The sequence below is a fragment of the Meriones unguiculatus genome, chromosome 4, assembly GCF_030254825.1.
Source record: "Meriones unguiculatus strain TT.TT164.6M chromosome 4, Bangor_MerUng_6.1, whole genome shotgun sequence".
Lineage (NCBI taxonomy): Eukaryota > Metazoa > Chordata > Mammalia > Rodentia > Muridae > Meriones > Meriones unguiculatus.
The window spans coordinates 126,059,905-126,190,214 of record NC_083352.1 but is presented as its reverse complement, the minus strand read 5'-3'; the positions used below and the strand labels follow the sequence as shown (position 1 = coordinate 126,190,214).

Below are 130,310 nucleotides of genomic sequence, written 5' to 3'. Positions count from 1 at the left end.
ACTGAGGCAGTGAGTTGGTGCCTGGAAGGCGTTCGAGGCTCCTGTTCATTGCTGTGCTGGATTCCTGGTTCTTTTCCTTGGGGACAGCATAGAGATGTGGGGACAGGGAGAGGATGACAATGTCAAAGGCTTCCCAGGACTAGCTTCCAGGTCAGGACAGCGGTGTCCTGACACCTGACCCCTTCCACCAATTTCTGAGAGCTTCCTTTTCAAGGCAGGTCCCCCGTAGGGGAAGTCCAGAGCCCTTCTGTTTTCATGCAGTGTCAGACACCAGCCAAGTCACTGAGGACATAGCAGGGAACACAAATGGTGGCTTTCTAGCGCCGACACCCTGCAAGATGACATTCCTCTTGGGGACACTGACATAAACGACTGGGTGAATATGCCAAGAGATGACGCCACAGGAGAGAGGCCTTCTGGCTGGGTCCTGTGGGCAAAGCAAGGGGCTGTGCCATCCAGCTATCCTTGCACAAAACAGCGAAACAAAATACCACTGCCACCACCCCAGGGGGGGAAATAGCCAGGCTGGCTAGGGTCTCAGCGGCGGCCTACGCCTCCTTCCTGTTCTCCAACTTCGGACTCCCCACGTGACTGCCGGCCACGGGAGGAGCAGCATCCTGCGGGGTGCGCCAGGAAGGGCCGAGCAAGCGGGAAGGAAAGCGCCACCTCTCCCACCCCCGCCAAGGCCACACCTGGGCTCCGCAGGCGGTAGCGCCCGGCCAGCGCCTGGCTCCAGCGAGTCTGGGCCGCCTCCCTACGCACTGCGGGGGCCGCCAGCTGGGCCGGAAGACGTTCGCCTTGGGGGCGTGGACCAAGTTGGTCCCACCCAGGAGGGCGGGGTCACTGTGACCCAAGGATAAGCTTTGGAATTTCAGCTGCTTTTGTTTTTCTTTCTCCCCAGACCCAAGAGACTGAAATGCTAGCTGAGTGCCTTATCACTGAGCTATATCCCAAAACCCTGTACTTTGGGGCTTTTACCTAGAAAATGAGGGGACAGTTGTACCCCTCCACACCTGGCCCAGCGCAAGGTCATGCAGGCACTGTTTGTTAAATGAATGAATGTCTGCACAGATCTAGAACAACCCTGAGGTCTGGCATTTGTCTTGGGCAAATGCGTTCCACAGATGAGACAACCTTCCTGTCAACCCTAGGCTGGGTTTCTCTCAACTTCAAGAGTGGCTAACAGACCTTGGAAACATGGACACCTAGGATATCCTCAGCAAAGATACTGTGGAAGAATCTCCCAAGATGTGAAAAAACAATATTAAGTGAAAGCTAAGTGTGGTTGCACACTCCTGTAATCCTAGAACTCAGAGAGGGAGGCAGAAGGATGGTTTATTTTTTTGGACCCAGCTTCTGCTGCAGAATTTGAGGCTAGTTGAGACTACATCAAATCTATTGTCAGTAAACAAATATTAGATTAATTTGGGGATAAAAAATAATAATACACAAGAATTCCACTTGGAAGATTTTCCTTTTCGGAGGGTAGGGGGCTTGGGGTGTGTGGATCGTTTGGTCTTGAGATACAGTCTTGCTATGTAACCCAGGCTGGGCCGCATGGGACCCTATGTATACCAGGCTAGGATTATAAGAAATTTTGTACATATGCAGTCTTTTGTTTGTTTGTTTGTTTTTAAAGATTTTGATCCAAGGCTGGAGAATTGGCTCAGCACCTGGGTTTAATTTCCAAAACCTACGTGGTGGCCCACAATTGTAACTCCAGTTCCAGGGAATCTGACACCACCCACTACTGACCACCATAGGCCCCATGCATACATGCAGGTAAAACACTCACATACAAATAATCTTTAAAAAAGAACTAAGGAACCCATACGGTACCTACAGGTTAGATTCAAGAAAATGATCTGTCAAATTTCATAGTTAGGTATTTAATGCAGAGGCTGGAGCTTGTTCTCAGTAGAGCGCACATCTAGAAGAGGGAAACCCTGGGCTCAGTCCCCAGTACCAACACCAAGTGCTAACAAGAACCTTAGAGGGACACAGTCAAGATGAATGGAAATCCGCTGGACTCCAAACTAAATGTACAGAAAAGTGAGAGGACAAAGCTCATCTCCCGGCTTTTCATTACTTCTCTAAGAGTGAGTCCTAGTCCAAAAGAGAAAAGGAGTCCAGCAGAGGAGGAGAGAAGCCAGAAGCTTTAGAGATGAGATGGGGAGGAGTCAGCATCCCTTGCACAAAGCCATCCCTAGGAAGGACCTTAGAACATATTCTGAAGGCAATGGGAGCAGATACAGAACTCTGAGTGGAGCCGTGTCCTCATCCTTAATGCCATTAAAATAAGGGAGGCCAGGAGACCAGGCCAGAGACTGGAGAGAAAAGAGTGACAGAGCCAGGTGATGGTTGCACATACCTTTAGTCCCTGCACTCAGGAGGCAGAGGCGGGTAACTCCCTGTGCGTTTGAGGCCAGCCTGGTCTACAGAGCAAGTTCCAGGACAGCCAGGGCTACACCAAGAGGAAAAAAAAAGAAGAAGAAGAAAGAAAAGAAAGGATAGAACTGCAGCCCACTATACAGTAGACCCAAGGCCATCCAGATGTCCCTTAGCATGTCCTGACAATTTTCTCACGGCCTTGTTCATGTGAATAATCTTCACGTTCTTACAACTCACCACTCTACCCAAAAAAAAAAAAAAAAAAAAAAAAAAAACGGGAGCAGAAGTCAGTAGAAGGAAACAGGTTTTTTCAAAGGCAGCCTTAGGACTGGGTGTGGTAGTACATGCCTGTAATTCCAGCCAGGGGTTCAGAAGTTGAAGGCCGCCAGCCAGGCAAGATCTCAGTCAAGGCAAGACAGCCCGGTGGGTGAAGGTACCTGCTTCCCAGCATGATGAGCTGGGGCCACATGGTAGAAGCGAAGAGCCAACGCCTGGTAGTTGTTCTACGGCTTTTACACATGTGCTAGAGCACGCATTTATCCCAACACACAGAAGCACCAACAATGTGGAGTTAAGGACTAGTCTTGGCTATGAGAAACTGTCTCAAGAAAGGGCCAGCAAGATGACTTGGTGGGGTCTGTCAGTGGTGGCACAAGCCTTTAATCCCAGCACTTAGGAGGCAGAGGCAGGCGGATCTCTGTAAGTTCAGGGCCAGCCTGGTCTACAGAGGGAGTTCCAGGACAGCCACAGCTACACTGTCACTATATACACAAAAACAAAAACAAAACAAAATAAATAAAAAAGACTCAGTGGCTAGAAAGCACTGGTGCAATGCCTAAAAGCCCAAGTTTGATCCTCAGAGCCGCCATAGTCTTAAGGAGAGAACTGATTCTTGCAGGTTGTACCCAACTTCCGCATGTACGTTCAAACCATGGCTGGCCCAATTACTAAAATGTTTATTTCAGAAAAAGACGGAGGAAGGGGAAAGAAGGCAACCCTGCAGAAGGTGGACAAGGGAGTTCTCCACCTTGAATCTCTATCTCCAGGAGACTTAATGTCACAGAAACTTAGGGGGCAGACTACAGGGGGTCCATGCCGTGGTCCTGGTCAGGGCCTTCATCACCCAGGGTGTTTTCTTCCGTCTCACGGTGGACTTTGTTCTCCAGCTAGGGACCCAGAACTGAGAGAGCTACTACTTCTTAGCCTGATATGAGAGCCCGGGGAGCAGAGGGCAGTTTCAAGTCAACTCCCATCCTCCTCTCACCTTGAAAAGCCCTAAGATGAAGGCCAGGGACTGTGGCTCAGTGAAACAGCCCTGGCCTAGCATGCAAGGCTAGGGCTTGATTCCCCCACACTGCAGAAGGGAAAAGTCCCAAGCCTCAAGAGCTCTAGGGTCTGGTTGGGTCCTGGAAAGAAGCGTATCCCCAGCAGGGTTGAGACGAGGAATCTGGGTACACACAAGAGGTAGCGCCCTACTTAATATTCTACGAGCAAAGGGCCTGGGAACTTTCTTGCTTGTGCACGGAGCCTCCTACAATATACAAGTTTAGGTGTGCACAAAGCATGTCTCAGGGTTTCTATTGATGAAAACCACAAGCATAAAGCAACTTGAGGAGGGGTTTATTTGGCTGACATATCCTGAGTCACAGTGCCTTAAGGGAAGGAAGCCAAGGCAGGAACTCAAGCTAGGTGGGAACCTGGAGCAGGAGCTGATGCAGAGGTCGTGGAGGGGTGCTGCTTACTGGCTTATTCCTCACTGCTTGCTCAGCCTACTTTCTTTTAGAACCCGGAACTACCAGCCTGGGAGGAGGCCCCACCCACAATGGACTGGGCCCTCTCCCAACTATCTCTAATTAAGAAAATGTCCTATAGGCTTGCCTGTGGTCCTTCCTGTCTTATGGAGGCATTTTTCCCCACTGAGGTTCCCTCATCTCAGATGACTTCAGCTCATGTCAAGCTGACAGAAAAACTAGAAGGACAAGGCAGTGGCACACACCTGTAATCCCAGCACTCAGAAGGGCAGAAGCAGGTGGCTGTCTGTGAGTTCAAGACCAGCCTGCTCTGCAAAGCGGGCCCAGGACAACCAGGGCTACACAGAAAAACCCTGTCTCGAAGAAAAAAAACAAAAAACAAAAAAACAGGGCAATACATGCGCACGCAAAGACATCCATGTGTGTGAACCTGTGCATACCTTCATACATGGCCCCATCGTGGAGGCAACAGTATGAACTGGGCAACACAAACATGAACCTTCATGTAAGAAATATGCCAACAGGACTTGCCATTTTTATTTACCACATGCTGACAGCATTCCAGGTGTTGGAGTGCTTCATATCCCTCGGCCCCATCCCAGAGGATGAGTTCCCATTGTACAGATGGGGAAATAAAGGCACAGAAGGGAAAGGGTCTATACAAGGTCATATAGCAATCAAATACCTTCCCAAGTTCTCACACTGGGACACCATTTTCCCTAGCCTGACTGGTCTATTACCCTATTCCGTGTCTTTCGGTTTTTGTTTATTAAAAACTTGCTAGGTGGGGCAGTGCATGCCTTTAATCCCAGCACTCAGGAGACAGAGGCGGGAGGACTTCTGAGTTCAACGCCAGCCTAGTCTATAGAGCAGGGCTACATAGAGAAACCCTATCTTCAAAAACAAACACAAGGGCTGGAGGGATGGCTCAGAGGCTAAGAGCTGCTCCTCTGAGGGTCCTGAGTTCAATTCCCAGCAACCACATAATGGCTGCCAACCGTCTATAGTGAGAGCTGATGCCTTCTTCTGGTGTGCAGGTAGAACACTGTATGCACAAGAGAGAGAGAGAGAGAGAGAGAGAGAGAGAGAGAGAGAGAGAGAGAATAAATCTTGGTTGGGGATGCTAGGCAGACAGCCCAGTGGCTGAGAGCACTTGCTGCTCTTGCAGAGGATCTCTGGTTCACAGCACAGATATGGTGCTTTACAGCCTCTGTTGTAGCCTGTTACAATGGAGTCTATAACTCTGTTCATAACTCCAGCAGCACCCAGAGGGCTGGGTTGCCCTCTTACTTCTGTGGATACCAGGCACTTGTGTGGTACACAGAAATACCTGCAGGCAAAACATGACAATTAAAAAAAAAAAAGAAAGAAAGAAAAACCCTTCATTAGGGCCAGGAGTGTGGCTTAATGATACAGCACTTGCTGCTATTGTTTTTGTTGTTATCTGTCTCCTCGTACCACTTCTTTGGGAATACATTTTTATCATATTCACCCCCCCTTCCCCCTACGTCTAGTCCCAGCCCAAATTTGGATTCCCCCCCCCATCTAGTCCAATTTGTGTTGCTCATACATTCTCAGTTGTGTGGCCAACTTGACACGGTATTCCAGAACCAAAGGGCCAGGCAAAAAAAGTTCCTGCAGTGTACACATTTGGGTGCGCACAAGGCACACATTTAGGGTTTCCATTGCTCTGATGGAAACACCACAACTGAGAGCAACTTGAGAATGTGATCTACGTGCCAGGGACCACACCACAAAAGAAAATTGACTTTCCCTCTCCCAGCAGCTGTGAATTGTCAATGCCTTCCCAGCTAGGGGGCGGGGCTTGATGCCACCTCCTCCCTCTTTACTGAGATTTTGTCTGGGTTGAGTTTGCGCAGGCCTTGTGCTTGCTGTCACAACCACTGTGAGCTCATATGTGCGGCTGCCCTGCTATGTCCGGGAAACACCGAGTAGTCACCCATGGCCTCTGCTTCTTACCGTCTTCCACAATAATCCCTGAGCCTTGGGAGGAGAATTGTGAAAAAGATGTCCCACTCAGGGCTAAGCATCCTGCAGTCTCTTTAGTCTGTACCTTAATCAGCTGTGCTAACTGCCATCCATTGTGAATAAAAACTCAGATGTTTTTGAGAGATGTTCTAACCTATGGGTACAGGAAGTCATTAGGAGTCAATTTAATATTGTGCCTATTAAGCAGAGTGTAGTAGTAGGTTTCCCCGGGGATCTATGGCCCACTGAGCCACAGGTTCTTAGCTTGATAATGGTGTTAGGTATGGGATTCATTTTGTAGCTTTCTAATTAAATATAATTAGAAAGTGATTGGTTATTCCTATAATGTTTGTGCCACTATTGCATCATTGGGATTCAGGATAAGAATCATGAATAGCACCTTCCAGAACTATGAAACTAGCAAGTAGGGGTGATACTTCGAGGTCAGTACTAGCTTGATTTCTCCCCTTTTTTATTTTTTATTTTTTTTAAGACAGGGTTTCACTGTGTAGCCCTGGCTGTCCTGGAACTCACTAGACCACACTGGCCTTGAACTCCTCCTCCTCCCAAGTGCTGGGATTAAGGGTGATTGCCACCACCACCCAGCTATTTCTCCATGTTCTATGGCTCAAGGATGGCGTGTCTTCAGCAATGGGTGTCTTAGGGTTTCTGTTACTATGAAAAGACACCAAGACCATGACAACTCATGGAAAATACTTAAGTAGGGCTGGCTTACAGTTTCAGAGGTTTAGTGCATTGTGGTCATGGCAGAAAGCATGGCAGCGTGCAGGCAGACATGGTGCTGGAGAAAGAACTTAAGAGTTCTACGTCTGGATCCATAGGCAGCAGAAGGAGACTGTGTACCACACTGGGTGTAGTTTGAGCATGTGAGACCCCACGGTGAAATGTTTCCTCCAAAAAGGCCACACCTACTCCAAGGCCACACATCTTAATAGTGCCGCTCCCTATGGGCCAGGCATTCAAACACGCAAATCTGTGGGGCCAGTCCTGTTCAAACCACCACAATAGGTGACTTATTGTCAAGTTCTCATAGCATTGGCAATAGTCTGTAATGTTTGAGTGTCTATGGGACGTCATTGGCCAACAGCTTCAAAAGCGATAACCCTGCCATTGAGCTTTTACATTTGTTAGCCTGTAGCGTATACAGGGGCGCTGTTCCATTAGAAGGTAACACCATTTTAAGTGTGTGTGTGTGTGTGTGTGTTTGTGTGTGTGTGTGTGTTTAGGAAGCATCTTTAGGTTTCTATAGGGAAGGCAGGTTAGAGGACCTAATACAGAGAGGAATAAATAACACCAAAGACCTTTTTTTAAAGTTATATTAGACCAGACCTGGTGGCTCAAGCCTTGAAGCCCAGAACTCAGGAGGTGGAGGCAAGTGGATCTTCATGAGTTGGAGGCCAGCCTAGTCTACAAAGCAAGTCCAGGACAGCCAGGGCCATTACACAGAGAAACCCAGTCTTTCTACATAACCCTGATTGTCCTGGAACTGATTAGGTAGACCACCAGGCTGGCTTCAAACTCAGAGATCCGCCTGCTTCTGTCTCCCAGGTGCTGATATTAAAGGCATATGCTACCAAACCTGGCTACATCTTACTTATTTTAGCCCAAATCTGATCCACAGTGCATATTGTTTTGATTCCTTCCCTTTCCGGTCTGTTTCAGGCATCTCATTTAATACCAGCCAGGACCCAACCTCGATCGTTTTGAAGCAGGACTGGCGGTATCATAGGCTATCTGCACGTGAAGGCCAAGCTGTGCCCTGGGCGTACAGCTCCAAGCATCCTCTCCTCCCTTCTGAGGCCCCAGTCCATGGAGTAATTCAGTCCTGTGCCACCCACGTGGCCATGGGGAGGGAAGGAGCTCTGTACAGTAGCAGATACCTGCCTGTGGTCAGTTACACTTGGGAGGTGGAGCCAAGAAGTTCTGCAGTTCAAGCTCGTCCTCAGCCTCAAGTCTGCTTCTCGCTTCAGTCTAGCTGGTCTGTATGGACCATGTTAAAGAAAATGGGGTGGGAGTCAGGGGAAGCTGGCCTTAGTCGTCCATGTCTATAATCCAGATACCCAGGTGGTGGATGTCTCATGATCAGAGCGGTCTAGGCCAGCCTTAGATGTCTTCTCGAAATAAACAAAGAAAGATAGAAAACAGCTGAGTTCAGGGGCATATGCCTTCAATTCCAGGACTCAGGAAGCAGAGGCAGGTGCCTCTGAGTGTGAGTCCAGCCTGGTCTACATAGTGAGTTCCAGGACAGCCAGGGTTACACAGACCCTGTCTCAAACAAAAGCAAACAAAGAAAAAAAAGACAAATTTATAAGTATATCTTTAAAATATTTTTTTCTTGAAAACCCAAAAAAAATTCTTTTTCAAAATTTATTTTATGCTTTGTCTGTGTGTATGTATTTGGACCATATGCATGCCTGGTGCCCACAGGGACTTGGGAGTAGAGTTACAGAAAGCTGTGAGTTGTGAGCTACCATGTGAGTGCTGGGGAATACGAACCTGGGTTCCCTGAGAAAGCAGCCAGTGCCCTTATCTACTTAGCCAGTTTCTCAGCACCCATCTTCAAAATCATACCATATTTGCTGTTTTCGGTACTTAAAATTAATCCTAAGGCATCCAGCAAGCTGTTGTTTTTGTTGTTGTTTTGAGACATGGTCTTGCTATCCACCCCTGGCTGGCCCTGATTCACAGAGATCTGCCTACCTCTGCCCCCTGAGTTGAAGGCTGGCTCTAAGGTGTGGACCACCACACCTGGCCAACCCTGTGCTTCAGATCTTAGCTGGCTTTTATGTGTGGTTCTGTAATCCGGCAGCACCTGTTCTGTGAAACAGAATGACTGTTCTGACTGCTTGTGGTGGTCCAAAACCTCTCATTCCAGCCCTTAGAAGGCAGAGACAGAAGGATAACTTCAAGCTTGAGGCCAGCCTGGTCTACATAGCAAAATCCGGGCCAGCCAGGGAGACACGGGGAAATTCTGTCTCACAAAAAAAAGGGGGGGGGAGGTAAGTGAAAGATCCTGAATCCATGGATGGAGATGATACAGAGGAGGGAGGAAGAACCTGCAAAAAGTGAATTAGTCATTTCAAAGTTGCTTTCCTCGATGGATGCAGAGGCTGTGACAGGAAGATAGTGGCATCGTAGGCCAGTCTGAGCTACAAAGGGAGGTCTTGTCTTAATAAAATAAAATTGACCCAAGTCACTTTCCATCATAAAGGTCACAGGCATAGAGGAGGGACTTCCCAACACACTTGGCTGAACTGGCCTTCGGAGCAGTTGGCTTTCATCTCTCTCTGCTCGTTTCTTGGACAGTCAGATAAGCATCTTCATGTGGGGCTCGCCAAGTGAGCTTTCACTGTCAGAGGCCATTTTGGTCTAGTGCCAGAGCGCAGGCCAAACCAGTGGCTGCCTATACTTTTTACTCCATATTGTGCAAGCCTGTCCCTCTGTGTTTCACATACTTAGGGGCGTGTGCGTTTATGAGACTGTGGCAACATGCTTGGGGAGAGGGAGCACAGCAGCCAAGAATGGGCTCGTAAAGGGTTTCAGGCCTCTTCGGATCAGCTTGTGAACCTGTGCCCTTCTGCCTTTTTCCTGCTCTGTGGTGTGGTGTGTGTGTGTTTGTGTCTGTGTCTGTATGTGTGTATGTGTGTCAGGTCTGGATTTGGGGTCCTTATTTCTCTTTGCCTAGATCAGTCCCCAATGATGGTTTTCTGTGTCCCCTCACCCACCCCAACTCCCAAGAAGCCTTCCTTTCTTCTGCCCCCAAGGGAAAACTCTGGCAGAAACTGAAAGGGACTTGTGATTCTGACTGTTCTCTCCTTGTGTGGATTCTATCAGCAATCTCACTCTTATCTGTAAAGTGGGGACACATCCCTCTCTCCTCTGTCCTCTTTCCCGTCATCAGACAGCCCTTTCCGCTCTGAGCAAATTGACCACATCTAGTTTCAAAGTCCAAACCCTGACTCTACCAATTTGCTCACCAACTAGTTGCTAATCACTCTGGAGTTACCTAGGACATATTTGAGGAGCAGTCAGGAAGGGCCCTGCTGGGAAATGCCCCACTGAGGTACCGGGCTACAGTTTGCTGTGATAGGCTGTGCCAGCAGTGGGAAATTGCAACTGAGAAAGTATGGGTGGGAAACAAGAGCGTTTCTCCCTTTAAAAGGAATTCTTGTTCTGGTCTGTGTCCTGTTTAAGCTTCACTGGATGGAAATGTTCTAAAAATAAGGACTTAAACAAAAGGAGGAATCCCATTACCTGGGATTTAAAAAGGCTCTCTCAGGGTTCACAGGGACCCCCTTCGCAGCCACTGTGTGGTCTGGCCAGGGCCAGCCAAGTCCCCCATCCACCCACCTCCAGCCCCGCGCTTTCCCAGGATTCACATGGTAATGAAGGCATCCATCTTCCCACACACACACTCGCGACCCTCTAGGCCACACAATGGTCCCAGCATAGAGGCCCCACCACCTGTTGGATTTTCCCAGGGAAGGGAGGGAGCCCACAGAGAGGAGAAGCCGGGCTCCCAGCCCCCAGCCCGGGAGCCCCAGTAGACCCTGATCCTGGGAATCAACCAGTCACAGGCCTGCTGTCCTTGAGCTGCCAGCCATCCTCCTCAGGACGGGTTCCTCCTCAGCAAACAGAGGTGACGGTTTGAGTGTTGGCAACTTCGTGTGGCAGCCAGGCTGCCAATGTCACGGTGGCGTAGGCTAGCTCGGAAATGCTGCAGGACGAAAGGAGAGGGGTCCAGGAGGAAGCACCAGGCTAGGGCTAGGCTCCCCCGATTGTAAACATTTTATTGATTTAATTAATTTTTTCTGATTGAGTTCTTGCCCAGCATACAGGAAACCCTGGGTTCCAGCCCCAAGAAGAACTCCAGGCCTCATGGTTTCTTGAGGACTAAGCTGGACTAAGCTGGGCAGGAGGAAGTTCTGAGTTTGTACATCCCACCACAACCCCACTAGTAGCACAGCTGGGATCCCATTTGCACAGGAGGACACCCAGACCTAAGGAGGTGCATGTCCCCCCAAGCAGCAGAGCTGGGACATGGAAGCAGTTTTGCCATCCCAGCCTGAATCCAAACACACTACGTCATTATCATCATTATTAATATCAGTTAATGAGTTAGGTCATGACCCTGGTCATGTGAAAGCCAAGAAGGGAAAGAGACCAAATGTTAACACAACACCAGTCTCTCCAGGGTTTGGCCAGAGCGTGACACACAGTAGGTGTGTCATAACCGAAGATCAAAGCCAAGTATGATGGACCTGCATCTCAGAAGTCCTGTTCTCACTCTATATGCTAAGGCATGGGGATTGCAGTGTCTTTTCTTAAAAAACAAACAAAAAAAAAAAAAAAAAAAAAACAAAAAAAAAGCCAAAGGTACCCAGGTTGACCTGAAATTTTCTGTGTAGCTAAAGATGACCTTGGGTTCTGATCCTCCTGCATCTACTTCCTGAGTGCTGGGATTATAGAAGTGTGTCAAGTTTATCTGGTACTACAGAATAGGGCTTCCTGCATGCTAGGCACACACCACTGAGCTGCACTGCCTGCCCATTTCAGCCAGAACTACACAGCAAGACCCAGCCTGGGGAGAAAAACAAATTGAAGAGTGAACAGACAGAATGACCAAATGAACACACATCTTTGCCTACATGTGTCATGTCATAAGATGATGACGTTCTCCTGTCATTGAGCCGCTGAGCTCTGGCTACTTCCAAGCTTCATTTGCCAAAGTCTCTAAGAGATGGTGGAGAGAGACGTTATTCCTATTTGGCTTATAGCCTCCAGCAACTCAGATGCTCCTGAACTAAATGAAGCCTCAAACAAGCAATTCCACCTCAACATAAAGGAAGGATGTTGGGGTGACTTGGGACATTCGCCAATGACAGCTAGAAACAGAATCAGAACCTTTGTCCATTCCCATGGGATCTTAGGAGTCATTGGCTCCCTGGCTCTCTGGTCCCCGTGTAAAATAGCATCTTCACACTTCCCAAACACATCTCCTTCTGTCCACACTAAAACATTCAAGCTGGCTATCTCCGGGTGTTCAGGAGATAGAACTGAGAAAGCCTTCCATTCTGTTTAAAGCCAAAAACGTGTTTCTAAGTGTTCCGCTGTGAACGTGTCGGTACATTTCAGTCAGCACTGTACGAGCAGAACAGCACCATGGGCAAGCAACAGAGGCAGAAACATGGCCAACACCACGGAAGGGCCACCTGAAGCCTGAGCTGCCCATATACCACCCCATCCCAATCCCTACCTAAACAGCTGGACATGGGGGTCCGGGCCTTTGTCCTGCCCTGACCCGCAGGACTGTCAGCGTGGAACCTGGAGGGAGGTGTGGGAATGGGATGGAACAGGAGACGTGAAAAATGGAGACAGAATTCTGATCAAGTCTCGGTTTATTGTATGTTAGGTTACAGCTTATAAAGAGTAAGAATGGGCAACTCCGGGGGAGGAACTAGTTTCAGTGAAAACCACAAAGCAGGATATTCTCAAGGAAATTCCAAAAAGCAGGAGGAGGGCAGTTCTCAGGTAAGCGGGAGGCAAGTGCTCATATGCATACCTTGCCAAATCTAAACGGTTGGACAAACCTCTACAAAGCTCAAAGCAGCAGCTGCGGTCCAGGGATGGAAACTCACTGTACCATGCAAGGCACAATGTGCATCATAGATTCCAAGCAGGCAGGAGTCAAACGGCCATTCCATGGCTCCACACATTACCCCATCCTTGGTTGGCAGAGACAGGTGGGTCTCTGAGTTTGAGACCAGCCTTGTCTACAGAGCGAGTTTCAGGACAATCAGGGCAGAGAAACTCTGTCTTGAAAAGATAAATAAACAAACAGCTTGCCACTGTCTTCGTGGTTTTGCTGTTTTTGAGAAGCGGGTCTTAGACTGGACACCTGCTACAGGAGAAGAAGGCTTCAAAACCCTGATTCAGCTGCTCCTGCTTCTCAGGTGCTGGGATTACAAGTGTATGCCACCATGCCCCGTGTGCCCTTAGAGGATAGTGGCGGCCTACACCTCCAGGACCAGCACTCCAGAGGCAGAGGCAGGCCGGTCTCTGAGTTTAAGGCTACCCTGGCCTGCATACCATATGCATGCAGAGTGAGACACTGACTCAGAAGCAAAAACATACAATCAAAACCATGTTCTATGACTGGAAGTGTAGCTCACTTGGCAAAGTGCTTGCCAAGCTCAAACAAAGCCCTAGGTTCAGTCCCCAGCACTACATTAACCAGGCATGGTGACACACACCTGTTACCTAAGGACACAAAAAGACAGGAGAGGCCACCTGTCACACAGCAAATTCAAGGCCAGCTGGAGCTTCGTAAGACCTTGTCGAAGAAAAAAAATGGAATGGGGGGTGCCCTGGAGAGATGATTCAGTGACCCCACACCCACAACGGTGGCTCACAACAGCCTGCCACCCCAGCTCCAGGAGGTTGGCATCTCTGGCTTCCGTGGCCACTAACATTCATAGAATACATACACTCACACACACACATTTTTTAAAAGTCTAAATATAAATAAGAAAGAAAATTAGTTTTGGTTGGATGTGCAGCTTGCAGTTCAGTGATGAAGCCCTTACAGGAAAGGTCCTGGGGTAGCTGTTTTAGTCTTGCTTAATTAGAGAAAGGTGGGCTGAGAAAAGGGAGAGAAGGGGGGGAAAGAGAGGGGAGCACCTTGAAAACCCTATTGCTATAAAAGAAAATTGCATGCCCGTGCAAGCCGAGCATGGTGGGGCACACCTTTAATCCTAGCATTTGAGAAGGAGGGGCAGGTGGATCTCTATGAGTTAGAAGCCAACCTGGTCTACATAGTGAGCTCTAGGACAGCCAGAGTCATGTAAAAAGACCCTGTCTCAAAACATAGATAGATAGATTACATAGATACGTACATAGATTTAAAAAAAAAAAAAAAAGCAGAGGTCACTAAGGATCCATACTGAACAAGTCCACGTACATCAAGTACTCAGAACAGTCAGATGAGCAAAGACAGAAAATCAATGATAGGCCCTGGGGTGGGTCCCATGGCAAGCCATTACTAATGGCTTCTCTGAAGCCGTGGGAATGCTCCAGAACTGGCTGTCATGGCGGCTGTACAGCTCTGCCAGGGCCTGGAACACGAGGTATCGCATAGGTAAGCCCAATTTTCCATCTTCTTGCTTTCCGCCTCCCACGGGCTGGAATTACAGGCCCACATTCCATGCTCACTGTTCCTCATTCTCTCAGTGACTGCAACACCACGCGTGATTCGGGACCTGCACTGCTGAGGGCTGTGTGGCTTTTTCCAGTTGGCTGCCTTCTCAAACATACATATTTCCCACGTTTGCGGGCTTCCTTAGGACAAATTCCTGAAAGAAAAGTGCTGTCTCATGATGTCCCAGAGCCACGAGGAATGCATAGTTTATTCAGCCATTCTTCCAGTGGCTTTTTATTAGGACTTTTTTTTTTTTCTGGTTGCTCTTTCAAACAAGCTGATACAAACACCCTGGTAGCCCTCCTTGAGCCCTTGGCTGCCTGTCTGTCAGCAGCTGTGGCCTTCCTCTCCCCAAGAAACATAACAAATTGACCTGACTTTTTAAACTGAATTTTAAAGTATTTTTAATCCTCCCTCCCCCTTCTCTCTCTCTCTCTCTCTCTCTCTCTCTGTGTGTGTGTGTGTTTAAGTGTTGAGGTCAGAAGACAATTTTTGGAAGTCAGTTCTCTTCCTCCCTGGGACTGAGAGATAAAACTCAGTTCATCAGGCTTGGCGGTAGGTACCAGTACTGGCTGAGCCGTCTCAGGCCACTTTCAGCTCGAGGCTGAGGCTCATGCAACCCAGTCTGGCCCCTAAAGCTTCTGATCTTCCTACTCCCCCGCCCCAGTGCAGGCAGACAGAGTTGAGAGATGGCTTAGCAGTTAAGAGCACTGCTGTTTTTAGAGGACCCGGGTTCGGTTCCCAGTACCTATATGGTGGCTTACCATTGGTAACTCCAGCCCTCTCCTGGCCTCTTTGGGTTCCAGGTCCCCACACAGTACACTTACATATATTTGGGAAAGACACCCATACACATAAATACAAATAAATAATTTTTTAAAAGATAATTACTTTTTGCATCTCACACAATGGTGTATACTCATCATCCTAGAATGGAGGCCTGAGGTGACAAAGCAGGGGTATTCTGAGTTCAAGGCTCGCCTGGGCTTCATAACAAGACTTTCAAAATCGGTCGTAGTGGTAGCAGTAACTGTTCTCATATAAGATAATGTTGTAAGTTTATATTGCATGTGTCCTTGTCTCCACCTCCAAAATAAAAGCTGCCCAGGACAACGAGGAAGACTTGCGTTGGTTCTGCTCCCTATAACAGCTCAGGACCGGCCAGAACCTGACACGCTGTCCTCCATTGACAACTGAAACGCGGTTAACTCCGATCCTCCCGCCAAGTACTAAGATTAAAGGTTCGTCTCCACACCATCCTACAGGGCCCCGCCCCCACACACAGATGCTTGGGAAAGGTGTGTAGGGTCTTCAGCTTCTTCTGTGCTTTCTTTAGCACACAAAAAGATCTGCTTGCTGGGTGTGGCGGCGCACGCATTGGGCACGCCTTTAATCCCAGCACTCGGTGTGCACTCAGGTGGATCTTCCTGAGTTCGAGGCCAGCCTGGTCTACAAAGAGAATCCACACTAGCCAGGGCCTGTCCATAACGATGTGGTTGCACCCACCAACTCCTGTGCCCCCTATAACAGGGTAGAACGGTAGTGCCGGGTGCAGCGGCCGTGGACTCAGCAGCACAGCAGCCCTAGACCCGGATCTCGATCCCTAGATTCCCAGGCCCTCCCCGGAGAGGGAAGGATGCAGGAAACTGGCCTGTAGGTTTTTTCCCAGGCCCCCGCCTCACTCTCGCGAACATCTGGTCACAAACATCTGCCCTTCGCCTTTGTCGCATAGCCAGGGCCATCCTCGCACCCATCTGCCGCCGCCCCCGGCGCCCTCCCCATCTGCGCCCTGCCCTGCCCGAGCCGCCGCTGGTTCCCACGGTCCAGCGTGCGCGCGCAGTCCAGGCGCCCATCTGCCGGGCCGGTTGCACTAGCTGGGGATGCTTTCGGGAAGCGCGAGCCCGGAACAAAGCCCCGGTGCAAGCCTCTCCCTGGCCGAGTCCCGCTCAGCCCCAAGTCGCGGCTGGGGTGACGGGGGCCAAGGTCCACATCCAGCTCTGCCTCAGTTCTGAACCCTGACAGCCTGGACCGGGAGACACGAGCCTTGGTTGCAGTTGTTGCTGTTCTTTCGGGGGTAGGGAGCAAACTCAGCTTGTCCTGCGCTGTGTCTCTCTTCCGCTGTTGGGTTTCAGACCCTGCAGGAGATGCTGAGGTGCCTAGTTGCCACACTAAAGGGGACCTGGCCTCCAGATTCTCCCAGCATCCCTCAGTTCCTACCTGTTACCAGGCGTGGCTGGCGTACCCGCCCTTTACCCTGTGAAATCAGTGAACCCACACGTGAGATGCCCCGAGTAAACCTGCCTTTATGTACTCTTAATTTGGCTTGCATTGGCCTATTTGTCGGCAGAGAAAACCTAACACCCACCCTACCCCTAGAGCTTAGGCGTAGGCGAGTACTCGCTCCCTTAGTAGCCTGGGATGATCTTGAACTTCTGATCCTCCTGCCTCTCCCTCCCAAGCACTGGCATTCCAGACATGTACCAGCATGTCTCGGTTATGCAGTGCAGGGGGTCAGGCCCAGGGCCTCTGAGTGTTACCCAAGCACTCGGCCAACTTAGCTGCCCTAGCCAACTCATACTTTTTCTCTCTTTTCCTTTGTTTGTTTGTTTGTTTTTCAAGACAGGGTGTATAGTCCTGGTTGTTCTGGAACTCACTCTATAGACCAGGCTGCCTTGACCTCACAGGGACCCGCCTGCCTCTGCCTCCTGAGTACTGTGATTAAAGGCATCTGACACCAGGTCTGGCCCTTGCCTTTATTTCTTATTACTCCCCCGTCCCCGTCCTTCCCTTTCTTTTTTTTTTTTTTTTTAAAGATTTATTTATTTATTATGTATACAGTATTCTGCCTGAATGTATGTGTGCAAGCCAGAAGAGGGTACCAAATCTCATTGTAGATGGTTGTGAGCCACCATGTGGTTGCCGGGAATTGAACTCAGGACCTCTGGAAGAGCAACTAGTGCTCTTAACCTCTGAGCCATCTCTCCAGCCCTTTCCTTCCCTTTCTTTTTCTTTCTTTCTTTCTTTCTTTCTTTCTTTCTTTCTTTCTTTCTTTCTTTCTTTCTCCATGCTTCTTTCTTCTTTCTTTCTTTCTCCATGCTTCTTTCTTTCTTTAGTGGTTGTCAGCCTTCCTATTGCTGGACCCTTTAATACAGATTTTTTCATGTTGTGGTGCTCCTAACCATGAAATCATTTTTGTTGCTCCATCATAACTGTAGTTTTGCTAGTGTTGTGAACTGTAATGTAAATAGCTGTTTTCCGATGGTCTAAAGTGACCCCTGTGAAAGGGTCCTTTGACCTTCAAAGGGGTCACAACCCACAGGTTGAGAGCTACTGCTTTAGATTTTGCTGCACATAGATATATTGGCATTGCTCACAAGGTTTTTGTTTGTTTGGTTGATTGGTTGGGTGGGTGGGTGGGTAGATGGCAAAACAAGGTTTTTCTGTGTAGCCCTCCCTAGCTGTCCTGGAACTCGCTCTGTAGACCAGGCTGGCCTCAAACTCACAGAAATCCATCTGCCTCTGCCTCCGGAGTGCTGGGATTAAAGGCAGGGGCCACCAGGGCTGCTCGTAAGGTTTTTGTGTGTTTGTTTATTCTATCATTCTGCGTTTGCCCTTAGCAAGAGTCTGTCATGCATCTAGAGTGCTGTCCTCCCTCCATCTCACCGAGATGAAATGTCGCACAGTTGGCCATTGTCACCTTATTTCTGTCCTGTGGAGGACAAGGAGCTTTCTTTTCGAGGCTGCTGAGCAAGCCCTGCGGGCTCCAGCCCACATCTGCAGCGGTTTGTGTGCAAGACTCCTTGGGTTTGTCCGTGGGAGTGAGAGAGAGCAAACCTCTGGGTCACAGGGCGGCCGTTTGAATGTTCACTTTTACTCCTCGTTGCCACACAGAGCTGGGAGTGATCCTACCAGTTTCCACACCCACCCGCAGAGGACCAGAAAGGTCTTCTCCCATGCCATCACCAGCATTTTAAATTACCTGACTTGAAAGGGCTTTGTGATGTGACCATGGTCTCCTGCAGGCATTTCAGGTCGGCAGATGTTAGAGCTAGAGACATCTGCCTCAGGGAGACAGTAGCCTCCTCTGACAGGAAGACCTTTGACTTCTCCAACTGTCTTCAGTGGGCCGTCTCCCATAGTTCTCTGTGTCCCCATCACAGTCCTGGGAAGGTGGAAGATGATGGCCTCATTACAGTCTGTCTCTCCCCCTAGACTGAGTTCCCTAGGCAGGCACCAGAGTCTCAGGGCTACTAAACCATCTGTGAAAGGCACATGGCTGCTACGGATGGTGTTTTTGCTGAAGACTCCCCTACCCAGAATAGAGAGCTTTCACTATTCTACAAAGTGTGCCCTTGGGGTGACAATGGCCAGCATCAGATAGCATCTGTGTGACCCAAGCAAAGTGTTCCCATTTGGTCAGTCCCAACTGAAATAACGGGGTTGCCTAAAGTTATGAGGCCAAGACTTTCCCCGTGGTGCAAGTGTGAGCCACTGAGTTCCTATGGAATAAGGGGCCATGGCAGAGCCTCTAAGAGTGACAGTTATGGGAATGATTAAAAAGCAGTGTCTGCCGAAGGCTGACTTTGCTGGACTCTGTTCCAAGCTGATCGACTAGCTGAATGAACTCATCCTCACAGAGGTGGGAGCATTGCAGTCCTCAGTCTTACAGATAAAGACACAGAGACATGAAGAAATGAAGTGGCTCAGTCCTGTGGCTTGTGAGAAGTGGAACCAAACCCGGGGCCTCTGAGACACCCAGAAAAAGGTTTTCATCCTTGAGTGTTCCTGGATGACCTTTTTAATGGCATTTTGTTTGTTCTGGTTTTTAGCTTGTTTGATTGTAGTGGCAGTGATTGAGACAAGCTCTCCCATGTTGCCCAGGCTGCCTGGAACTCACTAGGTAGCCCAGGCTAGCCTTGAGCTAAAGGTAACCAACCCTCTTGACTCAGCGTCCCAAATGGCTAGGATTACAGGTGTGAGCCATCACGTCCAGCTTCCTGGATGTCTTAACTTGCTTTCAACCAGCACACCACTGCTTTGGCCTCAGCAAAATGATAATGATACTTAAAAAAAAAAAAAAAAAAAAAGTCGGAAAAGCAATGCGGTGAGTCACACAGGGTGTCTAAACCCAGCTGTCCTTCCTTGGGGCCTGAGATGAGGGAGCAGCTCATCTCGGGAGGTGACAGGGTACTCAGGGCTGGGTGGAGCAAGACAGGAAGGGGGTGCTGAGGCTTTGGAGGATGGGTAGGGCGCTGGGTGGGGTCCTATGAGCGCCTCAGCCTCAGCTGCTCTCCTGGTTCCAGGCCCTGGAGCAGTAGGAGGCGGAACCCAGGTGTGCGGGAGTTAGGTGAGTCAAAGGAAGGCCAGGTCATGTGCCAGGAAGGGAGCATGCTGCTTCCAGGATGGGATCTCTAGAGTCTCCTGTCAGTCCCCAGTGGGTGCGTGCAAAACCCAGCGAGGTCCCACCCAGAGGTCTCTTGTGCAATCTCCTTGTCCCTCCCTACCACCTCTGCTGGGTTTTGCTTAGGCTGTGGCCTACCAGCCTCGGAGCGTGACAGGCTAACTCCTACACCTCAGTCCTGGGTGAGGGCTAGGCCTATGTGCGTGGGTATGGGACTCCTGAGGTCTGAATAGGTATGGCTGTGCGTCTGTAGCCTTCTGAAATGTACATTCCTGTTGAGGGCCAAGGGGCCTCATACAACTAAGAACACACAGGGCTGGGCGGCCGGATGGGGGTCACTCGTGCCTGTTTCGGTTTTAAACTCCTTAGAATCTATCGGTCTACCCTTTCTTTTTTTGTTTCTCTGTTGTCTTGAGACAGGGTCTCCATAGGTAGTCTAGGCTGGCCTTGAACCTGCAATCCTCTTGCTTCTGCCTCCCAAATAATTGGGATCCTAGTTGCATGTTAGCACCCAGGCCAACATGGGCCTTCATCCTGGCAGGGGTTAACAGTGGCTGAGCAACAGCACTGTGATGGATGCCTAGAAGAGGAGTTGTCATAGCAACGGGCCTTGGTGTACCTGAGAGGTGTTTTGTTTTGTTGTTTTAATGTTTTCATTTCTGCTCTGGCTTTTTTTTTTTTTTTTTTCGTGAGACAGGATCTCAATTTGCACGTAGTCCCAGTTGACCAGGGACTTATAGGCCTCCAATTCTCAATGATGTTTCAGAAACCTCCCCCACACTGGGAAGTGAAGGCTGTGCTTGGTGTGTGTGTGTGTGTGTGTGTGTGTGTGTGTGTGTGTGTGCGTGTGGTTTCAGGGCTAGGGCTGTGCCCTGCCCCAGGCCACACTACGGCCCGTAAATAGTGCCTCAGTTTGAACAGTGCTGCACAGTTGGTAGTATGCATTGTGCTGGAGGTGGTTCCAGTGTGGGAGAGGAGGGGTGCGTGCATCTGTGTGGCTGTGTGTGTGAGTGTGCTGCTGTTGTGCTGGCTGTGTCTGTTGCACACTCATGTGGTGCTGGATCTGTGCACCCATGTTCTGCTCTGTGGGTGTGTGTGGCGGTGAGGCGCCTTAAGGTCTGGTGGCTTGAGATGGGAGCTCCCTGGCTCTGCCCTTTCTCCTGGCTGCTGGAAACACTGCAGGGGATGGGCAGTGGTCCTTTGTCCAATCACAGGAAAGCCCCACCCCTTCATCTGCAGGGACCCCTTCATCTCCAGGGTCCAGGAGGGCTCAGACTAGGCTCCAAGCTCCCTCCCGTTGTTCCAGGGCCTCTTTGGAAAACTGGGTGGAAGGCAAAAGGTGGGTCTAGGCCATCACACTCTCTAGAACCACCAGAAACACAGCCTGAAACCTTTAGGGTGAGGCTGGCTGCGGACCCATTGTGCAAATGGAGAAGTTGAGTTAAGAGCAGAAATGGATGATTCCAGAGTGCTCACAGCCTTCACACTCCTCATGTAACCCCCCCCCCCCCCGCCTGCTGCTGGATTTGGGGCCTAGTTGATGAGACCCCAGAAAAGATACAAAACTGTCTGTTCTGGCTTCCCTTTCAGAGTCCTTCTTGTGGGCTTAACATTAACCCTAACTCCGGGTTAAGTTCAACTTCTAAATTTTATCTTGTTATTGTATTATTTATTTAGTATGCATGTGGTGACATGGAGGGGTCATGCCATAGCACTCATGTGGAGAGGTGGTTCTCTCCCTCTATCGTGTGGGAAGGTTGTCAGGCTTGGCCCCAAATGCTTTTCCCACTGAGCCAAATTCAATTTTTGTCCTCATTTGCAAACTGATGACCTAGAGGAACAATTCATTATTTAACTGAGATTATCTAAGAATTATTCAGCTGAAATTATTATGCTATGTGACTTTGAGCAGATTGTTCACCTTTTCTGACCTTCTTCAGTGACCAAAGGAGCCATTAACCCTGCTCCCAACCCCTCTTGATAAGGTCGCTCTGTGCAGCCTGGGCTGGCCTCAGACTTTCAGTTCTCCAGCTGCCCCTACCTGATTACTGGGATTACAGGTTCAGCATGCCCTGTAAATCCTTCCTGCTTTCCAGAGCTCACATACCCATAGGGTGAGGATGGGAATAGAATGTGGATAATAGAACCCAGGACAGAGATCGCTTTAGATAGTAAAAGAAAATAGCCAAGGGTGTTCTGAGGTCTCCTGTGAGGAGGGGACCTTTGACCTGGGACCTCAGGGTGACAAACTTGCAGAGATCTGGCTGGTGAGTGCTCCAGGGTGGAGCACATTCAGGGCAAGGGCCTGGAGGCTGGATGGAGCCGGTTAGAGGAAGTCAAGGGGCCTGAGTGCAGAATGAGAGGACAGGACGTGGGGTGGGGGTGGGGGTAAATGAAGAGGAGTTTGGGTTCTGGTCTCAGTGAGATGGGCACAGATACAGTGTTGGCTGGGCCAGAGTCCTGGGGTGGAACGGGGGACTATGTAGTCTCTGGTTACAAGCAGGGGTGGGGACAGCCAGAGCCCAAGGTCTTTCCCCAAAGCTCCCTCAGTCCCAGCCCAGAGGCGCCGGCCTGGCTGCTGGAAGACTTCACTGTGGGCACATCTGGGGAGCAGCTGCAGGGCTAGGGCCAGAGGAGGTCACGTGGCACCCAACAGGCCTGCCCTAGAGCGTACAGAGCCAAGACTCTGGGAAAGGGCAGTTGAGGAGTATCTGGAAGTGCACGTGTCCACGGAGACACACTGTGCAGTGTGGCCTTCTGGGCAAAGTCTCCCCGCCCCCACACGGGGAGGCAATGCCACCTCCACCCTGTGATCTGAAGCCAGGCCCTCCGCAGAGCGCACGAAGGGACTGCTCACTCCAGGGGCTGTGGATTTCTCACTCAGGGACTACCCCCTGTGCCTCTGCTGTATGGCAGGCCCTGCAAAGGACCCTGAGCTACAGCGCTGGATGGAGCCGCTGAATCCTTGCTTTCTGGAGCTCAGCCTTAGGCTAATGCTTAGAAGGATGCCTGATACGAGGGAGCACTAAGTTGAACTACTTGCATGACAGGACCTGTGATAGAAATCATCCTGAAGAAGCGTTCCCTAGCCGCTGTGACGGCCGGCACACCTACATCCCTACCTAATGGGGCCCTGCATTCATTCAGTACATTTCCCTGTGCCTCTCTACGGAGCACAAAGAGGATGAGTTTTCATCTTGATTGTCAACTGGATTTAGGAATGCTTAAGAGACACAGCTCTGGGCATGTCCGGTGAGACCTATTTCAAAAAGCTTGAGCCAAAGGAGCCCCAGGGTCCCAGACTGAATAAAAACAGGGAAGTGAGAGATGGAGCTATGCTTCAGAGACACCATGTGTCTTTGGGTACAATGTTATCAGCCGCCTTTCATGCTGCTGTGCATTTCCCACCCTGACGGATGCTCTGACCAGTTCTTCCCTGGGTTGTTTTGTCAGGTACTCTATCACAGCCGAGAGAGAAGTAACTAAAGGAATAACTCACCCCAGCCAGGAAGCTTCAGCCGCATCAGTCACAGAAACACACCTAAAGGCCACAAGCCACGCTGATAGTCTCTGTAGTGACGGTCCTCTGCAGTCCCAGCTACTCCAAAAGGATGGCTTGCGCCCAGAAGGTTGAGACCAACCAGATCACACCTCAGAAAAAATAAAAAAAAGGCTCTGAGATTAAGAGCACTGGCGTCTTGCTCTTCCAGAAGGTCAGGGTTCAACTCCCAGCCCCTATATGGTGGCTCACAACTGTCTGTAACTCCAGTTCCAGAGAATCTGACACCCTCTTCTGGCTTCAGTGGGCACGGGCACCACCTGGTACACAGACATGCATGCAGGCAAAAACATTCATACATATAAAACAGAAGAGGGCCGGGAGACGGCTCAGCTGGTTAGAGAGCTCCCCTGGCACACAAAGCTCTGATCCCTGACACGCAGAGCAGGCATGGTGGTGCCATCTCTAATCCCAGAGGTCAGGAAGGTCAGAGGTGAAGGCTGCACGGTTAAGTGGAGTCCAGCCTGGGCAAGTGAGACCCTGCCTTGTGGAGGGAAAGAACAGAAGAGGGAGGACCCTCTTGTTCTAGGGCATCTACTGAGGTGAGTTGATTTTGTGGTCCCGCTGGGAGAGTAATGGCAAGCACTGGACGGGATGTCAGTGTGTACATCGAAACGCCGTGCACACAACAGATCCTCCATGACAGAGTTTATTTGGGGAAAGGGAAGCAGAAGAGAGTTTGGGCCTGAGTGAGCCATGAGGGTCAAAAGAGAGAGAAAGACCACAAAGAGACAGAGATGGGGGAGGGGCACCCCAACAGAGAAAAGGGAGAGAGCAGAGAGGAGAGAGAGAGGTAAGAGGCAGGGGTCCTTTTATCCTGGACCCCCGTGGTGACGACCAATGATGACATCACAGGTGGCTAAGCAATTTAGGAGTGGGCTAGTGCATCAACTTGTGAACTAACACAGGACAGGTGTTAAGGCCTTTCCAGGGGCCTGAGAGAGAGTGTAGCAGGTAGGAGCAGCTGACCTGCAATCCTGCCAGTTTGATTCTATCCCCGGAAGCTGCAGGGGAAGAAGACGGAGGAGGAAGAAAAGAACAACTCCTGGAAGCTGTCCTCTGACCACCCCATGAACAAGGCACGCGCACACCTGCACTTACACACTCGCACGTACTTCAGTCTTAATTGTCCCTTCAATTCTGTTTCCCCTAGTGAGGCCTTCACCTCACCTCAGCAAGCAGGAACTAAGCCTGTGAGGGGAACAGGGGGACCTCTACACGAAGGGGTCTGAAAGCTGCCCCACCCCATCTTCCTTTCTCTCTGTTCACATTGAGATGGCACCCAGGCACTGTGACACAGTAAATACCAGCTGCGTGGCTAAAGTGACACCCGAAGCCCTACATATGCTTTTGTTCAAAAACACGTTCAGAGCCAGGCATGGCGGTACACGCCTTTAATCGCAACATTCCAGCCTCTTCCCAGTGTGAGGCCAGCCTGCTTCCAGAGTTCCAGGCCAGTCAGGGCTACTTAGTGAGAGACCCTGTCTCAAAAACACACACACGCACGCCCAGCCTGGTGCGCTGGCTCACGCTGCAGTCCCGGCACTGGAGCAGATGCCGAGGCAAGGGTCAGGAGTTCATGGCTAAACTTTGGCTACATGGTGTGTTTTGGGGACCAGCATGGGCTACATGAGGCTGTCAGAAGAAGAGGAGGAGCAGGAGGAGGAAAAGGTGGAGGGAAAGACTAGAAGGAGGAAGAGGAAAAGAACAGAAGGAAGAAAAAGAGCTGTACAGTGGTGCATGCCTGTAGTCCCAGCACCCAGGGAGGCAGAGGCAGGCGGATCGCTGTGAGTTCGAGGCCAGCCTGGTCTACAAAAGTGAGTCCAGGACTGCCAAGGCTACACGGAGAAATCCTGGCTCAAAAAACAACAACAAAGGAAGAAAAAGATGTTGTGGGTCTTGTCATCTTACACCTTCTCACGGTGGCTGTCAGTCCTTATTAGTTACATAGCTTTTCTCCTCCCCCTTTGGTGGTACTGGGAATTGAATCGAGGTCCTTGTGCATTTTTGTGCATGCTAGACAAGCATTCCGCCACCGAGTTACATCTCTAGCCTTTTATTTACACTCACACACACACCCTGGGACTGGGCTGGACCTCACTATGTAGTTGAAATTGCCCTCCCACCTGAAATGAACTTTCTGCCTCTGCCTCTGCCTCTGCCTCTGCCTCTGGGTGTTTGGGATTATAGGTGTCCATCATCAGGCTTGAGCTTTTAACAATGTTTAGATTTTTAGCCGGAAATGGTGGTACATGCCTTTAATCACAGCACTTGGGAGGCAGAGTGGATCTCTGTGAGTTCAAAGCCAGCCCAGCCTATCTAGTGAGCCATATCAAAAACAAACAAGCAAAGTGTTTTTCATGTATGCCTTTTCTTTTCCCAAAATTTAAAATTTGAGACAGGATCTTCCTCAATTGCTCCGACCAAACTTGAACTCACTATCTAGCTGAGACAGGCTTCAAACTTGCAATCTGTCTCCCTTAGCTCTCAAATGCTAGGATTACAAGGCTGGGCCATGTGGGCTGTGAGGCCGGTCAGTGTAGGCGTCTCTAGAACTGACTGCAGCCAGTAGTTTCTGCAGCAACCAGCAATTAGTTATTAGTAATTAATTAACATTCCAGTTTCCTGCTCTGGCTTCCCAGTGCTTTTCCAACCCTTTAAGCAAGTCTCTCTTACTTTTAATTACTTATTTAACTTTATGTTTTTATTTATTTTGTGTATAGGAGGAGGTGTCATGTGCAGGCATGTGGAAGTGAGAGGAAGGACAACTTTCGGGGGCTCAGTTCTCTCCATTACCATGTGGCTTCTCAGGATTGAACTCCTGCTATCAGGCTTGGCTGCAGGTGCCTTTACTTGGTGAGCCATATCACCCACCCCCAAGCAATTCTTCTGAGCAGTGCACAGTTCAAACCTATTGTGATATGATTGGTAGCAGTCGGCAAATACTGGAATATGAAAGGGGTTGTGGAGGAGCTCAGCTCGTTACCAACACGGTGCTTTTTCTTTTTTAAAACAGGCCGACCTTCAATTCCTAATCCTTCAGATCCTCCTGCCTCATCCTTTGGGGAACTCTAGAATTACAGCTGTGACAGCCTCTCCTTTGAGGCTGGGTTCACTAGAAAGTTCTCCTGGTTTCCTGAGGTGCAGGCATTGGGCTGTGCATTGTTCCACCAAGTATCTGTATGAATTCTTTGCTGTGAGGAGGGGACCATGATGTCACCTCTTCTAAGGAGCATTAGTATTTTACTCCTGATTCTCAGGGTAGTCTGGAGAGACAAGTTAGGGCCTCCAGTTCCTGTTTCTGGTTGTCTTGGGCTCTGGAGTGAGTCTTTGGGAGGCAGAGTGAGGGTGTTGCTGGCCTTGAGGATGTGTGATTTAGGATAATAAACTGTTGGTTGGTTGGTTTTTCGAGATAGGGTTTCTCTGTGCGACAGCCTTGGCTGTTCCGGAACTCTATTTGTAGACCACTCAGGCCTCAAACTCACAGAGATCCACCTGCCTCTGCGTCCTGAATGCTGGGGCTAAAGACAATGCACCACCACCATATTTAGGATATAGTCTTGATCCTCCTGCCCCTACCTTCTGAGAGCCGGGATTGCAGGTATGTGCCCCACGCCAGGTTTTATGCCATGCTGGGGACAGAATCCAGGGCTTCCCCCCTGCTAAGCAAGCTACCCAGTGAGCTATCCCCAGAGTGACACTGTGCCCTTGATATAACAATGCTTCCGGGACAAAGGCTAAGGATCCTGGGAGGTCTTAGGCCCCCCGGGGTTTTTGTTTGTTTGTTTGTTTTTAATAAACTAACCAGGTCCATCTTTAGAGTTGTGAAGAGAACAATAGATGGAGGCAAGCAAACTTCACGCAGTTCTGGCTCTGAAAGAAGAGAGCCACGAATGGTCGGTCGTGGCTATTACAGAAAGCAGGCAGCGCGCAGAGAAGAGCTCATAGACAGCAGAGAAGCAACTAACTACGCCGCAATTGTTCAGTCTGGTTCAGGTCTCAGCCTCCGCCCTCCACGTAAAAGACGTTCTTGGTATCACTCCCCGACCGAGGTCCCGGTCCCAGGACTTTACCGTTCATTTTCTGGAAATTGAGTCAGCCTCGGAGTCCAGGATAAAAGAGCCTTAAAATCTGTCTCAGAACTCGATGAGGCCGGGCACACCTGAAATCTCAGTGTAGGAATTCAGTTCGGATAGGGAGGGGCCTCGGTCGTGAGGGGTTTGGGGTGGCAGGGTGTGAGAAAACCTCCCAAACCGCCCGAGCTGTGGGGCTGGGTGGGGGAGAGTCGGCAGGTGTGGGGCGGGGAGGTAAGTTGACCCTTGGTCAGCAACCGCGCCCACGAGAAAAGCATTCCCAGGCTTTCCGCCCTGGGTCTGCAGGTGACGGGCGCAGGGGCGGGGGGGGGGGGGCTGACGGGGGAGAGCGGAGAATGCTCCAGCCCAGTTTGCCGTCTCCATGGCGACCGCCCGCGCGGCGCCAGCCTGACAGCCCGTCCGGGTTTTATGAATGGGTGACGTCACGGGCCTGGCGTCTAACGGTCTGAGCCGCTTGTTCAGACGCTGACACAGACCAGCCCGAGAGAGGAAAGGGAGGGGGCGGTCTCCGCAGCTGCTGCGCCGTGGGAGGGAGAGCTTGCTCGGAGGCCTTCAAGAAAAAAAATAAATAAATAAAATTCTAGCAAAGAGAAGAAAATTAAAAAAAAAAAAAGAAAGAAAAGAAAATCACCAGCTGCTGCTGATTTGGAAACTTTCTGCAGGAGGCTGCAAACCCAGGGTAGAGTTGGGAGCGGTAGTGCCCCCCACCCACCCCAGGTCAACGGACCTAGGTCCTAGTCCTAGCAACAGTACAATTCATTTTCTGGAAGTTGAGTCAGGCCCGGAGTTCGGAGTCAAAGAGGGCGCGCGTTAAAGGTCGGGCCCCGCACGCTGGGGCAGGCCACCCCTGTGATCTCAGCACCTGGGAGCCAGAGCAGGGAGCATCTTCCGCTACACGGCAAGTTCCGAGTCCAGCCTGGGTTACACGAGACTCACTCTAGAACAACAGCGGCGGCGACCACAAACCCTCAAAAGTAGATAAACATAAAAGTCGGCTTTGGTCAGCAGAGCTCGCAGCCCAATCTTCCGACAGCACGCGGGGATCCTGGGCTAGTCCCGAGCCGCTGGCCCACCCAGAGCCTGCCACCTCTCCGTTCCTGTTTATCTGCGAGATGGACCTGGAGACCTGAGAAAGAGACAGCGAGAGGCTGATCCCCGGGGCCTTTTGGTTATCGGCAAAGCTGGCTTGGGCTCTTTGCTTCCTTAAGGGAGCCCTGGCCGCTCTGCCGAGGTCCTCCCACCCTCTCCATCAGCCCGGGGGTGCGTGCGCCGGGAGACCCGGAGGTGGCGGGCGAGGGCGCGCCCGGCCACGCCCCCCGCGGCCCATTGGCTGCTTTTGAACGGCCTGGACCCGCCCCTATAAAAGCCGGCTCGGGCGCGCAGCGCTCTCATTGTACCAGCGTCTTCCAGCTCCTCGCTGCCTCCCTCCGCTGCCCTCGCAGGCTCCGCCGCTCCGCCCGTCCTCAGGATCATGAAGGTCGCCAGCAGCAGCGCCTCGGCCGCCGCGGGCCCCAGCTGCTCGCTGAAGGCGGGCAGGGCCGCGGGGGGCGCGGGCGAGGTGGTGCTGGGTCTGTCCGAGCAGAGCGTGGCCATCTCGCGCTGCGCCGGGACGCGCCTGCCCGCCTTGCTGGACGAGCAGCAGGTGAACGTCCTGCTCTACGACATGAACGGCTGCTACTCACGCCTCAAGGAGCTGGTGCCCACCCTGCCTCAGAACCGCAAGGTGAGCAAGGTGGAGATCCTGCAGCACGTCATTGACTACATCAGGGACCTGCAGCTGGAGCTGAACTCGGAGTCCGAAGTCGGGACCGCCGGAGGCCGGGGGATGCCCGTCCGGGCCCCGCTCAGCACCCTGAACGGCGAGATCAGCGCCTTGACGGCCGAGGTGAGGTCCCGATCAGAGCGTTATATGCTCCTGTGGGAAACTGGCCACGGGAGGTGGTGTGTGTGTGACAGTGCCCGCCTTACTTTTGGGGTGCATAGCTGTTTAGGGGAGCCTAGTAGGAAAAAGCTTGCGCCTCCACCGTGTCCCCTGGAGTGCGCCTCTCCCTCCCCTCCTCGTCCCTTCCAGCGTCTCATCCCTTATCTCGCTCTGGTGTCCACAGGCGGCATGTGTTCCAGCCGACGATCGCATCTTGTGTCGCTGAGGCGGCGTGAGGGACCAGATGGACTTCAACCCTTCAGGAGTCAAAAGGAATAAATGTTCTCCGGGGAGCCCGGGAAGAGACACCGCGGAGGCCACCGGACTCTTGGCGGATCTGGCTAGAGGGCGGACCAGCAGAGGCTCACCTCTCCACCTTTCGGCTCCCAGAGACTGTGGGGAGGGGGTTAACCAACCCCGTGTGTTTTCTATTTTTTGAAAAGCAGACATTTTTTTAAAAAAATGGTCACATTTCGTGCTTCTCAGATTTCTGAGGAAATGTTTTGTATTGTATATTACAATGATCACTGGGTGAGAATATTGTTTTACAATAGTTCTATGGGGATGGGGTTTTTGTTGTTATTAAACAAATACTTTAGATAACCTTGCAGTGACTTCTTGGATGGATGGGGGGAGGGGAGTCGTGGGGCAGGAGTGACCTCTGACCCTTTTCACAGCTGGTGTTGAGAATTGGAGGGCCACATCTGGACTGTCATTCTTACCGACCTGAATGTTTCCGGTGTCTTTAATATCTACTCTTTCCCTCATCTCTGGCCATTTCCCTGTTCCCTAGTGTCATAAAATTAAAGCCTAGACCTCTTGTAGGGCTTTCTCTCAAAGTGATCCCTGGGCCATCTGGATCATCCAGGGAAGTTGTTAAAATGCAGATGGACCTGCTGGGTCGCCCACTCTGGGCCTGGGGGAGTGAATATTTAAGCCATTCAGGTCGGAAAAGCAAGTCACTGGACCATCCATTTCCCCGCCAAGGGCAGGGGCTTGTGTGTGATGAGACCTAGCGGAAGGGGCCTGTCTGGGGTCATAGCTGGCCTGAAGCAGGACTTCTCTTGGCCCCTCTTCCCTGCTGAGCCACTTTTCTGTGGATGCCAGCAGGCTGCCCTAGGGCTCCTGGCCTGTCCAAGTGGTGATGAAATTGGCAGGGTTAGGCTGTGCACAGCTGCAGGGCCACCTGCTCGGGTCTGGCCCCCTCACCCTGGCCTGGCTCTGCTGACCTCAACATTTCCCCTGAGGCTACTGTGTGGGCTAGTCATGCCCCAACTCCTTAGAAGGAAAAAGGTTTCGCTCAGGTTCTGGCTACCTGGACATGTGGCTTTGTGCTCATAAGGGGAGTGCCCAAAAGTCTGGGCTTGGCAGTGTGTGACCCGGGTGGCACATAGCAGTCTGGGGCATCTCCTGTGCGGCCTTGGCGTGGGGTGGTGTGTGTATGTAGCAAGGCACACATGGGTTCTACAGACTAGTGTGTGCCCTCCAGCTCTTGAGACTTCGCTTGGGTGCATGTGCTCATACCTGCCTGGCCCTGGGTTGTTACGGCCCACGGAGCCACACTAGGCTCCTTTGTAACTAGATTGCTTGGCATTCCAAGGTCACTGCAGGTCCAGGGAAGGAGTGGGGCAGCTGTGTCTAGGAAAAACCATTTCTCAAAAAGTACAGTTCCCACCTCTGGCCAATTGTGAGTTAGACCTTGGGGACATCCTTCAAGTCTCCCTGTCAGGTTAACTCCCATGGAGAAACAGTCCTAGAAAGGGCAGAGACCTTGTCCCCAATAGTAAGTACTACTGACAGTTTATCACTAACCAAAACAAACCAGTTGCCAGCCATCCTGGTCTGTGTAGCAAGATCCAGGCAATCTAGAGCTACATAGGGAGGGCCTGTCTCAAAAATAAAAACCCAAATAAGTAACACCTAGAATCAGGAGTCTGGAGGACCGGTAGAATTCTGAGCCCAGTTTTACCATGGGAGAAACAAACAGCATAAATAAAATTTGTAATTATTTATCCAGCACTTACATGAAGTTTGACTAAGTTATGTTAACTTGAACCAACACTAAGCCAGGTACATGAAATTATCTCAAGCATTTGATGGACTTTACCAAACAGCCCAGTATTTGTAGGTGATTAAACCCTTCGCTGTGCCCTTTCCACCTGGCAGTTTTATAGTACTGACCTCACAGAACCGTCCAATATAAATGAAATCCAGCTCAGAGTTTAGCACACAGCCTGGTACATAAGACAGTTAGAAATTATTAATAGGAGGCACACGTGTGTGTGTGTGTGTGTGTGTGTGTATGTGTGTGTGTTTGTGTGCACGAGCGTGCTTACTTCCTCACCACATGTGAGACCCCCCCCTTGCAAGCCCACCCACCGGGACGTGGGCGTGTCCTCGCGTGCACATCTACTCTGCAGAGCCTTCTTCTGGCCCAGGAAGCCCCCCCTCCCCCGCGCCCCCCAGCCATCCAGGCACACTCTGGCTTCCACGTTTCCCTCTCTTCCTCTTTGGCCCGGACCCAGCCCATCTGGAGGACGGCTCCGCAGCGGCCTGGGAGCGTTTCCATCAGCTGGGCCCGAGGAATGCGGAGCTATTTAACCTGAGCATCCCCAGGTGTACGGAGGCGCCTTGCTGTCTGGGCCCGCCGACTTTGGCACGGCCGCGCTAGACAAACAGCGGCCGCCCCCGCCCTGCCCCTCCGCCCGCAGCTGCAGCCCGGCCTGGGAACGGGGCGGGGGCCGGCAGCTTGCATAAGAGGCACCAAGGAGGGAGGGGGCCAGAGGCCACCAATGTGTGTACATATCCCAATTGTGTGTGTACCCCAGACCCAGAGGCCGCCAGTGTGTGGGGGCCTAGTGTGAGAGAAAAAGAACCCCAAACCCAGGGCCAGAGGCCACCAACGTGCGTATATGCATGTGTGTGCACAAGCCAAACCCTCTTCTTTTGGAAATCATTAACTTCTCAACCCCTCCCCGACATTGTGCTGCTGGGAGCAGAGCAAAGACTGAAGAGGAACCACAGGACAAGCTCCGGGTGCTGGACTCAGGGTCCTCTTTATCTTATTTAACAAACACAGTGCTTAGCATTTGCTAGGCCTTATCCTATCTCGGGTCTTAGACAAAAGGCCAAGAAGTGATTAGGAGCTAACACTAAACTTTAAAAAATATCAACTTGTTTAACCCCTCAGTGGCCAAGTGCAATTTTATGCTCATTTTGGCTGAGCCTAGCCCTTAGGGCTGAGCCGTGTCTCCAGCCCCTTAAGCTCATTTTAATAGCAACAACAGTAAGGACTGGCTAACCTCTTTTTCGGTAATGGAGAACCAAACCCTAAGCCTGGGACACACTAGGAAAGTGCCCTCACACCAGCCACGTGCTTTTTTTTTTTTTTTTTGACAGCCTCTCACTCTATAGTCTGCCCATATGTAAACTGGCCAGGAATTCCATCCTCCTGCCTCTGGGATTACAAACTGAGAGGGAGGACCAGGAGTTCAAGGTAATCCTCACCTACCTAGCAAATCTGAGGCCAGCCTGGGCTACATGGCACCTCCTCTTAGACAGCAATAAGAACAAACTGACTAGAACCAAGAAAGGTAGAAATAGGCCAGGCTCCCTCAGTGTCTAAGATGTCCTGGGTGAGGCTCTGTGTGTCTTGCCTTGGAGAAAACACAGGTCACATAGCTGGACATAGGTCTTAACACCAGGTGGAAACCAACCAAGTTCTAAGGAAAAGTCTGGTTCTGTCCCGAGAGTGCGGGATCATCAAGCTCTTATATCTACCTGCTTCTATCCCCTCGCCAGGGGCCAGTGGTGCTTTTTACACACATACACGCCCACTCCTGCCTGGGCACTAAGCAAATAATTCAGGACAGTGCTGCAGGATGCTGGCTTGAAGCAGGAGCTGCTTTGCACCCCTGCACACACCCCTAACATTTTATTTTCTTTTTTATGGTACTGGAGATTGAACCTAGAGCCTCACGTGTACTAGCCAAACACCTGCCTAGTATTATCCTAACTCTTACCCTCTTTAAATGCTGCCTCACACTGAGGCCCAGCCTTAGACTTAATGCCATTTGTTTTTCTTTTCTGTTTGCTTTATTTATTTATTTTCCTTGAGACAAGGTCTCACTATGTAGCCCTGGCTGGTCCTGGAACTCACTATGTAAATCAAGCTAGCCTCGAATTTCGAACTTCCAGAGATCTGCCTGCCTCTGCATGCGGAGTGCTAGGACCAAAGGCACGTGCCACCGCACTTGGCTTGTTTTGTTTTTGAGACATGGTTTTACTCTGTCAGCCAGGCTGGCCTTGAACCACTTTAGCTTCTGAGTTACTGGGATTGTGTCTGTGTGAGCCAGTCACTGCCCCCAGCAGTAGCAGTAGCATTTACTCTCAGTGAACACCAGAAATTCCAACCAGGGAGGGTTACCTAATGCCCAAGGACACATAGCTGGGTTCCCAAGTGGTAGGCAGACCTCAGATCCTGCCTGGCTGCTGTAGTGAAAGGAGGTGAGTCACAGGGCCAGGCAAGAGCTGGGTGAGGCTGGGGTGAGGACCAGGCGCTACTTTCCTGGAAAAGGAAGGGAAGAGGAAACCAGGACTAGGAGGAACCACAGGCCTGGGGAGCAGGCCTGGCTGCCTTATCTCTCTGACCCCACCCCGGCTGGCTCTGCTTCCTGCCCCCAACTCTTGCAAAACCTCCTTCCCAGAGCTGCCCCCAAGAGAAGTGCCCCAGGCCCTTACAGGGTTGCATCAGGGCCTTGTGCAAGGAGCGGTTAGAATAGGATGAGAGGCTGGCTGGAGGCCAAGGGGGAAGCAGGAAGGCCGGCCCTGGTGCCATTTCTATCGGATGTTTGCTTCTTCTGCCCAGCTCCCAAGCATCCTAAGCTCTCTATCCTCTGCTATGAGGCTCCAGCCAGGCCAAACCCACACTCCGACCTCCAGGCTGTGCTGTGTTCACTTCTCCCTGCAAATGTGGAGGACTCCGAACTGTTAAGTCGTTGTGCAGCTAGCAAGCTCTTCCCTGTGCTCTGGGGACACACTGGGGGAACTAAGAAGTGCAACAAGACTCCACATCTAGCCGAGGAGTTTCCATTCTTGGCTGGAGACTGACAGCGAGTAGATACGCACACACACACAACCAGGGCTTCAATTGCTCTGAAATCACCTGAGAAACTTAAACTTCAAGGGTCCTCACTCCCCCAACTACCACCACCAGCACCACCAGCACACATACACACACACACACACACACACACACACACACACAAACACACACACACACTGAGTTTTCCTGTAGACCACTCTGTAGACCAGGCTGTCCTGGAACTCAGAGATCCACCTGTCTCTGCTTCCTGAGTGCTACAATTAAAGTCAAGGCTCCTCATTCTTAAGCATTTGAAGGAGCTGGAGAGATGGCTCAGAGGTTAGAGCATTGGCTGCTCTCTTCCTAGAGGTCCTCAGTTCAATTCCCAGCACCCACATGAAGGTTTACAACCATTGTATGATCGTATGATGAGATCTGGTGCCCTCTTCTGCCCTACAGGCACACATGTAGGAAGAATACTATATAAATAATTTAAAAAAAATTTTTTAAGAGTTTGAAGTTCACAGGCCTGGTAAGTTGGCTCAGTGGTTAGGAGCACTGTCTGCTCTTCCAAAGAACCTGGGTTCAATTCCCAGCACCCACATGGCAGTTCACAACTGTGTCTGTAACTCCAGGGATCTGACACCTTCACACTAATGCGCATAAAATAAAAAAAAATTAATAATACTACTACTAAGAATAAGAGTATGAAGTTCACAAGTTTCTTTGTGAAATTTGCCAAATTTGTACGTTGTATTCTTGTCAGACGCTCCACAAAACCTAGATTGTGCCCTGCATATGAGGAGAGGTAAGACAAAGCAATCACGTTTTTGTGTCTGCTGTGTTTGTATTCCACTCTTGGGTCTAAGAGTTCTCTAAGCCAGGAGAGGGATGAGGAAAGTTGCTGAGGGGTGAAACTAGTGGACCCTCCCTCCCTCGGAGGCCTTCAGGCGGGAAGCCTCGGCCTTGTAGGCTCTGGTTTTTCTCTGGCCACTAGCGCCCCCTCTCGGAAGAATTGGAACTGCGCCCGCAGGGTCGCGGGAGCCAGCCTGGGTCCCGAGGTTAGAGACTGCCTGAACCGTGGCGGCCTCTAACGGACTATGAGAGCAGTAAACACAAGTGTGTGTGTGTGTTCCTGCTTGGTTTAGGTGTCCAGGTACTCAGATAACTGTACACCAGGATCTAGAAACTTTCACCCACAGCAGAGCTCTGATTAGTATCTTAAATATCATTGCTGGGCGTGATGGAGCATGCCGGTAATCCAAGCACTCGGGAGGCAGAGGTAGACTGATCACTGTGAGTTCAAGGGCAACCTGGTCTACAGAGTGAGTCCAGGACAGCCAAGGCTACATAGAGAAACCCTGTCTTGAAAAACAAAACAACAACAAACCTTAACTATCTGGGCTGGAGAGACATCTCACGTTAAGAGCAAGTACTGTTCTTGGCTGAGTTCAGTTCCCTGAAATTCCGGCATCGTGGAGACCTGACGGGGCCAGGCTCCTCAGACACCTGCACTCTGGAGACAGCAGCTGCATTCAGGAGTATGTACAAACCCATATACATAATGTTAAAACTAATAATAAAATACATGTTAAAAATAAAACAACTTGTAGATAGGCATGGTTGGCCCCTGATCTACAGAGAGTTCCAGAACAATCAAGGCTATACAGAGAAATCCTGTTTTGAAAACAAAACAAAACAAAACAAAAAACCAGACAGACAGACAGATAGCCAGGCTGTAGTGACACACACCTTTAACTCCAGCACTCAGGAGGCAGAGGCAGACAGATTTCTCTGAGTTCGAGGCCAATCTAGTCTACAGAGTGAGATCCAGAGCAGCCAAAGGTATACACAGAGAAGACAGAGACAGACAGAGAGACAGAAAAAAACAAGACAGAGCAACTTCGGTGGCAGGAATCTTTTTTTAAAGATTTATTTATTTATTATTTTTTATTTAATGCTCTATCTGCATGTGTGCCTGCATGTCAGAAGAGGGCACCACATCACATTATAGATGCTTATGAGCCACCATGTGGTTGCTGGTAACTGAACTCATGACCCCTGGAGGAGCAGGCAGTGCTGTGTTAACCGCTGAGCCACCTCTCTAGTCCCAGGCAAGGATCTTTTAAAGCAAGTGCACATCACTATGGTAGCTATGCAGCAGTAGAAATGTGGTATCATTGGCAGCATGCTGGGTGAGGATGTAAGCTGAGTTACTGAAAGGCAGGCTGTTAAAGCAGTCCTGATTTATCAGGTCCCCATCTCCTTCCAGAACCTTCCAAAATAGTACCACCACCTGGAGGCCAGGAGCTAAAAACATGAGTGGGAGGGGGGGAAGGGGGGAACTACCTTCTATTCAAATCCTAACACAGACCTTGTCCATAGTGGTGACTCTTGGGGCGGAGCACATGTTTTACCTGTTCCAAGCCCTGGGTTGGAGTAAGGTCCAGCACAGAAACAAAGCAAAGCAAACACAAAACAATGTTTTTCAGAGTGGGCCTAGTTTTTTGCTGTTTGGTTTTTGAGACTAGGCCTCACCATGTAACCCCGGATAGCCTAGAACTTGCTGTGTAAACTTGCTTGCCTCTGCCTCCAGGGATTAAAGGTGTATGACACCAGGCCCTGCTCCACAGTTTTATTTTTGTTGTTGAGGCAGGGTCTCAGTCTGGCCCAGGCTGACCTGGGATTCACGCTATGGCCCAGGTGGCCTTGAACTTGAGATGATTCTCTGCCTCAGCATCCTGAATGCTGGGATAACGGCCATCGCCCCCTGGCTGTTCCCAGTTGATTTAGGACACTAAGTTTGGGATTGTTTGTGAGGGACCTTAGCCGAGGTTATCTGCTCACTTCTTCACTGTGTTTCTGTATCCAGAGTGAGGACTCCCCGAGTGTCCTGCCTGCTGCCCCTGTCCAATGGCTGGAACAAAGTCACTGCTCCGTAAACATGCCTTCCATAAAAAGAAGGCAGGCCAGCCACACGGAGTCCAGCTCCTATCCAGCCAGGTGGAGTTTGGGACAACCCTGAAGAGATAGCTCCTGGCATGGAGGAGAGGAGGATGTAAGCCTCGAGCTTCTACAGCCCACAAGCCTACAAGCCCACAAGCTGAGGACAAGGGCACCAAGAACAGCTCTGGTTAGGAAAGCCCAATGCTGATGCATAGGCCCTTACATGCTCATCTGCATCCTTCTCTTCTTGTTCTGGCCTGTAGTCTTTGGGAAAAACAAACAAACAAACAACCTTCAAACCATGTTTACCAAATCTCCTTTATCCGAATGCACCTCAGGGAACCAGGTCCAGTCTGGGAGTTCTCACAGGCTCCCCTGAGGTTCCAGTTTGGATTTGAAAGGGTCTTCCAAAAGCTTCGCTCTTCAGGGCTTGGTCAGTAGCTAGCAGCATTGCTGAAGGGTGACAAAGCAGGAGGTCTCTGCTCATCCATAGGTAAAGCTCCTGGGGAATGGATTCATGATTAAACCGAAAAAGACTGTGTACGGGCATTTAGCATGCATGTTTGTCTGTGAACCGTGTGCATACCTGCCGCCCAAGGAGGCCAGAAGAGGGTGTCAGAGCCCCCGAAACAGGAGTCACAGATGGTCATGAGCTGCCACAGGGGTGCTGGGAATCGACCCGAGCTTCTCTGGAAGAGCAGCCAGTGCTCTTAACGCCTGAGCCACCTCTCCAGCCCCATTTTGTTTAAAGATTGGTTTAATTTGAAATGTTTACTGCTCGTTGATGTGCACTCCATGCATGTGGGTGGCCTCTGAAGTCAGAAGAGTTACAGTGCCAGGTTTGTGAGTTTGCCCCACGGTGGCTGCATTTAGCCAAGAACGGCCAAGGCCCTTACCTGCTGAGCCTTCTCTCCAGCTCCGGATCCATAAAGTGATGATATGATTACAAGGAGATAGAAACCTGGTAGACACTGCCTGGCTGGAGGAGAAAAGTCACTGGAGGATGCAACACTGATTGGCATGTCTTGTCCCTTATCTCCGCTTCTGTGTGTCTCTAACTGGTTGCCAGGCGTTGCTAGCCTGACTCTGTCCTGCTGCGGCTCATAACAGCAGAGCCAGCCAGCCTGAAATCTATGAAAGCATGAGCCACCTTTACGTTCTCTCAGGTTTCTTTGTTGTTGTTGTTGTTGTCACTGCAATGAAGAGCTAACTAATAAGCATCTGGGGTCTGGGAGCAGAGCCAGTCCTCGGGGGCTACCTGAAAGACTGGGGCACCGCCGGCCTGCCTCGCACAGGCACCGCAGCTGGCCAGGACAGTGTGGCTTGGCCCAAAGGCCCAGCTGAGGATGGAGCCACTGCTCACTGCTTGCCGTGCTAGGGGGAGGAGAGCACAGGGCCTCTGCTCTGCTGTGCCAAGGCTGCAGGCAGAATGGATGAGCGCCGGGGTACTGGCAGGGCAGCCGGCCCCCAGGGTGGGGGGGAGGGTGAACTGCGGCCCAAAGGCAAGCAGGTCCTGTCCCTGGCTGCTCTCTGCCCTACTGCACCATCACCCTAACTCTGAGCAACAATAAGATACCCGAGATGAAGAATGGTTCTTTTCATAAGAGTTCTGTGATCAGTGCTGTGGCCGGCAACCAGGCCAACGGCCATGATCTGTGCTACCGCTGGTTACTGTGGGCGGGGAGACTTCTATTGCAGTGGTTTCAAAGACTGCAGACTCAACTGAGAATGAGACAGTAAAGCCTCCTGTGTAATCCCACACACACACAAAAGGAAAAACTGCCCAAACACGAAGCTCTTAAAGAAAGCCCTTAATAATCGTGAGAAAGGCTGGGCATGGTGGCCCACACCTGTCATCCCAGCACTCCGGGGGCAGAAGCAGGAGGATCTCTGAGTTTGAAGCCAGGCTGGTCTACAGAGTGAGTTCCAGGACATCCAGGGCTGCTTGGAGAAGCCCTGTCACACACACACACACACACACACACACACACACACACAAAGTGATAAAGATGCTAAAGTTGACGGCTTCTGGCAGGGGTGGGAAGGCAGGGAGGGGCTGGGGGTAGGGGACACCAAGGACTTCTTTATCTTTAAAGGTCTGGACCCTGGGAGTTCGACAGTGCTCCAATGAGTGTATGGACAACACCGATTGGACTTGTTTGTTTCTTGTTTTGTTTTTTGTTTGGTGGGGGAGGGCACAAGGGTGGAAGGGGGGCTCTGGCAGAAATGGGAATGGAGTGTGATCAGGATATATTGTACGATATTTCCAAATAATTAATACAAATATTATGTTGGGAGGAAATATGCTTCTGGAGTTTGAAAGACCAGAGTCTTCCCCCACCTCTGTGGTTTATTTGTTTTGTGTGGAGAGAAGTTCTCACTAGTCTCAGGCTGGCCTTGACCTCCCAATCCTTCCGCTTCTGCACCCTGACAGTACAGGTGATGGCCATACCTGAATACCCTGACTCAGGGGTTAGAGGCAATCCTCCGAGGTCATTCCAACTCAGTTCCTACAAAGCAGCTCCTTGCTTCACTCATTGCCTCCTGTCAGTCATGCAGAGTCCCACTTCCCGGTTCCGTCCTCAGTCCTTGACACTGACGCTCCATACCAAGAGACTCTCTGGGTGAGAGCCAGGCCCATGCTGGGGGCCTCAGACCAGTGTCTCACGTCACACCTGCCCAGCTCGGTGAGGGCAGAGCGGGAATCACCCCACTGTATGAGTGAAAAGTCCGAGGTGCTGAAGGAAAAAGCATCAGTGCCCAGTGCTCTTCCAGACCCAGTTCTTTATCATCGGCACGACTGTAGCTTGTCTTTCCTTTTTACTGCACAGTTACTCATGGGGGGTGCGGCGGCCAGACTCCGACCCTGGCGCACTCATGTGAAAGTCAGAGGATAACTTGCAGGAGCTGATTCTCTCCTTCTACCGTGCGGGTCCTGGGGATGGGACTCAGATTGGCAGAGAGTGCCTTTACTCAGTGAGTCGTCTCCCCGGCCTTTTATCTTTTGAGATGGGCCCCTGTGTTGCCCAGTCCGGCTTCAGAATGAGCAGTCTGGACCATTTAATGAGACCCTGTCTTACAATAAAAAGTAAAACAGGTCTGGGGTGTAGCTCGGTGGAAGAGCAGTCACCTCTGAGCACGTGCCAGCCACGCCCAATCAATGAACTGTGGATTCAGTGAGAAACCCTGTTTCCTAAAATAAGGTGGAAAGCGATACCAGAAGACACCTGCCGCTGACCCCCGGCACACGTGCACGTATGTGCGCGTACCCACACGGATCCACACATAACAACCACAAATTAATGCTATTTGGGGCTGGAGAGATGGCTCAGTGGCTAAGAGCGCTTCCAGAGGACTGGATTGCCAGCAGGCACGCGCGCGCGCACACACACACACACACACACACACACACACACACACACACACACAAGAGCCCCTTGGGGTAAAGAGATGAAAGTAGATTGGTACAGAAACCACCATTTGTTTTTTGTTTTGTTTTTATTGTTATTTGAGACAGGGTTTCTCTGTGTAGCCCAGCTGCTCTGGAACCTGCTCTGTAGACCAGGCTGGCTTCAGATTTAGAGACTAAAAGTATGCGCCACCACTGTCCAGCCTTTTTTTTTTTTTCTTTTTTTCTTTTTATTTTTTTAAGGGTCTCACTACGTAGCTTTGTCTGGCCTTGAATTCACAGAGACTGGCCTGTTTCTGCCTCCCAGGTGCTAGGCCTTAGAGGCATGCCCCGCCATACCTGCTGGAATCAGCTTTTGAAGAACAGTTGTGCTTAGTATTGTAGAGTTTCCTGGGGAATTTCTTCCTGATTTTTCTTCTTCTGAGTTTGTTTAATTCAGGGAAATGTTTGTTGTTAGATTTTTGAGACAAGATCTCACTATGTAGCCCTAATTGGAACTCCATGATATGTAGATCAGGCTGGCCTTGAACTCACAGCGATATGTCTGCCTTTGCCTACCAAGTGCTAGAACTAAAAGAATTCTAGTACCATCTCCCTCAGCCTTGATTACAATTCACTCTTTTTTGTTCATTTGTTTCTTTGTTTTTAGACAGGGTTTCCCAGTGCAGCCCTGGCTGTCCTGGAACTAGCTCTGTAGATCAGGCTGGCCTTGAACTCAGAGATCTGCCTGTCTCTGCTTTCCAAATGCTGGGATTAAATGTACCAGCTACAGATCACTTTTAAATGCCTCATGGGCCAGAATATCTCTAAAGAAATTTGAAAATAATTTGAAGCTGGGAGTGGTAGCACACGTCTGTAATCTCAGTGTTCTGGGATGCAGAGGCAGGTGGACCTCTTAGTTCTAGACCAGCCTGATCTACAAAGTGAGTCCAAGACAGCCAGGGCTGTTACACAGAGTATCCCTGTCTTGAAAAACAAAACAAAACAAATTTTAAACTACATAAAATAACAAAATTTATGAGATGCATCTAAAGCAAAACAGAATTTTATAGTATCAAATGCCTATATAAAACAAGAAATGTCTTAGGCTGGAGAGGTGGTTCAGAAGTTAAGCATGCTGGCTGCTCTTCCAGAGGACCTGGGTTCAATTCCAAGCACCCACATGGCAACTCAAAACTGTCTGTAACTCACACTGACATACACGCAGACAAGACCCCAATGCACGTGAAATAAAGATGAATAAAATTTTTAAAAGGACTCGGTTCAATAATACAGGCTTCTACTTCAAGAAACTAGGAAGAGAGAAGCAAACGGAAACCAAAGCAAGTAAAAAGCAAAGAAATCAGAAAGTATAGATTCTGTGCTGGAGAGATGGCTGAGAGTAAGTCAGGGGCTTTAGAGGACCTGAGCTACACTCTCAATACCCACATCCAGGGACCTGACACCCTCTTCTGGCTTCACTGGACACCTGCACCCAAACATAAATCCACATAGGCAATTAAAAACAAACCTTTATATTTTAAAAAGAGAAAGAGTAGAAATCAGGAAACACGGTCGTGTACAAGGCAATAAAAAGAAAATAAATTATTTCAGACCTTGTGAGCCAGAGGCAGACAAATCACTGATCTACAGAGTGAGGGCTACACAGGAAAACCCTGTATCTAAAATCAGTCAACCAGTCAAACAAAGAAACCAAAAGCTCTTTCTATCTATCTTTCTATCTATCTTTATCTTTCTATCTATCTTTCTATCTTTTTCTTTCTTTCAAGACAGGGTTTCTCTGAATAGCCTTGGCTATCCTGGACTTGCTTTGTAGACCAGGCTGGCCTCAAACTCACAAAGATCTGCCTGCCTCTGCTTCTGCCTCCCAAGTGCTGGGATTAAAGGCGTGTGCCACCAGCACCCAGCTTTAGACAGGGTCTTTCTATGCAGCTTTGAGTGTTTTGGAACTCACTATATAGACCAGGCTGGCCTCGAATTCACAGAGATCCACTTGCCTCTGCCTCCCCAGTGCTGGAATTAAAGGCGTACCCCACCACATCGGGTTTATTTCACTCTTTCTATGGGTATTCCCAAGACCGAGCTTTAGTACCCACAGAAAAAAGACAAATCCCTCCCTTCCTCACAGGTGCTGGCAAGAGTGTGATGCCCACAAGGAATACCTACTCTGGTGTCCCCCAGGGATTTTGTTTTGTTTTGTTTTGAAGTCTTATATAGCCCAAGATGGCCTGGAACTTGCTATGTGGCTGAGAGTGACCTTTAACTCCCTGTCCTCCTGTCCCCACTCCGAAGGAGTCAGGTAACAGGAGGGCACCATAAGGACCAGTCCCATCAAGGATCTCAGGGGCAGACTCAGGCCCAGGACCCCAGCATGACCTGATGTACAGAGAGTCTGTCACAGGTCCAGGACCCACAGACCATGTTCTTCAATGGCCCTTCAGGCACAGTGAGCCACCGTATCTACCATGCCAGGGAAGGGGGTCCTGCTTTCACTCTTTTCCTCAGCCCTGGGCAAAGCTTCCAAACAGATGTTTCTCATCACAGCCTTGCTCTACATCCCAAGCCTGGAGTTCCCACAGAGGCTGGTGGGAAAGGACGGGGACGAACAGAGGGGCATGTTCCACATAAGCCTTCCCTTGGGAGGCCCTAGGAGAGATGGGAAACTGAGGCCCAGAAAAGGCACTGCTCACCCAAGAACCCACACAAAAGCTGCTCTTCCCAACACAGCCACCCACACGTCTGGGAACACCGAGGCATGCTGGGTGTGGTGGGAGGACCCTGGGTTCAATCGCTGGAGTGCTGGGGCTGGGGTGCACAGAGCACCGTTGGGTGTGGGGGAAGTGGGCTGTGGCAACAAAGGTGTGCTCTTCAAGGCTTCGAGACGGAAAGTCTTCTCCGCCCTCGGCTTCCAGGGGACTACTCCACAGCATGGCAGTCTCCACGGGCAAAAGCAGTCCCTTGGCATCTCTCAAATCTAGACTTACCTTGGATGGAGGGGAAGAGCAGCTCTCAAGAGTGACCACCAGAACCACACAGGGCCTGCCCTTCACACTTGGCAGAGGAAAGGGGCTATTGGAACCAATCCCAGGAGCCCGTATTTGCCTTCTCCAGGCTGCGCTACCCAGGTTCAGAATGGAGGTGATATCTATCCTGCCTGTAAGTTCTTTCCAGCATCTTCCCTTGAGTGTCTGCCCTGGCAAGCTTATCTTTCCCTGAGGACTAGAGCCCTTCCTTTGAGGAAACTGGCCTGGATGGGCTTTTGGAACCCTGGTGAGTGAGTTGGGGAGGGGCAGACAACATGGACACAAAACCAGGATACGGTGATTGCAGTTTGCCATGGAACCCACAGCCCGCACCTAACAGTCTACTGACAGCCCTTGGCCCCCCTAACTGAATTCACGCTCCCCTCCATTTCCGCGGCATTCCACTCCTGGCCTGTGGTCACCTCTCATTCTCTTTTTTAGACACTGGAACTTGAGCCCAGGGCCTTGGATATGTCACCCAAGCACCCAGCCCTTGGCTGGCCTCCCAGCCCTCTCATGCTCTGTGGAATAAAAGTCAAGATCCCCACTGTGGCCCCTGTGTGGTGGCTCAGCCCTCTCCCAGTCATCTAACCTGCTTCTCATGTCTCTGCCATGTCCACCGCAGCCTTCCTTCCGCTCTGGAGCACACCTGGGTGCTTCTGCTCCAAGAAGTAGTTTCATCTGCGTGGAACTGGACTGTGGACCTGGAAGAGCAGGGGCTGTCTGGTCGTGTCACTGTAGACTGGGAATGAATGCGCTGCCCGGAGTCCCAGTGCACCTTTCAGTAGTATTCTGCCTGCCTGTGTGCCTGCAGGCCAGAAGAGGGCACCAGATGTGGTTGCCGGGAATTGAACTCAGGACCTTTGAAAGAACAGCCAGTGCTCTTAACCTCTGGGCCATCTCGCCGACCCTCAACAGTTTTGTTTTGCGTGCTGGGATCATTTGTCTCTGCTAGCAAGCTACACTGCCCTGCTCCCAGACCCCTCAAACCCTCCCCAACCCTTCTTCTCTTCTTTGTGAGGCAGGATCTTTTCATGTAGCCCTTTTGGCCTGGTAATCAATATGTAGCCCAGGCTGGCCTTGAACTCAGTGTGGTCCTCCAGCCTCTGTCTCCTGACTGCTGAGATTATAGGCATGTGCCTCCATGTATAGTCCTGCTGCCAACCACCCCCTTTTGAAAGAGGTCTGACTTTGTAGCCCAGGATGGCCTTGAACTCATCAGCAGGAAAGAGCACTCCCTGAGCAGCTCTGACAAGCTCTGTTCTGGACCCATGCTTCCTGGAAGTCATCCTGTGCTCTCCAAGCGCTTACTATGGCACACACATGCCCACCCTCACACACATTGTGGGAATACACACATACACACAGTAATAATACATTTATTTTATTTATCTTTTTAAAAAGTTATTTATTATTTTTACAGCATTCTGCCTGCACCTGTGCCTGCATGCCAGAAGAGGGCACCTGACCCTCCTTATAGATGTTTTTTTGGGAACTGAACTCAGGGCCTTTGGAAGAACAGCCAGTGCTCTTAACCTCTGAGCCATCTCTCCAGCCCTTGTTCATCTTTTTTGAGACAAGGTCCTTTTACATAGCCCTGACTATGTCCTGGGACTTACTCTGTAGAGCAGGCCGACCTTGAACTCACAGAGACCCACCTGCCTCTGCTTCCCAAGCACTGGGATTAAAGTGCTTCACTGGCACAGCATCAATAAAGAATTCCTCCTTTGTTTGTTTCTGTTTTTGAGGTGGTGCCTCACTATGTAGCCTTGGGTGGCCTGGAACCAGCTATGTAGACCAAGCTGGCCTCCAACTCACCGAGGCCTGTCAGTAGGTAATTATTTATTAAATGTAGCTGAGGTTTTTCTGGTAATGAAATATTACAGCCAGTGAAGAAAGATACATGACGTAGGAGCCAACCTTTGATCTCTCTCATGGGAGAGAAAACTGGAGCTCAGGAACATTAGGCGGTTTGTTGGGAGTCACACAGCTCAGAGGAGAAATCAAGGGGGAGGCATTATCTCTCTTTCCTTAGAGACAGGGTCTTGTAGCAAAGCCTGTCCTTGAGCTGTGAGATCCTCTGGCCTCCAGTTCTGAAATCCTGGGATGGAGTGTCAGTGGCTTGCTGCTGAGGGAGGCTTTCCCCTCTCCTCCTACCTCGGGAACCTCTCTCAGGGTGAAAGGCAGAAGGAGCATCCACAATGGTACTTGAAGGAAGCTGGGATGGGAGGCAGGAAAGCTAACAAGATACTTCTGTCAAGCTTGTAATCTCAGTGCCCCAAAAGTGGAGGCAAAAGGTAGCTCAGGGCCAGTCTCCGGTATATAGTGAGTTCGAGGCCAGCTTGGGCTAGAAGAAACCTGGACTCAGAACCAAATCAGAGAGCATTCCTGGTGGGATGGCACAGAGAAAGGTGTGGCAGCTGGGACTTCGTCCTGCTCCTCTGTCAGCAGGGGGTGAGGGGGGTTGTCTACGGAGGCCCCCACACTGGTGGGGACAGGGCGGGCAGCCACAGTCCTCCCTCTTTTGCTATACCCCTGGGAACTTGGTCCTGCGAAGAGACAGAGGCGGGACATTCCCACGAGGGGGTGGCGGGCGGAGGCGGGGCGTGCTCTGGTCCCCTTGGTCCCGTCTGCGGTTCCCTGCCAGTCACTCAGCAGGGCAACTCTGGGTATCTTCGCCGCCTCCAGCCTGCAACGTAAGTCCCGCCTGCCCGAGGGAAGGGTCGCGGTGTGTGTGTGTGTGTGTGTGTGTGTGTGTGTGTGTGTGTGTGTGTTTAATGTTCTGGCGACCACCCTGAGACTCTGCCCCCTGAACGCACAGCCCTCCCTTCCTGGGGTTCCCCCACTGACCCGTTCTAATGCAGGGAATTAGCCTCGGGCATTCCTCCTTTCCCGCAGCGGGGTCTCCCTTTCCAGAGGGTGGGCTGGCTCTTTTCCTAAAGTGCTGCCTCTCGCACCCGCTGACTCAGTTTGGTCCTTGGCCTCAAAACCCCCTGGGATGCCAAATGCATGCGTGTCCGGAGTGGTGGTAGGGCTCAGCCTGCCTCCTCCTCCTGCAGAGGAGCCGGCAAAGCGCACGTAGGCAGTCAATTAAGGAGACCTCAGAGCAACACACGGAGCAGCTGCTGACTGACCTGGGCCCACCGCCCTGCGGGAGGATTTTTCTCTGGGGCAGGCAATTAGTGGGGCTCCCAACTTGGCTGATGTGAGGCCAGCATCAGAGTGCAGGGCCCCCAGTCCCAAACGATTCAGATCTCACCCAGAGCCTTGACTCCCTCCAACTTCTCAAAGGAGGAATGGAGAACCCAAGAGGGCCCCAAAGATATAGAGCAGGGGTCCTCAGCCTGGAGGTTGAGTGACGCTTGTGCTGGGGTCACCTAAGACCATCTGCATATCAGTGGCAAAATCACAGTCATGAAGTAGCAACGAAAATAATTTTACAGTTGGGGGTCACCACAACATGAGGAACTGTATTAAGAGGCCGCAGCATCAGGAAGGTTGAGAACCATGGTCTAGAATTCCCCCCCCCATCTACTCCGACGGTGGTATTAGACAAAGCTATACGGGTCACCTCTGCCTCACTAGCAAATCAGAAGCTGGCCCTGAGGGGCAGCCAGTGAGCAGCGCAGTGCAGAACCACAATCATCTGCATCCCCGCAGATGCTTTCCAGAGCTGCCAGGAGTCTGGCGATGAGGACAGGAGGACTCGGAACTCGAGGGACACACAGCCCAGACGGCGCTGGTAAGTCTCAGATCCCTGTTCCCAGCCCAGCTCCAGAGCTCTGACAGGGAGCCCTGTTAACTCCCCCACATGGCTTCCTTTGATCCTGCTTCTGAGTCCTGGACCAATTTCCTCCAGCAAACGGAGCGCACTGAGGAAAGAGAGAGTAGACCCTTTCATTTCAGGTCTCATGAGAGCGTGGCTCCCAACCTGAGACCTCTAAGGCCAAGGTCCCAAGGGAGAGGGTGAGGACCCTGAATTCTCCTTTCCAGACCTTGGCGTCAGGACTGGTCAGAAGAAGCAGGTCAAAAGCAGGAAGGGTTTCAGCCAGTTAGCAGGAGGAATCTCCTGACGCTCAAGATGACATTTGTTGATCCCTTACAACCCTCGCACTTGGAAGACGGAGACAGGAGGACCACTGTGGGCTAGAGACCTGCCTGGGCTACAGAGTGAGACTATCTCAAAAAACCAAGATAGCACAAAGAAGAAGACTCAGAACCAAGATTGCTCGGATATCCTCCTGCCTCTGGTGTAACAAACAGGGGAGCCTCTAGTGAGACCTTCCGCTTCCCGGCCTTGCTCAGGGCAGCCCAGCAGCCTGCACAAAGCTGAAGGCCAGCTACCGAGCGAAGCCTCAAGATTTAAAATTTTGTTACTGCTTGCATGCCCACTACAGGGGGGTCATTTACATACATTATTGTATGCATGATGGATGTATGAGGGGCATGCTACACCACACCTGTAGAGGTCAGAGGACAACTTTGTGGACTCTCTCCTTCCACCTTTGCATCGGTTCTAGGGACTAAATTCAGGTCTCAGGTCATCAGGTCACTGCAACTGCCTTTACCCACTGAGTTATTTTGCAGACCCTTTCCCTTTGTTTTGTTTTGTTTTGGAGACAGGTTTTCATGTATCAGGCTGGCCTGGAAATTGCTATGTGCTGAGGACAACCTTAAACTTCTAATCTTCCTGCCTCTACCTCCTGAGTCCTCCAAAATGATGAGCTGACAGGCATGTTCCACCATGCTTAGTGTTGCTCGGAACCAAACCGAGGCCTTCTCGCAGCCCCAGGCTTCTTGCATACTAGGCCAGGGCTCTACCAACTAAACTATCTTCTTGGCCCCTTGGCCCCCAGAGGACCTCTGAATGCGCTATTTGGAAGCTTCCACTGAGGGGTGAGGTAATCTCTCCATCATCCACACTTTCTAGATGAGGCTGCCCAAACACAACTGTGCACAGTGACTTGAGTGTCCAGCTGCAGTGCAAACCCAGCTGTCTCCGAAGCCCCATTAAGCACGTGTGAAGACATGTGCAAGGTGCACATAGTTTGCACGGCAGTCTCGCCTGGATCTCAGCTCCCTCTTTAAGTCACTCCTCACCCGTAGGGCCTTCCTGGGCCTCCTCTTAGGCTTAGATCTCCCCAGAGAACACAGGGGAGATCTTTGTATCAAAGGGGAGGTGACCTGCATTCTGGTGTGCTCCTTGCTTGAAGGAGTAATTTGTCGGTCTGTCAAGTGGAGACACATCATCTGGCTCAGAGTGACATGAGGCCAATGAGCCAACAACTCACCTGAAAGCCTTAAGCTGGCACAGTGAACAAGGAAGGTACTACTATAAGAAATGACGGCAGGGAATCTTAGGAAAGAAGTGGGAAACAGTAAGATCAGGAGAGGACAGGAGCTCCACAAGGAGAGCAACAGAACCAAAAATCTGAGCACAGGGGTCTTTCCTGAGACTGATACTCCAACCAAGGACTATGCATGGAGATAACCTAAGACCCCTGCACAGATATAGCCCATGGCAGTTCAGTATCCAAGTGGGTTCCACTGTAATAGGAACAGGGACTGTCTCTGACATGAACTGATTGGCCTGCTCTTTAATTACCTTCCCCTGAGGGGGAAGCAGCATTACCAGGCCACAGAGGAAGACAACGCAGCCACTCCGGATGAGACCTAATTGACTAGGATCAGAAGGAAGGAAAAGAAGACCTCCCCTATCAGTGGACTTGGGGAGGGGCATGCATGCAGAGGGTGGAGGAAGGGAGGGATTGGGACGGAAGGAGGGAGGGAACCACAGGGGGGATACAAAGTGAATAATGTGTAATTAATAAAGAATTTTTAAAAAAAGAAAGAAATCAGGGTTAAAGACAGGTGACCCTGGGGCAGCCTGGACACAGCTCCCTCTCCTGTACCTGCAGCTGACAGCCATCGCAGGATGACCCCCTATGTTGACTGCTATGCCCAGCGCTCCTATCCCATGCCTGATGAACCCTACGTTACAGAGCTCAATGAGGAGCAGCGGGCCCTGAAGGAGAAAGAGAAGGGCAGCTGGGCCCAGCTAAGCCAAGCAGAGAAGGTGGCCTGTAAGTACTGGACCAGGCAGGCTGGCTGGAGAGGAGGGGAAGGCCGGGAGGGGAGCGAGTTCAACCCTTTCAATTCACTGAATCTTCCTGTCTGAAGCTAGTGACCCTGGGGACAAGAGGAGTCACCTGGACCACCTCACAGTGTGAAACAGGATGTGTGGCTAAGATAGGGTGTGTCCCAGGGAATGCAGACCCAAAAGATTGATGGGGTCTTCAGGAAGTCTTACTGGGAACTATGAGTGATGTGGAGGAGGAGAAGGGTGTCAGGGCAGCAGGGGTGGAGGGTCCTTGTCACTAGGTAGGGCACAGAGAGGCAGCTGAGGTAGGCAGGGAGCAGGGCGGTGGCCCTGGGCTGACTTTGGCTATTTGGAGCCTATTTGCTACATTCCACAGTTGGGGTGTTAGACATCTTTTACTTCAGGGGGTACTGATGGATGGAAGATGGCACGCACACTTTCTCACTCAGTGTCTTACTGGGCATCTTACAAATGCAGACCCTAGAAGTATGGTTGGGAACAAGCCAGGCTGCACCCTTGCCCTGCAAACTTACATACTCAGTGCTCTGCCTGGCTCCTTTTCCTTCCTCCCACCTCCCCCATCTCCCCCCCACCTCCCTCCCTATCTCCCCACCTCCTTCTTCCTTCTTCCCCATTCTCCTTCTTCCCTTGATGCTCCTTCCTCCTCTCCCTTCTTCCTCCCTTCATTTCCTTCCTTCCAACTATTCCATCCATCTCCCTTCTATATCAGAAAGGGAAGACCCCTGTTTCCTTCTCTACTTAAATGTCACCACACTAACTATGCCTCTATACCCCCCATTAACTGGCAAGCAGCCAGTCCCACAACCAAAGAAAACTGAGGCTCAGAAAGATGAAATCACTGGCCTGGCCACACAACTTTAAGTTCCTAGATGTTGCAGGACTTGTTCCCGCACAGAGGGCACCAGGACTATACCATAGCCACACCACACTCTGGGAAGCTTTGGTGAGCTACGGCTACAGGAGGATGCCAGTGCTCTCAGCATCAGCAACTGGGCCCCTTGTCTCCCCATCCCTCACCTTCACCCCACCTCCTTCCCTCTCTGCTCCTGCCTGGATGGAGAGACACTGTGGCAGCCAAACTGCCCAACCCAAGACAGTTCTGCCCAGGACCCTGCGCCAGTTCTCATTTTCCTCCACACAGCCAGTTCAGAGTTATTTAAAGCACAGAGAAACATTGTTCACATGTGGAGACACTCTTAAATGCAAGAAGGAAGGGAGGGAGGAGTGACGGGATAGAAGAGAGGCAGGGAAGGCAGGAGGGGAGAATGAAGGAAAGGAGGGAATAAGGAAGCAGGACAGAGGGCAGAGGAGAAGTAAGAATGAAAGGAAGGAAGGAAAGGAAGAGGGGAGGAAGGGTCAGGGTCAGCATCTCTAAGTCCTCCTGAGACCAGGCCCTTGCCACACAGACATTGTTTTCCCCCTCTACTGCTTTTTCACTCTTTGACTCTTGATCTGAGTTGAGGTGGCACGCTGGGCCATGATAGGCCTGGTCCGTGCATCTCCTGACAGCCATGCCAGAGCCTGGGGAGGCATCTAACTATGACTATATTTTGATAATTACTAGAAGGTGCAAACTTAAGCAAAAATAAAGGTTTAAGCTGACATGGTGACATACACCTGTAAACCCAGCCCTGGGAATGGCTGAAGCAGAAAGATTGTGGATTCAAGGGCAACATGGGCTGAATAATGAGATTCTTTCCCAAAATAAGCCAATGTTTTATAGTTTTAAACTCATAGAGATACAAAACAAAGCCTCTTGTACACAGCTAGAGATCTAGGTGCTGGGAATGTGTCATTCTTCTGAGCATCTGGGGAGAGTGAACTCTACAAAGCAGATAAAATTCTCAGTGGGAGGAGAGAGGACAGGAAAGTCCTGATAAAAATTTATAACATAAAAACTTGGTTTTGTACTTGTGTGTCAGAAATCTGCCCTCCTGTTCAGTTAGAATGGACCGGAATCAGCTGGCCATTGTGGCACAGGTCTTTAATCTCATCGCTTAGGAGGCAGAGGCCACAGATCTCTGAGCTCAAGCTCAGCCTGGTCTACAGAGTGAGTCCAGGAGAGCCGGAGCCACACAGAGAGACCCTGTCTCAAACATCGAAAACAAAACAAGCAACTGCACCATCACTCCCTGGTGGGGACTTTGTTTTAATTTCAGCTTGACTTTCTCTGTTTGATTCCCTAAACCTGAGTTCCAAGCTCCCCTCTGAGAGGCTTTCTGAGTCCCCCTAACAGAGGCAGCTCTCCTACCCACCCACACCCCTAAACCATTTGCGGAAACTTCTGGTGCCTCTCCTCCTAAGTTCCAGCGGGGTAGGAATTTTCATTCAGCTTGGTCACCACTGTGCCCAGGGTTGCCATGCTTTGTATACAGCGTGTGCTCGGTGAGGATCCAATAGGTGAGCTGCCTGTGGGCTCCAGCATTCAGGAGCCAGAGGCAAGAGTGGGAACCTAGCTCAGAACAAAGGCAACGCATAAGCAAACAAGAATGGGCTGGTGTACTGGGTTGATGGCTGAGCCAGTAAAGTGCCTGCCGCGAGAGCATGAGCACGTGAGTTCAGAAAACAAAACAAAACAAAACTGGGTATAATAAACACCCGCCTGTAATCTCAGTTGTCGGGAGACCAAGACAGGAGGCTCTCCCTGGCGTGCTAGTCTAGACCAATCAGTGAGCCTCAGGTTTAACGGGAGACTCTGTCACAAACTACGTGGTAGAGAGAACTGAGGAAGACACGGGATAGGGAGCTCTAGCCTTTACATTCACACACACACACCCCGTCCACGTGGTTAAGTGAACAGCCTGCGGTGCAGGGAGGGACAGTCAAGGGTGTCAGGGCCAGCAGCTGACTCCAGGGTCCTCGGCATGGTCATGCACGAGCCCGCTTCCACACTCTGCCTGCCTCCAGTGTACCGGCTCCAGTTCCACGAAACCTTCGCAGAGATGAACCATCGCTCCAACCAATGGAAGACGGTGATGGGCTGTGTCTTCTTTTCCATTGGATTCACAGCTCTGGTGATTTGGTGGGAGCGGGTCTATGGTGAGTGGCTGGGTCCCACGACTGTAGGCCATCTATGCCTTTGTGCCCATAGCCGCTGGCTGAGCTCCCAAGGAGAACTTGTTTAGGACTCATCTGCAAGGGTTCTGAAGAGGCTCCACAGAGGCAGGGCGAAGAGCAGAACATGGCCACCAAACGGGGAACGCAGGGGGACCAGCGCTTCAGGGCATTAGTTTTCCCATCTGCAAAAACGAGAATAACAGCACCCAGCTCTGGGCTCTCATGCAAAGGCTATAGGTCCACGTGGGCGCACAAACGGTGGTTCTGATTTCTGGCTATTAGCCACGTATTTCTTTCTTCCTTTCATTTTTTTTGGGTAGGGGAAGGTGTTGAGATAGGGTTTCTCTGTGTAGCCCTGGCTGTCCTGGACTTGCTTTATAGACCAGGCTGCCTCAGATTCATAGAAATCTGCCTGCTTCTGCCTCCAGAATGCTGAAATTAAAAAAGGCGTGCACCACCACTGCCTGGCCAATCCATGTGTTTCTTAACATATTTTCAGCAATTGAAAGACATGGATCTATTGGCTTTTTTCCTTTTTTTTTCTTCCTGTTTTGGTTTTTCAAGCCAGGGCTTTTCTGTGTAGCCTTGGCTGTCCTGGACTTTGTAGACCAGGCTGGCCTCAAACTCACAGCGATTGACCTGCCTCTGCCTCCCTGAGTGCTGGGATTACAGGTGTTTGCCACCGTACCCAGCTCTTTAAAAAAAAAATAATAATAATTTATTATTTATTTTTTTTAAAGTCCATTGGTGTTTTAACTGCACGTACACCTGTGTGAGGGAGTCAGATCCACTGGAATGGGAGTTACAGACAGCTGTGAACTGCCTTGTGAGTGCTGGGAATTGAACCCGGGCCCTTAACCACTGAGCCATCTCTCCAGCCCCAGCCTCCAGCCCCCCCCCCCTTTAAGGCAGGGTCTTACTATGGAGACTTGATTGGCCTGGAACTTACTGTGTAGATTAGGGTGGACTTAAACTCACAGAGATCCATCTGCCTCCCTAGTGCTAGGATTAAAGGCAAGCACACTGTGACCAGCTCTGGGGTTTACTAGGCGGACCAGGCTGACCTCCGAGAGGGAGTCTCCTTCCTGAGAGTCACAGTTAGGTGCGCAGGGGCACTCCGAGCTAGGTTTATTCCTCTCTCACAATAAAAGACCAGTGAGGCCATCTAGGACAGGATTGTCTCCACAGACCCTGTGCTCTGATAGACTAACAGGAAGAGAAGCTTGCATTTGATGTATGAGTTGGGTTCTCCGTGTCCAGCCTCTTTTGTTCATGTCCTATTGGCTACGCGTGATCACGTGTCCTTGCTTAGCTGCAAGGGAAGCTAGGAAATGTTGCTTGTTGCTTTTCTGGGAATCTTCCCCCCCCCCATTTCTCTCTCTTTGATGCAAAATCTTGCCTGGTAGTGGTGGTGGTGGTGAATGCTTTGCCTTTAATCCCAGCACTCAGGAGGCAGAAGCAGGTGAATAGATCTCTAAGTCTGAGGCCAGCCTGATCTACTGAGTGAGCTCCAGGACAGCCAGGGCTACACAAAGAAATCCTGTCTCAAAAAGCCAACCAACCAAATAAATAAAGTCAAGGTCTTATTCTTCAGCTCAGTGTCTTAGCCAGTGTTCTATTGCTGTGAAGAGACACCAGGACCTCAGCAACTCTAATAAAAGAAAACGTTTAATTGGGGCTTGTTTACAGTTTCAGAGGTTTAGTCGACTGTCGTGGTAGCATGCAGGCAGACATGGTACTGGAGAAGTAGCTGAGAGTGCTACAGCCAGAAGAGCGCACAGCAGAAAAACAGAGTGACAAAAGGGCCTGGTTTAGGCTTCTGAAAGCTCAAAACCCACCCCTAGTGGCACACCTTCTCCAACAAGGCCACACCTCTTAATGCTTTTTAAATAGTGGTATGCTTTAATAACTACATATTCAAACATATGAGCCTATGGGGGCCATTCTTTTTTTATTTATTTATTATGCATACAATGTGTGTTTGCATGTACACCTGCACACCAGCAGAGGGCACCAGATTTCATTTTAGTTGGTTGCGAGCCACCATGTGGTTGCTGGGAACTGAACGCAGGACCTCTGGAAGAGCAGCCGGTGCTCTTAACCTCTGAGCCATCTCTCCAGGGCCCTCCCTATAGCCCTCCAGACAGAACCTGCTCCTGACGGTGAGTCTCGGAGAGCTGAAGTAACGCGGTCAAGGCCACAGAGTGGAGCGGTGGTGGGGCTGGGCAACCCAGGGAGCCCTCTGTCAGGCTGTCACAGTCACAGAGATCAGTGGGGAACAGCCTCACTATGGGCAGGAGCTGCAGTGTAGGGGGCAAAGCCCTGGTCCTGGAGGGCGCTTTTCGGGAGAGTCTAGAGAGCCTGGCCACGCACACCACTGATCCCAGCACTGGTGAGGCAGAGGCCGGTGGATAGGACTCCGAGTTTGAGGCCAGCCTGGTCTACAGAGTGAATTCCAGGACAGCCAGGGCCACATTTTGAAATCCTGTTTCAAAAAGAGAGAGACAGACAGACAGAAACAAAGAGGTGCAGGAGAGCCCGAGGTAGCAAGGAGAACACCCCTCAGTGTAGGGGACCTTGACTGCACGCTGTAGAGCAGGGAGATGTTGGGGGTGGGAAGACCGAGGGAACCTGGGCTGCCACTGTCTCCCCCTTGCCCTTCCTGCAGTGTTCCCGGAGAAGGTTGTCACCCTGACAGAAGAACGGAAAGCCCAGCAGCTCCAGCGCCTGCTGGACATGAAGAGCAACCCCATACAGGGCCTGGCTGCCCACTGGGATTATGAGAAGAAAGAGTGGAAGAAGTGACCAGCTCCACACATCTGCTGCTTGCCCTCATAAAATCACCCTGGTGCAGAACCTGGAGCCCAGGGCCCCCCTCCTCCCTTCTCCTCCCTTCCCCTAACTCTTCCTGTCGCCTCTACTCCCCTCTGCTCCAATAAAAGCAGTCTGTTTTCTCCTGAAAACTCTCCTTTGGACTGTATCTACTAGTATGTAAACTTAAGCAGTGAAATGGGGGCGGGGTGGCAAGTCGCGAAGGGTTTCTTGGAGAAATGGGTTAGGGCTGGGCATTAGGCAGGATTGGGAGAAAGGCAGGATGGAGGAGAGAAGGCATTCAAGGGAGGCCGTAGCAAAGGCAAAAACACCCAGTCAATTAACAGATCTTTTCCGAGCACCCATGGAGTACCCAGTAGTAAGATTCGGCTCGTGTATACAACTATGCTGCAGGACAAAGTCCCCGGCTTCGCAGAGAAGACCGTTCTTCTGCAGAGGCCAATACAGAAGTGAATAATAAACAATGGCAAGAAATATTGCCATGATTGTTGCGGGGAACAGTGCCGCAGAGAAAGCAAGGTAACCGGAGTCTGGGAAGCAGGTGAAGAGGGCAGGCTGGAATCAGGAAGCAAGCCTTGACTAGAAGGTGGAGGGAGTGGAGGGGACTGCTCGCGGATCATCTCTTATGTGTGAGACTCAGTTTCTTCCCTGGCACTGCAAAAGAAGAAGAAACAAGAAGAGAAGAAGAGGAAGAAGAAGAAAAAGAAGAAGAAGAAGAAAAAGAAGAAGAAGAAGAAGAAGAAGAAGAAGAAGAAGGAGGAGGAGGAGGAGGAGGAGAAGAAGAAGAAGAAGAAGAAGAAGAAGAAGAAGAAGAAGAAGAAGAAGAAGAAGAAGAAGAAGAAGAAGAAGAACCACCACCTCAGAGTGGTAGCGCACACCTTTGATCCCAGCACTCGGGAGGCAGCGGCAGCCACATCTCTGAGTTTGAGGCCAGCCTGTTCCACAGAGTGAATTCCAGGACAGCCAGAGCTACACAGAGAGACCCTGTCTCAAAAAAAAAAAAAAAAAGAAAAGAAATAAAGGAAAAATAATATAGACTAACAAGTGCAGAAACCTTGGGAAGGGACCTGGCTTGCCAGTCTGACCTTTAAGGAGGAGTGACTGAAGAAGGTCCTGGAAGGAGGTGTGATGGAAGAGAGCTGGTCTGGGCTTGGGCTGAGGAGCAGGACTCCCCACTATGTCCCAAGAATGATGGGGGAGCTTCAGTGTTTGGGGCCTCTGAGGATCCGATGCCAAGAGGAATGAGTCCTGTGAACAGATCTGGAGACAATGACTGAGCGGGATGGAGGGATAGAGAATGAGGGTCTGACACTGGGGCGGGGGGCAGGAGGGAAGAGTAGGAGCACAGGAGGCAGGATAGGCTGGAGCCTTCTGTATCTAATCCATGGTTAAAATGGGCTGAGGCAGTTGGAGAATGGCTCAGCGGTTAAGAGCACTGGTTCTTCTTCCAAAGGTCCTGGGTTCAAGTCCCACAACCACATAGTGGCTCATGACCATCTATAATGAGATCTAGTACCCTCTTCTGGGGTGCAGCCAAAATACTGTATAAATAATAAACAATAATAAACATCTTTAAAATAAGGTGGGGGGCTAGGGATAAGACTCGGTGATGGAGTGTTTGCTGAACATGTGCAAGACCCTGGGTTCAACTTCCAGTGTTACCAAGAACGAAACCAAACCAAACCAAGCCAAGCCAAGGTCTCATTAATACAGAAAGAGATCAAGCCTGTACCGTAAGCCACAAAGGGAACCTTAAAAGTTCCCTAGGGGAACCCCAGAAAAGCAGGGTGCTCCCCTGTTCTGGGGTCCAGGTTTCTTAGGAAAATGGATGTGGAGAAGTTGCATGGGTGCCTGGCCACAGCTGTCCCATAATTACGGGCAGCAGGACAACCGCAGCTGCACGGGCTGAGGCTTGTGGCCGATGGAGCGAGGGCGTCTGTGGATATGAGGTCCAACGTGGGCGGCCTCTGCCCTGGGGGGCTGCAGGGGCCCTGGAGGGCGCTGACAGCTATTCCGCGCTGTGGCTGCTGTGATGATCACCAGATGGACACACACAGGCGAGAAACTTTCTACCCACGGTGCTCTTGCTCTCCGGCGCCCTCTACCGGCAATGCTCGGTATCATCATCGCCTAAGTGCAGGCCTGACGTGAAGTACAGGAGGCCCAGCAGAGAACCCTCCTTTCCTGTTCCGGTTTGCTCTTCCGTTCATTTCCCTTTGAGATATGGGTTCCCTGTGTTGCTCTGGCTGCCCTCGACCTCAGGGTGATCTTTCTGCTCTGCCTGCCTAATACTGGGTTACAGTAGCCTGGCTAGTTTTAAATTTCTGTAATAGCTAAGGATGGCCTTGAACTTCTAATCCGTCCTCCTCCCACACCCAAGTGTTGGAATTAGAGACGAGCTCCACGACTCCTGGCTTGACAACTACCCTTCTGAAGATAGATCTGAGCAGTGTACCTCCACAGATACCCATCCCCAACACACAGAGTGAAGGATAAATTTAGAGAAACAATAACAGCAACGTTATTCATTCGGCCAACAAATTTGCGTACCAACTATGTCCCAGGCTCCGGGGCACGTCAGATGAGGTTTCCTACTAGGGTCATTAATTCTGGTATTGTGAATCTGACAGTCTGGAACGGGAAAAGGGTCATTAACCTGGAATATTAACCAGATGGCCAGTCTAGTAAATCAGAGTACAAAGGAATGCCAACTAAAGAAGCCAAGTGGTATTTGGATGGCCGATCAGGAGCTCAGTCCAGAGGGCTTCCCTGAGGAAGCGTCCTCCGTGGATGTGAAAGATGACCAGATGGAGGCTAGGTGAAAGAGGCTAGGCAGAGAGAGCGATGTGCAAAGGCCCCCTGGTGGTGAGTTCTGTAACACCTTAGAGAGATAGAGACAGCCAGGGTGAGTTAAGAGACAGGACAAGAGAGATGGGAGCAGACAGCCTGAGCCCCCCAGGTTCTACTGCTTCTACTGAGAAGAAAGCATGGGAGGAGGGAGCAGAGGAAAGGTGTCAGGGCCAGAGCACAGAGGCTTTCTGGGTCCTGCGCTGTGTGGTGTGAACCCACTTACTACTCACAGAGATCCACCTGCCTCTGGGCTGGGATAAAGGCGTGAGCCACCACCCAGTGTTTCTTTGTTTGTTTGAGACAGGGTCACCATGTGTAGATTCCAGAAGCCAACAAGCTAGCCCACCTCACTTATGTGCAAGCCAGGTCAAGCTGCTGAAAGGCTTCTTTGTTATTATTTATTTACTCAACTTTGTGCAATGCTGAGGGTGGAAACAGGGTCTTGTATGTGTTAGGGAAGGGCCACCACCCAGCTGGCAAACCTGCTTTACTGAGAGCAAAAGGGACTCCCAGAGGTACACTTGCTGGAGGTAGCAGCAGGCTTTGGCTAGACTTCTGAGATTATGTAAAAATCTGACAGTTATCCGACAGCGCCTGGCATGATTTCTAAAGATGTTTTTCTTTTTGTGATCAAGAATTCTGGCTTTCGCTGGGTGTGGTGGTGCACGTCTGTGATCCCAGCACTCAGGGAGGCAGAGGCAGGCAGATCGATGTGAGTCTGAGGTCAGCCTGGTCTACAAAGTGAGTCTAGGACAGCAAGCCAAGGCTACATAGAGAAACCCTGTCTCAAAACAAACAAACAAACAAACAAACAAACAGAATTCTGGCCTTGGGAATGGAGAGATGACTCAGTGGTAAGAGCACTGGCTGCTCTTCCAGAAGACCTGGGTTAGAGTCCCAGCACCTATATTTCAGTTCACAACCATCTGTAACTCCAATCTCAGGGGATCTGATGCCCTTTTTAGGCCTCTATAGGCACTAGGCACACATATAGCACACACAGACATACATTCAGGAAATACACTCATATACACAAAATAGTAATAAAAATAAAAGAATTCGGGGCTGGAGAGATGGCTCAGAGGTTAAGAGCACTGGCTGTTCTTCCAGAGGTCCTGAGTTCAATTCCCAGCAACCACATGGTGGCTCACAACCATCTGTAAAGAGATCTGGTGTCCTCTTCTGGCCTGCAGGTGTACATGCAGACAGAATGCTGTATAAATAATAAATAAATTTTAAAAAAAAAGAATTCTAGCCTTCTTGTAGGACTAATAGATGGTGACTTAGTTCAGGGACTATCCAATCCCTCCAGTGGCTGTAGTCATGAGTCTCGGGGTGTGGTCTGAGCCTGTGATAAGGCTCAGGAACTAATTGCAGCTGCCTAAGATGCCAAGAAAGCCCAAGGTTACCAAGAGCAGGATAGAAGAAACACCCAACGCTCCAGTGAGCACAACGGGTCAAGTTAACCTTGTATTTCAGTCTTGGGAAAAACATCTTTTTAAATGATCAACTGTGTCCACATCAGAGCTGGGCAGATTCTGAGTCACTGGGGAGACAGTAAGGGACATAGACACCATGAACACAACGGTTCAGCCTTGGCTCCATGTCACCTGTGCCTCGGCTCTCCACAGATACTACTAGAGGTGCATTATTAGCCGTGTGTGGTGGTGCAAGCTTTTAATTCCAACTCGGGAAGCGGAGGCTGGTCTCCATAGCGGGTTCCATGCCAGGGAGAGCTACACAGGGAGACCCTGTGTCAAAACAAAACAAATGAAAGGACCCAGGTGGCTGAGTTCTTGTCTAGCATACACGGAACCCTGGGTTTGATCCACAGCACTTCTTAAATCTGGAAGCAGTGGTATACCCCTGCAATCACAGCAGAAGGATCAGAAGTTCAAGGTCATCCTCAGACACATAGTAGGTTGGAGGCTAGCCTCAGCTCCTGGAGACTCTACCTCAACAAAACAAACAAACAAAACAATCAACAGGAGAGAGGTAGGTTTAATCCCAGCACTCAGCACTGGGAGAGGCAGGTGATCTCTGAGTTTGAGGCCAGCCTGGTCTACTGAGAGAGTTCCAGGATAGCCAAGGCTACACAGAGAAACCCTATCTCAAGAGAGAGAGAGAAAGAAAGAGAGCTGGGGAGAAGTCAAGAGGTCACACCCCCAAAGACCTAGGGACATCTGATAAGCCCCACCTCCTAAAATTCCAATACCTCCTAGAAGCACCGCCCTGGGGACAGATGCTTTGATAGGTGGACTGAGGTTCATCATCAGAGGCCCTTGGCCACAGTCTTCCCTGCTTCGATTTACCACTAGCCCACCACGTCAGGGAGACCACAGTAGGACAGCTTGCTGGCTTCATAGGTTAGCCTGACAGCACTGATGTGCTCCTTCCTAGCCAGGTGAGTCTGTGAGCATTACATTTGTGGTACTGTCAGGCATGGTGAGTGTGGACCATCATGGCTTTACCCTTTTTGGTTGATGCCATCCTGGGTAGGAACCCAGGGCCTTGCACATACCAGCAAGCACTCTATCACTGAGTCCTCTATCCACCTCTGCTCCCCACTGTTTAGGGGGAGGCAGGGTCTTTGCTATCTAGCTCAGGCTGGGTTTGAATTTTCAGGCCTCTTGCTTCTGCCTCCCAAGTGCTGGGGTTAGAGGTATATGTCACTATGCCAGCAGCTCTCCCTTACTTATCAGGGAAAGAAGCCCTGGCAGCGAGGATGAGTTACTCACCCCAGACCATCTGTTGCAGTCTGCCTCCCAAACACCACACTGTTCTATCCCTGGGCTTTGCTGCTCTCCCTATGAGGTAGGTACAGCTAGAGATAGGCCTGTCTTACAGCCACGCCCTTCGATGGTTAGCTGTGCAGTGTGGCCATCAGTGAGGACTGTTCTTTGTAGTTTGTTTCCAGGTGACTTGTCACAAACCCCAAGGTAAAAGTGACCTCTGGGGGCTGGAGAGATGGCTCAGCAGTTTAAGAGCACTGTCTGCTCTTCCAAAGGTCATGAGTTCAATTCCTGGTGACCACATGGTGGCTCACAACCATCTATAATGTGAACTGATTCCCTCTTCTGGCAGATGCAAAAAATAAAAAAGTGACCTCTGCCTGGGCTGGAGAGTTGGCTCGGTGGTTAAGAGCACTGGCTCCCTTACAGAAGACTCGGGTTTACTTCCCCATGCCCACGTAAGTCAGTTATCCAGTCCCAGGGGATCTCATGCCCTCTTCTGGCCTCTTTAGCCATTGCACACATGCAGTACACAGACATACATGCAGGCAAAACACCCACACACACAAAATAAAAATTAAAAATTATGCTGGGTGGTGGCGACACACGCCTTCAATCCCAGAACTACGGAGGCAGAGGCAGGTGGACCTCTGAGTTCAAGGCCAGCTTGGTCTACAGAGTGAGTTCCAGGACAGCCAGGGCTACACAGGGAAAACCTGTAAAAATATTTCATGTGTGTGCGTGTTTGCTGCATTTCTACCTGCGTGTGCTTGAGCTGAGGCCAGAGGAGGACATTACAGTGGGTACAGGTGCTCCCTCGGGCCACCCCAGATATTTATGGTGGGACTAAGAGGTTTAAGATCCCGTCCTCATGACGGCACAGCAGGTGCTCCAACTTACAGCTGGAATCGTTTTCCTAGCCCTCCCCTGGAGAGTTATTTCTTTAAAATGTTTTTACGACTTCTGTGTGCATGCGTATGTGAGGGTGTGCACAGATGTGTGAGGTTGTGCAAGTGCCACGGAACATGCGCAGAGGTCAGAGGACAACGTTGCAGGAGCGTGTTCTGCCGCTCCGTCGAAAGCCGGAGGGGAGGGGCTGTCAGGCGTGGCAGCAGCTTCCTTCCGCAGCGAGCCATCTTGTTACTCTTCGTGGTTGGATTTGACGCCATTGTTGTTGCAATACAGCTGTAACAGCTTTTAGGGATGGGGATGGTTGATTTCTGAGTTCAACTTGAGCCTGACCTGGGATTTCCTGGGGAGGGTGACTTCCTCCTGAGCAGTAAGTGCAAAAGCCATGCAATTGACAGATTGCTACATCAAGCTTATGTTAACTTCGAGGTATTTCCCAAAAGCCCCATGCTTTTTTTTTTTTTTTTTTTTTCTCTGTGTAGCCTTGGCTGTCCTGGAACTCACTTTGTAGACCAGGCTTTGTAGAAATCACAGAGATCCGCCGGCCTCTGTCTCTCTGAGTGCTGGGATTAAAGGCATGGGCCACCTAGCCTGGCTCCACAAGCCCTATTCTTACTTTACATCCACATTCTTATTATCTGAGTATTTCAAGAACGATATTTTCAGCTGGGTGGTGGTGATGGCCTATGCATTTAATACAGCACTCATGAGGCAGAGGCAGAGACAGGTGGATCTCTAAGTTCGAGGCTAGCCCTGTCTACAGAACAAGTTCCAGGACAGTCACCAGAGAAAAGAAAAAAAGAAAAAAAATGTTTTCAAACTGTAAGATCATCTTGCTAAAATTCTGTAATATGGCCCTTTAAATTCTTTAAGAATTCACAAGGACCTTTATAGTGAAATTATTCAAGTTAATTATTCATGTATGCACCTACTAAAATGTGGTGGCTTATGTACCACATAAATTAGGCGAGAATAAATACTTTATGTGCTCAGCTCTCAAACTTCAATGTGTGCATATTTAGTAAAAATCAAAGAATACATAAACTTAGTCCACATATATCCATTTTTCTTTTTGTTGTGGTCGTGGGTGTCATGGTGAACACCTTTAATTCCAGCACTTGGAAGGCAGAGGCAGGCAGGCCTCTACGAGTTAGAGGTCAGCCTGGTCTACCTAGTGAGCTCCAGATCAGCATGGCTACCATAGGGAGACCTTGTCTGGAAAAGAAAAGAAGAACCCAGGGCACTGCACATCCTAAGAGAACGCTCTGCATTGAAGCTGCATCCCACCTCAGCCATTTTCCTCCTCTCTCTGCTTTTCCTTTGTGGTGGTTTGAATGAGAATGGCTCCCATGGGCTCCTGTGTTTGAATGCTTGGTTGAGTTGATGAAACTGCATGGGAAGGCTTAGGTGTGGCCTTATTGGAGGAGCTGTGTCACTGGGGGGGTGAGGTTTCAAAAGCATATGCAAGGCCCCATCTCTCCCTCAGCCTGTTACCTGGGGATTAGGACATGACGCTCTCAGCTACTGCTCCAGCACCATGTATGTCTGCTCCCCACCATGACCATAATAAACTGACCTGTAAACCTGGAAGGACGCCCCAATTTAATGTTCTTAGGGACAGGACTGGAGAGCTAGCTCAGTGGTTACGAGCACTTGTTCCTGCAAAGGACCTGGGTCTCCAGTCCCAGCACCCACAGGGGGGGCTCACCAGTTCCTCAGGTACTTGGCATGCACATGGTACACATTCATACAATGCAGGCAGGCAAAAACACTCACACACACAAAATCTTTTTTAAAAGTTATTTTTTTTTTTTTTTTTTTTAATAAGAGTTGTTTTGGTCATGGTGTCTTTTCACAGCAAAAGAGCAAAGACACTTTTCCTTGCTCTTGTGTAGCAAGCTGGCTTAGAACTCACTCTATAGCTGAGGATGATCTTGAATTTCTGATCCTCCCGCCTTTAGCTCCTGAGTGCTGGAGTTACAGGCAGACACCCACCACTTGCAGTGGTGGCAGGATTTGAAATCAGAACTTTGTGCCTCATAGGCAAACATTCTATCTACTGGGCTATATTTTCAGTCCCAGCCCTCACTTCTATTTCTTTCACATGAAGGGAAAGTTCTTGCTTTTAACTTCATGACACAGTGATGGTGGAGATAGAAAAGTCCAAAGTAAGATGTTTTATAATTAGAAAAATAAAATAAAATATTTTCTTCAAGGGTGTGTGTGCCAAAGCATGTAAGAATCAGAGGCCTACTGGCTAGCAGGCCTCCTCCTCCCACCATACATGGTCCTGGGGGACTGAACTCCCAGCCTCGGCAGCAAACATCTTCACTCAAAGAACCATCTCTCCAGCTGCTGTAGTGAAGTTGATCATTAGCTGCTCTGTTTCCTGCATGACTTGCTCATTTGGAAACCATGCTTAAGAAGTTAGCTACAGTGGTTCACACTTACAACCTCAGCACTCAGGACTCTGAGACAGAACTGCCCCAAGTTAGAGGCTAGCCTGGATGGCACAGTGAGTTCAGATCAACGTAGGCTTCAGATTGAGGCCTTGTCACAAATAAGCAAGGACGGGCTGAGGATGTGGCTAGTGACCCAGCATCGCCTAGCGCGTTCCAGGCTCTGGGCTGGATTATTGGCACACCAGAAAAGAAAAATTTAGCTAAATAGAGAAACAGGCAAGTATATAGGTTCTTGGTCCCAGCTCCATGTGGTGGTGGAGGCATGCTGTGGGCATACTGCTGATTCCGTGGGAGCGATGGAAACAGATGCATGTGAAGGACTACCCGTCATGGCTTCTTATCTAGTCAAAAGCAGAGAGGAAGGAAAGAGGGCTCCAGCTCAGAGCTCCAGGTACAGCTACCCCAAGACATTCAAGTAGCTAACCCTTCTGACCAGAAATTGCACCCGAATCTGGAGAGCTAGAGGAGAACTGCAGGCTTGCTCTCTGCGTGTGTGCGCCACCTTTCTCAAGTTCCACTGAAAAGCAGATTTGGAGCTGGGTGTGTCAGCTCCTAACTATAGTGCCAGCACTCGGGAGGTGGAGGTAGGAGGCCATTCTTCCTTCTAGAGGATATTCTGGGCTACGAGAGCCTGTCTCAGAGTGTGTTTGAGTGTTTTGTTTGCATGTATTTATGTGCGCCATGTGTGTGCCTGGTGCCTTCAAAGGCCAGAGGAGGGTATCAGATCCCCTGGAACTAGAGTTATGGACAGTTGTTCACATGTGATGGAGAGGAACTTTGGGCTTATACTATAATTGTTTCATTGAGGACATCAAGAAATATTATGGTTAATGGCTGTGATGCAGCTCTGTGACACAATGTTGGTCTGGCACATACAAGGCTCTAAACAACCCCCTCCCCCCCAAAAAAAAACACCTTTATTTTTTTTTTGAGATAGAGTCTTACTCTATAGTTCTAGCTGGCTTTAAACACCTTTAATCAATCCCAGTACCTCCGAGGCAGGGGCAAGGCCAATCACTGTGATTTTCTGGTCAGCCTGGTCTATACAGAGTTCCAGGCCAGCCAGGGCTATACAATGAGTTTGTCTCAAAAACAAAATTGAAAACCATTTCTTTGTTTTGTTCCATTTTGTTTTTCGAGACAAGAGTTTCTCTGTGGAGCCTTAGCTGTCCTGGAACTCACTCTGTAGACCAGGTTGGTCTTGAACTCAGAGATCTGCCTGCCTCTGCCTCCTGAGTGCCGAGATTAAAGGAGTGTGCCATCATGCCTGGCTTCTGTGTCCTCTTCAAAAAAAAATTTTGTGTGCATGAATATGCACATGTGTAAGGGCACACATGCTTGTATATGGGCAGAGTCCAGAGAAGGTATCACATTCATTACAACTGGAATTTCATGTATCTGGGGAACACTCAGCTTATTAAGCGGTGTTAGGATCTAACTTCTGGTCCTCAGGACTATGCAGCAAGCTCTCAGCTTGAGCCACCTCTCCAGCACATGTCATCTTTTTCTAGAGCCATTTCTGATTCATGTGAAACTCTGAGACCTATCTTAAAAATGTTACCGCAAATATGGTCACTTTATCTACTCTCAAATCTCTCATGTCTTGCCAGAAGATAGTGGCTTTCTCATGGAAGCCCTTAGCTAGCCAGCACCCCGCTTCCACACCTTTCTTCTCTACTAGTCTCAAGAAGGTAGGTCTGTGCTGCAGCAGGACTCGGTACACACTTGCCCAGTGATTATGTGACTGTCAGCTCCCCAGGGTGCTCAAGTAACGTGCCTACTGCCACTAATGTACAGAATGCAAAGAACAGAAAAACGTTTGGGGCCACCCATCCCCAGAGCAACAGGACCCAACAACTTCTCCCTCACCTGCACGGCGCAGAGCCAAGGCTGTGGTCCACAGAATCGACACCGTTTATTACTGAACTGCACTTTCACCTTCACACAAACTATTTCAAAGAGCTGGAACAAGTGTAGGGTAAGGGAGGGGAGGGCCAGGTGCCCCTCAGAAGCCAGGACCCCCTTGGGCTTCCCCGGGCAAGGGCAGGGAGGGAGCATCAGGCTGTCAGTCTCTGGGCACCAGCTCTCCACGTGCACGCGCACAGCAAGCCAGCAGCTCCTCACACATAAATACAGACACGCTTAACAAAAATAGTATATCATCTTCACAAGGAATAAAAACTAGTCTCGAATATGTACAGCAGAGAGCCCGGGGTAGCCAGAGCTGAGCTGGGACCCCTAAGGATGAGACAGGCCAAGGGTGTAGCAGAGGAGAGAGAGGCCTGAAGGGCTCCTGGCCAGGCCACGGTGACCCTGGCAGCCCTGCTGCCCAGGCTGGATGGGGTCAGGGCACAGAGACTGGGTAGAGCAGGCCCTTGCAGTCCTCCTCACCTGTGCACCAGGCTCTCCTTCCTGCCCTTCCTGCCTGAGGTAGGGAAGGCCCCAGGGCTCCCACTGCTGCTCGTGTAGCTCCCTTTCACTTCAGGGCTGAGCCAGAGTCCCCAGACCCTGTGGCCAGCACCCAAGGCAAAGATGCCATAGGCTGATCTTGCAGGAAGGGAGGCAGCTAAAGTGATTGGACAGCTCGGGCACCTATCTTGGGTCCAGTTGGTCCCTCAGTCATGGTCACGGAGCCAGGGGAGGGGTAAAGAAGGGCGGTGCTAAGCTGCACGAGCCACTCTAGCTCTAGCACGAAGGACTTTCTGCAGCTAAGTCCCTCCTTCTAGTGGGGCTAGCCTCTAGCCAGAGGCCTCAGGAGAACATTCAGACCAGGAGTCAGGGCTTTGGCCAGGCCACAGGCTGGGAGGTTCTGGTCCTTGTCTCTTTATCCCAAGCAGCCTGAATTTCTAATTAGTCAAAAGGGACCTCTCAATGGCTCTTGGGGAGTGGAGATAGGAAAAAGGGGTGGGCGGGGGCTGGAGGAGGGCCGCCCAGGGACACAATAGGACAGGAAATGGTCAATTCTGAGGCCACACACATCAAAACCAAGGCAATCTAGTCTCTTTCTGGGGAAGAGGTTTAGAAAGCTCTCCGGCTCCCTGCCAGAAAAGCATTCCCAGGAGCCTCCGGGGAACAAGGGTCCCACCAACAAGGCAGGCCCTTCTCCCTCTAGCACAACCCTTCCCGCTCCTGCCAGCCTCCATGGGGCCGATTTGGGGGAAAACCTTGTGAATTTTGAGGCCAAGGGAATTGAGATGTGGGGGAAGGTGGCTCTCACAGAAGCGTGGTGGGTTCTAGAAAGCTAACTGCAGGGGACTCGGTCTAGGCCCAACCCTGTGATAGGAGAAGGGGTGTGAGTTGCATGTAGTGGTTCTCCTGGTAGCAATGGTGGCTGAAGACAGAGTTGTGGTGGGGGGCAGGGTGAGAGGCGAGTGGGTGGTCATTGTCTGGTCACTTCCGACTGAAGAGTGAGCCCAGCAGAACCACACCAGCCACAGTCATGCCCGTCAGGAACCAGCGGTTGAAACGCTCCTGGCCTTTTCGGCTCTCGGCTGCTGCATTGTTCCCGTAGAGTTCCACAAAAGTGTCCTGTAGGGACGGAGAAGCAAAGAGAAACACTGTGAATCATTGTACTGAATGGGTAGGAGAAAAGAGCACTTCCATGTAATCGCCTTGTAAAACCATGACACTAGTGCCCACCATGGCCAGAGAAAAGGTTAAAGGCTGCTCCTCTAAACCCCAGCTAGGGAAGACCAACCTAATGTGCTACTGAGAACACAGGGGCAGAGAGAGTGCATTTTGCCTCAAGAGGCAACAGATACCAGCAGGGACTACTAAGACACAGTGGGGTACAGGAGGTGGGATGGGGCAGGTTGTGCAGTATAACATATCTCTAGAGGCTGACTGGAGTCCAAGAGGAATGCCAGACAGTTGGGTTGTCCACTGCTAGACCACAGAGAGGCGAGGTTCTTAGAGCAATTCCACTGGGGTATTCAGCCAGTGGTCTTAGGACTTTCAGACTGGGGGACCATTCCTGTCCCCAACCCAGGGCTGTCAGTCCAGGCCCTGGAGATAAGCAACAGGTCTCTGTCATGAAGTTCAGTTATCAGAGGAGCAAGTGTTTCAGTGGCACAACCAGCACATGCAAGTCAGAGCTGTGCAGCCACCAGCTGCAACGGGCTGTCTTCCTCAGGCTCTGGGAGGAAAGGAATCCAACTAGGTCAACCTACTTAGTCAATGATAGAACCAGAATCCACACTTGGTACTTGGCTCCTAGAAATAAGTGTTTGCCTTGTGTTTGTGGAATGAGAAACTGAATGTTGACTTTAGAGCCTAGGTCATTGCTACTATGGGGCTATATTAGTCTCCATCTGGTCCCAACTGGCCAAGTGGAGGCTCCCTGACAGGCTTTCCATCTCCAGGTGGCTCTGGGCCCCACCTCCCAGTATGATCCCTCGAGATGCAGCCTGGTTCATTTCTTCTCCACTGATATCCCTCAGCAGTACCATGCACCCCTAGGCCATGGCTCTGCAGAGAAGATTGCTTAAAAACACTGACCAGACTGCTGCACACTGCAAGCAGTCCTGTGCTCTAGCAGCTCCTCCTGTGCTCAGCAGGGAAATTTTGCATCCTGGTGCCTAGCAGCAGGACGGCACAAGCTCTGAGCAGATTGACCGGAAAAGATCAATATGGTCTTTATGATGCTGTTGGAGAGGCAGCATAAGCCATGGGCCCTTATAGCAAAGTTCCCATCCACTCAAAGAAAAGAACCGGAAGCAGCAGGCAGATGGAAAGTCCTCTTTGACCACAATGCATCTAGCTCTCCAAACTCTCCATCTTCCCAAGGTGTCCTCACACCAGAGCTGTCTGCCTCCCTGCCATAGCTGCAGTCCAGGAATCTCTCTGGCCCCTACTCTGGCTCTATGGTCTCTTTGCGGATCCTGCTGGCCGCACTGTCTGGAGCACCCGACACTGTGCCCACCCCTAACCTTGCTTTGGTCGTCTTCTCAGCATACTACCTTCTTTCTTCTCTCCTCTCCTCTTCCACCCCTTTTCCAGAGACAAAGGCCAGCCTTGAATTTTCAACCCTCCTACCTCAGCCTCCTGAGTATTGGGAGCACTGGGGTTATAGGTGGCCACACCCCTATCTCCTCAGCACTTCTCAGGACCACAGCAGATATCATGTTTTGCTGTAATTTGCCTTCTGTACCTGATATGACTAGGCGAGAGCTGAGGTCCTGTCTTGAGCTTAGAATAGGGTCTGGCACAAAGCTGATGTGCCATAAACTGTCAGGTGTTGCCTAACACACACACACACACACACACACACACACACACACACACACACAACTGTGCACAAAGTTCTATAACATTAAAATGGAGCCTGTAAGGTTTCAGCTCTTTCAATGAGACATGTTCCTCATGTGTATGTGATGCTGGTGAAACAAGCCTACTGGGCTGCCAGTCATATAATAGTGAATGCATAGCAGTGAGGCACAGTTGGGCACACACCTTTAATCCCGGCACTCAGGAGGTAGAGGCAGGTAGGTCTCTATGAGGTTGAGGCCAGCCTAGCCCACATGGTGAGAACCTGTCTCAGAAAAGGACTGAACACTGAACACAGTGCTGTGTTGTGTGTAGCACTGTTATTTTTATTTGAGCGTCCCGCTATTTAGAAGACGCTCGCTACACATAGATGGGTGAGTTAGGCTGGGAGGAACCCTCAACCCTTCCTGGTTTTGCTGCTTCTCTGTGCTGCATCAATCTCTTGTGCTACCCTCTAGTGGCCTGACAACATATTTCTGAATTCATCACTGGGAAGTTAAGCAACAGGACTGCATAAGAGGAGAACAAATACATTGCACGTCTACTAGGCCCCAGGTATTGCTCCATCTTTCCTTTGGGCCCTCAGAGGTAGGCTAGAGTCTCATTTCCAAGCAGAGGTGAGATGCCTGAGGCTTAAGGAGTGGGACACATTAACTAAAAGATAGCAGAGCTAGCACCAGACTGCAGGGACTGCCTGCCTCACGGGGGAGAGGTGCAGGGCTGCTGGGTCCTACAGAACACGTGGCATGTATGAGGCCTTAAGGTTTATCTTTAGCAAAATCAGAGTGATTGCTGCTCCAGTTCCATCTATTGGACAGGGAGAACTGTCTTGTTGCAGTGCCATATGGTTTTGGGGCAAGGAATGGTGGTGACAGACCTGAGGGGAGCCCAGGACCTGGACAGAAAGCAGTGGCTGTCTGTTCCTGTCTTGTCCATCCTGGCCAGCCTCTATGCTGAGAAGAGAATTTTTTTTTTTTGGTCTTGTTTTTGTTGACAGGGTTTGCGTGTAGCCTTGGCTGTCCTCAAATTCACAGAGATCCACCTGCCTCTGCCTCCCTAAGTGCTGGAATTACAGGCGTGCGCCACCATGCCCGGCAAGAGAGCTCTTAAGACAGAGGATGTAGCACAGTTGGTAAAGTGTCCAGCCAGCATGTGTGAAGCCTTAGGTCCCTGGTACCCTGCATAAAATTGGTATGGTGGTGCATTCCTATAACCCCAGTATGAGGGAGATGGAGGCATGAAGATCAGAAGTTCAAGGTCACCCTTAGATACATAGGGAGTTTGAGGCCAGCCAGTTAAGCAGGCCTGGGTAAAGCAACAAAAAGATGTGTAAATAAAGTCCTGGGCTGTGGGAATGGACAGGAGAAAAGAAGCCACAGCTAGAAGTCTTAGTTATCTCAAGAGGCCACAAGGAATCAGGGACGCTGGGGTGGTAGCCAGAACTGAGAGCCAGGCTCCCACACTGGAACTTTCCTGAAGTAGAGGGCTGACAGCCACAGGAAATTTTCGGCTCTGGGGCTGGGCTGGAGTAAACAGGCCCTGTCCCCATGAAGGCACAAAGCGTTCACTGTCCAGGAACAGTCATTCCAGGGTGGAGGGGACACAGAGAACAAGATACTGACCACTCCTGTCTCTGTTCTTATGCTGCATTCTTGGCCAGGGTGATCTTGCTCAGAGCTCCTTCTGGAGGGGTGGGGGTGAGCAGGGCTTTCAAGGGCGTGAGTCCCAGCAGTGGCTTTTGCAGAGAGTTGAGCAAAATGGGCCGTGCTGTTCCTGGGGGTGGGGGCAGGAGAGGCTGTGGTGTGGGTATATTTAGCCCAGGTTCACACGGCACACTTGGAAACAGCCATTTTCTCAGCGGGCGGCTGCTCTGGGTAAATAAACAGGACTACTGAGCTCCCAGGTCTGGAAAAGCAGAGATAAGTCCCCACTGCTCCTCGGGGCTCCCACTGATTTTACTACACAGCGGGCAGGGGACCAAAGTCATGGGTGTTCCCAGGAAACCTAGGCCTGAGGGTGTGCTGGACTCAGTTTCGACTAGAGCTAAGTGAGAGAAGGTTCCCTTTGGAGCTGACTGCTGCCTTGGAGATACATGTGGGAGTTTTAGGGTGGCTGGGGACACAATGGCTAATGACCTCCACAACAGCTATGGACTCCAACCCAAGCAGACCAAATCCGGAGAGTCAACACAGCAGGTTTGGAGAAGAGCCTAGACTAAGATTCCAGTTTTTCTACCTTTCACTCTAGAAGTCCAGCTAGGACTCCTTTAAAAGTGTCTTCTTCCAACACCAAACGGCTTAAAGTAGTCATGGCCATACCCACCAAAGGGCTCACGTTCTAAAGTCTTCACTCCTTACTCACACCTTTCTTCCTAAACCAGCCCATGAGACCCCACTGTGGAGCCCGCTCCTCCCTGTTCGCCTTCCCCCAACTCTGCAATGAACATCTCTCGTGTGTTTCTGGACTCTCTGCACTTTCAGTTACATCCCTAATGTTCACAAAGCACCAACCATGAAGACAGGCCTGAAGACAGGCAAAACCTCCCACAGGACTTCCAGGACATGTTTATGCTCTAGCACATTCTTAGCAGTAGTGAGATTACCTCCAAAGGGACACTATAAAAAATTCTTACATAATCCAATTGTTTGTGGCTATATACAAGTGCATAAAAAGTGCTTCACTAAGATATTCTAATTTCATGGGAAGAGATTCTTGAGGGAAGGTTTGAAAGAAAAAGGAATGAGGCGGGGCTGCAGAGATGGCTCAGTGGTTAAGAGCATTGGCTGCTCTTACAGAAGACATGGGTTTGATTCCTAGCAGCCATATAATAGCTCACAACCATATGTAAGGTAACTCTAGTTCCAGGGGATCTGATGCTCCCTTCTGGCCTCTGTCGGTACTACATGCATGTGGTGTACAATCATACATTCGAGCAAAACACCCATATATGTAATATAAAAAAGAAAAAGGAAAACAGCCAAGAAAAGAAAGCATCACAAAAAAACAGTAAGATAATACGATAGATCTTGGGACCTTGAGGACAGGAAAGTCTCTGAGGTTTATGTCAATGTCTCAATGATGATCCAGTTGCAGCCGTAGGATTCAAATGCCTTAGGTATAAAAGAGCCATGCTCCTAGGGCCTTGGATATTGCTCAGTGACAGAGCACTTGCCTGGCATACTTGATGTCGTGGAGGTTATGCCTAGCACCAAGGGAAGAAAAAAAAAATCAGGCTCCAGCAGAGGCTCTAACATTACAAAGACCCTTGGCAGGATGGAGAAGGGAAGCCACCATCTCCGTGCTGGTCAACCCTATCAGTCTTGGGGTTCAATGCAAGCAGGACCAAGCCTAACCTAGACTTTGAAACCTAGCTCACTTAATCAGGTATAGAATAGATTGACTTTAAACAGGTGGCTAACTGGATGAATCAACTTCTCTCTACAACTAACTACAACACCGAAGACATCACGGTGACATGATGTCTGGAGGGAAGGGGCCCAGAGACTGAGTACACACCCAATCTGAATAGGACCTGTCTTCCCTTTTCTCCCCTCTCCATGCTTCTTCCCCAAGTGTGACTATGAGCAAGTTATTCCATGTCTCTGGTCTCCAGTGTCCTCACTTGTTAAACAGTAAGAATAAGTCGCCTGTGACAGCCGACTGCAGTACTGAGGACTGACCCGGAGCCTCGCATATGTGAGGCAAGTGCTTGACCACTGACCGCTGCACCGTCCTCACTCTGTTTACTTTCTGTCTAGGAGGTGGGGTCTTGAGCTTTACCCACAGCACAGGCTGGTCAGGAACTTGAGATAGTCCTGCCTCAGCTTTCCAAACAGCTCCAATTACAGACCTGTGCCACCAGTTCTGGCCCTTTTTTGGATATGTGCCAGTCTGAGCTAAAGCACATTCCCTTGGTAGGCCACAGGCCCCAATCCATCCACATTCCCATTCATTTGAAAGACAATTCTTTGTCCTGTTTCCCCAACCTGTTTCTTACCCGTTATCTCTATAGAGTGGCACAGCACTTAGAATGTAGTAGGTACTATAAAGGACCCTACTCCACATGAATGAATGAATGCCATGAATGTTTACGGCATTTCTTAATAACCCTGGCAAGTGTGGAGGCTCAAGGTCACGCAAGATTCTTACATAAGCAATGATAGGTTTGGGATTCTTATTCAATCTGATGTCCCATTTTGCCATCTCAGCGCCTGCTATATCTACCCCTGTAGTGGCAGCAGCTGGCACTTTTCTTCAGAGCCACCTTGTGAGGTGCTCTGATTTACTGTTTTTCTAAGTCAGCTCATCAGCTGTTTCCACATACTGTCACTGGGTACCACCGTTGCCCACTGGGCCTACAGATCTATAGCAACAATTAGGCTAAGTTCTTCTGCTCAATTTCCAAAGAACAGATCTTCTTCTGCCCTGATAATGGGCCATGTTCATGTACCTCTGTGAAGGAAAGAGGTTCAAATTCTGAGCTCAAGTACACTGGTGCTCAGAGCCATTAAGACACCTTGCCAAAGTAGGTAAGGCAGTTCAAGTCCAATGTGTCAGGCAGCAAAACCCACATTGTAGGCCAGGGCCAGGGCCAGGGCCAGGGCCAGGCTCTGGGTCCTTCAAAGAGAGTAAGGTGGTCTTAAGGCTATCAGTCAAATGAATGAGTCCTACACAGCTAGTAGAGAAGTTGCCTCAGGAAAGGATGTGACGAATAACCAGGGAAAGTGAAAGCCTTCCATCCTGGCTGCAGTGAGCAACAAGCAAGTTCCTGTGCCAGACGGTGCTTCCTTCCTCCTGGGTGACTCTGGAAAGCCACCAGGCCTGTGCCCACTGCTTCCTTCCTGTTCGGTTATTTCAGGAAAGATGTGGGTGGAGAAGAGGAAGGGGCTCCTACAAGTGACTCTGTGCCAGAAACGGTGGCAGTATGCCTTCCCCTGGCCTTGGCACGGCCCTGTATGGGTAGGTTGTGAATCACCTGCAGTCACCTTCTGCTCCTAGCCTCAGTTTCTCCCAGAGAAAAGTTGATAAATGCCAGCTGAGTAGATAAACAAGGCCTTGTTAGGAGATCCCTAGGAGGCAGCAGGGTGGTGGCACACAGAGGCCTTATCTCTCTCTTGGCAGAAGTATAGGCAGCAGCTCGGAAGGAGTGAGGCTTGTGGCTGGAATCCACTTCCCTTGGCATTCCTGGGGGAGCTGTTGACCTGCGTGATGTGAGAGGAACAAGCTCTCTGCTCTGAAGAACAGAGGCTGGATGTGGGCACCCTGGGAGGGCAGATCAGTGAGGGCAGAGTGGGAGCAGAGGCAGCTGACTCTGGTGTTATGGGCAGTGTTAAGATTAGGGGGTGCAAATGCTCAGTGAAGCAAGGAGATCTTTTGAGGGCTTCTTGGCTGAGGGTGTAGGCCATGTGAGCTTTAGGGAATCTTTGGGGACATTTTCACATCTTCCTCTAACTCTGTCGGTCATCTGTCAGCCCCTTCTCTCCTTCCCCTTCCCCCACCATTAGTTCTAAGAAGAGGAGCCTGACAGATGTGCGCATTTCTCAGAACAGGAAGCGGCTGTGCAGGGAGGAGATAACACCTCGCTGGGGAATCGAGAAGTATCCGGCTGAGCAAGTGAGGCCTTCCATCTGTCCAGCTTTGAAACAGGCCACTCAGCTGAGCACCAGGAGAGCATCATAGGCACTCTCTACTCAATGGAGTCTGCAACCACCTGCTCCCAGAGGGTGGGTAACATGGCAACCAGGATTCACTAGGCTAGCGCCTTGAGGTCAGAAACCACCCAGGCCTCACAACAGCCAAAAGAGAGGGTGGGGCCTGTAGTAAACCCAGCACTCAATGGAGACTGAGTCAGGCTGCCATGAGTTTAATGACAGCATGGTTTACATAGCGAGCTCCAGGCCAGCCAGGACAGCATGACACCCTCAACAACACAAGCAAACAAAATCCTTTGGGCTGTTCTCACCTTTTATGTCACAGACAAGGACACAGGAGTAAAGAAGCACAGTGTCCTCAAGGTCATATCACACACCTGAGGTGAAGCTGAACCCTGGCAGCCTGGTCCCAGAGCCCAGCAATTCACTGCTCTGTGAGGCCTCTTTTCTCATCTCAGCCATCTCATTTCAAGCATGGTGACTTCCTATCTTCTCTCAAGTAGATAACAGCCCTCTAGTATCCCAGGGGCCCGGGCCAGAAGGACACTCAGAGTGAACTGTGTGAATATGCATGTGTGTGCACGCCCACACGTATGCAAGGGCACATACAAATGCCTGCTAAGGAAAGAAAAAGCCACTGAATCCCCTGGATCTGGAGTTATAGTGGCTGTGAGCTGTCTGATATGAGTCCTGAGAACAGATGCTGGTCCTCCGCAAGGGCAGTGTGCACTCTCAATTGCTGAGTCATCACTGCAGCCCAAGAGTGACATTCTAACACCTTGATCTACCTTCACATGAGATCCCCAACACTACCAACTCTCTGGTGGAGTTAAGGATGGACTGTCATGGTCACACAGAGTTTGCCTCCTGTGGATGGGACAGTGGGATACAGTCAGTCCGAGGCAGTCTCTCCTCTCTGTGTAGAGCACTTTACATTGGGCAGCCGCACTGGAAAACCATTCTTTTAGGGAGCGAATGCTTCTCTAAGGCTGGCCTTGGATCTGTTCTCATCTTTGCTATTCCAGCTGCCAAGAAAGGTACCAGTGGGCAGAAGCAGCTCTGCCAGCCTTCCTTGACCTGGGCTAGTTTCCTGTCTGACTATTTCTTCCCATGTGAAATGCAGGTGCTTCCCTGATAAGAACAAGGCTGAATTTCTTCCCACCACTGTGTCAGAGCACAGAGTACGCAGGTAGCCAGAAGTCTGGCAAATAGACTAAGGCGTTTAGTTTTGAACATCTCATCTATGAAATGGAATAAAAATTTACCTCAGCTCAGATTGCTATGAGGACTCACCATAACACATGTGAATCATGACACACAGTCAACCCTACCGTGCTCACTACTAGCTAAGGCACAGTTTGAGTCTGGGTCCTCTCATGGCCTGGCCTGCAAGGGTCAATGTGTGTATGCGGTATGTGTGTTGTGTTTTGTGTGTGTGTGTGTTTCCTGAGCCTCAACCGGCCAGGCTGCTTCTCTCCCTCCATGTCACATTCTGTTCTGCCTCAGGCTTTTTGGCATGCTGGTATCCTCAGCCCAGCCTACTCTTAGGCTCACAGAGCACATCTTCAGGGAAGCCATCTGCTTTTTCCATTTGCCCGTTAGTTTTGGTTTCTGGACCTAGGCTGGTGTTTGGCTCAAAAAAGGTGCTGAAAAGAATAAAGGACAGTTGACTCCCTCTTCATTCCCATCTTCTTTGGCAACAGTACAAGAAGGCCTTGCAATATCAAGCAACTGGGCAGGAAGCTGGTGTCCTCCAGACACCAAGTCCTCAGAGATTCATGCAGAAGGATGGGAAGCTTATGGGAAAGTACTAGAAAAGACATCTTCTGTGAGCACATACGTCTAGTCCCAGCACTTGAGAGGAAGAGGCAGGAGATCCCTGAGCTGGAGACTAGCCTGGTCTATAGAGTGAGTTCTGGGCCAGCCAAAACTACAGAGTAAGATCCTACCTCAAAACAAGCAAGCCCATAAGCAAACAAACCAATAATCATCTTCTGTGGGCCAGTGAGAATACTCAACAGGTAAAGGTACCTGCTGCCCATGTCTAACAACCTGAATTTGATCCCCAGGATGACATGACATAAGGAGAGAACCAACTCCCATACATGAGCTGTAGTACCTGTGTTCCACCAGATAAATATATGTAATAATAGAAAAATGGCATCTCTGCACTGTACTGGAACAACCAGAGTCCACAGCAGGCTCTCCTGCCACCTTCCCCAGTCATGCCCAGCCTCTTTCCTGGGGGTGCTCAGTCCTGGCTGCTGTGGAAGAACATAGCTCCATTGCTAGGCTGCTTGAGGTAAATCCACTCTCCTGTCTGGCATTTCCCTACCTATAAAATGAAGGAGGGGCTGGATTTGTTGCCCTTGTAGAAAACTCGGTAACTCTAGTTTCAGAGAACCCAACCCCAACTTCCTCCTCTGACCCCCAAGAGCAGCAAACACATGCATGGTGCACAGACATACATGCAGACAAAACACTAACACACATAAAAACAAATAAACCTCAAACAAACAAACAAACAAACATAGTGAAGGCTGCTAGGAAGAGGAAGAGAGTAAGTTACTTGGACAACTGAGCCCTGGGTCCCTTCGGGGGCATCCAAAAGGCCAAGCACCCAGTGTGTGAAGGGCCTGGCCATCCTCTACCTCAAAGCCCAATGGCTCTGCTCCCCATCCTGAAGAATTCTGGGGAAAAGTCCAATCTAGGAGCCAGGGTAAGCTCCCAAGTGGTCAGAGGTTGCTCAAGCACTGTAGCCTTAACCTCTTCACCCCAGCACGGCCTCAGCTAGTCCGGACAAGTCCTGGGTATTTTCAGCTACCTTTATCTGATCAGAAATGTTTGGAATTCCACAGGCTGAAGGCAACTGATCTGGAGGATTATGCAATGGATGCAAGTCTCTAGAACACACTCCTTCCTGCTCCACCCCCTACATATGAATACACTCCACTCTTCAAGTGCCCAAAGAGGTCCTCCTTGGCCACTTCCACCACTGCCCAGGTTCCTCAGCTCCTTACTGTGCAGAGTTACAGGGTGCCTCTGACAAAGACCTTGGGCCACACTCAGGGAAGGGCCCTCCAGAGATGTGCTGTTCGAGCAACTGATATATACAGTACCACTGTGACACCCAGGAGCAGCAAACTATCTGCTGAGGCATCATATGACTCCTCAGAAATCTTAGTGTCATGATGTGTGGCTCCTGTCCAAGTCAATCTGTCTTAACAGATAAGACACTGAAATCCAGCGACATTCCCAAAGGCCACCAGACATAAGTCAAAGCCTGATCTCAGGTCTCCTGACCGCTGGGGCAAAGACTTTTCCCTCTGCTGAGCCTAGAATTCTAGTGCACAAGAACAGCTGCACCTACTCCACAGGCATGGCAGCAGAATTAAACAGTCCTTAGTGTTAGTCCAAGCCCAAAGAATGCCTTTGACTCCAGCTAAAGATGAATGGCACTTCCCATCCAGTCTGTTGTAGCTTTATTTACAACAGCTAGTACCTTCCCTGGAAAGTCTTGCTATATGACTCTGACTGGTGTTGAATTCATTTTGTAAGCTGACCTCGAACTTCAGTGATCCTATTTCCTGGGCCTCAAGCGCTCTGAGTATAAGCAGGCACCACCACATGCTGAAAGTTTTTCCTTTTGATGTCCTTTTTTTCCCGTATCAACCACCCTTAGGCTTGGAAGTTGGAGAAGGCAGAGACGTAATACAATCCCTGATTCCCTGGGAATCTTAAAAGACCACAAAGGAAGGATATATTGATTATGCTCTGTTCCAACTCACCTGCCTACCACCCACTACCCATCTGCAGAGGCCCTGTTTGTAAGCCGGGCTGTCTGGAGTTAGTTGCTGAAAGGTCCAGACAAGCTGCCCTGTTCATTCCTGGGCCTTCATTTATCCAATCTGTATTGTATCAGATGTTGAGCATTGATTAGCTGGGGACAACGCAGTGGGCCAAAGTCCTCTGTGCTTGCTCCCTGAGTGTCCTTGTCTAGGCCTAAGACATCTCCATTGGAAAGATGTTGGACCAAGACTGTGCATGGGCTTTAAGATAACTAGAGGTGACAGGTGTGGTGGCAAACCTTTAATCCCAGCACTTGGGAGGCAGAAGTTAAGTGAATCTCTGTGAGTTCAAGGCCAGCATGGTCTACATCAAAGACTTCACAGAGAGACCCTGTCTAAAATAAAAAACATAAAATAAAAACAAAAAAAAAATAGAGGTGATACACAAAGAGCAACCCTGGGGCCAACCTTTGCCCCCAGAATGTAGCTAAAGAAAGAAGCAAAGTCTCAGGGAAAGTGTGGCTAGGCAGCACAGCAGTCTGCTTCAGGCTAGAAGAACCCTCTCTGTGCCAGGCACTGAATTGGCAGTTCTACAGAGAACAAAGGCCAAAACGTGCCAGGCTGGAGGGGCCTAGTGGGGCAGCATCGTGGGGGACGGGCACGCATAAACGTGTAGGTGAGGTCCGTGGAGATCAGACAGCTGAGAGCAGAAATGAAAACAGGCTGGGTCCCAAAGGGCGGCAGCTTCAGCTTTGTAAACAGCAGACAAGCTGAGGGTTCAGGTGCAGGTCTGGGGAGCCAGCTGAGCTCAGCAGGAGGATGGGACCTCCCCAGTCTCTTCCATCAGAGATGATGACACTAAGCTGAACAGAAGCCGCAGACACGCCTGGGCAGAGCCATCTTCTCACTCCCTACATTCCAGATGGTCTTTTCCGACCCTCTGTTTGATCCAGCCAGCTCCAGCCACCCTCCAGCCCTTGAAGATCCCATCCCTGTTTAGAGGGGAGCATCCCTTCCCTGCCCCATGGGTCTTGAGAACATGGCTGCAGGTGCAGGAGCAAAGTCAGAGTTGCTATAACTGCCAGGCCAGCAGTGCCTGACCTACATCTCCATGCTTGGTTGCATAAAAAAAAAAAAAAAAAAAAAAATACTAGGGCTTTCCGTTAGTGCTCACTAGATGCAGCTGGTTCAGGGAAGCTTGAGCTTTCTGAAGGTGTGTCGAGAGTAGGGCAAGATGGCTGGTCTCCAAAGTGTGCCCTGGCTTTGGGGACCTCTACAGATTTCAGAGATTAGAATATTCTTGCTACCAAGGTCCCTCACCAAAGCTTTCTTTTTCTAGTATATTATTCTTAAGAACACACACACACGCACACGCACGCACATACACAAGCTCAATGATTCATTTGGAAAAAAGTTCCCAAACTAAACAGTTGCTTTTCTTGCAAACCACTGGCAGTTAGAGAAAAGCTTTAGTTTTTCATGGGGTGGGGGGGCACACACTGTACCAAAAAAACACACAGAGAAACAAATGACACTCCCCCCAACAATTTAAAGGTTCTAGCAAGGAGTGGCAAAATACACCAGTAACCCCAGCACTGGGAGATAGAGGTAGGAGACCAGAAGCTGAAACTAATTAGAGGCCAGCCTGGGCTGTGTGAGACTCTCCACCTAGAAAAAAAAGACAAAAGTTCGGTTTGTGGAAAGGACCTGGTCAGGGGACACAAGTTTCCTCCCACTGCCATTTCAATGAGGTGGGTTTTACTTATGTCAGTCAATAGACTGACATAAGCTTAGAGCTTAGAGCTCTTTCACTGGTTCCAACGCTCTATGAGTCTTCTCATTTTTTTTTTTTTGGTTTGTTTTCTCTCCTCAAGGCAGTTGTGGAATGTAAAGAAAGAGGCTGAGGTTTTATGTTAAAAAAAAAAAAAAAAGATTCTACCTGTAGCCAATGAGCTCATGAATCTCAGAGAAGAACCCACTTTACTAAATCTGTGTAATTCCTAACTGCACTCTAAATACTTGTCCTCAGACCTACAGTAAGTGTACTTTTCTCCGTCATTGCCACCGTCTCTTTGCAGCAGATGGAGACCATTACAGAAAGCCATAGCCGGTCAAAATGTGACCAACTGACCACTGGCCTTCACAGATATATCTGCAACCTAACTGGCAACACCCAAGACTTAAGGAACACTTTGGAGATTTTAAGAGCCAGAGGACCAAGAACTCTGCCTTGAGATGACAGGGAAGCTATACTTATGCTATCTCAACAATATGGCTGTCTAAATAAGAACAATGACACTTATGGACATGGAAGGGGGAAATTCAACCCTAGAAAAGGAACAATGGGAAACCATTGCTGAGGAAAGGAGATTAGTCTTCTCCAAGGGAAGTGTCCCCTATTTAGTTATCCAGTACTAACTGATCAGCCCTGAAATCATACACATACAAATAGCAATAAACAGGTTCAGCAGATTGTACTTATATTGTTATGCATATACTACATATATATGTATATTATATATGTACATAACATATTGCATATATATGCATAACAATAATTAAAAAGAGGTCACAAATTCACAAAGGCAGGAAGGAGTATGAGGGGTTGGCAGAAGGAGGGAAGGAGAAAAATGATGTACTTACATACTAATTTAAAAATTGAGGGTGGGGTGGGGTGCTAGAAAGATGGCCCTGTGGTTAAGAGCATTTGCTTCTCTTATGGAAAGCCTGGGTTTGGTTCCCAGCATCCACATGTATAACAGAAGTTTTGGTTTCTTTGTAAACTCAGTTATGTTATGTAAATGTTTTTGTTTTAACCCCAAGTGTGGGATTTTGGGTGGGCTATAGTTTGTCCACACCTGTTAATTGGCTCTTTCGGAGTGTGGCTTTTGCCAGCTGGTAACGGCCTTCCATGTGTGCACAGAGAGGGGTGTGGTCTAGGACTCTTGAGAGTATAAATATGAGAGAAAGAAGTTTGGAAAGACCAGAGATGGCTTGGAGCAGACAGATGCTGAGAAACACTTCGGAGACTGCTAGCTGCATCTGTGGTTGACAAAGACTAGTTAGTACAGAGCCCAAAAAGAACCCCTAGGTGAAATAAAGGAGTCTGGGCCCTTTCTCCCTAGAACCTTTAAATTGTTGGGGGGAGTGTTGTTTGTTTCTCTGTGTGTGTTTTTTTGGTACAGTGTGTGTCCCCCCCACCCCATGAAAAACTAAAGCTTTTTTTCTACCACATAAGGGTTAGGTGGTTGGAAGGGAGGCTGAGGCCTACACACCCCAAATAGAGTTTAAAAAAGAGTGCCACATGCATGGTGGCTTCTAACTGCCTGTAACTGCAGCTCCAGGGAGTCCATGACTCTTCTGACCTCAGCAGGCTCCTGCACACACATGGTGCACATACATACAACCAAATGCACACAGACAACAAAACAAATGTTTTAAATATTGGAAAAAATTTTAACATTGAAAAAAAGGCCACCCCCCCCCCCCCCCGTGTGTGGCGGGCACATGGTACAAGTCAGAGAGCAGTCTGATTCTCTCCTTCCACCGTATGTGGGCTCGCGGTGGAGCACAAGCCAGATGCTCACACCAGAACCACCGTGATGGAGAAAGTGAACGATGAGAGGCTCAGTGGTTAAGAACACTGGCTACTCTTCCAGAGGACCAAGGTTCAATTCCTAGCACTCACATAGCAGCTCACCCACCTGCATGTGCTTCCTGGATTCTTTTAACTTTGAAAAGAAAAAGTCACATGAAAACACAGAGCAAGTGCACTGGACCTGTAAGTCCAGTTCCAAGAGGTCTACTCCTCTTGTGGCTTCCATGGGCACTTCAGACATACATAGTACACAGACATACATGCAGACAGAAAGCTTAGACACATAAAATAAATAAATAAATTTAATAGAAAAAAAAAAAGAGCAAATAATGGGGTCTTTTGCGTCTAACTGCCTAGATTTGAATTGAATTTTATTAGTATTTATAACATTTATTATATTAATAGGCAGACCTTTATTAGTATCAGACCTTATAACTATTTTTTAACTTGGCTGACTCCCCATGTTCTTGTACAGACAATGAGAACAAAGAATGTAACTTTAGTGGTACGTGGTTTACCTACCATGTACAAGGCCCTAGGATCCATTCCCAGTACAAACAACAAAAGACACACTGACAGTGCGCCTACAGCATCCTACACACTGCAGGACTCAACAGAACAGCAGCACTTACTAGTATTTGTCATTAGTGTATTAATTATAGATGGGTCATTCCTAGATCACTTGAAGCTCCCCATGGCAACAAAGCTCTGGATGTGGAAACTGACAGAACCCTAACTAGATTTAAAGACTGTCCATGGGGCAAGGCTGGCAGCTCAGAATGATCACAATGGACTACAGAAGATGCATATGGCCTTCTCCTGGGATCTCCATAGATTCTAGTTGTGTTCATGGGAATAGTTACCCTCTCAAAGCTCAATTCCTCATCAGTATGCAACTCCATAGCCAAGTGTTACTTCTGGTAATACAGAGTACACTTTAAGAGTGTTGTGGGTACTGGCCAGGCCTAGTGACGCATGCCTTTAGTCCCAGTACTCAAGAGATAGAGGCTGAGCCAAGTGGATCTCTGTGAGTTTGAAGCCAGCCTTGTCTACATAGTGAGACTATCTCTAAATAAATAAATAAACAAACAAATAAGGAAAAAAAAAAAAAGACAGTAGGTACTGGCTTGGTGGCTCATATCTTTAATCCCAGCACTTGGGAGGCAGAAACAAGGATGTCCACTGAGTTCAAGGCCACCCTGGTCTATATAGTGAATTCCAGGCCAGCCAAGGTTACATAGTGAGACCCTGTCAACCAACCCTTGAGACCCTGTCAACCAACCCTCCACCCCCAAAGAAAAAAAATAAAAAAGTGGGGGTGTTACATGAGAATTAACCCAGGCTTAATCTCCGCTCCCCACCACTTAACTAGCTGGGCCAGAAACCCTGGTACACATATTTAGCCCTTCTGCTTTGTAATTTTCACCGTTCTCTGTTAGATGGTTGAGAACCAACACATAGAGTGCAATGGTGGGCATGCAGCAAATTTCACCTGACTCATGAAAATTTGTTCTTTTTCATCCCTGTCATAAATGAGCAATACCAAATAAACCTCCCAAGGAAGATGCGTGTGCAAAGGAAAAGATGCTTGCTGCTCTTCCAGAGAACCAGAACCAGAGCTCTGTTCCCAGCACCTGTATCTGGTACCTTACTATCTTTTCTTTTCTTTTTCTTTCTTTTTTTTGAGACAGGGTTCTCTGTAGCCTTGTTTGTCCTAGAACTTGGAGATCCGTCTGCCTCTGCCTCCTGAATGCTGGACTTAAAGATGTGGCAACAAATCTACTTGTGCTGATTTATTCCCTATAGCTGAATATTCACAGGTGCACTACTAAGAACACAGAGAGCTGGTTAGCCGAGTATCATAACCATGGAGGGTGGTGGAGAACGCCAAGCATGAAACGGCATACCTTGTATCCCTAGCACTCAGTAGGTAGAGACAGGGGCACCACCTGAGCTCCAAGTTTGAGGGCAGCCTGGACAACACAGCAAGACTCCCATCTCAAAAACCAAAACAATACAGAAATTAATATTGGCCTATAAATGTTAACCACTTTTTCCCATTTTGTACGGGGGTAAAACACAGTGTTAAATAAGACTTTATCTAGTGGGGTTTGGTTACAGAAGTTAAAATTATTTTCTAAGTAACAAAAACAAAACAGTAACAAAAACAAAACAGTAACAAAAATGAACCCATCGCTGAGGTTCCACAATTATTAATTCAGTGCCAACCAGATGCCATCTGTTCCTCAACCGCTCTCTACCCTGTGGTGCTGTGAGGCAAATCCCAGATGCACTTCAGTATGTGCTTCTGAGAAGCAAGGAACATTCAAGACAAATTTTATGTCTAAAATTTGAACCCTCCCCCCAACCAAAAGTTTGGAAATGTGATCAAACCTTTTTCCCAGAGAAGATGGCTTTGTTCAGTTAAGAGAGGGATGCAGTGTATGTAATAAGCTCTAAGCACGACTTATAAGTCATAAATGATTTGGATTTGCAGCCAGTGGAAAAAAACCACTGAAATAGGGCCAGGCAGTGGTGACACACACCTTTAATCCCAGCGCTCAGAAGGCAGAGGCAGGCGGTTCTCTGTGAGTTTGAAGCCAGCCTGGTCTACAAAGCAAGTCCAGGACAGCCATGGCTACACAGAGAAACCCTGCCTCCAAAAACCAACCAACCAACCAAAAAAAAGTCTTTAGGGATCACAAATGAAGAAAGAGAATCTATTAAGATATAAATGTTAGAAATCACAAAGGATTCTATTCCATTAAAGAGCTGACTGGCTAAGAGCACTTACTAGGGCTGGAGAGATGGCTCAGAGGTTAAAAGCACTGGCTGTTCTTCCAAAGGTCCTGAGTTCAATTACCAGCAACCACATGGTGGCTCACAACAATCTATAATGAGATCTCGTATCCTCTTCTGGCATGCAGGTGTACATGAAGGCAGAATAAGGTAAAAATAATAATAAATAAATCTTAAAAAAAAAAAGAGCACTTACTACTCTTACAGAGGACCTAGATTATATTGCCAGCATCTACATTAGGTAGCTCACAGCCACCTGTAACTCTAGCTCTAAGGGACCAGACACCTCTGGCCTTCAAGGGGAACCGGGACTCAGGTATAGATACACAGACACATAAACATACACATTAACTAAAATAAATTTTAAAAAAAGAAATTGTAGGCATAAAAAGATACAAAGAAAAAAAAAAGAAATCAGAAACTGAAAAATGTTATTATAACATGAATAGACAAAATGTTAACATTCAGGATAATACAAGGAACCCTACAAATCCTTAGGAAGATGCCAACTCAGTAGAAGTGGAACAAAGACTTCACATGTATTTTAAGAGGAAACATGAATGGCTAGCATACACAAGAAATTCTCAGCCCCATTTGCAATCTGAAAGATGCAAATTCAAATCACAGGATACGTGGTGGCTGATGGTGGCAGCGGTACACACCATTAATCTCAGCACTCGAGAGATCAGACGCAGGTGGATCTCTCTGAGCTTGAGGCCAGCCTGGTCTATAAAGTGAATTCCAGGACTGCCAAGGCTACTCGGAGAATCTGTCTAGAACACAAACAAGCCAAATTTAAAAACCACAGGACAACACCTGACACCCAAAAGATCTACAAAAATTTTAAAGTCTGACCAGATCAAGATTAGCAAAGATGCATACAATAGCAGCAGTGTAAACACAAAAAACAGTCCAGCATTACCTTCTCATCAATGGTTCCACACCATTCCCGAGTATACACTCAATCCTGAAAATGAGGTCCAGGGGCCAGCAGTAGCAGAAGCCATGTCTGAGAGCCTGACAGCTATTCAGGGCTCCACACAGACGTGCACAATCGAACTCTGAGGAAAAGCCTGCACCCTATGACATATGCAAGCCCTACAGGTGGTTCTGACAGGCTGCCCTATCAGAACTGCTGCCCCTGGAGAAACTTCTGATGTGTGTGCATATACGCACAGGACACACACACATTTGAAATGGTGAAAACAAGGAACCCAACAGCCCAAATAACCACTAACAGAACACTGGATACATACCTTGTGGCCTGTAGTCATTTACAGAATGAGGACACTGAGCTAGGAAAGTGGTCCATACCTGTACAATCCCTGTGGAGAACTACCAAGAGTTTGGGGCCAGTCTGGACTACATAATAAAGACTACAACCTTGTCTCTTAAAAAGTCCTTTTAAAAATAAACAAAAAGTCCCCAAAGAAAAATGAATAAGCTACAGCTATACATGTAACATGGATGGATCTCAATGCTGAATGAAAAGAGCAAACCACACAGGAATGCACACACCTAAATAAGGCTTACAGGCACGGAGAAGGAGAATCAATATTGTTTAGGGATATATACTGAAGTCCAGGAACTACCACTCCAAGCTGATTGCCTCAAACTGAGGGCGCTGGGGAGTTCCAGGAGGGCTCTCTACCTTCCCTCATAACCCTAAAGGCAGAGTGTACAGAAGAAAAAAGAAGTGTCATGAACTTAGTCCTAGGCAATTTTACAACCAGGAAAACTAAGAAGACCCGGCCACGGCCACAACAGAGCCCAGACACATTTATCATAAGCTCCTCTATTTTCTTCTATGGGAGCCTCACCGCTCTCCTCTGGCGTGGGTGTCCACGCTTCTAGATCTCATTATTGGGCATCCACTTCAGCTCATGCCATGCACACTCCTGTAAGTGCAATGAACTTGTAAAAGCCACGTATCATCTCACCTGTTAATTTTTCCACTGTGATTTATCTCAGGCTCAATACAGGATCTTCAGAAGATAAAGGGAAGCTTTTTCTACCCCTATCATGCAAAACAAAACCTCAAAACCTCAGGAGAACAAGTAGTGGTGACCGTGACAGGGCAAGAGTACAGAGGACTTTATTGTTCTCTTTAATGGTAGAATTTGCTTTTTACATAATTTGTCCGCATATCCATTTATTTATTTTGTGTGTGCGAGAGAGAGAAGTTGCACCTGTGGAGGTCCCAGACAGACTAAACTTCGGGAGCCAGTTCTCTTCTTCCACCATGTGGTTTTCAGACACAGTGAACTTGGTCGTGCAGCTTGGTGGCAGGTGCCCTCTGAGCTATCTCACCAGCCCATACTCTGAATTTCTGTTTTATTTATTTATTTACTTTTTTTTTTTTTGAGAGAGGGTCTCACCGTGTAACTGTGGCTGTACTGGAGTTCACTCCTTTTTTAAAGGCTGGATAAAGAGTTTACACATATTTCCTATTTCAAAACTATACATATGCATTATTTTCTGTTGCCGGGTTAGTGGCTCATATGATACAAATCCCAGCACTTGGAAGTTTGAAGCACAAGGACTGCCCTGAGTTCAAGCCCACTCTGAACTACATATAGTAAATTCCAGGCTAACCTGGGCTACAAAATGAGACCCTATCTCAAAAGACTAAAACCAAATAATTCTCTGGTGTATTTTTTTTCAGGATTGTTTTCTTTTTTAAAGATTTATTTATCTATTATTATGTGTACAGTTCTCTGCCTGCACGTACACCTGCACATCAGAAGAAGGCACTAAACCTCATTATAGATGGTTGTGAGCCACCATATGGTTGCTGGGAATTGAACTCAGGACCTTTGGAAGAGCAGCCGGTGCTCTTAACCTCTGAGCCATCTCTCCAGCCCTGTCTTGTGTATTTTTAAAAAATGTATTTTACAAAACAACTTTCAGTGTAAAGGACCACTAAAACAAATATTCCAAAGAAGAACCGCAACCATACTGACTGCATGTGTGGTACCTGAAGGGTTAAGCTAGTTTCTCTGGCCCTCTGCAGAGAGAGCCAGCAGCTGGGCCACAGTGGGAGTTCCTGGCTCCAGCTGGCTTCAGCCTGGATCAAGCTCCACGCCCAGGCACTGGCACCTGGGGGAGGGGTCTGGACAGGTGGTACCTATAAGTCCCTGGTGACCTGATCTATGCAAAGGGCTGCATCCAATCAGATTTGAGCTAGAGCTCCTCCTGCTAGCTCTTCCAGCTGCTAGGAGGTCTGCGGGTGGCAAGCCTGAAGGTGGGGAGAAGGGGAAGAGAGCCTAGGTGGCAGAATGGGGGTGGAGAAGGAAGTGGGTGGGCTGGGTTCAGATACCAGGGGAGGCTGCTAGGATTATCACCTGCTGAGAGTGAGATTAGGTTTCTTCCGAAGGGCTCTTCTATCTAATGCTCCCTTGAAAGCTGTCTCCCGGTGGCTTTTCTCTGTTGGACAGATGGTGTCTGAGCTGTCTCTTGGAGGGTGGGCTTCTTGAGGGAATGGTGGAAGTGGGGTGGAGCATGCTGCCGGCTCTTCAGCCGCCTGTTAAGCCTTGGGACTCCCTGCTTTCCAACAACTCCAGCCTGTGCTCTTATTCAGACCTTATTCAGAGTCAGGCAGTGCTCGGAGTCAGTCACACAATTTACTCCCATTTAGTTTTCACAGCACCCAACTGCTTAAAGCTTTGATACAACTCTTAAGGAAAATGTAAGTTAAACACTTGTGGGGGCTGAAGAGAAGAGGTTGAGAGCACTGGCTCTTCTTCCTAAAGGTCCTAAGTTCAATTCCCAGATAACCATCTATAATAAAATCCAGGGCTTTCTTCTATCATGCAGGCCCACATACAGACAGAATTCTGTATAAATAATAATTTTTTTTAAAGGTAAAAGTTAAAAAATTAAAAAAAAAAAGTTAAATACTTGCCCAAAGTCAAAGAGCAAGTAATCAGCACTTGAGCGCAAGCAGCCCAAGGCCACAGCCCCAGCAACAAAACCATCACTTGCTATAGTGTATTCTCCTATGTGGAAACAAGTTCCTCCTTGTTCAGGCCAGATATCTGGGCCCTCTCTCTCTTTCCTCCTTCCTCCCCCACTAGTCACCAGCAAAACCAGTATATCAAGCTCTGACCATTGCTCATCGTCTGCCATACCTCTACCATGGTACAGGGCACTACCATCATCGTGTTTCTGCTCTTGCTTGAGTACTTCATTCTCTAGAGCAGTGCTTTTCAAACTTCCTAATGCTGTGACCCTTTAATACAGCTCCTCATGCTATAGTGACCCCCAACCATAAATTATTTCATCACTGCTTCCTAACTGTAATTTTGCTACGGCTATGAACTGTAATGTAAATATCTGATATGCAGGGCATCAGATATGCGACCCTGTGAGAAAAGTCCTTAGACCTCCAAGGGGGTTGGAAGTCACAGGTTGAGATCCTTGCTCCAGAGCGACCAGAGAGAGTCTCCTAAAACCTAAGTTGGATCTGGTCATTTCCTGGCTCAATACTCCTCTATGCCTTCCAGCCTGTTTCAGAACACGAGCAACGTTCTATGCGGCCCTATAGGGGGACCTGGCTGCAGGTTACTTGTCAGCTTAATTTCTACATACTCCTTGCCTGTCTAATACATATTTGAAGTTGTTTTTTGTTTTTGTTTTTTTATTTTCTGTTCTGTTCCCTCTATTTCAATATTCTTTCCCCTAATACTTGCATGGATTACACCTTATTGCAATCAGGCCCAAGGTTACCTATCAAAGGCCTTTCTGACTATCCTAGTTGCAACAGAAATCTTTCCCTTTCCCTTGTATTTCCCCCCCTGTGGTCCTAAATACTACCTGACATGTTATTACAGTTGAATGACAAGAGGTGTTCACACTATTTGCTCAATGTCTAGTTCAGTGACTGTCCTACAGCAGGAACTCTGTATTTGTTAATCAACAGATGAATGAATGACCAACATCTCTCAGGAAATGACTCACTTTAGAGAGGAAGGCTGCCTAAACACCCTTGGCTCTTTCTTAGCCTTGTGACCTTCCGTAGCTCCAGAGCAGTGGTCAATGTCCCTCCCTGTTACAAAATGTCCTGGGTACATACCATCATCACTGTGTCATCCACTTGCGCTTGCAGGCATGTGTACAGACACAGAGACATGGGAGACAGAACTCAGGACTGGTTCTAAGAGAGGGAACAAGCACGGGCCCTAAGAGACCAGGAGCAGTGAACTCTAGGGCAGTTATCTTGTCATTGCTGCCCTGCCAAGGTCCCTATACCACACACAGCTGGCTTTTATTTATTTTTATAGAATAAAGAATCATTGGATAGTTGAGGGGGCTGATACACACTTGTAATTACAGCATTTAGGAGGCTGAGGCAGGATGACTGAGTTCAAAGGCAGCCTGGGCTATATACTAAGATGGGAGTTGGGGGCGGAGAGAAAGTCAGTGGAAGATTTTGAGTCATGGAGTGACAGCTTGACCTGCAATTTGAAAAGGTTCACATTGGCTGTATGAAGAAGCCAGGGCAGAGGAGGGAGACCATGGAGGAAGTGGTTTCCTTGACTCAGTGAAGGAGAGAATTAGCAATAGCTGCTTAATTCCTAGCCTTGGCTGGCTATTTCCACTGCAGAAAGCACAGCCTGGGCTTCTATTCAGTTGTTCTCATGATGGCATCTTTCTGTTCTGCCAACACCCTGGTGAGGTGGATGCCAGCAGAACCTACATTTTGCAGAGAAGAAATCTGAGGCTACGAGATGCAAAGTCACCTGTTAAAGATTATACAGCAAATCATCAAGAAATCTGACAACAAATGTTGGCAAGGATGTGGTGAGAGAGGAACCCTTATTTGCTGCTGGTGGGCATGCAAGCTAATAGAGCCATTATGGAAATCATAGGAAGTTTCTCAAAAATTTAAAAATAGAGCTACCAAATGACCCAGCTATCCTACTTCTCTGGGCATCTGCCCAAAGAACTCCATATCCTACCACTGAAATCCTGTATATCCACAGTCACTGCTGCTAAGGTCACAGCAACAATGGAACCAGCCGGTATGTCCATCAACACAAGAATGGATATTGAAGATATGGTGTGTGTATGTACACACAAATGTATGTGCATCATGTGTATACACACACATATAGATGTCTTACTATACATACACATATGTACACACAAATAACAGGTCCCAAAGAAACCCAGGACAAAGCTCACTCAGTATCTATGCCTCCTCCCAGCACTTCTCACCCTGCCCCTGTACCGTAAACCTCTCATGGTCTAGTTCAGTCTGGACTCTTACAGATACCTCTGGCTGTACTCTCTCTCATACATACATATATGTACAATATATATATATATATTATATACATACATACATACACATAATGAAATGATAGTCAAAAAGAAAAATAAAATTATGAACTTTGCAAAGAAAGGGATGAATCTGGAAATTATAATATTAAACAAAGCGACACAAACTCAGAAAGACAAAAAAACCCACACACTCTGATAAATGGATCCTAGTTTGTAATGTACATGCATGTATGTGTGTATAAATGAGTGTAAATGCAGTTAAGCCTAAAAAATAAGAAGGAGACCAGGCGATGACAGTCATAGGTGATAAGGAGGACAGGGGTGGGCAAAAAGAAAAAAACAATGGAACATGAAAAAAATAAAATAAAAAGACTGGGAGAAAGCTTAGAGATGAAGGGAATAGGAATCTACTAAAATTCACTGTTCAAGCTGCCATAATGATATTTCATACTGTGTGCTAATTTTAAAAATAAAAACTATACAGAAAAAGTTACAGAGCAAATTGCCAGCCTCCAGCGGCGCTCCATTTCTACTTGAGAGACTACAGGTTTGATAGACTAACCAGGCGCCAAAGTCCAGTTCCAAGCCTCATCCATGCTTACCCAATGGTCTGCCGACTGTCAGGAACGTATTAAAGGGCGACAACCCACCGAGTGCTCCTTAGGTGCTTGGATACACCGCTGTGTTGCCCAAACTCATGCAGCAAGCAATCCTCCTGCCTGGGCCTCTCTAGTAGCCAGGACTATTTGCCTATGTTACTGCGCCTAGCTCTAAATGCTTCTAATGTGTGAGCTACCTGCTACTCAACTGAACCAAGGAGTCATGACATCTATTTTACACATGCAATCAGTGTAGCTGACAGAGGCAAAGTCAAAGGCAAGTAAGTGTGTATGATACCTTACTGTCACAGAACTCATCCTTTTATCACTGTCATTGTGTGCCCTCCCCACTTGTTTTGTTTTTGAGAGTGTTAACATATAGCTAAGGCTATTCTGGAATTCATTATGTAGCCCAGGCTAGTCTCAAAACTTGTGGCAATCTTCCTGCCCCAGTCTTCTAGGTACTGTTATTACAGGCATGAGCCACCAAAATAATAATGATGGTGATAGTAATAATAATTTTTAACTTTAAACTATGTGTATGTGTCTGTGTGGGAGTATGTGAACCTGAGTGCCGCTGCCTGTGGAGGCCAGAGGAGGGTACACAATTTGCTGGAGCTGGAATTACAGGTGGTACTGGGGAGTGAATTGGGGTCCTCTCCAAGAACAGGAAGCACTCTTTAACTGCTGAGACATCTCTCTAGCTTCTCACTTCTTGTTTTGAAAAAATAAACTTAACATTTTTGGGGTCATTGGGCCAAGGGGGAGCACCACTAGATGACATTGTGGTGTTCTATACTCTGAAGTACACGTTTGTTTGTCTGAATCCTCCTAATCAGACTCCTACAAAAGGCTTAAATTCAAGATCCAAATCCACAACATCTGTTTGTCCATCTACAGCGAGTGGTGGCCTGAGCTGAGGACTTAGGCAAAAAGAGACAGAAGGATCAAGAGTCACAGGGTTAAATGAAGACAAAAAGAAAACTTTCATGAGACTCCTCCTCTTCCCTCAAAAAAAACAAAAAAACAAAAAAGCTCACTTTCCAACCGAAATAAACCTTTTAAGCCTGGCATGGTGGCACATACCTAGAACCCCAGCACAGAAGGCTGTGAGTTTGAAGCCAGCCAGGACTAAAAAGTGAGACTATCTGGAGGAAGAGAGTAAAGGAAATGTGTCTTTTAACTATCTTATGAATAGGGTCTCACCAGGTACTTGGGAAGCAGAGACAAGTAGATCTCTGCGACTTCAAGGCCAGCCTGGTCTACATATACATATCAAGTTTCAGGACTACATGAAGACACCCTGTCTCAAAACTAAATAAATAAAATAAACATGGTCTCACTATGCAGCTCTGGCAGTTTTGAAACTTGTGTAGTCAGCCTAGACTTCCTAGAGTACTGGACTTACTTCATAGATCCACCTTCCCCTGCCTGTCAGGCATTGGGTTAAAGGCAAGTACCACTTAGGCTACCTTCCAGCTCTTAAAAACAATGAGTGATAGCCATGACCCTATAGACAGGTGGAACTCCCATGCACTAACTTCATTCTGGAGAGACTTGCAAAGCAGGAAGGGGCAATGACTTTCAGTTCCTGTAAGTCTACAGTGACAGCTGATTCAGCTAGATGATGTCACCTTCACAAACCTCCTGACTAGCAGCTGAGAGGGTAAAAGCAGGAAATTAGAGGATACTGAATGGCTAAGTTCAAACATGCCTGTGGCAAAGCCTACAATAACCCTAAGCCCTGGAGCATCCCCTTGTATACAAGCTTTCTCAGCTGGCAGGGCAGTGGGTATCCCTCGAATCCCCAGATGCTTCCCCAATCCTCCTTCTCTACATTCTCAAACACACTGGCAAGAGCAACCTAAGGAAGCCTGGCTTTGGAGCAGACCTGTCTGGGTCCAAATCTATGTTTTGTCTTATGCAAGCTGAGGACCGTAAGCATATAATTCTATCTCTCTGGGCCTCTATTTCCTCACTGTGGGGTGGCAGAGACAAGCAGATGCTTTCTTGGAGCTTGCTAGCTGGCCAGCCTACCCCAATAGGGAGAGCTGCAGGCAAATGACAGATCCTGTTTCAAAGGAGGCAAATAACATTTCTGAGGATGACACCTAAGGCTTTGCCTTTTGACCTTTATAGGCATTTATGTGAAAACAAACAAAAAAAGGGCACACATATAAAAAAAATTTAGGGATATGTGGCAAAAAGAATACATGTAAATTACTGAGTCTGTACAGCACCTGGTACTTAGCATTCAAAAGGTCTACAGAGCAAGTTCCAGGACATCCAGGACTACACAAAAAAAAAAAAAAAACACCTGTCTAGAACACGCCCCCATCACCACCACCACCAAAAAAAAAAAAAGTAGATTGAAAGAACACTATTAATTCTTAGTAGCTTCAGTTGTGTTGTTGTTTTGAGACAGACAGGGTTTTGCGTAGTCCAGGTTGGCTTCCAATTCACTATGTAGCTGAGGAAGAACTCTTCCCAAGAACTGAGATTAAAAGCCATGTGGCCACTCCACTCCACTTTAAACTTAGGTTCTAAAAAGCTGTTCTGGCTGCAGTGTTGAGGCAAGTGTGATTTTTGTATGGTCTTGATCTCCTGCCTTTTATCCTATCCTTCTAGACACTCAAGAAACTGGACAAGAAAGATAAGAAACAATTCCAGAAGGACTGAGGAGATAGGAGTGATTTCTGCCCTGGTCAAAGGGTAGAGAATCTGTGGTGCCTTGCTCTGTAGGTAGAGGGAGTGGCCCACTCAGGGAGGAGTGAGAACCCTAAGCCAACTGTATTGTTTCTGCCTCTCTTGTGGGAGTTTCTGCCAATGACACAAAGCTCTGGAATGCAACCCCCTCAACACATGGACACACACAAACACAAGCGCACATGCACACTCGCTCAGACACACACACACACACACATACACACACACATACATAGATTCTTCAGTTCATAGAAGCATAGCTGTACTTTGCAGTCCTCCCAGGATCTGTTCAGAGCTAGCCTACAGGAAATGGTCGATAAAGAGCTACTGATTGATTAATGAAGAGAGGGAATATTCTCTGCCATTAAGCAAATATTAATGAGAACTATGAGTACTATGTTGGTCTCTGGGGATTTGAGGTGATTAGGATGGGTTTCTAATTTTTTTTTTTCTTTCTGAGTTCAGAATCAACAGAGGGAGTAAAGAACTACAGTGCTGGACACAATTGCTACAGCAGCAACATTTGCTGGCACTCCCCCAAACCCCCAACAGGACAAAGGGCTTCTGAGACAGGCTGCTTGGGTTCAAAGCATGACCTTACCACTCACTAGCTGCATTTCTGAGATCAGAGTCCTTCTCTGTGCCTTCTTTCCCCATGAAATGAAATCAAGAGTAATTCTTCCTGGTTTTCAGGGTTTGTTTTTTTGTTTTTTTGGCTTTGTTTGTTTTCTGCTGCCTTGTTTTCTGAGATCATGTCTCCTGCTCTGAGTTCAGTTCCTAACATTCATATGAAAAGCCAGGTGTGGTGGCATGCACCTGTAACAATATTACTTGAGAGCTGGAGACAGGCAGGTCCCTGGGGCTCACTGGCCAGCTGTTTAGACTAAGTGGCAAGAGACCATGTCTCAAAATAAATTAAAGTGGAGAGTGACAGAGGAAGGGAGTTGAAGCCCATGTCTGGCTTCCTTCACATTTGCACATACAGGCAAATACACACATACACACTTACATACAACACACAAATATAACATTCATGTTAGAAAAAAAGAAAAGCAGTTACTGTCAAATGGCATTAGGTGATGATGCCCGGATTCAAACCTGTAACTGCAACTCTACTACATGTTCCCAGCTAAAGCAACCTCCTTCTCATAGAGATCCAGGACAAGGGACCAGAGAGATGGCCGGGCAGGCAAAATCACTTGTCACAGAGGGGGTCACGGTGGCACTTATCTTTAATCCCAGCACTCAGGAGGCAAAAGCTGGTGGATTTCTGTGAGTTTGGGGCCAACATGGTCTAAAAGCAAGTTTTAGGACAGCCAGAGTTACACTGTGAGACCCTGTCTCCAAAACCAAAAAGTGCTTGTCATACAAGTATGATGACCTGTGCTCAATCCCTCAAGCACACATTAAGACAGAACAGCAGGGGTGCGGTGACATACTCGTTTAATCCCAGCACTGGGGAGGCAGAGGCAGTCTCTGAGTTTGAGGCCAGCCTGGTCTACAGAGTGAGTTCCAGGACAAGCAAGGCTACACAGAGAAACCTTGTTTTGAAAACAAAACAAAATAAAAACCAAACAACAACAAAACTACCCTCTGGCCTCCACACACTTGCTGTGGCACACACGGCACAAACACGCTAATAATGATGATGCTCATAATCATGATGGTGAAACAACACAGACAAAAATAAAAAGACCGCTGGGCATGGTGGCGCACACCTGTAATCCCAGCACTCTGGGAAGCAGAGACAGGCGGATCACTGTGAGTTCAGGCCCAGCCTAGTCTACCTTGTCTTGAATAAATAAGCAAATAAATAAATAAACAAGCCCAGCACAGTGCCACAAACAACAGAGGCCTCCCAAAGGAAGACCTGGAGATCAGTCATTATTCCTGGACTGTTTCCAAGGTAGGTACTGAGAAGCCCAAAGAAGGGACCTCTTTTTCACCCTGAAGGGCTCTGAAAAGGACTCAAAGGGTCAGGTATTAACTGCAGGCTTTTCTCTGAACTTCCACGCACTTCTCTTACTGAAGCTTCTGGCACTAATATGGAGCACTATCTTCTACTACCAAATCAGAGCCCAGAGAGTGCTGCAGGTGCAGTCCACCTGCATGGACAGGCAGGCAGGATAGACTCTGTCTGGTCCAAACACCTTTCAGTTTCACCACTCAGCCACTAACCAGGGTCCTCATATCTGCACCTGCTGCTTGACCCAGTCCCATGAGACCCAGAACCCTAGACTTGGGCTTCCTCTGGACCTTGTCCCAAAGGATCATTTCTGAGTGACTCCCCAAAGCCTTCCCTAGCATGGTACCCCAAGGGTTGCATCTGAATGTGGGTGCTGTGAGTAAGGCGAGCAGATGGAGCATGGGTAGAACAAAGGGTGGCTATTCTTGTTCTGAATAGTGGGGTGAGGTGTTCTGGACCCTAGACTTCATTTATATAGAAGTGACACTGCTCTGGGCTGCATCAAAGCTTCTCCTAGTATCCTAGCCGGGCAAGCAAGGACACCCTGGGATTAAAAGCCAATACCCATTTCTACTTCTCATTTGAGTCACACTCAACAGTCTGAACTTGCCTGGTAATTTCATGGCAGAAGGCAGCTAACAGCCAAGCTGGTGAGGGACAAAGCCACACAGAGAAATTTGTAAAGACCTAGAATTTGGTAGGCTTATTCTCCACCACGCAGTATACAGGGTACTCTACACACTCCAGCTAACCTGTCTGCTAACCTGGCCATTAGATACTTAGCCACTGGTAGGCCCAATGGCAGCTGGTAAAAGTAAGATGATCCTGTGCTCAATAAATTCCACACACACAATAACCCTGTGAAACAACCTGTCTAGAAAGAACTATTTCCCTTTTACAAATGTCTAGGCATAGAGAAGTAAGCTTGTCCAAACTCATGAAAATAAGGAAATGTTAAGTCAAGGTTTGTTTGTTTCTTTTTTTAAATGCTTGCTGGTTCAGTGAATGAATGAATGATTCAGATACCTATGGCTGTGGCCTTAATCAAGGAGGAGCAACAAGACTAAACATTTATAGTTCTCAAAGTGCTTTTTCACTTATCATCTCCTTGGGCCTCTCTGCCAGCCCAGGATGGAGGCGAAATGGGTGTTATCTTTCTTCAACATACGAGGCGACAGGCAGAGCTTAGCAAGAGGCTTATGGCCATTGAACAAACAAGAAATGAGGCCAACCCAGAAAAACTCCATAGCACCAACAACACGTAGCTTATTTACACAGATATGGAGGCAGCCACTGTGTGCTAGGCATGCTGCTGTACATTTTAAATGTTCAACTAATACATCTTCCAGTCATCAACTATGGAGGGGTCTGCCATCTTGGAGAACCTTGGCCAGAATTAGAGAAAATACACCCTACTGCCAAATGCCTAGTCAACAACATGGGTCATGCTGTGTACAAGTTCTGAGTTGAGGCCCTGGTGAAGGAGGTGGGGACAAGGCTGTGAGCCAAGGTCCTCAATTTCCTAACTTAATTCTTGGGCCAAAGGCTAGCCACATCTTCTGTAGCCCAAACATTTGCTCTCAGAAAGCAGCTCCTCAGACCCCAGAACACGGGTGGCAGAGGCAGACAGATTTCCATGAATTTAAGGCTAGCCTGTTCTATATAGTAAGTTCCAGGACAGCCAAGCCTGCATAGGGCTACCTTGTCTCAAAAAGGACTAAAATCCAACAAAAGCAACTCGACCCAGGGTGGCAGCAACCAGACAATTGCAAGAGCAATAGCGGCCACACCGAGTGGCGACTGTGTGCCAGGCGCCGTGCATCCTAACAGGCGTTTTCAAGCCCTCAGACTGCTTCCAGAAAAGCACTAGGATTTATTATCTCCCTGCTGTGTCTTTTAAAAAACATTTATTTATTTATTTTGTGTAGGGTACAGTGGGGTGAGGCAGCATGCCTGTGGAAGTCAGAAGACAACTTGGGGTGGGTGGCTTCTTTCCTTCTACCACATGGATTCTGGGAACTGAACTCATGTCATTAGGATTTATGGCAAATGCCTCTATCCACTGAATCATCTCATCTGCTCTTTTTCTTTGCTTGTTTGTTTGTTTTCCCCGAGACAGCTCTTCCTCTGTAATGTAGGCTAGCCTTGATGGCATTCTTCTTGTCTTAGCCTCCCAAATGCTGGGATTACAGGCAGGAGTTACTATGACAAGCTACTATAGACAACTCATTATTATTTACTTTTTGTTAGTTTGAGACAGGACTAGGCTAGTTTAGAACTCCTTATTCAAAGATGTCCTAGAACACCTGATCCTCCTAAATACTGTGTTTCAGACCTGTGTTACAAAGCCTGGTTAAGTGCAGTGCTAGGACTGGAGCCCAGGACTTCCTAAATACTAGGCAAACACTCCAGCAAGTTACACTCCTAACCCTCCTAATACCTAACTCTTCAACAGTGATCACCAATTTTCTCCCAAGGAGGTACTGGCAAGGTGAGTAGCATAAACATGAGAGCAGCTGCTACCAGAAAGAGTGAAGGCCTCCAGAGACTCCAGAACCTTTCCCACCCATAGCTGTAATCTCAATCATTTTCTACGTGTTTTGAGACTGCTCAGTCTTGCCACACCCTCCCAGGTAGCTGCTTTTACCATCCTACTGAGAGAAGAGAAGAGGACTTATGCTCAAGGCAACAGCAGTTTGTTCCTCTACGGCCCTCAAGGAGTTTGTAGCTTCTACTGGCCATCCACCACCCCCTGGAGAGAAGTGGAAGTCGTGGACTGGTGAGACTTCTGGGCTTGGCAGGAGGCAGAGCCTTATTGACTTGTGTCCTCCCTTAGGCAACAAGCCTATGCATGTGACAAGGTGCATGTCTTTCACATGGAACTGCTTTGGGGAAATTCCAGGATACCTTTTGGACTCAAGAAGTCTCAAGGATGAGAGACTGGCACAACCCTGAACTGCAAGCTAAGCTAACTATTTGTAAGCATTGTAACTAGGTCATCAGGTTCCTGGAGAAGCCAGCTGTGCCTGGGGGAGGAGGAGGGAAGTTTTGTAGCCTACAAGATCCCTACTTCCCCTCAGGCCACACCTCCTCGAAATCTGCACCTGCTCTCCAGCTGACCCCTCCCCCTCGTCGGCCCAGCTGCCAGGCTCCCAAGGCCCCTCCCTGCCTTCCTCGGTGGGAAGGCCCTTAGTAGGAGACACCTTTTTGTCATCTGAGACTTCAGAGGAGCTAAAGAAGTAGCTGCCTCTCTGGAGGGTATTTTGCTCTACCAGGGCAGCAAGAAAGCTGGGCCTCATTGGGGCTGCCAGGGTACCTTGCTGGCACAGTCACAGCAGGTGGCAGGAGACAGGTGATGTTTACCCTACAAAGGCTAGAGTTGCCAAAAGGCTTCAATCAATCCTTTGAATCTGCACCTGGCTCTGAGCCCCAAATAACAACCAGGGCAACCTACCTGCTCTGCAGGTCCCAGGTGCCTTTGACTCTTCCCTCCCTGCAGCTCTGCCTGCTGCGTCCCAGCTGACAAGGGTTTCTTTCTCCAGGGGTTACTGGAGACCTGACTGCATCCCATGGGTGCTCTGGGTCTCTCCCCTCTGAGTCCATTACTACCACCAACCACCCCCATCCCTAATGCCCTAAGGTTTGTATCAATCACTCCCTGCTTTCTTCTGCTTGACCAGTTTTACCACCAGCCCAGATCTTCTTCAGCAAAAGCCATGATAGCTCACCGTCTCCCAGTGTTTCACAGGTACCCTTCAGATCTGGCTGGCTAGTTCTTACCCAACTAGCCTATCCCAGCCACATTCCTTTCACCTATTTAAATCTTTCACTGAGCTGGGTGTGATAGTGCAACCCCAGCTCCTGAGGAGGACTGAGCTCAGGAACAGAAGGGCTCTACAGAGGCCCTGTTTCAAAACAGGCAGAAAATGACTGGGACATAGGGAAGACCACCTGCACACCATGCTTAAGGCCCTGTGTTCAACTCCCAGTGACCAGGGTAGGAAGAAGCAAAGAAGCCTTCATGTTCCACACCTTCTTAACAGGTGATAGCACCAAAAACTGAGTCCACTGTATGTCAGGCAGAAGGCTATGGTCTACACTCTACAGTCACTCTCTCAAAAAAATATTGGCCATTGTCACTGAATTCCAAATATTGTGCTAGATGCAGGTAATAAAAGCTTTCAGGACAAAGGCAAATACTCTGGGAGCTTAAGTTTCCCTGAATTAGACAGTAAACATGTAAACATGAACAGCCTCTGGGGAAGTGATACTCACGTTGAGACCTGAATGATAAAAAGAGAGTCCTAATCAGAACTGAGGCAGGCAGAGTGACTCCCAGCAGAGGAAAACATGGAGCCTCTGAGGAAGAGAGCCATTACCATTATCTTCATTTTACAGATGAGGAAGTAGAGAGCTCAGCAGACAAAGCTACACTGCTGAAAAGCTATGGGTACTTAAGCCCCAGTGACTTTCCCTACTCTGACCCTTTCCACTGGGGGTGCAGAGAGTCTAGACTGGCAATCTATCTGGCCAGGGGCCAGGTGGAAGGTGACAATGCAGACTGAGGGTGGAGGCCTCTGGACCAAGTAATCAAATGGGTGGTGATGGCAGAAGTGGGACCATTTGGCCAAGGCCTGGCCACCTGTAAGATGTAATCAGTGGTCTGGCCTCCACCACAGATTCGGCACAAGTCATTCAGCAAGTGCTTGGGGCTTACTCCCAAGTCACATGTGTTTGCGTCCTCGGAGAGTGACAGTGCACTACTACATCTAGTAGTAACAACCCTCCTGTTCACTGAACAGACCCCAGCCAATCCCCTGCCGAAGCCTGGGCACTGCGCCAGGGACTCCGGAGAAAATAAACCAATCCAGGTCTGCAGAAAAAGCAGAACATTGTGGCATAAGGATAGACTTTGGCACAAGGCCTAGTGTCAGGCTGTGCTCTGCCTCTTAGAAGATGTGTCACTCCGGAGGTCTCTGAGTCCTGGGTGTGCCCTCTTCAGAGCAGTGTGGGGATCAGGTAAGATGCTTATGTCAAGGGCACGCACACAGCACCTGGCACAGAGCAAGCATGTACTTCACACACAACACCTGCTATTATTCCTAACAACACTTAGGCATTCGATGTCTCATTTTTTGCCTTGCTTACTCTGGTAAGGTTGGCATTATCCACTCAGGTTTATGGATTCGAGAATTGGAAGTTGCTTTATCTACAGGTTTGTTAAAAGTGATTAATAAACAGTGTTTTGGCCTGGCTGCTCTGACATATCCCTCAAAAACTTAGCACCATCCAGGCACAGTGACATACGAATGCGACCCCAGTACTTTCCAGGTAGAAGGAGGACTGTAGTAAGTGCCAACGTAGCCTGGACTACACAGTGAGACTCTGTCTCAAAAACAAAACCCCCGAAATCTCACGTGATAAAGACATGGTCCCTAATGCAAGCAACAGTGTTCTGATGCAGGATCTTCAGGAAGGTAACTGGATGATGAGGGCAGAGACGATAATGGGTTCACTCACTGACTGAAATCAAGCCATTTTACTCAGAGACTTGAAGATGGGGAGGGATTAAAAGGTCTGCTCAGCCTGACATCCTCTTCTCATCACTGAAGAGCAGATTCACAATTTAATGGGCTATTGGGCAATGGGGAAAACACTGGATGGAAGTGAATCACTAGGGGCACACAGTGATGGGTACATTCTTTTCCTAGCTCTGTCTCTCATGCCTCTTGCTTCCTCGCTACCATGAGGTAAGCAAAAGCAACTCTGCTTCACCATTTGTGGGCCACAAAGTTCTGCCTCACCACTCATAAATCAGAGACAATGGAGCCAAGGGCCATGAATTGAAAGCTCTCAAATGGTGAGCTAAAATATCTGGGAGCAGATAGATGACCACATAGACTGATTCAAATGTTAAGGATGACACTGGTCAGTCCCAAGGTGTGAAGCACTGAGACAGACTGCCCACAGGAAGCACCACCACACCAGTGGTGCCTTCATCTAAGGCACGCACTTAAACTAAATGAACCCACAGGAGCAGTGCATGGTGGGGCAAGCCAGTAATCCCAGGAAGTATAGGAGTTCAAGGTTATCCCCAGCAACACAGTGAATTTGAGGCCAGCCTGGGATACATGAAACTCAAAAGGCCACCTGCTCCCAGCAAAACAAAATAAACTTCAGGCAAATGGATTTTATGTCTGGCAGGCATGTCACTCCGTTTTAATTTCCTCCCTGGAAATGAGGCTGAAAGCACCCATCTTACCTGGAAATATGAACAAAAGGTTTGGTCCATCAGAAAACACTATCATGTACATAAACTGTCATCCGATGGTGCTGTTTTCAAAGCTAAACACTGAGCTGGAACCCCAGCTCCTCTGGGCCTGTGAGACCTTTAGAGCATCCTTTTTCTTTCAGCCTCAGTTTTCTTGACCATAAAAATAAAGATGCTACCTACTTTGTAGGTTGTTTCAAGGATGAGAAGTAAACAGCCTAAGCTTTAGGATAAGGCAGACCTGGGGACAAGTCCTAACTCTGCCTCCTGTTATACCCCCTCAAGGCTGTTAGCTTTCCTCCCAGGCTTTGCCCAGTACTGTGCTACTCACACAAGCTGCTTTACTCCCGTGCCTCAGTTGTGAAAAGCCGCTAATAATAGTACATACTTCAAGTGCTACTGTGAGAATAGAATCAATTCAATTAGTACTTGTATCGCACACTGAACAATGCCTGGCATAGAGTAAGCATTCAATAAATGTTAGGTGCTATTAATAGCAATGTTAACAATAATATTAATCACCAAGTGGAATAAGAGGGAGGGGTTGCTTAGTCCTGGGACATGGGCAGCCCCTGGAATAATTCCACAGAAGTGCCTGGACATCTGTCTGGAAGCAAGCTTTCAGCCTACGGGAGATGCTTCCGTGGAAAGGGCATGAGGCTGGGCTCCTAGGTCCCGGTCCCACAGACCAGGGGCCAGCCTCTGGGGAGGCGAGTCAGGTTCCTCTGAAGGGACACTGTGTTCCCAGTGGTTGTGTTCCAGGCGCTGCCTGACTCTGACTTGGGAGAACAAAGGCACATGTGTGTGGCCAGGGTGGAGGGAGGGGAATGTTTCCCTTTCAAGAGTTGGAACAAAGGATCTGAGGCATAGTTGAGTGCATTCCAATCCCCTCCCAAGCCAGCTCCCATTCCTCAGATGACTGTCCAATGTGGTTCACAACCTTCCAGCTTCCTTTTGAAAGGTGACTTGGGAAGGGGTGGCAAGCTCTGTCACTCCACCCTGTCATCAATCTCCAAGAAACAGAATTTTAAAAGCAGAACCTTGGATACCTCTCTTAGGAATCTTTGTCCTATGCCCACATGGGTAGGAACCTCCGGGAGAAGTTAGTTCATGGAGAACACAGGGTATTCCAAGTGACAGGTCTAATGCCCCTCTAGGGGAGAGTTCATAACGGATGGAGCCAAGGAGATAGGCCAGGCGTTCTTTTGGACTGATCCCACAGTCTAGCATTAGAGGCAGATTATCAGAAAGGCATCCCCAGTCATAGGGGAGGACAGGTTGGAGGTGGTGACTAGGTAAAGGGGGAAGGGAGTAAGAGCAGAGAAAGTGACTGAAAGAGGAAAGGGAGGGGCATAAAAAAAGTAGGGGGGCACGCCTCTTGGGACATTACTTTCCAGTTTCCACACTCTGCAGCAGGAATCTGGCTGCTGGGCTGGGACAGGAAGAGGTCTATGGAAGTCATTGCAATGGCATTTCCTGGAGAGCACGAGAAAAAGCTCTAGTTCCGAGGGAAACTATGCTCTCTACCCAGAGAACGCCATAGCTTGGAGCTAGTGTAGGCCTGGCCAGAGACTCACTGGGGATGAAACCAAGCCACACAAAGTCCCAAACAAAGGTGGTTTCTCACTATAAAAACAGTGACTGAAGGAGCCCAAAGATTATGACAGTCCTGCCTGGATGACTGCCACTATTCTGAGCACTTTAGGGTCAAGAACTGCCTTTCTGAACCTTCCCAAAAAGCCCAGGTCACACAGCAGGTGACCAGTGAAGTCACTAATCTTTGAGCCTGCCTGCTCCTGTGACATGGCGATGGCACTGTCCTAATCACCAATCTGCATGGCTGAAGGTATCACAAAGACAAGGCACACATGCAAGTGCTTTGTAGGCTGGAATGTGCCTGTCAGTGTGCTGTGGAGACTTATTCTTGTGATGACCTGTGATGGACAGGAAAAAGCCACTCTAAAATAATTGCTGTGAAACAGCCTTCTTGGTGAAATCTGCCATAGGGCTGAAAGCCTGTGAGAATCAGGACTCCTAGGATGTCAATTTCAAGATCCCATCATGAGGGAGAAACTGAGGTCTATGATTGAAGTGATTTAACAGACTGAATATGGATAACTAGGAGAGTAGACTTTTGGATCTTTACTCTAAGACCAGGGAGAACTTGGTCCACCAGGGCATATATATACACACACACACATACTAGAGCTCACACCATGACAGAAGGCTGCCATGAGAATGTGCTAATGGATAACTATAAAGAAAGGAGAGAATGGACACTTTGTGAATGAGCCAAGAGTTTCATGGTATACATAATAAAAAGTATGACGTCAACATGGTGTCAAGCTCTCCATATCCCAGGCATATTTCAATGTTTTATCATTGTGCCCAAGATTCAGGAAGGTCAAAAGAGCCTGGGGGAGGGGGAGGTTAGGATTTTTAACTTAGACAAGCTGCAGCTTTTCAGGCAGAAATGAAGAATAGAGGAGGGCAATTTGTAAAGTATATTTGAAGGGAAGCATTTCTGAAGAAGAGTTAGGTTATTTATTTAGCATGAGACAGGGGTTTACTCCATAGCCCAGGCTTGCCTTGAATTCACGATGTAGACTGGGCTGGCTTTATACCCAGAGTAATCTTTCTGGCTCAACCTCAAGCACTAGGATTATAGCCATGCACCACCATGTCCAGCCTAACAGCTTATTAAGCCCTCATTCTATCTAGAGTTTAAACAGTCAAAGAATATAACTTCCAACGTGGCTAGATGAACCGATCGATACAGCATGTGCAAAGCTGGTCTCCTCTCATTACCTCGACACCCATTTAAAGCCAAGATGGCTTTTCACCTGCCAGTGGCACCAGCTTCTTCACAAGACCTGCCTCCACCCTCACAGAATTCTGAGCATCACCTCCCTGCTCCAAACCCACTCTTGGCTCACCTCTCATCCCAAGCCAAAGCCTCAACCTATCCTGTGATGCCTGGTATGCTCCAGTCCCCAGACTCCTCTCCTTCCCCCCCCCCCCAAGCTTTAAAAAAATATCTATCTATTTATTTATTTAGGTTTTTCAAGACAGGGTTTCTCTGTGTAGCCTTGGCTGTCCTGGACTCACTCTGTAGACTAAGCTGGTCTCAAACTCAGTGATCTGCCTGCCTCTGCCTCCAGAGTACTGCAATTAGATGTGTGTGCCACCATGCCTGGCTCCCCCCAAGCTTTTTTTGCCCTCGTGTCCTACCATTTTGTTTTCTGCTGCTTCTTCAACCAAACTGATCTCTTGACATCCCTGAAAATGCCAAGCATCTTTCGTCCTCAGTCTTCCCTTCTGCTTGAAAAGCTCTCTATATGGACACACACAGTGAACCACCTCCTCTCCTTCAGATCTTGGCTCAGATACCACCTTCAGGTGGTATCCTTTGTTGGGGTTCTGGATACAGTACTCCAAAAACATGCCTGTGAGAGTCTAGAACATCCCTATGTGACATATCTGAAGTCAGTAATTCTGAGAAATCCACACTCAGAGACACATAGGAGAAACTCTGAAGAGCTGTTTTTTTTTGTTGTTGTTGTTGTTTTGTTTTTTTTAAGATACGGTTTCTCTGTGTAGCCTTGGCTGCGCTGGAGAAAAGCTGTTTTCTATAAGAGAAACATCTATATAAAAGTGTCTGTTACAGAAGTATTTGTATCAGTTGTCAGGTTGCTCTACAACTTTTATTACCTAAGATACTTTATCTGAACGGCAAGACAATATTTATTCACTATAATTTACAGCTAAGCTTTCCATAACTTGAATGGTCACTGTATGAAACCCAAAGCACTATCCCTTCCTTCCATTTACTTATTTACTTATTGGTTTGAGACAGGGTCTGGCCTCCAACTCAAAGATCTGCCTGTCTCTGCCTCCTGGATGCTAGGATTAGAGGCATGTGCCACCACACTCAACCTCCTGTTCCTTTCTGGAGTTCAGAATGATGCATAAACTCAACCTCGAATCTAGTCATTCTTTGAGTTTGGCTCTTGTGCACACACGGGTTATCAAAATGTTTGGGTTTCTCCTGTTAATTTGTCTATGTCAAGTTAATTCATAGTCTAGCCAAAGAACCTTGCTCAATAGATGAGGGGTGAGCTATTTTTCATTTCCCTATGTCTTGGTTGTTCAATTTTTTGATCACTCATAAAGTTTCATCCCTTTGGGGCTGGAGAGATGGCTCAGAGGTTAAGAGCACTGGCTGTTCTTCCAAAGGTCCTGAGTTTAATTCCCAGCAAACACATGGTGGCTCATAATCATCTATAATGAGATCTAGTGCCCTCCTCTGGCATGCAGGTTTACATGTAGACAGAACACTGTGTACATAATAAACATACATATTAAAGTTCCATCCACCCATTTATGTATTTATTTATTTATTTATTTATTTACTTACTTACTGGGAATGGGGCATGTCATAGGCACATATGGAGGTCAGAGGTCAACTTGCAGAGTTAGTTTTTCCCTTCTACCATGTGGGAACCAGAGATTTAACTTGGGGTATCAGGCTTGACAGAATGCATCTTTACAAGCTCAACTATATTGATAGGCCCTTTCATCACCATTTTTAAGCTGCCTCACCCTGCCTTGTTAGGCATTCTCTAAGAATCAATCTGCCTTATTTTCCTTATTTTCTTCAGAGTACCTATCAGCTGATGCATCACAGACAGACAAACATACAAACATACACACCGGTCTTCTGGAGGAGCAGCAAGAGCTCTTAAACACTGAGCCATCCCTCTAGCTCCCAGGCCACACAATATCATGGGGCTGCTGTTGTATGCACACTCCATCACTGACAAAAATGTCATACAACTTTTGTTTGTGTGCACACTCAGCTTAGCTTGGGAGGCCAGAGGTAAACCCTGGGTGTTATTCCCCAGGAGCTACCTACCTCACTGGCCTGGAACTCACCCATTAAGGCAAAGTGGCTGGCCAGCAGGCCCTAGAAATCCCCTTGTTTCTGCCTTTCAGCTTTGGGATTACAGGTACATACCACTGTGTCTGGCTTTTTTTAAAAAACAAACAAATATGGATTCTGGATTTTGGTGCTCAAACTCAAGATATTTATCTTGTATATCTTTTCTGTGTAGCCTTGGCTGTCCTGGAATTCACTCTGCAGACCAGGCTGGCCTTGAACTCATAGAGATTTGCCTGTCTCTGCCTCCCAAGTGTCAGGATTAAAGAGCATGTGCCACCACTGCTTGGCCCACCAACTCAGATTCTTAGGCTAGCAGACTGAGCCTCAGCCTCCATTACATTTTTGTTTTTGTTTGTCTCTCTACCAGAATGAGCTACATGAGGCCAAAACTTAATTTTGCTTAGTATTTGTTTCCCAGTGCCTAGCAGAGTGGGGGCTCAATAATTTGGTCAGAGGAAGCTCCCACCATTATTACTCTGGTTTGATAAGGGCCTTTCCTGAGGTACCCAGAACTATGCTCTGGGCTGTGAGCAAGATGTGGACTCTATCTCAGCTCCTGAGTACAGCTGTTAGAAACACTGTCTCTGCACCAACTTAAACGAGCAGTTAGCTTCATTTCCTTTATGCAAAGTGCTGGGTGTAACATATAAAAGGTGGATAACAGGCTGGTGGCAATGTGTCAGGCTCTTTTCTTCCCTAGGTGAAACAAAGACCCAGTGGGATTGTCTCTATCACTAGATGCTCAATGGGAGTAAGGAAGACAGACGGTGAGCTTCAGGGAGCAGAGAATCCAGAGTGATTCCTTCAAGAAAAGAGGAGGAGTCCTAGGGAGGACCCTGCAGACTGGTTGGAGGCTGGGGATGGGAGCAGAGATCTTCGTAGATCAAGGTTGCCGAGGATGATGTTTCTGTTGAAGAGCAGCTCAATGGTGATTACCTTAAATCTAAGCACACTAAACCAAGACAAAGAGCACTGCAAAAAGCAAGACATAATATAGTCTGAGGGCTGGGGAAAAACCAGAAGAGGTCAGCACAGGAGAGGAGTGCCCAAATCCACCAGCCTTGGGACAGAAGTCTGCTGGGAGAGGGGGTCAACTAACATTACTGCTTCACTCAGCCCAAACAAAACTGGTGGTTGCCCACAAAAAAGTCAAGAAATTTCTTCAGGTTCCACTAGGGCCCCCTAAAAAATACCGAGGTAATTTTCAAGCATAAGATGAAGAGCTCCATGTGGCTGCTGGGGATATCATTTTAGGGAGTCTGGAAAACCCTGTGGTGGCAAAGAGTTTTAAGAGCCATCTAAAAAAAGGACACTGAGAAGAAGTGGGTGTTCCAAGGGGGAGCCCCTGAGACACTTCTACTTCATTTAGAGACCTGAATGAGATTACTAAAAATTTTTGTGCTGGGGTTTCTGACGGGGCTTCCCCCAAGAAAACCACAGAACTGCCGAACGTGCAAATGGAGCTGAGGTGCTTCAACTAAGCACATCTCCATATCTGTGTTGTCCTGAAGAAGCCAGAACAGGTAAGAAGAGATCTGCAGCTGGAGAAAGGCCAAGAATTAGGTGTTCTCCCCACTATCGCTTGTTCAATGCCCTAACAATGGTACTTCCATTGGGCGAAAGGGTATCTCCAGGGCTGGCTATATCAAAATGACTGGTCCACCTGTGGTTTCACTCACATTCAAAGCAACCCTCCCCCCATCCCCCAAAAAGTTTCATCCACTGGGGGCTAGATCTCAGTGAACTGGCTTAGTTTCTTAAGGAGTAACTCCAGGGGGTAAAGTTCAGAGCCTTGAGGGAGGAAGCTCATTCTGGAAGAGAAGTGTGTCCACCCTACAATTAAGGTTAGGGAAGGGCTTCTATTCTGGCAGTTGGGTATCATTATTCCATTTTACAGGTGGGAGAGAAAGAAGACAAGGGACCCAAACAGGTTCAACATTTTTCCAGGTGACTCAGGCAGGGTCGCAGTAATATGGCCAGAGGCTGGAGTTCCAATCCTTAGAGCATCACCCTCCAATTAACAGAGGTTCTGGGTAGGCCATCTCCCTGCAGACATGCCACTTTCTGTGACTGACAAGGCTGAGATTTTAATAATGAAGACATTAACAAGAAGCCCATCATGACTGGGCAAACTCCTGATGCCACTCAACACTTGCCATGCCTGAGCTTTACTAGCGTCACAATCTGACGTTTCCACATATTTGGGAACCTGCTGCTGCTGATAAAGACACTCAGATACCTGAACAATGCCATAACTGCAGCAAGGAATGAGCACCTTCTACAGGCATGCTTTTCTCAGCCCAAGAACAGCCCTGGCATTCTGCAGTAGTCTGTCTAGATTATTAATTCCTAAACAAGGTATGGATGGAAAGGGCTTTGGACTCTGAAATTACGCCTACCTCAACTTAAATTTCACACTCAGACACTTAGTTGGCTGGGAAACACTTAAGCTCATTCAGCCACTGGAGCTCTGTGTACAGCCTGGGAATATATTCACCTTCCTTGGAAAGTCACTGTGTGGAACACATGAAGAACTGTGTATTTCCATGATAGTGTCTAGCTTAAGGAGCACCCAACAAACTGCTCAGTTAAGTGGCTACATTCAAGTATAAAACACAAGGCTGAGTGCATGAGGTGCTCAAGGTACTCAAGAAAGACAAAGTTCTTTTCTCTTGCCTAAAGGAATGCTAAATTCAGAGCATACCTTGCGTCAACCTACCCTGAGTGAACCCTGAACTTTGAGACCTTGTAGCTGCAGTCTCCAGGAAAGTTTGGAAATGCCACTACAGCACCTCTGTGCAACTCAGGGGAGGGCTGTACCTAAAAGGAAATGGGCAGGTATCTTCCACCAAGGCTCAAATAACACCGAGTGGAATGTTCTTCAACCCCTGGTCTCCGGGGAAGAATGCATGCCCAGAAATGGTCTGCCATAACTGGCTCTTCTGCACACATTGCCTCTGCTCACCAAGCACAAGTGGCAAGTTACCAGGTATGCTGCCCAACAGGCTCTGGAGAGACTTGAGTGGAGAGACATTGGGAGGGGTAATTTTAGTCAGTGGGGAGCTAATGAACGTGCCCCAAGCTGCTGCCTCAGGTAGGTTTAGGTTTAGCATTTCTCCAGGTTACTGGAATAAGACATGAAATGAGGGGCAGCTGGCAATTCTCAGGTCCCAGTGCCTCTGCAGAGGTTGGCCGGCCCCACAGGTGCCTCCTCCATCTGCCTACTGTTTGTAGCTGACAAGAGCCTACCTGGTGTAAGAACCACTAACGAAAGGCAGTTAGTTAACAAGCAACAGAGGCAAAGGGCCCAAGTCTACCAGGAGATGCTTCAGAGGGTGTGTCTGAAGTGCTGGACTCCTGTCCTTTCTGTAATCAGCTGAACAAATATTTGCCCCAGAAGAGAATCAAAGCAAGAGAAAATGAATAGAAGAGGTCACAGCACAAACCAACAGGAACTATTTAATCATTTATCTCCCCGGAGAATTCATTTACAGATTGGCTTTCAAGCCTGGCAATCCTTAGCTCAAGGGAGCCCACCTTTACCTCAGCCAGCTCTGCTGTGGTCATCTGACCTCTACTGACAAGTGACCTCCTTGCCTTCACAAGAGCTACTGAAGGGGAAGAGTGGGTAAAGTTTCAAAGAAACGGGAAACAAGAGACAGGATGGGGTTCCAGGGCAAACCCAGGAGGTCTCTCTCTCAGTAGTAAAGCAAAATGCCTGCCCCACCCTAGGCCCAGCCTATGGACAACTGAATTCTTGGCATTCCCGAGTCCATGGTGCATGGCCCCTTCCACCTCACTTCCTTCAATGGATGACTTATTTTCCACAGCCTATCCACTTTCTACATGTTCTGAGGGGGCAGAATAGTTCTCAAAAGACCCAAGCTCCCCTATTCTGGAAAACTGCCTACCATAGTGGCCACTGTCTAGGGAGTTCTCACCTCTATCTCACCCTGACTAGGTGACAAGCAGAGAAGCTTCTCTGAAGAAAAGGCATTCACAGGCGTCAGCCTCTGCTCACTTTATCTCTAAGGGTCACAATAGTCTGTTAAGCATGGAGAGCTTGGCACATTCTTTTCTAGTGTTAGAAATTAAGGCTCCAGAAGGTAAACCAGCCTGTCCAAGGTCACATGGGCAGTTAAGTGACAGGGCCAGGACTCACACCCACAGCCAGTCTGTCACCAAATCTTAATTTCCTATCGAGCCTCACAGAGAGGTTCTTGCTCTGCCAGCAAACAGCCACTTCAGTAAAGAGGCCCCAGGGCCCTGAGCAGAAAAGCAATAGGCAGAACAGCTGGAGATCCCCAACCGACCCCAGGCAGTGAGGTGCAAAGTCCTGGGGCTCAAATATATGACACAGCAAGAGCTCCACAAAACAAGCCAACCATGCAGAAAGTTGCATACCTTGGGGAAAATGAACTTAGGGGCACAGCACAAACACAACTAGCCCAGACCACCCTCCTCTAAAACCAGACACTACTCAGCCACTCAAGGCAGTGGGGGCTCCTGCCTGGCCAAAGGGTCTGAGTCCCGTGCATGCAGTTACACAGGGGCCTGAGGTTACCAGCTCTTCAGTTTCTCCCGGTATTATGTTCATCACCCCAGCCAAGGTGACCCATTACATGAGAGTGAGCAGAACACAGGGAGAGCTTGCCACTCACAGATTTTAAGCCAAGTAAACGAACAAGCTATGCTTTTCTTTGCTGAAACTGGAACAAAACTATGAAATTGTGGGGGCCACAGGGGCAGCCAGAATGAAAGAGGTAGGCACCTCAAGAACTGGGTCATCTCTATTTCCAAGGCCCACATCTTGTTTTGAAATGAAGCCGGGAAGGTCTCCTGAACAATCCACAGCCTCAACAATCATGCCATGCAACAGAAAGAGACCAACAAGGGCAGTTGGGGATCTCCATAGAGAAGAGACACACAAGGGGCGTGGTTCTTACCCAGCCGCCGTTCTCCTGGATCCAAGGCTCTAGGTGGTCATTCAGGTAGGTGGCCATCCAACTTGCGATCCGACTCACCAATACCTGCATCTCCTTGTCTACGCTTTCCACACACAGTGCCCCACCGAAGGAGAAAAAGGCCACAATGCGACCCCAGTTTACCCCATCCCGGAAGAGTTCATTCACTACCTGTTCAAAGCTCTGATATGCTGTCCCTGGGGTTATATGAAGCTGGGATGTTAGATCATTGAATGCCCGCCGGTACCGAAGTTCAAACTCATCACCAGCCTCTCTCAGCGCTTGTTTCACTGCTGCCATGGGGATCACCTCCCGTGCATCCAAACTGCTGCTGCTGTGGCCAGTGGCTCCATTCACTGCCCGGCTGTCCGCCAGGTGCCAGGATGGGTTGCCATTGATGGCACTGGGGGTCTCCCTCTCTGATTCAGTTCCTTCTGGGGCCTCAGTCCTGTTCTCTTCGACATCACTAAACTGACTCCAGCTGTATCCTTTCTGGGAAAGCTTGTAGGAGAGAAAGTCAACCACCAGCTCCCGGTTACTCTGAGACATTTTTATAATAGAGATGGTCTCAACCAGTCCATTGTCCAAAACACCTGCTCGCTCACTGGGTCTGCTCTGTGTTTAGCGATGCTCTTCCAGGATCCAAAGCCAAGATAAGGTTCTGAAGAGAGAGAAAGAGCTTCAGGAGAAAAATTTTAAATGCATGGCATTTACCTTACAATAAACCCATTCCTCTTCCAGGTACCAGAATTGGTTTCTTTGTGGCTCTTATGAAGGTCTGAGTCCAGGTTCTAAAGGACTTCAATGAAGTCAAATTGAAAGGACCAGCAAGCTTTGAATTGTTTCATCAGCCTCTTTTTACTATAACCACCCACCCCTTTTTCTCCGAAATGCCTTTCTCAAAAAGTCACCCCAATTGGCATACACCCCCCCCTCCCACCTACATTCAAATCTATCTCCGGCGACAGCAAGCAGGTGCAGCCCCCGGAAGATCTTTTGTATCATAGGTCGGGTGGTGGTACTGGGTCGCCGGTAACTCAGCAAAAGAAAAAAAAGCAAAAAAACCAAACCAAAACAAAACAAAACAAAACACCATTCCCGGCCAAAGGGATCATGCGACCTGGTAGACAGCCCAGAAGGCGACACAGGAATTGGGAAGCTTAGGAACCTGGCCCCTCGCTTGCTTCCTCCATCGCCCAGATCGAGGGCGGCCTCTCTGCTCCGCAGCTCCAGCCACCCGGGAGCCCAACCCCCTCGCTCTAGCACGCCCCTTGGCTCTTCGCCTCCTACTGGGAGCCAGGAGAACTCTCCCGGAGGTACGGGTTTAGTGTAATTCCGCCCCCCCCCCTCTTTCTTTCTATTTAAGTACCAGCCCTTGGAAGAGGCTTCCGAAACCCTAAAGGGACTTCTCAGTGAACCTCAAGGTTTCGAGCAGGGACGCGGGGAGGGGGAGAGCGGCCTCGGATCTGCGAGGTGATTTCGGAAAGACCACCCCCGGGCCTCTCCGAGAGGCTGGACGCTGGAGGCCCCCCACAAACACCGCTGATTGCTTCTCCAGTCCCCAAAGGCCCTGGGCATGGCGTTGGGGGACTGCCAGGTCCTCCATTCCGCGCCCGGACACAATGGCCGCCGGCACCCCGCACAAAGAGGGGGTGAGAGGGAGGCGCTGCGCCCCGCCACCAGCCGGGAAGGAGGGTCGAGGCTCCCACCGCGGAGACCTCGTTCTCCTGAGGCCCGGCCCACGGCGGCCTCCTGGAGCCCCCTGCAGGGCTCGCGGACCGGAGGCTGCTACGCGCCGGAGCCCCGGGTGGGTGGGCCGAGGCCTCGCTTACGGCCCGTGCTCCCCCAGGCCGGGTACCCGCCGAGCCACCGCCCCGTTGCTAAGCAACCGCCTTCCCTCAGGGGCGCCCCCTAGACCTCTCTGGAAGGAGGGGTCTCGCCCCCGCGGCCCGCCCCAGCACAGCCAATCCGCGGGGCGCACCGGCACGGAAGCGGGACGGCCAGGGCTCCCATTGGGCGCAGCGCCTGTCAGGCACAAGGGAGGCGGCGCTCTCACCTGCGAGCCCAGCGAGCCGTGGGGGGCCACATCCCCCCTTCATCGGCCTGGGAGCTTCCAGACGCCTGGGCGCTCGGCGGCTGAGTTGTACGCCGCGGACGTGGGTCGGCCTACCTGGCTTGACTGCTCGCGCCGTGTCTCCCGGAGAAGCCGGCCTCAGTTTCCCCTGAAGAGACCGGGGGAACTTGCAAGCGCAGTCACTTCCGGTGCCGAGGCAGCGCGCGCGAGCCCGAGACGCAAGAAGAGTGCGCGCTAGGAGGGACTAGCGTCGAGACGCGGGGAAGGGCGCTCCCTAGCGGGAGATTTGAGGAGTCGCAGGCGCATGGAACGCTTACCGGCTCGCGCTCCGTCTAGTCCATCCATCCATCCATCCATCCGTTTGTGTGCTGAAAAAGCACTTCTTTTCCCCTGGGTGTCCAACATCGGACAGGTTTCTCAACTTGTGCACATTTTCCTCAATTAAAAAATAGATAGCAGTAATTGGCCTCTCATTGAGTGTGTATCGGTTACTACTTGAAAAGCCCGAAGACTAGAAAAACCCTCACTTTGTTTGGATTGTTGAGAGTTATGAACAAGGCAAGGCACGGCCTCTATTTTTATGAAGACTTATACGGCAGGGGAAGAGACAGTGTCCAACTAGAAAAAGACACCCCCCCAAAAAAAAAAAAGCCTGGGGGTGGGAATAAAACCAATCCTGACACTGTGATAACGATGGTGAATTGAGAGTTGACTAGAGCGCATCTTTTTAAAAATGCAAAGCCGGCTCTGGCTGACCAGCACAGCAGAAAGACATTTAACAGTTTTTCAGCTCAAGCTTGGCTCAAGATGACCTTAATTTCTGATCCTCCTGTCTCGATATCATATCCAGTTTATATGTTGTTCAGGGTGTGCTTTGTACAACCGATATAGTCATTCTACCAAAAGAGTCATAATCCCAGTTTTTCAAAAAGTGTATTCTTTTATTTGAGGGAGCGAGTGTGGGTGAACAAATGCTGCCAGGTGTGGGTGGAGGTCAGAGGACAACTTTTGGGAGTTGATTCTGTCCAAGAGTGAAACTCAGACCCTCGGGCTTGCAAGGCAAGTTCTCTCTTTTCATGCAGGGCCTAGTTATGTAGCTGTGTAACTCAGGCTGACCTTGACCTTGAACTCACTGTATATTCTAGGTTGGTCTTCAACTTATAGCAGCCATCCAGCTTTTGTGGACTGAGAGCTACTGGCATCTCATCCTCCCGGTGTTCAGGGGGCCACTGTTGGACACCCGTCTGTAACATAATACAAGAGCTCTCTTTCTCTCCATATTCCTGGCTGTTGAAGGGAGTGGCATCAGGAAGAAGCTGCTCCTTCCGACATCACCTGACAGTCTAGAGATGGCAGCTCACCATCTTTCACAGAAGACGTGGTCCTACATCTGTTGGCAATAGAGTTCATTCCACCCTTTTGGGAAGCCCCTTGACAATGTGTGTTGGGCGCTGGAGAGCTGAGCCCATGTGGGAACAGACACACCAGAGTTGTTTCAAACTCATTTTTCTCTGGGCCTCCTGCATCTCTCAGGTGGGTGTCGTTTAACCAGCCAAAGGAAGCAGAGACTAAAAGAAATTACTAAATTACCCACAGTAAGAAAGATAGTGTGGCTATGAAACAAAAAAGGTAGGGGCCGGAGCAGAATGGCCCCAGGCTGCTCTAAAACCACAGCCATTGCTTAAGCGACATGGTAACTGCCTTGGGATCTATCATTGAATCAAAATGGTGTGCGAGTGTCCTTTATCGCTTTCACCTGCGTCAGCTCCGCATGCTCCCCTGCTAGCAGACAGCAGTTCTACCAGCTCAGCTTTGATGGCCCAAAGGTTAAATGAGAAACATACGGAGAGACAAGGACTGATGAAAGGGCTCATCCTGTAAAGGTGCTTACCCCTTAGCCTGGCAACCCGGCCTCCATCTTGGGACCCACTTAGTGAAAGGAGAGCACTAACTTAAAATTGTTCCCCCGCCCTTCAACTCCTGGAGCGCGTGCGCATGCGCGCGCGCACACACACACACACACACACACACACACAGAGTAGTGTTAGATCCTGGGACCAGATCTGCCTCCCCCCTCCCCTCCTGCTGCTCTCTTCTAAGGCTGTAACAGGAATTTGTAAATAAATATGCTACTTCAGTTCTTCTCTGAGCGATAGCCAGCTGGCTTACCCCTAGAGAAACCTTTTAAAAGAAAGAAATAGCAGGCTCTTTCTCTTTGTCTCTCTGACTAGCCTGCTCTGGATTCTTCCTGTTCTCTCTCTCTTTGCTTCCCTTCATAGCAGCTCTTTTGCCTATCCACCTGGAGATGACTTCCCTAATATTTCTGGGGTGGCCTCTCTCCTCACGGCCCTGTCATGCTACTGTGGTGTGAGGCACTATACTTAATGCTTTCCCCTTACGGCCTCAACATGGCCTGGTGGTGTGTGTCACCCTCCATAATGCTCATCGTTTGAAGGTAATTTTGTATAAGCTTCTTTCCCAGACCAAACCACTAATAATCTTGTCTTCCTAACAAGTAAGTAAGGGTCCTTTTAAAAAGAAATTTATATAAATGTTTAGCACATTATAACCGATGATTCTCTAGTGACTGATCTTATTTGACCATTGGATGGCATATGGGGCCGGGGAGATGGCTCAGTGGCTTAGAGCACTTCTTTTGTTCTTTCAGAGGACCCATGTTCCGTTCCCAGCATCCACATGGTGGCTCACAACCATCTGTAACTCCAGTCCCAGCGGGTGTGACGTCCTCTTTTGACCTCCTCTGCACAGGCATGCAGACAAAATCACTCATACATAGAAAATCTAAAGAAATGAGAGAATTCTGTGATCACACATCTGGAGATCAGAGAACAACATGTTAGGGAGTAGGGTCTCCCACTCCCACCTTGTTTGTTTTCCTTGGTTTTGAGGCAAGGTCTCTCCTGTTCTGCTGCTGTTCTGATCGCCCTGTCTCTGTTTCCCACTTTGCTGTAGGAGTGCTCTGGCTGGGATTACACAAGGAAGATGCCTTTTGTGTGCATTCTGGGGATCAAATTTAAGGTGTCAGGGTGGAGTGGCAAGTGCTTTTACCTGCTTAGCCATCTCACTGGCCTGATTTTCTAAAATCTTTTTTATTATTATTATTTTATTTTATTTTATATATGAGTGCTCTGTCTTCACACATACCAGAAGAGGACGTCAGATCCTGTTACAGGTGTTTGTGAGCTACCATGTGGTTGTTGGGAATTGAACTTAGGATCTCTGGAAGAGCAGTCAGTGCTCTTAACCTCTGAGCCATCTCTCCAGCTCTGGTTTTCTAAATTCTTAACAAGCAAACAACAAAAAACAAAGAGCATGGTGGGACTTGGTGGCACACAGCTTTGGTCCCAGCACTTAGAAGACGTAGGTGGATCTGTATGTGTTGGAAGCCAGCCTGGTCAACATGGTGAGACCCTGTCTTAAAAAATAAAACAAAAAGCGAGAAACACAAAAACATTAGCTTTTAAAATCTATGCCATCATTCAATTGACCCTTTCCCTCGTTTGGAAACATTTAGGGAGTTTCCAATCTTTTCCCATGACAAATAATGCCATGATTTGTCTAATCTGTGTTCTGCATATGTTGGCAATTGTAAGATAAAAATTACGAAAAGTACAATTATCAGTGTTTGAGCAGATTAATCTGTTTTGACCTTAATGAATATTGGTGATGTGCTCCATTGAGCAATTATACTAGCTTAGCTTCCCATCAGCAAAATATGAAGTGTCTGGTATTCACGTGGTAAGCTCACAGTGTAACAGTGTGCGCATGGGTCCTCTCTCTGTGTTGGAGGGAACTCAAGCTCTCACACATCAGATTAGCTTTTTTCACTGTGCTCCAACTCCAACCTTGTCCAATTTTTATGTTTGTTTGTTTTGTTCTGTTCTGTTTTGTGTTATCCTTGCCAGGCAGGTAGGTTAAAACTGAAAGGCATCTGGGCTTGTAATCCCAGGAGATCAGGAGTTCAAAGTCATCCTCCGGGCAAAGGATGTTCCAGTCCAGTCTGGGCTACAAGAAACCCTGCCTCCAAATATGAGCAACACAAAACAACAATAACAAAACACCACAGAAAAGCAATCTCTCATTTAATTTACTGTGAGCAAAGTTGAACAATTTATTGTGTTTTTAGTTGTGGTAAAAGCTGTTTATATTGCTTTTTCTTTCTTTCTTTCCTTTTGTTTTTTTGAGACAGAATTTCTCTGTGTAGCCCTAGCTGTCCTGGAACTCACTCTGTAACCAGGCTGGCCTTGAACTCATAAAGATTCACCTGCCTCTACCTTTCAATTGCTGGGAATAAAGGCGTGTGCCACCTCCACCTGGCTAGTTGGTCTTCTACTCAACTTCTTTCTCTCATTTTTTTGAAAAAGATTTATTTTTGTTGCTGAGAGGTGGTCCACCTTTAATCCCAGCACTTGAGTGGTAGAGGCAGACAGATCTCTGTAAGTTCTAGGCCAGTCTGGCCTGCAGGACAGTCAGGAATGCACAGTGAAACCCTGTCTTGAAAAACAAAACAAAACAAAAACTCTTGTGTGTGTGTGTGTGTTTGGGGGCATGGGGTCGCGTGTGAGATCAGAGGACAATTTGTAAGAGCTGGTTCTCTCCTTCCACTAGGTGGGTCCCAGGAATGGAACTCTGGTTGTTAGGGTTGGCAGAAAGTGCCTTTACCTTCAATTCACTTTTTAACTTGAAAGTGTGTCTGCTGTTGTGCTTTGTTTTTTGAGAAAGGGTTTCTCCATGTAGCTCTGGCTGTCCTAGAACTCACTCTGTAGACCAGGCCGGCCTCAAACTCAAGAGATCCACCTGCCTCTGCCTCCCGAGTGCTGGGATGAAAGGCGTGCACCGCCACACTTTTCATGGAAGACTTTAAGTGCTACTCACTATTGCACACTTACTTGTCAGTTTCATGAACTATTCCCTTAGGAAGGTTTAGGTGGTTTCCAGTTTTGAAGCTATTGTACAATGCAACACACTGGTCACTGCTTTCCTTATTTCTCTACTCGGCCCCCTCCTTCAGTGATGCTGAAATTGTGGATGGAGTGGACCAGATGTGCCCTGGGTTTCCTGCCAGCACTAACATTCTGATTCAGTGATTTCCGATCTCCTTGCCTCCTGTTCCTCCAGGGAGGGTATTTGAGCTGAGATCTAGAACTCAGCGGATGTGGAAAATGACAGGCATGGAATCCCTTGGGCCAGTCTCACTTTTAATGTAGAAGGGCTTGGGCCTTCTGATATGAACAAATGAATGGCTTCGCTCATTCCTTCTTTCATTCACCCTTTTCATCAGTCACTGAGCAGGCCCTGAGCACACAGCTCTGCCGCCTCTTTCTTGTTCACAGAAGCCTGAACCCTTGTTCGCAGCTGAGCCTGACTGCTCCCCACCGCATGTCTGTGAGGCGGCCGCAGGCTAGGCAGACCTTGCCCTTCCTTGCCTGCTACTGCCTGTCTCCAACCCTGACCTATCTCATTACCCTGTGAACAGCCTCCGGACCAAACCAACAGGTTTTACACAGATCACCTAACTTACTATATTCCTTACCAGTTACTCATTTACACTCTTCGATACCTGTCTTTTCACTAGAATGTCAGCACCATAGGGACAGGCATTGGGGGTTTCCTCTCCCGTTTTTCTTCCCCTCTTCCTACCCACTCCTGAAGAAAATGTGTATTCTCGGCTGAGACTAAGAAAGATAGAAAAGAAGGCTGGGTGTGGCAGCTTGCATCTAATGGCAGCACTTCAGAGGCAGAGGCAGGAGGATCTTTAAGAATCTGAGGCCAGCCTGGTCGACATATTGAGTTCTGGGTCGGCCAGGACCAAATACAGAGACTCTCTCACTAGGCCTCTAACTCACAGAGACCTCTCTTCCTCTATCTCCCTCAGCTGGAACTAAAGGCATACCATATTGGAGGGTTCACAGCTGGCATTTAATACATGCCAATTTCCCTGTAAAATAGCGAAACCTGTCTCTACTGCTGTTTTATTTTTTTACTTTTTTTTTTTTTTTTTTTTTTTTTTTTACAATGAACTTAAAGGCTTCATTGTGTAGGAGGACAGATTACAGTTTTGTCTGCCCACCCCCAAATTGTACCATTACTAAATTTTATTTATTTATTTATTTTTGAGGCAGGGTTTCTCTGAGTAGCCTCCACTGTTCTGGAACTCTCTCGGTAGATCAGGCTGGCCGCAGACTCACAGAACTCTGCCTGCCTCTGCCTCCCCAGAGCTGGATGGATGTGTGTGCCACCACAGCCTGGTTAAATTTTCTTTTCTTTAATTTTACTTTTTTCTCTCTTTATGTGTTTGGGTGTTTTTTACCTACATTTATATATGCACCATGAGCAAGCCTGCTGCCTGCGGAGGTCAGAGGAGGGCATCGGATCTCTTGGATGTGGAGTTGCCGTAGTAACTCCCTGTGTTTCCCTGTGGATGCTAGGTATCAAAGCCAGGTCCTCCGGAGGAGCGGTGAGTACTCTTGATCACTGAGCCATCTCTCCAGCCTCTCTGCCACTACTTTTAAAAACTTGCTGACACGGGATGGAGAGATGGCTTAGCGTTCCTGAGTTCAACTCCCAGCAACTCGCTCTCATCTACAGTGAGATCTGGCGCCCTCTTCTGGCGTTCAGGTGTCCACGCAGGCAGACCACTGTATACATAATAAATAAATAAATCTAAAAAAAAATTCGCTGACTTTAAATTTACTTTATGTTTTTGTATGTGTCTGTGAGTCTATGCCTGAGGAGGCCAGAAGAGAGCATCAAATCTCCCGGGACAGGAGTTACAGGCAATTGTGAGCCTCCAGATATGGGTGCAAGGACCCAGGCTCAAGTCCTCTGGAAGAGCAGCAAGATAACCACTGAGCTATCCCTTTGACCCCTCTATTACTACTAGTGACCAGCAGACTAAACTGGGCCATGTGAGAAGAGCAGCAGAGGAGAACCAGAAGCCAAGAGGCCAGGAGAGCGGGGACCAAGAGCACTGCCAAGATACCAGCGTAGCCACATAGCTGGGTTATAGGAATCGGAGAAGCCTAGTCTTGGCTGGAGAGTTCTGGGTAGGGAGTAGGGTAGGAAGACCCTGTAACAGGTAGACTGGCAGTGTCCACCTTACATGATAAAAGCCTCCCCAGTTAGCCTTTTGTCCTGGGGTTTAGACACAACAATTAGCACTGGACAAATTCTTACTTTTACCTTGGGCAAGCCTGTACACTCAGTACCCAGGAGGCAGAAGCAGGGTCTTGCTGTGTTGCCCAGGCTGGCCTGGGACACACAGGTGTACTGTAAGCTCCTGAGAGCTGGGGCTTGCAGGAGTGTGTGGCCAGGCCAGGCTTCCTTTTATGTCCCTGACGGCATGAAGACATTGTTCTTCGAGGAACTGCTTGTTTCCACTTTTTTTTCTTTCCTGTTGAATTTTGTCCTGTGTCACACAGATAATTTTTACTTTTTTTTTCTTTATTCCCGTGGCTGGGCGTGGTGGCAGACGCCCTCAAATCCCAGCACTTGGGAGGCAGAGGCAGTTGGATCTCTGAGTTCAAGGCAAGCCTGGTCTACAGAGTGAGTTCCAGGACAGCCAGGGCTACACAGAGAAACCCTGTCTTGAAAAAAATATTTAGGTGTCTGTATGTCTGTCCGCCAAGAGGGTGTCAGAGTCCCTGGAGTTACAGATAGTCATAAGCAACCTGATGTAGGTGCTGGGAATCGAACTGGGGTCTTAGGGGGAAGAAGCCCTTTCTCTATCCCTTCTGCCAGTTCTTTCTCTGTTACTTGCGTTTTACCCCCTGTAGTGTATTTGCAAGGCGTGGGCTCTAGTGCTAATCCTCTCCCTCAGGCCTTCTGTAGGGCTCATTTGTACGATTGTTACACCCTGTGTCTGCCTAGGAAGCAGTGAGTGATACCTTAGCCCTTCCTTAGGGCTGGCGTTGCAGCATCCAGGCAGGCCTGAACTGTACAGATTGCTCTGTTCTTGACAGCATAAGGGTATTACAGGTCTAGGAAGTCAAGATTCCTTAGCCCTTGACACTGGCCAGTGTCACAGCTCTTGGCTCTGCAGTCTGAGACGTTTGGTTCCAAAGACTTCATGCTCTCCAGAATTCTTCTGGCAACCAGGATCACATTCTCTCCTCTGGCTCCCTACAGCCTTCGCTTTTCCTTTGCTCTCAGCTCTCTTCCCTCCCCTGCCATCCCTCTGCTGTTACTACCCTTCTTCTTCTGCAGTTTCTCTTTGATGTTGTCTTTGTTTGTTTGAGACAGGGTTTCAAATACCCCAGATTAGATTCAAACTCACTATGCAGTAGAGGCTGGCCTTGAACCCCTGATCCTCCTCCCTTCACATCCTAAGTGCTTGCAGTATAGGCATGAACCGCACACCCAGCTCTTGAACTGCTCAGTTGCTTTAGCTGTTGAGCAGCTGGCGACCTGGCCACATTTGCAGCTTGGCCTGTGAGCTGGTCAGTTGTTGCTGCTCCTACCACATCACTGCCTCTGTCATTGCTTCCATGATGCTGTCGCTGCTGGGTCAGTCTTTGTGTTACTAGCTCAGCCCACGCTGCTGAGAGTAGACAAGAAAAGACTATTCTTATGGGCCTTGTTTATTTTTTATAAAATTGCCTTTTTTTTTTCTCAGTTTCTCTCTTAACCTGGCTATCACCAAAATAATTGAGACTTTATTATATTATTTGTTTATCAAGCTTTACAGCATAAGAACTGAGCAGCATTAACTCTCTTCTTAACCTCCTAAGGTAGTCTTGCTTCCTCTCAGTGTTAATCCCAGGGATACTTGCACTTTAAGGCTTTCTCTGACCAACTCTCTCCCCCGATCTCTTCTGGACCTCTGCCCATGGTTCAGTCCCCTAGTTCCTCCTCTAACTCCCCCTTCCTGGCTGGCAGGAAGTCCAGCCCTATTCTCTCCCCTGCTGAGCAACTGGCTGTAAGCTGCTTTATTGGCACATCAGGGGAGGTTTGGGGAACAGTATTTACACAACAGTGAGACAGGAGATTCTCAGAACAAGGACTGCAGCCAGATATGGGGGTGTACAGAAGTCAGCAGTTGAATTACACAATAACCTTATGTCTATAGCCTACAGTTGCAACATTAGGGCAGGCAGTGTGGGGAGGATCTTCCATTCCATTCACTCAGCATGAGCAGCTTGCTCATATGGCCAGAGAAGAGGTATTTGGACCAATCACAGTGTGCTGTGCCTCTTCAATGGTCACAGAAAGCCCTCTGATAGACCACCAGGGACAATGATCTTCTTCTGGCTTATGTGCAAATGGGTACAGGGTCATCTAGAGTCCACTGAGGCTTGTAATAGCAAAATGTCTGGTACAAATGGAAACAATGCTGGCAGGAATGTGCCTTCAGAACCAGAGAAAGCAGCTGTGACCACAGTCCTGTAATCTGATGGCATCGTGCAGTGTTCAGAAGTGCTGGTGCTAGCACAGGGGTAATCTGGTCATTTGATGGACAGTCCTCTTCCTCAGGGAAGCCAGGGCACCAGGGAAGGGTCCAGCGTTTGCCAGCTAGGAAGTCAAAGTAGTAACTGTACTTGGCTTATTTGTAGGAAAATGAACATGGGGAGTGCTTGCAGTAAGAACTCAGTGAAGGCCCAGGCTCGGTGGCTTGAACCTTTAATTCTAGTTCTCAGGAGGCAGAGGCAGGCAGATCTCTGAGTTTGAGGCCAGCCTGGTCTAAATAGCCAGTTCCAGGGCAACTAGGGCTACATAGTGAGGCTCTATCTCAAAACAAACAAGCATCTTGGCTCAGCGGTTATCTTAGTCAGTGTCATATTATATTGCTGTGAAGAGACACCACAACCATGAAAATTCTTATAAAGGAAAACATTGAATTGGGTCTGGCTTTCAATTTCAGAGGTTTAGTCCATTATTGTCATGGTGGGAAGCATGGAGGGATTCAGACAGACATGGTGCTGAAGAGATAGCTGAGAGTTCTACATCTGGATCAATAAGCTGAGTAAGAGAGGGACAATGGGCCTGGCTTGAGCATTTGAAACCCAGAAGCCTGCCAAACTCATTCCCCCCCCCCCCATGACACACTTCCTCCAATGAGGCCACACCTCCTAATCCTTCCCAAATAGTACTACAACTGGAGACTGATTAAACTTCTGAGCCGCTGGAGATGGCTCAGCGCTTAAGAGCACTGGCTGCTCTTTCAGAGGACTCAGGTTCAACTCTCAGCACCCACATGGCAGCTCACAACTGTCTGTAACTCCAATACCAGAGGATCTGGCACCTTCTCAGAGACGTGCATGCAGGCAAAAACTTCTGAGCCTATGGGGGCCATTCTCATCCAAACAAACACAGGAGCTGCTATCATTTGAAGTTGTAGCTGTGGACCACATCTGGCATGATGGCAGGACCTGGAGGCTGTCTAGAGGACCCTCTAGGGATGTGTTTGACATAAGTAACTGTTGTCTTCAAGCAATAAGGCTTTACTGTCAGGTTGTGGGGAGCAACCAGCAGCCTTGGCAGTAGCCTGTGATGTTTGGAGATTCCCATAGGACCTTTATGGCCAATGACTCAACAAGATGAGACCCATTCCCAGCACTGGAAGTTTTACTTGGTGACATAGGTTTCTGGTTTAGCTGGAGCAGTCTCTCCCTGTCTTAGTTACTCTTCTGTTGCTGTGAGGAAACACGATGACCAAGGCAACACTTAGGAAAGAAAGCATCAACTGGAGTTTTCTTCCAGTTTCAGAGGTTTAATCTATTAGAGCACAGCAGCTAGCATGGGAACACTCATGGCCCTGGAGCAGTAGCTGAGAGTTATATCCTGATGTGCAGGCTGAGATATAAGAGATAGATAGATAAAATAGATGGAGTGTGTGTGTGTGTGTGTGTGTGTGTGTGTGTGTGTGTGTGTGTCTGGGGCTGGCAGGGGCTTTTGAAAACTCAAAGCCCACTCTCACTAACAAACTTTCTCCAACAAGGCTACACCTCCTAATCCCTTTCAAATATTGCCATTCCCTGATGACTAAGCATTCAAATATATGAGCCTCTAGGGGTCATTCTTATTCAGACTACCACACTTCCTTATTCTATGGTGACTCCATTTAGATTCCCTTCACATATGCATATGTTTTAGGAAGGTTCTACAATAGTTGTTTTCATATGGTTTCTTTTTTAGAAATTTTAAAGATTTATTTTTTATGTTTTGCCTGCTTATGTGCCTGTAGGCCAGCAGAGGGCACCAAATCTCATTATGGATGGTTGTGTGCCACCATGTGGTTGCTGGGAATTGAACTTAGGACCTCTGGAAGAGCAGCCAGGGCTCTTAACCTCTGAGCCGTCTCTCCAGCCCTCCATATGCCCCCGCCCCATGGCCTTAGTATTAGTTGTTCTTCCACATATCCCCTCTTTCACCTTCCTTTCCCACCCCCATTCCTACTCAATCCTATTTAATTTTCCCTTCATTCCTTACAGCAAATATTCTGTTTCTCCACCCCTGGGAGATACTCTCCTCCCCATCAGGTCCCTCTTACTAGGTACCTACCCTCTGGTTATTTGGATTGCAGCACACATAGAAATAACTTCAAAGCAAATATCCACATATAAAAAAAAGCTTTTGAGACTGGGCTAGCTCTCTCTCTCTCTCTGAGACAAGGTTCCTCTGTGTATCCTTGGCTGTTCTGGACTGTTTGCTTTGTAGACCAGGCTGGCCTTGAATTCACAGAGATCCACCTGCCTCTGTCCTGGAGTGCTGGGATTAAAGGCCTGTGGCACCAAGCCTGGCTGGGGCCGGGTTATCTCATTCAATTTCATTTTTTTTTCCAGCTCCATCAGTTTACTTGCAAATTTTTAAATTTTATTTTAATTTTGTTTTTTTGAGACAGGGTTTCTCTGTGTAGCCTTAGGCTGTCCTGGAACTGGCTCTGTAGACTGGATTGGCCTTAAATTTACAAAGGTCTGCCTGCCTCTGCCTCCCAAGTGCTGCGATTATTTAAAGGCGTACACCACCACACCCAGCCCAAGCGTGCTGGGACTAAAGGTGTGCACCACCAAGCCTGGCCTAATCTCATTTTTTTTTTTTTATAATTTATATTTTATTGGTGTGAGGGTGTCAGACCACCTAGAACTGGAGTTACAGACAGTTGTGAGCTGCCATGTGGGTGCTGGGAGTTAAACCCGGGTCCTTTGGAAGGACAGACAGTTCTTTTAACCACTGAGCCATCTCTCCAGCCCCTAATTTCATTTTTCTTAATAGTGTAAGAGTACTACATTTTCACTTTCCATTCATCAGTTGGTGGACATCCAGGCTGTTTCCAATTTCTGCCTGTTATGGATAGAGCAGCAATGAACATGGATGAGCAGCTATCTCCACAGTAGGATATAGAGTCCTTTGGGTATATCCCAGAGAGAGAGCGTAGCTGGATTTTGAGGGAGACTGGTTCTCAGCTTCTCGAGGAACCACCACATTGATTTTCATAATGAGTGTACCAGTTTTCACTCTCACCAGCAATGAATAAGTGTTCCTTTTTCCCACATCCTCACCAGCATGTGCTCTCATTTGCTTTATTGATCTCAGGCATTCTAACTGTGGTAGGATGAAATCTCAAAGCTGTTTTAATTTGAATTTCCCAGATGACTAAGGATTTTTAACCATTTCTTTATGTGTTTCTCGGCCATTTGTGTTTCATCTTTTGAAAATTATCTTATTTCTTTACCCCATTTTTAATTGAGTTATTTCTTTTTTTCTTTTTCTGGAGACAGAGTTTCTCTGTGTAGCCCTGCCTCAATTTGTAGACTAGGCTGGCCTTGAACTCACAGAACTCTGCTTGTCTGTGCCTCTGAGAGTGCTGGTATTACTGGTGTGCACCACCATGCCCAGTGGGGATTATTTGTTTTCTTGATGTTCAAGTTTTTAAAATTTTTTGTATATTCTAGATGCTAGTCCTCTTACCATGTAAAATTGGTAAAGACATTTTCTCATTCTGTAGGCTTCTGTACAGCCTTTATACATGTATGACCCTGGATGTGAGGTCAGTTGGGCTGGAGAGCAAGACACAGTTCTTTTGGGTGGGTGGATGGGTGGGTGGGTAGGGTTAGAGACTGGGTCTCTCTATGTAGCCCTGACTGTCCTGGAACTCTGTAGACCAGGCTGGCCTTGAATTTAGAGATCTGCCTGCCTCTGCCTCTTTCTTGAGTGGGATTAAAGGTGTGCTGACACTGCATGGCCAAGTCTTCCCTCCACCTCCTCCTCACCAAGGTTTCTCTGTGTAGCCTTGACTGTCTTGGACTCCCTTTGTAAACCAGGCTGGCCTTGAACTAGCAGGGATTTGCCCGCCTCTGCCACTCTGAGTGCTGGGATTACAGGCGTGTGTTACCATGCCTGGCTACGACATAGAGTTAAATAATTACATAAGGCCAGCCTGGGCTGCAGAGAGATTTCCAGGACAGCTGGAGCTACACAGAGAAACCCTGTCTTGAAGGAAAAGGGGGAAAAAGAATAAGTACATAACAAATACATACAAAAAATAAATAAATACATAGGGTATTTAAAAATTCTTTTTGATATTATTTTCTGATTGCCTAACAAACTCTCTCAGTAAAGTGCTTGCTACACAAACATATGGTCCTGGGTTCAGTCCTTAGCATCCACAAGTACAGAAATGAGCACCTATAATTTCAGTACTAGGGGATGGAGACACGAGGGTCCCTAGGGCCTGCTGGCCAGCCAGTCTACTGAATCAAGGAGTTCCAGTTCATTGAGAGATCCTGTCTCAAAAATGACGCAAAGATTCATTGAGGAAGACATCTGAGGTTGACCTCTGGCCTCTACACACATACATTCAAATACTATCTCTTTCACTTAACATTCTTTCATAAAGTTTAGTCAAACTTCTAATTTTTAGTTAGTCTATGAACTGTTTCATTATGCCTTTTATACACGTATTAAATGCTACATAGATCATTGTGCCTAACTTATATTTGCCTCCTCTATTATCTACCTTTTTTTTTTTTTTTTTTTAGAACAGGTTTCTCTGTGTTAGCCCCGGCTGCCTTGAAACTGGCTCTACAGATCAGGCTGGCCTCTAACTCACAGAGATAGACCGCCTGCCTCTGCTTTCTGAGTTTAAAGATGTGTGCCACCAACACACACCTTTTTTTTTTTTTTTTTTTTACATGCTTTTTTTGAGACAAAGTTTTTGTAAGGAGCACTGGCTGTCTTGGAATTTACTGTGTACAAGAGCTAGCTTAGAACGCACAGAAATTCACTGTTTCTGACTCCCGAGTGTTGGGATCAAAGGCTTGGGCTACCTGACTGGGGTTCCTTGTAGGAAACACATTCATAAACATGGAGAGTAAAAATCTTTAAAACAGTAAAAAATTTCCTTCCATGAATTCCAAGAGGTCTAGGATTTGGCCCACTGCCTTTATATAGTTAAATAGCCTTCTTACTTCATCCAGTTATTAGATTCTAGTACCAATTCTCTCAATTAAAAAGGAAAAAACCTAGCATGATGAGAAACACCTGAAATCCCGCAATTGGCCGGTAGAGGCAGGAGGATCAATAGTTTAAAGTCATCTTCAGGTACACTGAGGATTCAAGCAAATTTGGACTCCAAATGGCCCTTTCTCAAACAAAACAAACAAAACAAAACAAAACAAAACCCACACAACCTCGCA

The 130,310-nt window shown here is 48.7% G+C and overlaps 3 protein-coding genes and 1 long non-coding RNA gene across 8 annotated transcripts; 2 read left to right on the top strand and 2 right to left on the bottom strand.

The window, feature by feature from the left end:
* Positions 1 to 12,545: 12,545 nt before the first annotated feature.
* On the bottom strand, positions 12,546 to 27,578 carry LOC132653768 (uncharacterized). The gene is made up of 4 exons (XR_009591630.1): positions 27,383 to 27,578; positions 23,250 to 23,401; positions 18,329 to 18,511; positions 12,546 to 14,503 (listed from the first exon to the last, which is right to left on the bottom strand). It is a non-coding gene; the product is annotated as an uncharacterized LOC132653768 (long non-coding RNA).
* A 1,204-nt stretch (positions 27,579 to 28,782) lies between these two features.
* Id1 (inhibitor of DNA binding 1) lies at positions 28,783 to 29,927 on the top strand. Its single transcript, XM_021663238.2, has 2 exons — positions 28,783 to 29,288; positions 29,509 to 29,927. The coding sequence occupies exons 1-2, from the start codon at positions 28,875 to 28,877 to the stop codon at positions 29,548 to 29,550; spliced, it is 456 nt and encodes a 151-aa protein (XP_021518913.1). The 5' UTR covers positions 28,783 to 28,874; the 3' UTR covers positions 29,551 to 29,927.
* Positions 29,928 to 46,384: 16,457 nt separating this feature from the next.
* LOC110550097 (cytochrome c oxidase subunit 4 isoform 2, mitochondrial) lies at positions 46,385 to 55,926 on the top strand. 2 transcript variants are annotated; one of them, XM_060383068.1, is made up of 5 exons: positions 46,385 to 46,481; positions 47,446 to 47,527; positions 49,704 to 49,868; positions 52,814 to 52,945; positions 55,632 to 55,926. In XM_060383068.1, exons 2-5 carry the CDS (start codon positions 47,446 to 47,448, stop codon positions 55,766 to 55,768), a joined length of 516 nt encoding a protein of 171 aa, XP_060239051.1. In that variant the 5' UTR covers positions 46,385 to 46,481; the 3' UTR covers positions 55,769 to 55,926. The 2 variants fall into 2 exon arrangements, with proteins under 2 accessions (XP_060239051.1, XP_060239052.1); XM_060383069.1 differs by having other exon boundaries at positions 46,416 to 46,481; positions 47,371 to 47,527.
* A 10,718-nt stretch (positions 55,927 to 66,644) lies between these two features.
* On the bottom strand, positions 66,645 to 115,879 carry Bcl2l1 (BCL2 like 1). Of its 4 annotated transcripts, none has more exons than XM_021639704.2 (3): positions 115,753 to 115,879; positions 113,565 to 114,243; positions 66,645 to 68,276 (listed from the first exon to the last, which is right to left on the bottom strand). In XM_021639704.2, the coding sequence occupies exons 2-3, from the start codon at positions 114,129 to 114,131 to the stop codon at positions 68,139 to 68,141; spliced, it is 705 nt and encodes a 234-aa protein (XP_021495379.1). In that variant the 5' UTR covers positions 114,132 to 114,243; positions 115,753 to 115,879; the 3' UTR covers positions 66,645 to 68,138. The 4 variants fall into 4 exon arrangements, with proteins under 4 accessions (XP_021495379.1, XP_021495380.1, XP_021495381.1 ...); XM_021639705.2 differs by having other exon boundaries at positions 115,639 to 115,777; XM_021639706.2 differs by lacking the exon at positions 115,753 to 115,879 and adding an exon at positions 114,527 to 114,816 and having other exon boundaries at positions 113,754 to 114,243.
* Between the last annotated feature and the right edge of the window lie 14,431 nt (positions 115,880 to 130,310).

Bases quoted from the DNA above. Each gene is read 5' to 3' on its own strand.
- Id1 (XM_021663238.2), top strand. From the start codon at position 28,875: ATGAAGGTCGCCAGCAGCAGCGCCTCGGCCGCCGCGGGCCCCAGCTGC. The intron at 29,289-29,508 runs GTGAGGTCCCGA...TGGTGTCCACAG, and splicing joins TCAGCGCCTTGACGGCCGAG to GCGGCATGTGTTCCAGCCGA.
- LOC110550097 (XM_060383068.1), top strand. From the start codon at position 47,446: ATGCTTTCCAGAGCTGCCAGGAGTCTGGCGATGAGGACAGGAGGACTC. The intron at 49,869-52,813 runs GTAAGTACTGGA...GCCTGCCTCCAG, and splicing joins CCAAGCAGAGAAGGTGGCCT to TGTACCGGCTCCAGTTCCAC. The intron at 52,946-55,631 runs GTGAGTGGCTGG...CCCTTCCTGCAG, and splicing joins TTGGTGGGAGCGGGTCTATG to TGTTCCCGGAGAAGGTTGTC.
- Bcl2l1 (XM_021639704.2), bottom strand. From the start codon at position 114,131: ATGTCTCAGAGTAACCGGGAGCTGGTGGTTGACTTTCTCTCCTACAAG. The intron at 68,277-113,564 runs GTAAGAACCACG...CCGTCCCTACAG, and splicing joins TCCAGGAGAACGGCGGCTGG to GACACTTTTGTGGAACTCTA.